Source organism: Engystomops pustulosus, chromosome 1 (assembly GCF_040894005.1).
Source record: "Engystomops pustulosus chromosome 1, aEngPut4.maternal, whole genome shotgun sequence".
NCBI lineage: Eukaryota > Metazoa > Chordata > Amphibia > Anura > Leptodactylidae > Engystomops > Engystomops pustulosus.
In genome coordinates, this window is record NC_092411.1 from 19955416 (window position 1) to 20078791 (window position 123376).

The window sequence follows — 123376 nt, forward strand, 5'->3', positions numbered from 1 at the left end:
CAAAACTGTCAGTGACACCAAGGGGTTAAAGGGGTTAGACCATCAATATATGATCAACACAGAGACACCAGCTTAAAGCTGGAAGCAGTAGGCTCCCTGCTTTTTCTAGGGGCCAGAAGCTGTTACCGCAGGTTCCATACAGTTGGACAAGATTTCAGGGGTTCATCCTGCAGTTACAGCACATGACCACTACACACAATATGGAGCCAAATCGATGTTGGTGTAGGAAGTGGGTGCTTCCCTCCACCAATCACATATTACTGGCCTATAAAAAAAAATTATGGACAACCCCTTTAAGTTTCACCTTTATAACTGTTAGTGTGGATATGAACATGTTTGTAAAAAGGGAAACAAACTAGAGTAAAATTCCTTTAAATTGGCATCAGTGAGACCCACAGGGGCAGAATATGTGACATTTTGGGCATTCAGATGGTCATAGAGAAGATAATTTTATTATATGTCTGTTCAGACTTTGGTGTCTTTTCCTCAGTGTCTGTAAAGTGCATCTCTGTTTCCGAAGGACCCAACACGCCCCTTAATGGTGTAATACTTCATTTCCCCTGTGGTGGTGCTGCAGGGATATTAAACACCTGTGGTTAGCTTGTCCTGCAGATCACAGCTGATCGATGCAGATTTTGCAGCAGGACACAAAGGGGCAGATTTACTTACCCGGTCCATTCGCGATCCAGCGGCGCGTTCTCTGCGGTGGATTCGGGTCTTCACTAAGGCAGTTCCTCCGACATCCACCAGGTGTCGCTGCTGCACTGAAGTCCACCGAGGCCCGCCGGAGTTCACGATCCTATACTTGGTGAAGGTAAGTTTGTGTCTAGCGACACTATTTTTTTTTTAAATGCGGCGGTTTCTCCGAATCCATCGGGTTTCCGTACGGCCACGCCCCCAATTTCCATCGCGTGTGCGCCACAATCCGATGGCGTGCGCCAAAAACCTGGGGCAATTCAGGGAAAACCGGCACAAATCGGAAATATTCGGGTAACACGTCGGGAAAACGCGAATCGGGCCCTTAGTAAATGACCCCCAGAGTAAGTCTCACCACCGTTTAGATCTGTGCTTGTTTTACCGATGACCTTTGGGCCATTCATGTTTCTTGCTATCGCCAGGGACTGGAGGGGAGTAGATTTTTCTCAGGGTCTACACCTGCACACAGACGTGTGGCTTCAGCCAGGATGTTTTTGTTCTTTCTTGGTTGGAGATGACAGGACGATGACCTGAGGAAGGTGTTTTTGTTTTCTCTTGTCACAGAGACTTGTTCTCCTGATGACTTGTTCTAACCACAAGGTAACGTGAAGGCCTAGGGGCAGGTACCGTGTGCCCCTCCGAGCCGCAGAGCCACCACAACATCCTTCTGCAAAAGTCATAGCAGTTCAAAGTAAGTCTGTGTGCAGCTCGTACACCTCGCTCCAGGTCCTTGGTTGCTGGATGTACTGGGGATACAATCTTCACGTGGATCTAGCGCGTCAGGAGTGCATCCGCATCGCCTGCTAGGACCCCAGGTGTAGTATGGAGACAATCAAGAGGAAGACTGCGGCACTTCCCAATAAAACTTCAGGCTTTATTCATTTCTTGAATAAAACATGGCCGGTTAAACAAACAAGTCGCCGACGCGTTTCGAGCTGTTGAAGCTCTTAGTCCTGGCTGGATAATGTTGAATTAGCTTAAGAATTTAAAAGAAACCTCTACCAATGAAACTAGTGGGCGTGTATAGATCACGTGATACAACCCGTCCCAGGAGGTGTGTCTCAATCATGTGATGCAAAACGTTATAAAGGTAAATACGGGTCATGTGATGTGGCGATCGGATTGTGGCGCATCGGCGATGGCATGCACGTGACGGAAATCGGGGGCGTGGCCGAACGAAAACCCGACGGATTCGGAGAAACCGCCGCATTAAAAAAAGTGTTGCTGGACACGCGCTTACCTTCACCAAGTATAGGAACGTGAACTCCGGCGGACCTCGGCAGACTTCAGCGCGGCAGCGACACCTGGTGGACTTTGGAGGAACTGCCTTAGTAAATCGCTGGAAGACCCAAATCCACCGCACAGAACGCGCCTCTGGATCGCGAATGGACCGGGTAAGTAAATCTGCCCCAATATGTATTCAATAAAAATAAAGATCGAATTCCAACTACAGGCATCCAAACTGCTAGAATCCTATTATCATATTATTACAATAGGAAAATGTACCGGTGAATGGGACTGCTAATCAAATTCTGTAAGGTCTGTTCTGAAATTTAAACCTGAGGCGGACCTAGTGCCTAATTTTGAAAATCCAGAGGGCTTCCCTCTGTAATAACATTTTTCTTTTATTGCCTCCTCTTTTCGGGGGGGGGGGGTAGATTTTTTTTCTATGCCGAAAAACGGAAAGAAGAGGTCACAACTTTCCGTTTTTTTCGGCATAGAAAAAAATCTACCCCTGTATGTTCCTCTGCATCCTCTGCTTGTCTTCTGCACTTTCCGCTGCATTCCTATAGATGTGCCACTGTAGGTTGGAGGCTAATAGTCAAGTGCTCGGGTTTCCCTCTTTAACCTCTAGGTCAGTGATGGCGAACCTTTTAGAGACAGAGTGCCCAAGCTACTACCAAAATCTTCTTGTATGTCGCAAAGTGCCAACATGACAATGTAAGCAGTAACTTATTGATCTCTGCTGTACCACAGGTTTTAATCATATTGGTGTCCACCAATACAATGGAAAGATGGAGAAATTTGGATTGTAGCTTCCCTCTAGGGTCCTCTGAAGGCTCAAATGACAATCCATCTCTATCCAGCCCTTCCCGCTCCTCCTGTAGTCCTGGCAGCCAAGGATGTTGCTTTAAAATAGCGCTGAGCATGGCCTGTCCTGGGCTGTATGGATCACAGGAGAAAGCCTAGCTGGCAAGCTCTGTGTTGGGGTGAAGGCCTGGGTTCCCACAGAAAGGGCTCCGAGTGCCACCTCTGGCACCCGTGCCATAGGTTCGCCACCACTGCTCTAGGTCCTGCCATTGGGGTAAAGTGATGCCTTTTTATTTTGAAGTATCCAGTATTTTCATATTCCTACCACATGCTCTCCTGGTTCTGTTGTGCTATTTCATGTTGTGCTTTGTGTTATCAGTATAAGGTTTGGTTTCTACCATCCATCGTGGATATGACATGATAAGAAATCTACTAACGTTGGGCTTTAGGACACCTCTATGTTAGCAAGGCCCTGAAATACAGGCCAGAGGTTAATCAGAAGCCGAGTAGGCTCCAAGATGGATCCAGATTCAGAACATGCAGATATGTACTGATACAGACTTTCATATATGGTGACGATATCTGTGACGATAGAAGGAGGCGGTAACCAACAAAGAGAGAAGACCCGGTCCTGTTGCGATCACACAGTGCGTTGTCCGACAAGGATTTGGGTCCGGCGTGATTCACTAAGCTTGTGCGCCCGAGTTCCTGCATCCGTCGCTTCTGTGTTGAAGTCCGCCGGAGTTCACCTTCTTCTTCCCGGTGCATGTAAGTGCTAGATCTAACATTTCTAATAGTTAAATCCAGCGCGTTGTCCAAATCCACCGATTTCTGTCGCATGCAAGCCGGACTTTCTGATCGTGGGCGCCAAAATCCCGGGGCAATGCGGCGCAAAACTGAAATCTTCGGGAAACCCGACGAAAATGCGGCCGATCGACCCTTAGTAAATGAGCCCCATAGTCTTCACCTCTCTGGAGGCCTCAATCTGCTCTTACATAACATGTACAGCCCAATTCCATGACTACACTCTGTAATGTACGATGTCTCCTCTAGGGGAGCTGCAGAAGGATTGAAAGCATTACATGCATGATCCCTGATCGCTGTGGATTCATGCAGGGGATCATTCCATGGCCTTCTTCAGTTTTTAAATTTTTAATTAAATAAATCGCAATCATTTTATAATAAATGGAGACTTTGGATTTTTACTGGTTTGTTATAATGTTTCAGGACTGTGTCTGATTGAATCTGGATTGTAGTATGACTGTCATTGTCTAAGGAGCCTGTAAAGATCTGTTACCATGGAGCGGAGAAGACTGTGATGGCCAAAATACCAAAGAGCTAAGCAACCGAGAGCTTGTAAACATTCCCCGCAGACACCATGTGACCTCACAGCAAACACCCTGCGTTTATTCCAGCTCCCGGATCTACTGTGCCTTGGAATGGAGAGTTTTCCCAGGCTACGAGCCTTGGGGTGTGTGGTTTGTGGTGACCCAGTGTCTCCCTGTCCCTCTCCGGCGTGTCCACCAGAGCTCTTCAGGGAGGTGGCACCGGTGGTCTACAGGTCAGTCCTGCTGTCTTCTTCTTATCCACAATTTACCAGACAAGAATTGGAGTCCAAGCTGCAGACTGGAGAGATCGAAAGATTCCAGAACTATCTCCAGACCGGTCCTAGATGTCATCAGGATCCACATGGTCACCTCCCAATCCTGGCTGGTGGCAATGACTCCATGACTGCACCACAACGACAGAAAACCTTCCCGGGTTACTTCTCTAACCTGCAACATCTGCAGAAGCAGCTTGTCTCTGGTAGGTAGACCAGGAAATATCTCCGAGTGTTCGGATGTGTGAAGTCTTCAGTATCTTCTGTTGTTCTCTGTAATCAGCCATTAAAGATTCTGAAAGAGTAGAGGATTAGTAATCATCATCATAGGATTTGATAAAAGTTGAACACATGCTCCAGGATGATCCATCTCTTTATACTTAGAGATATAGGACCCAAATTGTGGGAATGTAGAGCTAATTGGATATAGTTGTATATCCGGAGCCATTAGAGGGTCTTAGAGTATCAGCTGATGTAACATAGTGAATCTTTGGGGGTAATGTATTGGGAATCATTGCAAAATATGTCCATTGGTATTTATAATACTGGGGTCATATGAGGCAGAAGGTTTTTAGAGACCCTTAGAAAGTTTGCACCATCCCAGACATCTGCCATCTGAAGGCAAAACAAGTCCTGTCTCAAGTCCTGTCATATATGAATGTAGCTAAAATCTTGCGCAAAATACATGTGACCCCCTTACCGTTATTACCACTCATGTAAAGAATAATAATTCTTTTTCAGGGTTTGTATTTTGTGAGATGGGTTGTTATTTTTCTGAGGAATTTTTATTAATTTTTTTAAATCAGATATTTCTTTATTTATTTTCAATTTTAGGAACATACAAACAATAAAAGAGAAAAACAATCCCCCCTCCCCCCACCCCCATCCCAGCCAGGGCTATACATAATTTATGGCACATTTAGCATGCATCCCTTACACTCTTAGGTCGCGAATTTTTTTTTTAGATACTAAACTTTTTATGGGGCTTATTTACTAAAGGTCACGTATCGCACTTTCGTCGAACTGCTTGCCTTTTCTGAATTTACGCAGCTTGGACAGGTATTTAACAGGGGTCTGCACTGGGATTGTGTCGCACGGGACCAGATTGTGATGTGGCTGCGCTGGATTTAATGCAACTGAAATCAGGGGGCGGGCCATCTGACGATCCGACTGATTCGGACTGAGCGCAGGATTTAAGATTCAAATTGTGTCACAAGACAATGCACTTACATGCACCAGGAAGAAGAAGGTGAACACCGGGGACCTGAGCGGGGAAGTGACACATGCAGGATATCGGGCGCACGATCATAGTGAATGGCGGCACAGGGCATTATACACGGACAATGGACTTTCTGTGAACTCCAAGGAATGGGTAAGTAAATGTGCGCCTATGTGTGGCTGTGGCTCTTCCCCCAGCAGGATGGATCTTCTCTTCCTCCTCCATGGAGATGTGTATTACCACAAAGGCAGCATTCAAGATATTTAGTAATTTCACTGATATAATTCTAACCTGTCTCCTTCAGTTCTTCTTCTGTCTAATTTGGATGGCCTGGGATACGACCACAAACTCATCCTATTTTCGCTCAGATCTTCCTGTAAGGTCAGATTTACCAACATGAACGTTCATTTTTCCCGATGCACTCAGTGTATTGCTGTAGTATAAACACCTCCTGCTTCTATCCATCATGGACTCATTGGTTTTCACACGACCAGTCCTTCCCTCCGTTCCTTAAAGGGGTTTTCCCACACAGGCAAGTTAGGCCCTATCCATGGGATAGGGCCTAACTTGCTGATCAGTGGGGGTCTCAGTGCAGACCCCCACAGATCGCGAAAACTACTTGCCGCTTCTCAGACTAATGGAGCAGACGGCCGCACATAACCATTCTGCTCCATTAACCTCTATGGAGCTGACGGGAATTGCTGATGGAAGATATACGGACACCGGAGCAACAAGATAAAGGGGCAAATTTTCTTACCCGGTCCATTCATGATCCAGCGGCGCGTTCTCTGCGGTGGATTCGGGTCCGGCTGGGATTTATTAAGGCAGTTCCTCCGACGTCCACCAGGTGGCGCTGCTGCGCTCAAGAGCATCGGAACGCACTCAAGTTCACCGGCCTATTCCTACTGAAGGTAAGTACAAGCTCCGCGACACTTTTCTTTTTTTAAATGCAGCGGTTTTTCCGAATCCGTCGGGTTTTTGTTCGGCAACGCAACCCCCCCCCATTCCGATCGCGTGCGCCAAAATCCCGGGGCAATTCAGGGGTAATCGGCGCAAATCGGAAATATTCGGGTAACACACCGGGAAAATGCGAATCGGGCCCTTAGTAAATGACCCCCATAGTGTGTATGGGGGGATTGGTACATTGCAGGGAAACTAACTTTCGGTAACCCCTTTGATACTATAAGCTCTACCTGCCATCTTTGGGGATGTCGGTTTTATTAGCTGTATGTTGGGACCTGACGCTGTACGTTTAGGTAATGGTTTCTTATCACTTCATACATGTAGACCACAAAAAAGAAGTTTTTTGACAACAAGCAAAGATGCACAAAATATACTAGGAAAGTGCAGAAAATGTTATTATGGTGGATAGTGATGGATCTTCACATATATAAGACGTAACTTGTCCCTTTCATTTCTAACACCTTCATTTTGTAACTTTTTAACATGTTCTTTATGTGATGTTGTTGTGCAGGACATCCAAGATGGCGTCAACCCACCGGCCAAAAGGGCAAAGACAATTCTCCCAAGACGTCATCCCGGGCTCCAAACGCCAGAAAATCAGTCACCACCACCACATACGGCCTCTTCCCACCGATACTTGATGTCTGGGCCCAGCGGGACGCCATGCAGAGGTCTATTACACTGCGGATTTAGCACCTCGATGTCTTCAGCTTTGACTAATGGTCTCCATCTTATGACAGGTACAGCAGGCAGCACTCTACATCAGTGATGGCGAACCTTTTGGTGGCCGAGTGCCCAAACGGCAACCCAAAAACCCCCCCAAAACCCCCCTTATTTATCGCAAGGTGCCAACAAAAAATTAAAGCATTAACTTATTGCTTCCTGTTCTTCAACAACTTTCGTTTATATTGGCCTCCTGAGGACAAGATGGTAAATTTGCATCATTTTAGCTTCTTTCCAGTGTCCCTCTGCACACAGAGAATCATGGGGCAGCAGGAGGTCCTCCAAAGATAATTCGGCCCCGTCTACTCATTCTCCCTCTTCCTACAGTCCCAAGCAACGAAGTAAGTATCACTTTAATATAGGACCGAAAGCCGCATCTTTTGGAATTGCAGGAAGATTCTTTGAATGTGTGGGGCGCTGGGGTAATGGCCAGAGTGCCCACAGAAAGGGCTCTGAGTGCCACCTCTGGCACCCGTGCCATAGGTTCGCCACCACTGCTCTACATGATGGGCGCTGTGTTGGGAAACAGGTTACCCATTGCTGGACTGATGGGGAACTCTTAGCTTCTGCCCGCAGATGTCGCATGATGTCTACTGCCCCGATGTCTGCAGTGGCCTGGGGTGCAGGATAAGGGGGTGCTCAGCTGTCACATGATAATACAATGTTGCTTGTACATGAATTGAATTCTTAGTTATCTATTGTTAACCTTTTCTGTTTTATGTTGAAATGCTGCAATGACCTGGAGTAATGCAGGCTGTCCTGTCAGCTAGCACCCTGGAACTTTCCAGAGGCTGAGACCTAGAGTGTATGGGGCTCATTTACTAAGGGTCGCGCTGCGCACTTTTACATGGCATGTAAGTGCTGCTGCCTGTTTGCCAGTTCTCCTCATAAAAGAACTGTAAATGTTTGCATTATCTGAGTTTCCCATTGTGAGTTCATGGCTAAAGCCTCTAACATGAGCCACCAAGCCATCAGCCATTAAGTCACATTTATGCCCAAACATATATACATCACATATTTAATACCATAAAATATAACTAAACACAGTTCCATACTGTGCCATTACACGGTGTCATACAGTCAATATACACAGCGCCCTTACACAGTGTCATACTGTAACTATACACAGCGCCCTTACACAGTGTCATACAGTCAATATACACAGCGCCCTTACACAGTGTCATACTGTAACTATACACAGCGCCCTTACACAGTGTCATACAGTAACTATACACAGTGCCCTTACACAGTGTCATACTGTAACTATACACAGCGCCCTTACACAGTGTCATACAGTAACTATACACAGTGCCCTTACACAGTGTCATACTGTAACTATACACAGCGCCCTTACACAGTGTCATACAGTAACTATACACAGCGCCCTTACACAGTGTCATATTGTAACTATACACAGCGCCCTTACACAGTGTCATACAGTAACTATACACAGCGCCCATACACAGTGTCATACTGTAACTATACACAGCGCCCTTACACAGTGTCATACAGTCAATATACACAGCGCCCTTACACAGTGTCATACTGTAACTATACACAGCGCCCTTACACAGTGTCATACAGTAACTATACACAGTGCCCTTACACAGTGTCATACTGTAACTATACACAGCGCCCTTACACAGTGTCATACAGTAACTATACACAGTGCCCTTACACAGTGTCATACTGTAACTATACACAGCGCCCTTACACAGTGTCATACAGTAACTATACACAGCGCCCTTACACAGTGTCATATTGTAACTATACACAGCGCCCTTACACAGTGTCATACAGTAACTATACACAGCGCCCATACACAGTGTCATACTGTAACTATACACAGCGCCCTTACACAGTGTCATACTGTAACTATACACAGCGCCCTTACACAGTGTCATACAGTAACTATACACAGCGCCCTTACACAGTGTCATACAGTAACTATACACAGCGCCCTTACACAGTGTCATACAGTGAATATACACAGCGCCCTTACACAGTGTCATACAGTAACTATACACAGCGCCCTTACAGTGTCATACAGTAACTATACACAGTGCCCTTACACAGTGTCATACAGTAACTATACACAGCGCCCTTACACAGTGTCATACTGTAACTATACACAGCGCCCTTACACAGTGTCATACTGTAACTATGCACAGCGCCCTTACACAGTGTCATACAGTAACTATACACAGCGCCCTTACACAGTGTCATACAGTAACTATACGCACTTCCCTTACACAGTGTCATACTGTAACTATACACAGTGACCTTACACAGTGTCATACAGTAACTATACACAGCGCCCTTACACAGTGTCGTACAGTAACTATACACAGTGCCCTTACACAGTGTCATACAGTCACGATACACAGCGCCCTTACACCGTGTCATACAGTAACTATACACAGTGCCCTTACACAGTGTCATACAGTCACTATACACAGCGCCCTTACACCGTGTCATACAGTAACTATACACAGAGCCCTTACACAGTGTCACAGTAACTATACACAGTGCCCTTACACAGTGTCATACAGTCACTATACACAGCGCCCTTACACCGTGTCATACAGTAACTATACACAGCGCCCTTACACAGTGTCATACTGTAACTATACACAGCGCCCTTACACAGTGTCATACAGTAACTATACACAGCGCCCTTACACAGTGTCATACAGTAACTATACGCACTGCCCTTACACAGTGTCATACTGTAACTATACACAGTGCCCTTACACAGTGTCAAACAGTAACTATACACAGCGCCCTTACACAGTGTCATACAGTAACTATACACAGAGCCCTTACACAGTGTCATACAGTAACTATACACAGTGCCCTTACACAGTGTCATACAGTCACTATACACAGCGCCCTTACACCGTGTCATACAGTAACTATACACAGGGCCCTTGCACAGTGTCATACAGTCACTATACACAGCGCCCTTACACCGCGTCATACAGTAACTATACACAGAGCCCTTACACAGTGTCACAGTAACATTATACAGCGCCCTTACACAGTGTCATGCAGTAACTATACAAAGTGCCCTTACACAATGTCATACAGTAACTATACACAGCGCCCTTACACAGTGTCATAGTAACTATACACAGCGCCCTTACACAGTGTCATACAGTAACTATACACAGCGCCCTTACACAGTGTCATACAGTAACTATACACAGTGCCCTTACACAGTGTCATACAGTCACGATACACAGTGCCCTTACACAGTGTCATACAGTAACTATACACAGCGCCCTTACACAGTGTCATACAGTAACTATACACAGCGCCCTTACACAGTGTCATACAGTAACTATACACAGTGCCCTTACACAGTGTCATAGTAACTATAGACAGTGCTCTTACACAGCATCATACAGTAACTATACACAGCACTCTTACACAGTGTCATACAGTAACTATACACAGTTCCCTTACACAGTGTCATACTGTAACTATACACAGTGCCCTTACACAGTGTCATACAGTAACTATACACAGCGCCCTTACACAGTGTCACAGTAACTATACACAGCGCCCTTACACAGTGTCATACAGTAACTATAAACAGCGCCCTTACAACAATGCTCTTACACAATGCCATTCAGAACCCATACACATGGCCCTTACACAGCGCCTATATACAATGCCCACAAAGCCATTTGGTAAGGTGGCACATCTCCTAATAATAAGGGGTACAATCCGGCCTTATCCAGTCCTACACTAGGAATAATACATCTGTCAATAATCTCCCCCTCCGGACCCTCTAATGATACTGAGGCGACTCTGTTACCTCTCCCAGTCTATACATAAAAGTGAGCTGTAGAAAGCAGTAAATGTCGGCTCATTTTGTGCTCTAGTAGAACTATTTTTTTTATTAGTGAACATTTTTAACACATAACTATTAAAAATAAATCAGATTCTACTGAAATAACGTGAAACCACTTCCTGCTTATAGATCATGTGGAAACTAAAGAAGATAAGATCCTCAAGATATACAACGAGACCTTGACAACATAACACAAGACGCCAGGGCCGGCACTGCTTGTCCTACATCCGTGACCTACTTCTGAGCAGAGCCCTGGTGGTGACCCTTTATCGGGGCAGATGATGTATCACCTGAAAGATCGGTCCGGGTAACAAACACAAACCCCCATTGGTAACAACCACGATCGGTGCTGTTGCTCCGGGCTTACAACGTCATGGGCACCAACGAACCTAGAGTAGCCACCGGTGGGGAATGCTAAACCCGAACTTCTAACTGGTGTCCAGGTTCCGGGAACCAGACCACCCCAGACCCACAATGTTCATCACGGACCTGGATATAGCAGGTCTGCTCATCCTTGTTCCTTCCTGCTGGTAGCAACACCAGAGCAAATGCTTAAAAACTTCCCTTGTGAGGGCCGTGGGCAGGCAGTAACTTTCCTCCCAAATACATTTTCTGCTGATTGTAACATGTCGGTCTAGCTAGTGTTTAACTTGTAACCCCTGTGCGCTTATCCGGGCTTAAGTGTTGGGAAATCACCAGGTCATTTCCATAGGCGGAGTCCCAGTAAGGTGACCACTGACCCAGAAGGGCCAGCGATTCTGTCCGAAATAGACAGGCACAGCTGTGATCATCAGACAAGGAATAGTTCAAGAAGGAAAGGTCAGAAAATGAGTGGACAGACACATGTACACAGGGTGGATGGAACCTATAGCTCAAGCACCTTCCAATAATGGAAAGGTGCCTTAATAATAGTGAAAGGGATTGACTTGGGACCAGGTAATGCCACAATGGATCCAGCTAGGGTTAAAGGGGTCAAGCAGTGATTATCGGTCCGTCATGGTTCACAGCTCACACCGGCCTCCTGTCTTCATCTCATACATCAGAGGGAGCCATTAAGTAGGACACTGAGCGGAGACGTGCGTCCGGGAGGCTTGTACTTTGCTGACCTCATTACAAAGGAAGTAGTGCACATTTTTGTTTCTAGGACTAAGGCCGTCTACGGTGGAAATGTGAAGATCAGGGGGTTATGTTTCCATTCTGCTGCAAACCAGATATATGAGAAGACAATATACATATAATTACCTCTCTGTGTGACATATATATACTGCGGCTATAGGTGACCATCGCATAAGAGACACGGTATTATAACTGGCACAGGGTCAGTGGGGCCCTGCTCATGAGGTCTGTTATGGTGCAGAAACTTATAGCAGGTATATTAGAAGCCTCTGGCAGGCAGTGACATATTGGGGCTCATTTACTAAGGGTCGCGCTGCTCACTTTCATCGGACTTTGCATCTTTCGGGGATTACACGGTTTGCACAGGTATTTAACAGGTGTCTGCGCTGGGATTGTGTCGCACGTGATTGTTTTTGGAACAGCGGCGCCGGCTTTCATGCAATACAAATCAGGGTGCGGGCCATCGGACGATGTGAGTGATTCGGACTGAGCGCGGGATTTAACTTTCAAAGTGTGTCACAAGACAATGCACTTACATGCACCAGGAAGAAGAAGGTGAACTCCGTCGGACCTGAGCGGGGAAGCGACACATGCAGGATATCGGGCGCACGATTAGTGAATCATTATCGTCGGACAATGCTCTGTGAACTCCTCGGACCGGGTAAGTAAATGTGCCCCATTGTGTGGCTATGGCCATTGTGGTCTCCTCTTCCCCCAGCAGGATGGATCTTCTCTTCCTCCCCCATGGAGCTGAAGTCCAGGAGGAGATCTAGGAGTCTCCTCCTGAAGTGCGTGCTACTGTGACATCCATGGCTAGATGACAACCAAGCCACTCAGTCATAGCTCCCAACCATCCTGGATTCGTCAGGACAGTCCCGGCTTGCAGCCGCTATACGCCATCCCGGGTGGTTTGGAGAATTTCCCGAACTGCCCCTCTCTCCCCTGCATTGTCCCTCCTGGTCCTGTACATTAGAGCTGAGTCAAAGTCAGAGCCCCAGCAGAGGGGTGGGGGTGTTACACATACTGCGCCCATACACAGTTCTATGCAGTGCCAATACAAAATGCCACACAGTGCCCGTACACAGCATCATACAGTACCTATACATAGTGCCCATACACAGTGTCATTCAGGACCCATACACAGTGTCATACAGTACAGTAACCATACATAGTGCCCATACACAGCATCATACAGTACCTATACATAGTGCCCATACACAGCATCATACAGTACCTATACATAGTGCCCATACACAGCATCATACAGTACCTATACATAGTGCCCGTACACAGCATCATACAGTACCTATACATAGTGCCCATACACAGCATCATACAGTACCTATACATAGTGCCCATACACAGCATCATACAGTACCTATACATAGTGCCCGTACACAGCATCATACAGTACCTATACATAGTGCCCATACACAGCATCATACAGTACCTATACATAGTGCCCATACACAGCATCATACAGTACCTATACATAGTGCCCGTACACAGTGTCATTCAGGACCCATACACAGTGTCATACAGTACAGTAACCATACATAGTGCCCATACACAGCTCCCATATACAGACTAATAAGGGGGCACATCCCAATAGTGAGGGGTTCCAACTCTGCTTAATCTGGGCTTTTAGCGTTACAATACATGTGTCAATATTATAATGGGGTCCTGAAGTTTCTCCAGGAATGGGACTAGATTGTAGACTGTGGACTCTGGGGGTGGGGAAGACTTTTTAATGGTGGGGGTAGACAAGATATTGACCTGTAGGTAGGTGTGTAGGTAGGTATGTAGGTAGGTGTGTAGGTAGGTATGAGGGGGCAGCACATTCCTGCTTCTCTGTGAATAAGTTGTGTTGCTGTTGCTTTGCTGCGGTGTAATCTGAAGGGGAGGTATGAAGCCTCTGAGCGCACGCTGAGCCCCGGCTTCCTGGGACGCGTCGTGTCGCTCATCGCTTTGATGAAGGTTGTGGTTTCCTTTAGTGTTGATTTTGCAGACTTTGCCTTGTAGATGCAGGAAGGTTCTGTGTACAATAACAGAAGCATCGGATGACGAGGACGACATCCAACAAGTCATCTGCAGCGAGACGCCTACGGTGGGATGTGACATCAGGCTGTGTCCACCATGTCCACCATGGCTCAGACCGGTCACCTACCAGCTGTGGTCCTCCTGCTACTGCACATGTACAACTCTCAGAATGCTCATAGCATATGGTACCAGAACCAAGCTTCTTGGGCCATTTGAGCCATTTGGGATTAGCCTGCTAGTTCGGGTACTGGGGCTTCCGGGTCTTGGTCCCTGCTGGGGCTGTGTTGTGGCAATGGTGGATGCCATGTGGTGCCCCATCCAGCCGCGCCCCCGCACTAGTGAAGGGACCCACTAAAACGTGGTCCCCATAAGGGGATTAGTGGTTTGTGCAATTTTATCAAAATGTAACTAAGAACCTCTTATATGTTTTATAAATGTAGCGGAACGGGAACAGATCATTGTATGACACCTGCCGAAAAAATAAAAACTAGCTCCCATGCCAACCAAGAGGGCACGAGATAGCATAAATAAACACCACCCCAACCTCCAGGGCCAACCTAGATCACCAGGGACATTATAGCTAACCTCAACCTAGATCACCAGGGACATTAGCAAACCTCAACCTAGATCACCAGGGACATTAGCAAACCTCAACCTAGATCACCAGGGACATTATATCCAAACTCAAATCAAACCTAGACCACCAGGAACATTATGGTTAATCTCACCCTAGACCACCAGGGACATTATAGCTAACCTCAATCTGGACCACTAGGGACATTATAGCTAACCTCAACCTAGACCACCAGGGACATTATAGCTAACCTCAACCTAAACCACGAGGGACATTATAGCTAACCTCAACCTAGACCACCAGGGACATTATAGCTAACCTCAACCTAGACCAGAAGGGAAATTATGCCAAACCATGAAGCCAAGTTAGACCACTAGGGACATTATAGCTAACCTCAACTTAGTCCGACAGGAAGACTATAGCTAACCTCACCCTAGACCACCAGGAACATTATAGCTAACCTCAACCGAGACCAGAAGGAAAATTATGCCAAACCATGAAGCCAAGCTAGACCACCAGGGACATTATAGCAAACCACAACCTAGACCACCAAGGACATTAGCGAACCTCAAACTAGACCAACAGGGACATTATAACTAACCTCAACCAGGACCACCAGGGACATTGTAGCCAACCTCAACCTGACAAAACCACAAAACCATCTTTTAGGTTGCATTGAGTCAAGAAGTTCAATAATAAACCCTAACCAGTAATGAATGTGGGGTGGAGTGACAATCCGTCGCCCTTGCTGATTGCTGCGGTGGACAGGACCTGGTATAATGTATAGAATACACCCACAATCTCAGGGCTCTATACAAAAACTTTCCAAAAATTTCTCAATTTCATTATTTTACAAAAAAAATCCAAAAACTCCAGAAGAGGCGGCACTAGAGCCGGAGGGTCATGTCAGTGGTGATCTGTATGTACACAGACTTCATATATTGTGCTGGTGATTTCCTCCCTGCCCCGGATTGGTGCGGGCGGCTTCCTCCGCGCTGTGGTTACCCCACTACTAGAGGCAGAGATGATGTGACAGCTGCAGGTCTCCATCATGTACGTCTCATCTCTCACACTCCTCTGTCTCCTGCTCCATTCATCTCTGCAGCAAAGTGGGGACTTCTCCGGAGACTCAGGTACATAGCAGACATTTCTTAGATTTTATTTTTTAATTTCCATTTTCTGATATAGAAAAACTGATTCTGGTGCAGGAATATGCAAATCAGCCACACTGCAGAATGGATTGGTTTTTAAAGTTGTTTTTCTAAAAACTTGAAGTTCTAAAACCTTCTTGTAGACTTTATTTGGGGAATGCAGCATTTTCAGGATCTCTGCTTACTGTCAATAATTGAGAGTCCTCCATTCAAAGGCAGCGACCCTGTACATAGCTAGTCCTGCTCTCACCTGAGGAGTGGAGACAATTTTATCCAGTCTAGACAATGCTCTGTGAGCTAAACAGCCTGGACTCCACACTGATACACTGTAACAAACCAGTGAGATCTGTACTGTGATGTACTGTGTGTTTAGCTCACAGAGCATTGTCTAGACGGGATACAATTGTCTCCACTCAGAGGTAGTGACCCTTTACATAGCTAGTCCTTCTCTCACCTGAGGAATGGAGACAATTGTATCCAGTCTAGACAATGCTCTGTGAGCTAAACAGCCTGGACTCCACACTGATACACTGTAACAAACCAGTGAGATCTGTACTGTGATGTACTGTGTGTTTAGCTCACAGAGCATTGTCTAGACGGGATACAATTATCTCCATTGAGAGGCAGTGACCCTGTACATAGCGTGTCCTGCTCTCAGCTGAGAAGTGGGGACAATTATATCCAGTCTAGACAATGCTCTGTGAGCTAAACCAGTTTGTAGCAACTGGAATACATTTCTTTAGTATGCTACAATTTTAACTGATAATTTGTAGCAAACCAGCAGTGAGATCTGTGCAGCTGCTGCGGATGTGTTCAGCTCACGGAGCATTGTCTAGGCTGGATACAATTGTCTCCTCTTATCAGCTGAGAGCAGGACTAGCTATGTACAGGGCCACTGCCTCTGAATGGAGACAATTGTATCCAATCTAGACAATGCTCTGTGAGCTAAACACATCAGCAGCAGCTGCACAGATCTCTCTGCTGGTTTGTTACAATGTATCAGACTGGAGTCCAGGCTGTTTAGCTCACAGAGCATTGTCTAGACTGGATACAATTGTCTCCACTTCCTAGTTGAGAGCAGGACTAGCTCTACACATGGTCACTGCCTCTGAATGGAGACAGGAGGGTTCTCATTCACTGACAGCAAGCAGTCAGTGGTAAAACATACTGAAAGGAAACATAAAATCGATTAGAAAGGTGGAGAAATTTCCATTTGTACACTTACATTAAACCTAAGAAAAAAATTAAGAAAATTGTACAGGTGGAGTCACAGTTGAAGAAAAGGCCACACGGTGCTCTATAACATTCCCGGGTATTGTATGATATCTCACAATGTACGAAATAAAAAGTTATGTACAGGCACTTGTATGGTCTATTCCACTAAAATCACAAATATGTATGCAAATGATATAAGAATACAAATATTTATAGAAACTATTAATCATTAATTGGAAAGTATTAACGACGACATGTATGCAAAATAAAAAATATAAAAAGGATAAATACAATGTGCAGGACCTTCCACTTAGTAGCAATATAGAAGATCAGTACTTTAACCTAAAAGTAGCTCCCAATCTAATGGCTGTAAACATCCAAAGATCCCTGAAAGTCAGTCCTTATATTCCAGTTATTAGAAGACAATCCAGAGTTTTCTGGTCCGTATTCTAATGAGCGCGGCACCGCATCTTCTTGCTTTCTTATGATGATGCGACATAGTATGGAAAATAAACAGCGGCTTCAATTCTCTGTATCTCATTTGATGAATCGCAGCAGAACCATGAGAATCCCAAGATGTTCCTGAGATGATATAAAGGATAAAATGGACTTACCTGCAGTCCGGTAACTTATCTCAGTATAAGGTGCACCCAAAATAATATTGGTGCATCCTGTTGGAGAACTGCAGGGGGCGCCAGATTCATGAAGAACGGGCACCAGAAATCCTGAATCTGGCGCCCCCTGCACACTACACAGGCAATTGCACTTAGCCCACAGTCCTAATCCCTGTATTGGGGCCCCCGCTGGTGATGGTCTCCAGTGACGATAACATAAGAGCAGAATAGTAATGGACCGGCCGATCCAAATAAATGTCAATCTGACCCTGCTATATGGCATAGATAACAGCGTTCGTGCTAGACATGTTTCGGAGGTTCTGCCTCTTACGTCAGTAACTTAAAGTGAACTTGTCAGGGAGATCTGGGACAATAAACCAACCACAGGTCTGGTGGTTCAGTGTCCCAAACCGCTATGTTTTTTAAAATAAAAAATGTTATACTTACCTTGTTCCAATGCTCCCCTCACCTGCGCAGTCACACAGTGAAGCCGGCGTAGTACACCCCAGCTTCACTGCACATGCGCCGGGTGACACTGGGCTGTACTACTCCGGCTTCACTTAAGAACTGCGCAGATGCGGGGATCACAAGAGATGGGTCCAACACAACTCATCTCTAGTAAGCAAAAAGTTTTAATAAATATCTGTGACTTGCTGATTCTTACATTGCATAAATATTGGCGATTAATACTAGGATTACTAGAATAACTTTTTATTTCTAACATTAAACTTGATTGACATAAACTGGACATTTCCTTGAAATGAGGTAACTATGATGCTGGGTCTCAAGCACCGCAGGAGGGAAGGGGAACTTGTCTGGACCACACGATATTTACCTGCTGTAGATGCAGAAGTAACAGGGTAAAGTCAGGGGATTTCAGTTTTTGCAGACAGTTTCCGCCTTAGATCACGGCTGATGTGGTGATTTCTGAGTCACACTTGGGGATTTTCACCAAAAGTATAAATATGACAAAATATTAATAAATCAGATGATAGTTGTACATAAAGACTGATATTGTAGAGCGACCAAAGAACATTTCCCAGAAACTGAAGCGCAACCATCATGTTACATTATCTCCTGGCTCTATGGCTACATTGCATTTTCTCTTATAGTCAGGTTTGGATATATGGATGGAAAGTGATGTGTGATAACTTATTGTAACCGTGTATGTATAAGTGTGAATAAGGGGGCAATACACCCCAAAGAGACTGAGCTGATGTAATAGAGATTGTCCTGGACTGAGCTGATGTAGTAGAGATTGTCCTGGACTGAACTGATGTAATAGATATTGACCTGGACTGAGCTGATGTAATAGAGATTGTCCTGGACTGAGCTGATGTAAAAGAGGTTGTCCTGGACTGAGCTGATGTAATAGAGGTTGTCCTGGACTGAGCTGATGTAATAGAGGTTGTCCTGGACTGAGCTGATGCTTTAGAAGTTGTCCTGGACTGAGCTGATGTAATAGAGATTGTCCTGGACTGAGCTGATGTAGTAGAGATTGTCCTGGACTGAGCTGATGTAATAGATATTGACCTGGACTGAGCTGATGTAATAGAGATTGTCCTGGACTAAACTGATGTAATAAATATTGACCTGGACTGAGCTGATGCAATAGAGATTGTCCTGGACTGAGCTGATGAAATAGAGATTGTCCTGGACTGAGCTGATGTAATAGAGATTGTCCTGGACTGAGCTGATGTAATAGAGATTGTCCTGGACTGAGCTGATGTAATAGAGGTTGTCCTGGACTTAGCTGATGTAATAGAGGTTGTCCTGGACTGAACTGATGTAATACAGATTGTCCTGGATGGAGCTGATGTAATAGAGATTGTCCTGGACTGAGCTGATGTAATAGAGGTTATCCTGGACTGAGCTGATGTAATAGAGGTTGTTCTGGACTGAGCTGATGTAACAGAGATTGTCCTGGACTGAGCTGATGTTATATAGAGGTTGTCCTGGACTGAGCTGATGTAATATAGATTGTCCTGGACTGAGCTGATGTAATAGAGGTTGTCCTGGACTGAGCAGGTGTTTTAGAGATTGTCCTGGACTGAGCTGATGTAATAGAGGTTGTCCTGGACTGAGCTGATGTAATAGAGATTGTCCTGGACTGAGCTGATGTAATAGAGGTTGTCCTGGACTGAGCTGATGTAATAGAGGTTGTCCTGGACTGAGCTGATGTAATAGAGATTGTCCTGGACTGAGCTGATGTAGTAGAGATTGTCCAGGACTTAGCTGATGTAATAGAGATTGTCCTGGACTGAGCTGATGTAGTTGAGATTGTCCTGGACTTAGCTGATGTAATAGAGATTGTCCTGGACTAAGCTGATGTAATAGAGATTGCCCTGGACAGAGCTGATGTCACAGAGATTGTCCTGGACTGAGCTGATGTAATAGAGATTGTCCTGGACTGAGCTGATGTTATAGATTGTCCTAGACTGATCTGATGTTATAGAGGTTGTCCTGGACTGAGCTGATGTAATAGAGATTCTCCTGGACTGAGTTGATGTAATAGAGATTGTCCTGGACTGAACTGATGTAATAGATTGTCCTGGACTGAGCTGATGTTTCAGAGGTTGTCCTGGACTGAGCTGATGTAATAGAGGTTGTCCTGGACTGAACTGATGTAATAGATTGTCCTGGACTGAGCTGATGTTTCAGAGGTTGTTCTGGACTGAGCTGATGTAATAGAGGTTGTCTTGGACTGAGCTGATGTTATAGAGATTGTCCATGAATGGGCTGATGTAATAGAGATTGTCCTGGACTGAGCTGATGTTTCAGAGGTTGTTCTGGACTGAGCTGATGTAATAGAGGTTGTCCTGGACTGAGCTGATGTAATAGAGGTTGTCCTGGACTGAGCTGATGTAATAGAGATTGTCCTGGACTGAGCTGATGTAGTAGAGATTGTCCTGGACTTAGCTGATGTAATAGAGATTGTCCTGGACTGAGCTGATGTAGTTGAGATTGTCCTGGACTTAGCTGATGTGATAGAGATTGTCCTGGACTAAGCTGATGTAATAGAGATTGTCCTGGACTGAGCTGATGTAGTTGAGATTGTCCTGGACTGAGCTGATGTAATAGAGATTGTCCTGGACTGAACTGATGTAATAGAGATTGCCCTGGACTGAGCTGATGTCATAGAGATTGTCCTGGACTGAGCTGATGTAATAGAGATTGTCCTGGACAGAGCTGATGTAATAGAGATTGTCCTGGACTGAGCTGATGTAATATAGGTTGTCCTGGACTGAGCTGATTTTATAGAGATTCTCCTAGACTGAGTTGATGTAATAGAGATTGTCCTGGACTGAACTGATGTAATAGATTGTCCTGGACTGAGCTGATGTTTCAGAGGTTGTTCTGGACTGAGCTGATTTAATAGAGGTTGTCCTGGACTGAGCTGATGTTATAGAGATTGTCCATGACTGGGCTGATGTAATAGAGATTGTCCTGGACTGAGCTGATGTTTCAGAGGTTGTTCTGGACTGAGCTGATGTAATAGAGGTTGTCCTGGACTGAGCTGATGTAATAGAGGTTGTCCTGGACTGAGCTGATGTAATAGAGATTGTCCTGGACTGAGTTGATGTAATAGAGATTGTCCTGGACTGAACTGATGTAATAGATTGTCCTGGACTGAACTGATGTTATAGAGATTGTCCAGGACTGAGCTCATGTAACAGAGATTGTCCTGCAGTGAGCTGATGTTTCAGAGATTGTCCTGTACTGAGCTGATGTAATAGAGATTGTCTTGTACTGAGCTGATGTTATAGAGATTGTCCTGGACTGAGCTGATGTAATAGATTGTCCTGTACTGAGCTGATGTTATAGAGATTGTCCTGGACTGAGCTGATGTTATAGATTGTCCTGTACCGAGCTGATGTAATAGAGATTGTCCTGGACTGAGCTGATGTTATAAAGGTTGTCCTGGACTGAGCTGATGTAATATAGGTTGTTCTGGACTGAGCTGATGTAATAGAGGTTGTCCTGGACCGAGCTGATGTAAAAGAGGTTGTCCTGGACTGAGCTGATGTTATAGAGCTTGTCCTGGACTGAGCTGATGTACTAGAGATTGTTCTCGACGGAGCTGATGTAATATAGGTTGACCTGGACTTTGCTGATGTAATAGAGATTGTCCTGGACCGAGCTGATGTTATAGAGATTGCCCTGGACTGAGCTGATGTAATAGAGATTGTCCTGTACTGATCTGATGTAATAGAGGTTGTCCTGGACTGAGCTGATGTAATAGAGATTGTCCTGGACTGAGCTGATGTAATAGAGATTGTCCTGGACTGAGCTGATGTTATAAAGGTTGTCCTGGACTGAGCTGATGTAATATAGGTTGTTCTGGACTGAGCTGATGTAATAGAGGTTGTCCTGGACCGAGCTGATGTAAAAGAGGTTGTCCTGGACTGAGCTGATGTTATAGAGCTTGTCCTGGACTGAGCTGATGTACTAGAGATTGTTCTCGACTGAGCTGATGTAATATAGGTTGACCTGGACTGAGCTGATGTAATAGAGATGGTCCTGGACCGAGCTGATGTTATAGAGATTGCCCTGGACTGAGCTGATGTAATAGAGATTGTCCTGTACTGAGCTGATGTAATAGAGGTTGTCCTGGACTGAGCTGATGTAATAGAGATTGTCCTGGACTGAGCTGATGTAATAGAGATTGTCCTGGACTTAGCTGATGTAATAGAGATTGTCCTGGACTGAGCTGATGTAATAGAGGTTGTCCTGGACTGAGCTGATGTAATAGAGATTGTCCTGGACTGAGCTGATGTAGTAGAGATTGTCCAGGACTTAGCTGATGTAATAGAGATTGTCCTGGACTGAGCTGATGTAGTTGAGATTGTCCTGGACTTAGCTGATGTAATAGAGATTGTCCTGGACTAAGCTGATGTAATAGAGATTGCCCTGGACAGAGCTGATGTCACAGAGATTGTCCTGGACTGAGCTGATGTAATAGAGATTGTCCTGGACTGAGCTGATGTTATAGATTGTCCTAGACTGATCTGATGTTATAGAGGTTGTCCTGGACTGAGCTGATGTAATAGAGATTCTCCTGGACTGAGTTGATGTAATAGAGATTGTCCTGGACTGAACTGATGTAATAGATTGTCCTGGACTGAGCTGATGTTTCAGAGGTTGTCCTGGACTGAGCTGATGTAATAGAGGTTGTCCTGGACTGAACTGATGTAATAGATTGTCCTGGACTGAGCTGATGTTTCAGAGGTTGTTCTGGACTGAGCTGATGTAATAGAGGTTGTCTTGGACTGAGCTGATGTTATAGAGATTGTCCATGAATGGGCTGATGTAATAGAGATTGTCCTGGACTGAGCTGATGTTTCAGAGGTTGTTCTGGACTGAGCTGATGTAATAGAGGTTGTCCTGGACTGAGCTGATGTAATAGAGGTTGTCCTGGACTGAGCTGATGTAATAGAGATTGTCCTGGACTGAGCTGATGTAGTAGAGATTGTCCTGGACTTAGCTGATGTAATAGAGATTGTCCTGGACTGAGCTGATGTAGTTGAGATTGTCCTGGACTTAGCTGATGTGATAGAGATTGTCCTGGACTAAGCTGATGTAATAGAGATTGTCCTGGACTGAGCTGATGTAGTTGAGATTGTCCTGGACTGAGCTGATGTAATAGAGATTGTCCTGGACTGAACTGATGTAATAGAGATTGCCCTGGACTGAGCTGATGTCATAGAGATTGTCCTGGACTGAGCTGATGTAATAGAGATTGTCCTGGACAGAGCTGATGTAATAGAGATTGTCCTGGACTGAGCTGATGTAATATAGGTTGTCCTGGACTGAGCTGATTTTATAGAGATTCTCCTAGACTGAGTTGATGTAATAGAGATTGTCCTGGACTGAACTGATGTAATAGATTGTCCTGGACTGAGCTGATGTTTCAGAGGTTGTTCTGGACTGAGCTGATTTAATAGAGGTTGTCCTGGACTGAGCTGATGTTATAGAGATTGTCCATGACTGGGCTGATGTAATAGAGATTGTCCTGGACTGAGCTGATGTTTCAGAGGTTGTTCTGGACTGAGCTGATGTAATAGAGGTTGTCCTGGACTGAGCTGATGTAATAGAGGTTGTCCTGGACTGAGCTGATGTAATAGAGATTGTCCTGGACTGAGTTGATGTAATAGAGATTGTCCTGGACTGAACTGATGTAATAGATTGTCCTGGACTGAACTGATGTTATAGAGATTGTCCAGGACTGAGCTCATGTAACAGAGATTGTCCTGCAGTGAGCTGATGTTTCAGAGATTGTCCTGTACTGAGCTGATGTAATAGAGATTGTCTTGTACTGAGCTGATGTTATAGAGATTGTCCTGGACTGAGCTGATGTAATAGATTGTCCTGTACTGAGCTGATGTTATAGAGATTGTCCTGGACTGAGCTGATGTTATAGATTGTCCTGTACCGAGCTGATGTAATAGAGATTGTCCTGGACTGAGCTGATGTTATAAAGGTTGTCCTGGACTGAGCTGATGTAATATAGGTTGTTCTGGACTGAGCTGATGTAATAGAGGTTGTCCTGGACCGAGCTGATGTAAAAGAGGTTGTCCTGGACTGAGCTGATGTTATAGAGCTTGTCCTGGACTGAGCTGATGTACTAGAGATTGTTCTCGACGGAGCTGATGTAATATAGGTTGACCTGGACTTTGCTGATGTAATAGAGATTGTCCTGGACCGAGCTGATGTTATAGAGATTGCCCTGGACTGAGCTGATGTAATAGAGATTGTCCTGTACTGATCTGATGTAATAGAGGTTGTCCTGGACTGAGCTGATGTAATAGAGATTGTCCTGGACTGAGCTGATGTAATAGAGATTGTCCTGGACTGAGCTGATGTTATAAAGGTTGTCCTGGACTGAGCTGATGTAATATAGGTTGTTCTGGACTGAGCTGATGTAATAGAGGTTGTCCTGGACCGAGCTGATGTAAAAGAGGTTGTCCTGGACTGAGCTGATGTTATAGAGCTTGTCCTGGACTGAGCTGATGTACTAGAGATTGTTCTCGACTGAGCTGATGTAATATAGGTTGACCTGGACTGAGCTGATGTAATAGAGATGGTCCTGGACCGAGCTGATGTTATAGAGATTGCCCTGGACTGAGCTGATGTAATAGAGATTGTCCTGTACTGAGCTGATGTAATAGAGGTTGTCCTGGACTGAGCTGATGTAATAGAGATTGTCCTGGACTGAGCTGATGTAATAGAGATTGTCCTGGACTTAGCTGATGTAATAGAGATTGTCCTGGACTGAGCTGATGTAATAGAGGTTGTCCTGGACTGAGCTTACCTTCACCCACGATAGGATGGTGTTCTTCAGTGCATTCCGATGCTCTTCAGCGCAGCAGCGCCACCTGGTGGATGTCGGAGGAACTGCCTTATCCCGGCCGGACCCGAATCCACCACAGAGAACGCGCCGCTGGATCACGAATGGACCGGGTAAGTAAATCTGCCCCACAGTGTTTCATAACGTGTACATAAAGCACTACAACCACCATCATGACCGACCACTGGACAAGACAATAATGCAATCTATTATAGTCTATACATAGAGCACTACAACCCCCAATATGACCGACCACTGAACATGATACGAATACAATGTTTCATAACGTGTACATAAAGCACTACAACCCCCATCATGACCGACCACTGGACAAGACAATAATGCAATCTATTATAGTCTATACATAGAGCACTACAACCCCCAACATGACCGACCACTGAACATGATACGAATACAATGTTTCATAACGTGTACATAAAGCACTACAACCCCCATCATGACCGACCACTGGACAAGACAATAATGCAATCTATTATAGTCTATACATAGAGCACTACAACCCCCAACATGACCGACCACTGAACATGATATGAATACAATTTATAAGTTCACGTCCACGTCTCATCTACGTTATATGTGGGTGACATCATCAAACCACAACGAGAGCAAAAGAACATAAACATGTAAGTGACAGCCGGGATGGAACATAACCCTGTGCAAAGAGGCGAGAGGCAGCGAAGAGGAGGTTTTGATGATTTGCATTTTTGTTGCCTCATGTAATTCAAATGACTTTAAAATACAACCCTCACCAGGTGGGACCATAGAGACTGCAGCCAGTGTTATACATTGTCCCTGGAGAGATGTGTAATCAGACCTCTGTGTATGTTGTTAGTAGCAGCAGGACTGTGAAATATGGAATTATATTCCGGATTTGTAGCTTCTCCAAGTGCACTGGGTGTGGGTGTATTCTTATACTGCTCCGCTCTCTGTAGCCATTGTTAGATTTATCTCCTGGAGAGATGTGCAATCATACTTTTGTTCATATTAGCACCAGGACTGTGATATATAAATTTACTAGCTGTAGCTTCCGGCGTTGCCCAGGATAGTAAATAACTGCTCTTAGCTTCAACAAACTAGAATGGGTTAACAAAAAATATGTATCTGTAGACTGTCTCTTTCAGTGACTGTCTGTCGCGGTCAGTCTCTTTCAAACACGGCTCAGCTTTCAACTGCCACAGCAGCAGCAGCAGACAATGGCTCCTGTATATGGCGGGTAATAAGTGGATTTTGGCAAGCGTGGGCGGAACATTTTGTCTCAAAACGTGGTCTATGGTGTTCCCTGAGTCACAGGTGCAACACCCCTGCCAAAGTATAGGCAAGGGAGTTGCGAAAAAGGCCCTCAACCTGTCAGGATCCATCTAGTGAGTCTGATCAACTCACCCAAGGGATAATACAGGGGAGTCTCATGAAATCTTCAGCTGTAGCCTCTGCCTGGATAGGCAATAGTTAAGTGGGTTTATGATGTTATCCAATCAGTTGACTGTATTGTAAACTGGAGTGTGATTGTAGAGGTGCTACCACCTGACCAGGAGGATAAAACCCCAGTGCAGTGGGAGCACAGGCCTCTTTACCAGCAGCTCTTGGAGAGCACAAGGTCTTTACCACTAGAACTCTCAGCACATGGACTGAGTTAAGAGAGAGACAGTGTTCAATACATCTTCAGTGCTGATACTTAACCTAATCCCAAGACCAGAGTCAGGAGACTCAGATCCAGAGCTGCAGCTTCCACAGTTTGGACACAGCTCCATCCCAGCCTACATCTACTACCAGGCTGGTGCACTATTCCTGAGGACATGACCACTTTCCATGACCACTTGAGTACCAGGCCCATTGCCTGCTACCTGTTCAATAAAGAACCGTGAGTTAATTTGCACAACGTTGCCTCCGTCTGATCCCTGGATACAGCTGTTACCACCAAGGGCTCCCCATCCATTACCCTGGGACCTATCTTACACTCAGGGGTTGCCCCAGGGAGAACCAGTACATCAGCCTCTCCCTCATCTAATTTCTTGCACACACCACCTGCTGTAGACCTGCCAGGCTGTAGGACAGCCCTCCGGTCCCCATACCAAGCACCGTGACACTAGCGTGCCTAGTCTGCAACCGCCAGCCACTCTGGTATTCTGGGCCCCGGCTGCCTCCAGGCCCCAAGAAGAGGCTAGGCCCCGGTGGGGGGTGTTGCACATGCAACAACTGTGCAAAATTTGGTGATTGTTAATGCGACGGTACAAATTCCATTAGTAATGTCATGTATGTACACATTGGGGCAGATTTACTTACCCGTCCCATCGCGATCCCGCGGTGCCTTGTCCGACAAGGATTCAGGTCCGCCGCGATTCACTAAGGTTGTACGCCCAATTTCCTACAGGTGTCTCTTCTGCGCCAGAGTTCACCCTCTTCTCCTGGTGCACGTGAGTGCGTGATCTTGTGACACATTTCGTTTTTTAAATTCCGCGGCCGGCGCCATTGCACCACAATCCGATCGTGTGCGCCAAAAACCCGGGGCAAACGGAAATATTCGGGAAATCCCAACGGAACTCGCGGTCCGTGGACCCTTAGTAAATGTGCCCCAGTGACTGCACCAATAGTGAGTGCAGCTCTGGAGTATAAAACAGGATGTCATTCAGTGTCTTTTCATATACAGGCAGTCCCCGGGTTACGTACATGATAGGTTCCATAGGTTTGTTCTTAAGTTGAATTTGTATGTAAGTCGAAACTGTATATTTTATAATTGTAGATCCAGACAATTTTTTTTTTTTGTCCCAGTGAAAATTGAAGTTTCAAAATTTTTTGCTGTAATGGGACCAAGGATTATCAATAAAGCTTCATAACAGACACATTACAGCTGATCAGTGCATCCTGGGACTAAAGTAACATCCAGAGAGGTCACAGTGGGCAGAGGGGTCCGTCTTTAACTAGGGGTCGTCTGTAAGTCAGGTGTCCTTAAGTAGGGAACCGTCTGTATTATTTGTTACATCTTTATCTAATTTTATTTTTCATGTTGAAGATGATGAGGAGTCTGAAAATCAAGAGCAACTGGACTATGACTGTTTTTCCAAGATTCGTATTGAGCAAAGCTTCCTTTTCTGCAATGTTCCACAGTTACCTCTCAGGAAGGTGAAGAATATACGTTTTCAAGTTCAGTAAGTCCTTAATGTATAATACCTCATCTTCTCCTAATGGCGCCATGAGACACTGGTTACATCTGGTAGAAACAGTCATGGACCAGTCGCAGCAGCCATGTCCACCTCACTTAGCAATGAGCACCGGATAAAGTAAGTTGTAGGCCCAAGGCTTTTCCCCAAATTTAGGATTGTGGCCTACATTGAGCTACATCAAGTCTTTTAATATAGGAGGAGACGGCTCCTCTATCAATCTAGTGGCATCATCTCTGTGAGCTCCCTCACAGGTACATAGTGGGGCTCAACTACTTACCAGGTCCTGCGCAGTTCACAAAAGTGCATTGTCCGATGATAATGCTCTGTGCCGCGATTCACTAAGATCGTGCGCCCGATATCCTGCATGTGTCGCTTCCCCGCTCAGGTCCGACAGAGTTCACCTTCTTCTTCCTGGTGCATGTAAGTGCATTGTCTTTCGACACAATTTGAATCTTAAATCCGATGCTCAGTCCGAATCAGTCGGATCGTACGGCCCGCCCCGATTCCTGTTGGATGGTTGCAGCGCAGCTGCAGCAAAATCCGATCGCGTGCGCCACAATCCCAGCGCAGACACCTGTTAAATACCTGACAAAGCTGTGCAAACGTAAACAGTCCGTCGAAAGTGCTTTCCGTGACCCTTAGTAAATAAGCCCCTATATGTTTGACTTCCATCTCTTTCAGCCATATACTTTATACAAATACTGATCAATTCCGACCTTATAGTCTTAATTCTTAACAAACCACTAAATAATATTAACCTTCAGCCTCTATATCACTCCGCAAAAAACAAATTCAAGAAGAGACCCCCGAACCCCATAAACATACACTATTACATTCTTCAGGCCAAATACAGTCCTCAGGCACAGATTTTTTAGTAAATATCATCCCCACTTCCAATTTTACCATACATGACTGCATTAGGCAGTGTCTAATAGGTCAGCGAGAGGCTTAATAACATACAGTACATACTGTACTGTGCAGAATACTTTGCAGGTATTAAGAGATCACAAGTTAAAGCCTCTTTTGGTAAAAATATATAGTGCAAAAATATGATTAAAAAAAAATTTAATTTAGGATGCAGTGACCTGGACATGCCCAGTATACATCTGGCAGTCTGTCACTATATGTTTGGTCACCTGCATAGCTTAAACCCCTGTTTTCTCATATATGTATTCCCTTACCTAGTCTTTCATGCATCTTCTGTAAGCACATGTGAAGGTATAGGCCCAAGCCTAGTGTGGGAGTAGTTCATTCTCCATTTTAGATTTCCATGTGGTTTGTATAATTGTATTATATCACTTAGCCCATCTTGTGGTAAATATTGCTAATTGCATCTGCCATTGACACTAATGTTAGTGCCCTCCCTTCTATATTACGCAATATTACTGTAATATTACATCATCTGCACATGGTCAAGCTGTGGGAGTGGATCTTCTGAATCACCTGACCTCCAGGGCCAGTCAAGGCTTTGATTGCTCTGGAAGGAGGAGTCCCAGGAGCAGCCCTCTGGATAGAGGGTCTGTAACCCTGTAGTTTTAGGGAGACACACTTCGGTGTGTGCAGTGTGGAGACACACTTCAGTGTGTGGTCAAGTAGGTCTGTGAGGAGAAAGAGCCATAGGCCATATCCTTTGCAAGCCTGTTCATCACCTGTTTACCCAAGTTAGCAGGGATTACTACGTGCATCCTCTTTAACCGTCTGTGGGACAATACATAATATATATACAGAGCCCATAGCAAGCTGTCTTGGAAGTTTGAGGGTCATCCCGCCAGCAGCGCCAAAGTTTGTTCGTATTTAAGCACGTACCCTGTCTAATAGGAAGTAAAGTCATTGGGAGCAGGTATTCTACTCAGCTCAAGCAAGCATAGTTATTGCTAGTCCAAGCCTCTGTGAAAAGACTCCGCTCATCTGCTTCAGAAGACCACTTACCATCAGCTACACCATCCAAAACGACTGTGATCTGGATTTCTCGTGTCCTGCCAATAAAGAGCAACGGTTACCCCCGAGACTGGGCGTCTGAAGTCTTCATTGCTACAGGTACCTACGTGGGGGCGGGTAATCGGGACACACAAGGAGTGTGAGTGCCACCTGGGATTGGGGCCCATATATTCCCTCGGATATAGACTACCACCGTGTGACACCTTAAAGGCCCAGCACCCCAAATACAATCCCGGGTCACCACATGTTCTTTTTGGCGTCCCCGAACAGGATCAGCCCAGTGCGCCTAAGAGCCACAATAAAGACTTCCGATTAATCGGTGGCGTCACGAAAAATTGTTAAAGAGACATTACAAGTCATCTAAAATCATTACTGTGCTTGTGAAAAAGTGAGGGTGCCGTCCCTTTGAGATTGAGACTGCATCACTTTAAATCTGTGTGGTGTGAATTGCAAGCATCTCCTATTGCGGATTACAATTGCTCACTGTGGATTACAATTGCCTATTGTGGAATACAATTGCTTATCTTCTGAACTGCAAGCATCCCCTATTGTGGATTCCAGTTGCCATTGTTGTGGATTACAGTTGTTGCTGCCGCTGTGCATCTTCTATTGTGGACTGCAAAAGTACCTATAATTGTGTGAAGCAAAGGATTGTGCTGCTGTGTTACTGTGTGACTATCTACTGCCATTGTTCATTGTGCTGCTGCCAGAAGAGCATACAAGAGGTTAATTGTCTCCCCCAGCAGCTCTGCACTGTAGCTCCGCCCACCTGCATCGTGTTCAGGTCCTCCTCTCTTCATTCCTGCAAAGTGGAACTATTCTGTGTTGTTCCTGTACTAAAGGGGAAGGATTTCTTAGCTGCACCACATACAGTTGCTAGGCACTGCCATCTTGCACAGAGTACCAGACCCTCAGCTCTGTCACCACTGCTGCATTGCTCCATTCTACTGTTCTCCTATCATTCAGTCTGCAGCTCCAGTTGTTTTCTTCAGCCTGTTTGTGCCTGCATTTTCTAGTGATTGCTGCTGTGAGCGCAGCACCTGTCATTACAGCTATACAGATAAGTGCAACTCTTCGTTTTTCAGCAGTGTTATATAAAGGAAAGGAAGTTATATATTTAGAGACTGTGTTTTGCATAAGATAATTTTTCTTAAAGCGACAGCAGCCATATTTTCCTTAAAGAGACAGTACATTAATTTTTGCAAAAATGTCTACATCTTCTCAAAAGGATCAGGCTTGCCCTAGCAGCCCTGCATCTTCATCTGCTACTGCTCCTACACCACAGGTTACAGCTGCTGCACCTGTTCCAGCCCCTGTTATAGCAACAGGAATGCCTTTCTTCATAGGAACCTCTAATCTCCCAAGTTACAGAGGGGATCCTCATACCATTGATGCATTTAAAGAAAAGATATTGCGTACCATTGAACTTGTGTCACTTTCTCCCAATCAGCAGGTACAGCTTCTAATAGGGCAACTTGATGGTCCTGCTGCAGAGGAAGTCCGTTCCTGGCCATCTACAGAAAAGACCAGTGTTGACCAGATTCTCAATCTTCTCAAGAAGGAATTTGAGGTCCAATCACCAACTGAGGTTCGTCTTAAATTTTACGACCGACGTCAGAAACCTGGAGAAACGCTCAGAGAATATGCCCTCGCCCTCCAGGCTGCATACAGATCTTTGTGCCAAGTAGATACCATTGATCCTGTTGCTGCTCAAAGCATGATCACTGATAGATTTATAGAAGGCGTTGATTCCAGGCTAATACAGAGCCAACTCCGCATGCTGGCAGCCCAGAACCCAACCATGTCCTTTCTAGACTTTAAGACTTTAGCCTTACGAGTAGTAGGAACTGACTCACCCTGTGCTAGTTATACTTCTGCCACTAATTCTCCAGACCTGGCTGGTGGAATTTCTACTGCATCCCTACTACCTCCTGTTTTACCTATGCAGGCCACTCAGACTGTCCAGTCAACCCCTGTTACTACACCTAATACCACTGATGTACTTGCCCAAGTTGTTGACTCTCTGTGTCAAGCCTTAAAGGAGATAAAGGTTCAGCCCTCATCCCGTGAGTCATCTTTAGCCAGGACATTGTCTCCAGAACCACGTCCTAATCACCCGAGACCTGATAGGCTCCCTCCTGAAAGGTCTCCACGACATGAACCTCCTTATTGTACTTACTGTGAACGTCCTGGGCATTACAAATACCAATGTTACCAGTTAAACGGGCCACTCCCGAGGCCAAGGGCCGCCCCTCGGGTAGTGAATCCAAGGGCCCAGAGGGACAATCGCAATGGATTTCAAAGTTCATCTCGAAATGCCCGTACATAACTATTTGTATAGATGGTGTACCCTTAGAAGCCTTAGTGGACACTGGTTCACAAGTCACTACCATTGAGCGACAGACATTTGAAAAGTATTGGGACTCTGACATTCTAAATCCTGTGGGTAAAGCCAAGTTACGTTTAATAGCAAGTAATGGTCAACCTATTTCCCAGCTAGGCTACTGGGAACCCACCATTCGTATTGGTGATCGTCAGTTACCAGGTCAAGGTGTAATTGTTACTGAGGCTCAGGGAGATACAACAGCAGTAGTGTTAGGCATGAATGTGATGCGCCATGTTTTTACTGAATTACTAGCTGCTTTGCACGCTTCCCTCCCTTCTGCATCTTCCCATTACAGACAAGCAGTTCAGCGGACCATTAAAGTGCTCTGTGCCCAGCAGAAGTTCGCCAATCGCAAAGGTGAAATTTGCCGTGTCCGTATCCAGGATGTGAGACCAGTAACCCTAACTCCAAACAGCGAAACACTAGTCTGGTGTCGAGCTCGTCCAGGGATAGATAATGCAGATTATGAAGCTCTTCTTGATCCCATCCAAATTGAAGGACAGCCACTGGTAAAAGCTGCCAGAAGTATCGTCACGGTCTCAAACGGTAGAGTACCGGTACGGCTAGTGAACCTCAGCGATGCACCTGTAGACTTGTACAAATTCAATTCAGTTGCTCAACTATATCACCTGGATCCAGAAGACATCCTGGATGAAGAAAATCTTGCGCACCAAAAGTCAATTAAAACCACCCCCAAAGGTAACCACAAACCAACTACCTTTTGGTGGAACGAACTCAATGTTGGAGATGCGAACACTCCTATTGAAGATATTAATGGTGTCATCAAAGTCGCTAAGCGACATAGTGAAGCTTTCAGCAAGCATCCACTGGACTTTGGGAAGACTAATTTGATTCAACACAAGATCAATACAGGTGATCATCCTCCTATTAAGGAAAGGCACCGTCCCATACCTCCTGCCAACTACCAGCAAGTAAAGAAACTGATTAAGGAGATGAAAGACACCAAAGTCATTCAAGAAAGTCAAAGTCCTTGGGCTGCACCCATCGTCTTAGTGAAGAAGAAGGATGGCAACATCAGATTCTGCGTTGACTACAGAAAACTGAATAATGTCACCCACAAGGATGCCTATCCTCTTCCCAGGATTGAAGAATCCATCACTGCTCTTGGCTCAGCTGCATACTTCTCCACTCTGGACCTAACCAGCGGTTACTGGCAAGTACCCATGGCTCCTGAGGATAGGGAGAAGACAGCTTTCACTACTCCAATGGGACTCTATGAGTTCAATGGCATGCCATTCGGATTGTGCAACGCCCCAGCAACATTCCAGAGACTTATGGAAAGATGTCTAGGCCACATTAATTTCCAGAGCGTCCTGCTGTATCTTGACGATGTCATTGTTTATTCTCGCACATATGAAGATCACTTAAATCATCTAACCGAAGTGTTCCAAGTGCTCATTGAACATGGTCTGAAGATCAAGCCGTCTAAATGTCACCTTCTAAAACCAAAGGTCAGTTACTTGGGTCATGTCGTCAGTGCTGAAGGAATACAGCCTGATCCAGAAAAGATTTCTGCTGTGAAAAATTGGGACACCCCAAGAACTGTGAAGGAAGTCAGAAGTTTCCTAGGATTTGCGGGCTACTACCGCCGCTTTATACCTAACTTTGCCCAAGTAGCAGAACCACTCACCGAACTTCTACGTGGTTGTCCTAGAGAAAATTATAACCGAAAATTTCCTATTGATTGGTCTGAGAGACAAGAAGCTGCATTCCAGACTTTGAAAGCCCTGCTGACCTCTCCTCCAATTCTAGCGTACCCTGACTACAGCCATCCTTTCCGTCTCTACACGGATGCCAGCTATCAAGGCTTAGGAGCTGTATTGTCACAAGTCCAAGACGACAAAGAGAGAGTCATCGCTTATGCCAGCCGAAGCTTGAGAGGTGCCGAGAAGAACGATAACAATTACAGTTCGTTCAAGTTAGAGCTACTAGCTCTTGTGTGGGCCGTTACCGAGAAGTTCAAAGATTACCTCGCAGCCACACCATTCACCGTTTACACGGACAACAACCCTCTCGCTCACCTTAATACTGCACGGCTAGGTGCACTTGAACAAAGATGGGCTTCCAGATTAGCAAATTATTGCTTTGATATCAAATACCGCAGTGGTAAAACCAACATCAATGCAGATGTATTATCCCGTTTGCCCATAGGAGAAGAACCTCCTGATGAAGAAGACATGTGGGAAGACGTTGAGATGCCTCCCTTCTATCAAAGGTTTGCTATGCAGAATGTTATTGCTGCTACCCAGACTGATAAAGGTCCTCAACAGAAACATGATTCACTTCAAGATCCATCTAGATGGCAAACTCTCCAGAATGAATCTCGAGTTTTAGGTGAGATCTATGATTTCTTAACTACCGGAAGAACACCTGTCAGACTCAGAAGACAGTATCCAGATACTGAACTCAAGCGTCTATGGAGACAGCGAAAAAGGCTCTTCATTCAAAAGGGCCTCATCATACGTACTACCTTGGATCCTGTCTCAGGAGAGAGAATACACCAAATTCTCATTCCCAGAAGAGATGCAAAAATTGTGCTTGACGCTTATCATGACCAATCAGGACATTTTGGCGTACACAAAACGGAAGCTACCATACGCCAGCGCTTCTACTGGATTGGAATGCGAGCAGATATTGAAAACTGGTGCAGCGAATGCCCAGCTTGCAACCTGACTAAAGCCGGAAAGAAGGAGGCTAGAGCGCCATTGCATCCAATCAACTCTCACCGACCAAATGAGCTAGTTGCTCTGGATCATGTGAAACTGGCACCTACACGTTCAGGATATACTTATGCTCTCACTATGGTGGACCACTACTCTAAGTGGGTCGCAGTTGTTCCAGTGAAAGATATTACCGCTCGCACTACAGCTGCCGTCTTTTATCGTGAGTACGTGAGACATTATGGTTGCCCTGAAGCAGTCCTAACAGATCGTGGACCTGCCTTCGAATCACAACTCTTCCAAGAGCTTTGCCAATTCCATGAGTGTAAGAAGCTACGTACAACAGCTTATCATCCACAAGGGAATGGACTTTGTGAAAAAATAAACCAAGTGTTCATCAACATGCTGAGAACTGCATCAGTAACCAAACAAGCAGAATGGCCACAACTCCTAGATGAACTAGTGGAGATTTACAATAACACCATTCATTGTTCAACAGGCTACTCGCCATATTACCTTATGTTTGGTCGCCAAGGTCAACTCCCTAAGGATCGAGCTTTAGGAATTCAAGTACCTGATGTGATTAATCCCTTACCTAGGACCAACTGGGTCTCTGAACATCAACGTCGCATCCAGGAAGCAAAAGAAATAGTTGATCACAGGATGAATGAAGCTCATCGTAGGCAAGAAGAGTGTTATAACCTAAGAGCCAATGCCACACCACTACAAGTGGGAGATAAAGTATGGTTACGAAAATACCATCGCTCAGACAAACTTGACTCACTCTGGGAACAAGAACCCTACACTGTCACAAGTATCCCATACCCTGATTCAGATGTCTACGAGGTCAAGAAGCCGGGAATGGCTCCTCAAACAGTTCACAGGAATCGCATGAAACTCTGCACTAAAGAAGACCTTATGGTTATGTCTTCTCCTCCACAACCAGTCATGCCGGTCTACACACCAACTCCTGTAACTGAGACACCACCAAGACAGCCCACTGTGGAAGAATCAATCAATAACTCTCCATTCATAATTCCAGGCTGTTATCAATGGGTACCAGTTCCTTTTCAAGCTCCTGTACAAGTTCCAGTTCAAGTTCCTGCTTCAATTGCTTCTCCTGTTCCTGTACCAGCATCAGAAGAACTACCTCATCACCAAATTCCAGATTCTGAGGAAAGTCAAGTGCTGAGGCGTTCAGAGCGAAGTACTAAAGGAACTCCTCCTGTCCGTTACAGAGAATAAAGAACTATATCCTTTACATGTATATATAATGTTTTGCTTGTATACATATATTACTGTTTATCTAACTAGATAGTTAGCTAGTTTGCAACGGTTTAAGTCTCGAGTACCTGGTTAACTACCATGCATATTGTTTCTGGTTAACTTGCATATTAATACAGTCTATGGACTACTAAGGACTGTGTCTGTTCTCAAAAGTGCCTTTTACCAGAGCCTTCCCATGGACAATGCCTAATTGCTAAAAGAGACTCTACCTAAAGTGCACTATATCTACTGTTCATATTGTTTTGCGCATTTTCATTGTTATTTTCATGTGTTATTGCATTGCTCTATGATATATTTTCCAGATCATTCTAACTTTACATTGTCATTGTATTTCAGGTGCTACCCCACCTAAACATGTGCATTTCCTCCTCATATAGACGCCGAGGACGGCTTATTTTCAGTGAGGGTGTTTGCAGTGACCTGGACATGCCCAGTATACATCTGGCAGTCTGTCACTATATGTTTGGTCACCTGCATAGCTTAAACCCCTGTTTTCTCATATATGTATTCCCTTACCTAGTCTTTCATGCATCTTCTGTAAGCACATGTGAAGGTATAGGCCCAAGCCTAGTGTGGGAGTAGTTCATTCTCCATTTTAGATTTCCATGTGGTTTGTATAATTGTATTATATCACTTAGCCCATCTTGTGGTAAATATTGCTAATTGCATCTGCCATTGACACTAATGTTAGTGCCCTCCCTTCTATATTACGCAATATTACTGTAATATTACATCATCTGCACATGGTCAAGCTGTGGGAGTGGATCTTCTGAATCACCTGACCTCCAGGGCCAGTCAAGGCTTTGATTGCTCTGGAAGGAGGAGTCCCAGGAGCAGCCCTCTGGATAGAGGGTCTGTAACCCTGTAGTTTTAGGGAGACACACTTCGGTGTGTGCAGTGTGGAGACACACTTCAGTGTGTGGTCAAGTAGGTCTGTGAGGAGAAAGAGCCATAGGCCATATCCTTTGCAAGCCTGTTCATCACCTGTTTACCCAAGTTAGCAGGGATTACTACGTGCATCCTCTTTAACCGTCTGTGGGACAATACATAATATATATACAGAGCCCATAGCAAGCTGTCTTGGAAGTTTGAGGGTCATCCCGCCAGCAGCGCCAAAGTTTGTTCGTATTTAAGCACGTACCCTGTCTAATAGGAAGTAAAGTCATTGGGAGCAGGTATTCTACTCAGCTCAAGCAAGCATAGTTATTGCTAGTCCAAGCCTCTGTGAAAAGACTCCGCTCATCTGCTTCAGAAGACCACTTACCATCAGCTACACCATCCAAAACGACTGTGATCTGGATTTCTCGTGTCCTGCCAATAAAGAGCAACGGTTACCCCCGAGACTGGGCGTCTGAAGTCTTCATTGCTACAGGTACCTACGTGGGGGCGGGTAATCGGGACACACAAGGAGTGTGAGTGCCACCTGGGATTGGGGCCCATATATTCCCTCGGATATAGACTACCACCGTGTGACACCTTAAAGGCCCAGCACCCCAAATACAATCCCGGGTCACCACAAGGACATCAAAACAAAAATTTATTTAAAAACCCTAGCTCATCCTGCAAAAAAATGAGCCCTCACAAACCTCCATCAACAGAATGAAAACTCTAGATTGGGAAGACAGGTAGATGGAAACAATTTTATGACGGTTATTGTAGTGGGGCAATGTGTTTTCATAAAGTGGGAGAAGTAGGATATGGCTCCTAGGCCAGAGGTGTAGATGTAAAAGAGCAGGGGTCCTAGGCCAGAGGTGTAGATGGAGAAGAGTAGGTGTCCTAGGCCAGAGGTGTAGATGGAGGAGAGTAGGGGTCCTAGGCCAGAGGTGTAGATGGAGGAGAGTAGGGGTCCTAGGCTAGAGGTGTAGATGGAGGAGAGTAGGGGTCCTAGGCCAGAGGTGTAGATGGAGGAGAGTAGGGGTCCTAGGCCAGAGGTGTAGATGTAAAAGAGCAGGGGTCCTAGGCCAGAGGTGTAGATGGAGGAGAGTAGGGGTCCTAGGCCAGAGGTGTAGATGGAGGAGAGTAGGGGTCCTAGGCCAGAGGTGTAGATGGAGGAGAGTAGGGGTCCTAGGCTAGAGGTGTAGATGGAGGAGAGTAGGGGTCCTAGGCCAGAGGTGTAGATGGAGGAGAGTAGGGGTCCTAGGCTAGAGGTGTAGATGGAGGAGAGTAGGGGTCCTAGGCCAGAGGTGTAGATGGAGGAGAGTAGGGGTCCTAGGCCAGAGGTGTAGATGGAGAGAAATAGGGGTCCTACCCCAGAGGTGTAGATGGAGGAGAGTAGGGGTCCTAGGCCAGAGGTGTAGATGGAGAAGAGTAGGGGTCCTAGGCCAGAGGTGTAGATGGAGAAGAGTAGGGGTCCTAGGCCAGAGGTGTAGATGGAGGAGAGTAGGGGTCCTACCCCAGAGGTGTAGATGGAGAGAAATAGGGGATCCTAGGCCAGAGGTGTAGATGGAGAGAAATAGGGGGTGCTAGGCTAGAGGTGTAGATGGAGAAGAGTAGGGGTCCTAGGCCAGGGGTGTAGATGGAGAAGAGTAGGTGTCCTAGGCCAGGGGTGTAGATGGAGAAGAGTAGGGGTCCTAGGCCAGGGGTGTAGATGGAGAAGAGTAGGTGTCCTAGGCCAGGGGTGTAGATGGAGAAGAGTAGGGGTCCTAGGCCAGAGGTGTAGATGGAGAAGAGTAGGGGTCCTAGGCCAGAGGTGTAGATGGAGAGAAATAGGGGTGCTAGGCCTGAGGTGTAGCTGGAGAAGAGTAGGTGTCCTAGGCCAGAGGTGTAGATGGAGAAGAGTAGGGGTCCTAGGCCAGAGGTGTTGATGGAGAGAAATAGGGGTCCTAGGCCAGAGGTGTAGCTGGAGAAGAGTAGGGGTCCTAGGCCAGAGGTGTAGATGGAGAAGAGTAGGGGTCCTAGGCCAGAGGTGTTGATGGAGAGAAATAGGGGTCCTAGGCCAGAGGTGTAGCTGGAGAAGAGTAGGTGTCCTAGGCCTGAGGTGTAGATGGAGAAGAGTGGGGGTCCTAGGCCAAAGGTGTACATGAATAGAAGTAGGAGGGATGTTCAGATGTGGATATAACAGGCGGTCCGGGCAGCTGCTGATGGGGCAGGGTGGCCGGGCAGCCACGGATAGAACAGACAGGCCAAGCAGATGCGGAAGGAACCACGGAGAACGGCAGTCGACGAGATGCACGGGGCAGATGGCCACTGTTGGAACCTTCGGCGGCGAATGAAGAGGGTGGGCTGGGTGCCCGCAAATGAAGAAGGCGAGTCAGGCAGCCACAGTTGAGGTGAACGGACAGGGACAGAGAACTGGCACAGGGGCTCATACTACTGCACAAGGGCGCTACCATCGCCCCAGTCCGCAGGGAGGGATGGGACTGAGAAAATAGCATTTATAAATTTCGTCTCCACCATCCATCCTGGGCCCCTGTGCCACACGGGCCCCGTAGCAGCCGCTACGGCTGTTATTATGCCACTGCCTGTCATGATAATTAGTGGATAACCAGTGCACCACGATTTAACACGTTCTTTTGCCCACATATATTTTTTAGGGGAACTAATATTTCTCTCCAGGCCAGGTTCATGAGTCATGAAGGAAAAGCCACGTCAAAGAAATGCTATTTATTTTTACTCTTGTCAGATTCCAGTTGTTTCTGTGACCATTGGGATTTTTACTTTCTTAAATGAGAGGACCAATAATTTCCCCCCCGGGTGTATGTACATAAAGGAGGTTAAAGAAAGAGCAGGACATAAAGGTCTGAAATACAAATGAATCATTTTCTCTCTTGTTTCATAGAGACAAAGATGATAACATAATCTCACAGTCCTGGAGGGAAGGCGGACACTTTGCATTCGCTCTGTTTTTGGAAACCTATAATGTTTGTATTGTCTGGGGCCGCTCCAAACCAACACAGTGCAAAGATTTCGATGTGACGAAAATAGGTAAGATGACGATGCTACCAGGGGCGGTGCTGAAGGGAGGTCATAGGTTACAGCACATTGGGGCTCATTTACTAAGGGTCCGAATGCGCACTTTCGTCGGGTTTCCCGAATATTTCAGTTTTGCACTGAATTGCCCTGGGATTTTGGCGCACGCGCTTGGATTGTGGCACATCGGCGCCGGCTTTCACTTGATAGAAATCGGAGGGCGTGGCCGTCGGAAAACCCAACGAATTTGGAAAAAACGCGGAATTTAAAAAAGAATTTGTGTTGCCATATCAGCACTCACATGCATCGGGAAGAAGCAGGTGAACTCTGGCGGACCTCGGCGCAGCAGCGACACCTGGTGGATATCGGGCGCACGGACCTTAGTGGATCCCGGCAGACCCGAATCCTCGTCTGACAACTCACCACGGGATCGCGACTGGACCGGGTAAGTAAATGTGCCCCATTATCTTAATATTGAGAGTAGTGTATGTTTGGGGGTCAAATTTAATATACACAAACTATGCTGATGTGCTTAGCTCACAGAGCATTGCCTATACTGGATACAATTGTTTCCACTTCTCAGCTGAGAGCAGGACTAGCTATGTACAGGATCACTGCCTCTGAATGGAGACAATTGTATCCAGTCTAGACAATGCTCTGTGGGCTAAACAACGTGGACTCCAGATAATAATAATTTTTATATAGCGCCATCAAATTCCGTAGCTTTACAAATTATAGGGGACATATACAAATAAAAGAAGATATTACAGAGTTATAACACTCATATGAAACAAAAGGAGTGGGAGGATGAGGGGGTGACACAAGAGCTTACAGTCTATGAGGATGAGGGGGTGACACAAGAGCTTACAGTCTATGAGGATGAGGGGGTGACACAAGAGCTTACAGTCTATGAGGATGAGGGGGTGATACAAGAGCTTACAGTCTATGAGGATGAGGGGGTGACACAAGAGCTTACAGTCTATGAGGATGAGGGGGTGACACAAGAGCTTACAGTCTATGAGGATGAGGGGGTGACACAAGAGCTTACAGTCTATGAGGATGAGGGGGTGACACAAGAGCGTACAGTCTATGAGGATGAGGGGGTGACACAAGAGCTTACAGTCTATGAGGATGAGGGGGTGACACAAGAGCTTACAGTCTATGAGGATGAGGGGGTGATACAAGAGCTTACAGTCTATGAGGATGAGGGGGTGACACAAGAGCTTACAGTCTATGAGGATGAGGGGGTGACACAAGAGCTTACAGTCTATGAGGATGAGGGGGTGACACAAGAGCTTACAGTCCATGAGGATGAGGTGGTGACACAAGAGCTTACAGTCTATAACAGTGATGGTGAACCTTTTAGTGGTCGAGTGCCCAAACTGCAACCCCAAACCCCCCTTATTTATCGTGAGGTGCCAACCAAAAATTAAAGCAGTAACTTATTTCTCCTTGTTCAACAACTTTCAATTACATTGGCCTCCGGAGGACAGCAACACAGTAGAAAGATGGAAAATTTTCATCATTTTAGCTTCTTTCCAGTGTCCCTCTGTACAGAGAAAATTTCTTTGAGTCCTGTCTGGTGTGCTGGGGCGATGGCCCGGGTGCCCACAGAAAGGGCTCTGAGTGCCGCCTCTGGCACCAGTGCCATAGGTTCGCCACCACTGGTCTATGAGGATGAGGGGGTGACACAAGAGCTTACAGTCTATGAGGATGAGGAGGTGACACAAGAGCTTACAGTCTATGAGGATGAGGGGGGTGACACAAGAGCTTACAGTCTATGAGGATGAGGGGGTGACACAAGAGCTTACAGTCTATGAGGATGAGGGGGTGACACAAGAGCTTACAGTCTATGAGGATGAGGGGGTGACACAAGAGCTTACAGTCTATGAGGATGAGGGGGTGACACAAGAGCTTGCAGTCTATGAGGATGAGGGGTGACACAAGAACTTAAAGTCTATGAGGATGAGGAGGTGACACAAGAGCTTACAGTCTATGAGGATGAGGAGGTGACACAAGAGCTTACAGTCTATGAGGATGAGGAGGTGACACAAGAGCTTACAGTCTATGAGGATGAGGGGGTGACACAAGAGCTTACAGTCTATGAGAATGAGGGGTGACACAAGAGCTTACAGTCTATGAGGATGAGGGGGTGACACAAGAGCTTACAGTCTATGAGGATGAGGGGTGACACAAGAGCTTACAGTCTATGAGGATGAGGGGGTGACACAAGAGCTTACAGTCTATGAGGATGAGGAGGTGACACAAGAGCTTACAGTCTATGAGGTTGAGGGAGTGATGCAAGAGCTTACAGTCTATGAGGATGAGGGGGTGACACAAGAGCTTACAGTCTATGAGGATGAGGGGGTGACACAGGAGCTTACAGTCTATGAGGATGAGGGGGGCACAAGAGCTTACAGTCTATGAGGATGAGGGGGTTACACAAGAGCTTACAGTCTATGAGGATGAGGCGGTGACACAAGAGCTTACAGTCTATGAGGATGAGGGGGTGACACAAGAGCTTACAGTCTATGAGGTTGAGGGAGTGATGCAAGAGCTTACAGTCTATGAGGATGAGGAGGTGACACAAGAGCTTACAGTCTATGAGGTTGAGGGAGTGATGCAAGAGCTTACAGTCTATGAGGATGAGGGGGTGACACAAGAGCTTACAGTCTATGAGGATGAGGGGGTGACACAGGAGCTTACAGTCTATGAGGATGAGGGGGGCACAAGAGCTTACAGTCTATGAGGATGAGGGGGTTACACAAGAGCTTACAGTCTATGAGGATGAGGCGGTGACACAGGAGCTTACAGTCTATGAGGATGAGGGGGACACATGAGGTATAAGAGCTTGTATAAGGTTCTTTATATGGAACAGAATAAAATAATGTAATAAGTTAAAATGCTGCAGCCGCATCTTATATACATTAGAGATACTTCTGCTTCTATGTGAGATTTTGGTTTTTCTTTTTCCAGTAATTCCAGACAGTCCTAACAATGTAACATGTAGCTACAGTGCAGATTCCAAGGAATATGTCTTTACCATTGCTGTGCCATATAAAGGAAATGACTATCTGTTGGGCAAAATGAACCATGAACTTGTTCTGCGCAAGGAAGGAAGATCATGGCCGGTAAGTGGAGCCCACATAAGTTTATTCACAAAGTGATGCACTTTACAGTGATAATGCACACAGTGATGTCATAGTACAGGGATAATACACACAGTGATGTCACAGTACAGAAATAATACACACAGTGATGTCACAGTACAGGGATAATACGCACAGTGATGTCACAGTACAGGGATAATACGCACAGTGATGTCATAGTACAGGGATAATACACACAGTGATGTCACAGTACAGAAATAATACACACAGTGATGTCACAGTACAGGGATAATACGCACAGTGATGTCATAGTACAGGGATAATACACACAGTGATGTCACAGTACAGAAATAATACACACAGTGATGTCACAGTACAGGGATAATACGCACAGTGATGTCACAGTACAGGGATAATACACACAGTAATGTCACAGTACAGGGATAATACACACAGTGATGTCACAGTACAGGGATAATACACGCACTGATGTCACAGTATAGAGATAATACACACAGTGATGTCACAGTACAGGGATAATACACACAGTGATGTCACAGTACAGGGATAATACACACAGCGATGTCACAGTACAGGGGTAATACACACAGTGATGTCACAGTACAGAAATAATACACACAGTGATGTCACAGTACAGGGATAATACGCACAGTGATGTCACAGTACAGGGATAATACACACAGTAATGTCACAGTACAGGGATAATACACACAGTGATGTCACAGTACAGGGATAATACACGCAGTGATGTCACAGTATAGAGATAATACACACAGTGATGTCACAGTACAGGGATAATACACACAGTGATGTCACAGTACAGGGATAATACACACAGCGATGTCACAGTACAGAGATAATACACACAGTGATGTCACAGTACAGAGATAATACACACAGTGATGTCACAGTACAGGGGATAATACACACAGTGATGTCACAGTACAGGGATAATACACGCAGTGATGTCACAGTATAGAGATAATACACACAGTGATGTCACAGTACAGGGATAATACACACAGGGATGTCACAGTACAGGGATAATACACACAGTGATGTCACAGTACAGGGATAATACACACAGCGATGTCACAGTATAGAGATAATACACACAGTGATGTCACAGTACAGAGATAATACACACAGCGATGTCACAGTACAGGGATAATACACACAGTGATGTCACAGTACAGGGATAATACACACAGTGATGTCACAGTACAGGGATAATACACACAGTGATGTCACAGTACAGAGATAATACACACAGTGATGTCACAGTACAGAGATAATACACACAGTGATGTCACAGTACAGGGATAATACACACAGTGATGTCACAGTACAGGGGTAATACACAGTCATGAATGTTGGACAATGATATACTTCAGTCATTTCTTTCTGTGAATTCATATTTCTTATGTTACAGGATTGTAAAGATGAAACCTATACGTCTGGAGACCACAAGATGGTAAGTGGAGGACCCTGCTAACAGATGCACATATCGGAGGGTACTTACTGTATGACCTGGTGTAGCTAATCCAACATGTCACAGGCTGCACAACCCAAAGCCTGTATTCACACATGTGCAGATTTGCGGCAGGTGCAGGGTTTGTTACCAGTGATATCAGTGAAGGTTGACCGTCCATCTTTCTGTAGCCCATTTCTTCCTGGTTTCCCCCTTTATGGAGAATGATCATTACTGGACAAATCTGAAATTTGAAAGAGAAAATGGAAAGGAAGGAAAGTCTTCTTACTACAAGTAGAAGTATCTCCATCATATCGTCGTCTTCTTATCTTCTAGTGTTTTAAGAATATAAAAGACAACCTGTATGTATCAAAGAGAAATCTAGAATATTCTACACGGTATGAGGCTCGAGCTCGATCACTGCCTGTAGGAGGATATTATGATGGAACCTGGAGTCCATGGAGCGCAGTGACCACATTCCAAACCGAGGAAGAGGAGGCGGATGAGGGTAAATAATCTCAGTGATGTCAGATCTCCAATCACAGAAAGTGTAGGGTAGAAAATGGCTTAAAAGTTCCTTGTTGTAATATTCCCACTAGATTTTTTTTATCTTACCTAGGCCTGTGACCAGGACAAAACAATATCCTTTACACCTAGAGGATAGGAGGTTCTACCATCACCATAGACAGGGGGCATCCTCTACACCTAGAGGAGAGGCGGTTCTACCATCACCATAGACAAGGGGCATCCTCTACACCTAGAGGAGAGGAGGTTCTACCATCACCATAGACAGGGGGCATCCTCTACACCTAGAGGAGAGGCGGTTCTACCATCACCATAGACAAGGGGCATCCTCTACACCTAGAGGAGAGGAGGTTCTACCATCACCATAGACAGGGGGCATCCTCTACACCTAGAGGAGAGGCGGTTCTACCATCACCATAGACAGGGGGCATCCTCTACACCTAGAGGAGAGGAGGTTCTACCATCACCATAGACAGGGGGCATCCTCTACACCTAGAGGAGAGGAGGTTCTACCATCACCATAGACAGGGGGCATCCTCTACACCTAAAGGAGAAGAGGTTCTACCATCACCATAGACAGGGGCCATCCTCTACACCTAGAGGAGAGGGGGTTCTACCATCACCATAGACAGGGGGCATTCTCTACACCTAGAGGAGAGGAGGATCTACCATCACCATAGACAGGGGGCATCCTCTACACCTAGAGGAGAGGAGGATCTACCATCACCATAGACAGGGGGCATCCTCTACACCTAAAGGAGAAGAGGTTCTACCATCACCATAGACAGGGGGCATCCTCTACACCTAGAGGAGAGGGGGTTCTACCATCACCATAGACAGGGGGCATTCTCTACACCTAGAGGAGAGGAGGATCTACCATCACCATAGACTGGGGGCATCCTCTACACCTAGAGGAGAGGAGGATCTACCATCACCATAGACAGGGGGCATCCTCTACACCTAAAGGAGAAGAGGTTCTACCATCACCATAGACAGGGGCCATCCTCTACACCTAGAGGAGAGGGGGTTCTACCATCACCATAGACAGGGGGCATTCTCTACACCTAGAGGAGAGGAGGATCTACCATCACCATAGACAGGGGGCATCCTCTACACCTAGAGGAGAGGAGGATCTACCATCACCATAGACAGGGGGCATCCTCTACACCTAAAGGAGAAGAGGTTCTACCATCACCATAGACAGGGGGCATCCTCTACACCTAGAGGAGAGGGGGTTCTACCATCACCATAGACAGGGGGCATTCTCTACACCTAGAGGAGAGGAGGATCTACCATCACCATAGACTGGGGGCATCCTCTACACCTAGAGGAGAGGAGGATCTACCATCACCATAGACAGGGGGCATCCTCTACACCTAAAGGAGAAGAGGTTCTACCATCACCATAGACAGGGGCCATCCTCTACACCTAGAGGAGAGGGGGTTCTACCATCACCATAGACAGGGGGCATTCTCTACACCTAGAGGAGAGGAGGATCTACCATCACCATAGACAGGGGGCATCCTCTACACCTAGAGGAGAGGAGGATCTACCATCACCATAGACAGGGGGCATCCTCTACACCTAGAGGAGAGTGGGTTCTACCATCACCATAGACAGGGGGCATCCTCTACACCTAGAGGAGAGGAGGATCTACCATCACCATAGACAGGGGGCATCCTCTACACCTAGAGGAGAGGAGGTTCTACCATCACCATAGACAGGGGCATCCTCTACACCTAGAGGAGAGGAGGATCTACCATCACCATAGACAGGGGGCATCCTCTACACCTAAAGGAGAAGAGGTTCTACCATCACCATACACAGGGGCCATCCTCTACACCTAGAGGAGAGGGGGTTCTACCATCACCATAGACAGGGGGCATTCTCTACACCTAGAGGAGAGGAGGATCTACCATCACCATAGACAGGGGGCATCCTCTACACCTAGAGGAGAGTGGGTTCTACCATCACCATAGACAGGGGGCATCCTCTACACCTAGAGGAGAGGAGGATCTACCATCACCATAGACAGGGGGCATCCTCTACACCTAGAGGAGAGGAGGATCTACCATCACCATAGACAGGGGGCATCCTCTACACCTAGAGGAGAGGAGGTTCTACCATCACCATAGACAGGGGCATCCTCTACACCTAGAAAGGAGGAGGATCTACCATCACCATAGACAGGGGGCATCCTCTACACCTAGAGGAGAGGAGGATCTACCATCACCATAGACAGGGGGCATCCTCTACACCTAGAGGAGAGGAGGATCTACCATCACCATAGACAGGGGGCATCCTCTACACCTAGAGGAGAGTGGGTTCTACCATCACCATAGACAGGGGGCATCCTCTACACCTAGAGGAGAGGAGGATCTACCATCACCATAGACAGGGGGCATCCTCTATACCTAGAGGAGAGGAGGATCTACCATCACCATAGACAGGGGGCATCCTCTACACCTAGAGGAGAGGAGGTTCTACCATCACCATAGACAGGGGCATCCTCTACACCTAGAGGAGAGGAGGTTCTACCATCACCATAGACAGGGGGCATCCTCTACACCTAGAGGAGAGGAGGTTCTACTATTACCATAGACAGGGGACATCCTCTACACCTAGAAGAGAGGGGATTCTACCATCACCATAGACAGGGGGCATCCTCTACACCTAGAGGAGAGGAGGTTCTACCATCACCATAGAAAGGGGGCATCCTCTACACCTAGAGGAGAGGCGGTTCTACCATCACCATAGACAGGGGGCATCCTCTACACCTAGAGGAGAGGAGGTTCTACCATCACCATAGACAGGGAGCATCCTCTACACCTAGAGGAGAGGCGGCTCTACCATCACCATAGACATCCTCTACACCTAGAGGAGAGGAGGTTCTACCATCACCATAGACAGGGGACATCCTCTACACCTAAAGGAGAGGAGGTTCTACCATCACCATAGACAGGGGGCATCCTCTACACCTAGAGGAGAGGAGGTTCTACCATCACCATAGACAGGGGACATCCTCTACACCTCGAGGAGAGGAGGTTCTACCATCACCATAGACAGGGGGCACCCTCTACACCTAGAGGACAGTTGGTTCTACCATCACCATAGACAGGGGGCATCCTCTACACCTAGAGGAGAGGAGATTCTACCATCACCATATACAGGGGCATCCTTTACACCTAGAGGAGAGGGGGTTCTACCATCACCATAGACAGGGGGCATCCTCTACACCTAGAGGAGAGGAGATTCTACCATCACCATAGACAGGGGGCATCCTCTACACCTAGAGGAGAGGCAGCTCTACCATCACCATAGACAGGGGGTATCCTCTACACCTAGAGGAGAGGTGGTTCTACCATCAACATAGACAGGGGACATCCTCTACACCTAGAGGAGAGAAGGTTCTACCATCACCATAGACAGGGGACATCCTCTGCACCTAGAAGAGAGGAGGTTCTACCATTACCATAAACAGGGGGCATCCTCTGCACCTAGAGGAGAGGAGGTTCTACCATCACCATAGACAGGGGGCATCCTCTATACCTAGAGGAGAGGAGGTTCTACCATCACCATAGACAGGGGACATCCTCTACACCTAGAGGAGAGAAGGTTCTGCCATCACCATAGACAGGGGGCATCCTCTATACCTAGAGGAGAGGAGGTTCTACCATCAACATAGACAGGGGACATCCTCTACACCTAGAGGAGAGAAGGTTCTACCATCAACATAGACAGGGGGCATCCTCTACACCTAGAGGAGAGGAAGTTCTACCATCACCATAGACAGGGGGCATCCTCTACACCTAGAGGAGAGGCGGTTCTACCATCACCATAGACAGGGGGCATGCTTTACACCTAGAGGAGAGGAGGTTCTACCATCACCATAGACAGGGGACATCCTCTACACCTAGAGGAGAGGAGGTTCTACCATCCCCATAGACAGGGGCATCCTCTACACCTAGAGGAGAGGAGGTTTTACCATCACCATAGACAGGGGGCATCCTCTACACCTAGAGGAGAGGCGGTTCTACCATCACCATAGACAGGGGGCATGCTTTACACCTAGAGGAGAGGAGGTTCTACCATCACCATAGACAGGGGACATCCTCTACACCTAGAGGAGAGGAGGTTCTACCATCCCCATAGACAGGGGCATCCTCTACACCTAGAGAAGGGGAAGTTCTACCATCACCATAGACAAGGGACATCCTCTACACCTAGAGGAGAGAAGGTTCTACCATCACCATAGACAGGGGCATCCTCTACACCTAGAGGAGAGGAGGCTCTACCATCACCATAGACAGGGGGCATCCTCTACACCTAGAGGAGAGGAGGTTCTACCATCACCATAGAAAGGGGGCATCCTCTACACCTAGAGGAGAGGAGATTCTACCATCACCGTAGACAGGGGGCATCCTCTACACCTAGAGGAGAGGAGATTCTACCATCACCATAGACAGGGGGCATCCTCTACACCTAGAGGAAAGGAGGTTCTACCATCACCATAGACAGGGAGCATCCTCTACACCTAGAGGAGAGGAGATTCTACCATCACCATAGACAGGGGGCATCCTCTACACCTAGAGGAAAGGAGGTTCTACCATCACCATAGACAGGGGCATCCTCTACGCCTAGAGGAGAGGCAATTCTACCATCACCATAGAAAGGGGACATCCTCTACACCTAGAGGAGAGGTGGTTCTACCATCACCATAGACAGGGGCATCCTCTACACCTGGAGGAGAGGAGGTTCTACCATCACCATAGACAGGAGGCATCCTCTACACCTAGAGGAGAGGAGGTTCTACCATCACCATAGACAGGGGACATCCTCTACACCTAGCAGAGAGAAGGTTCTACCATCACCATAGACAGGGGGCATCCTCTACATCTAGAGGAGAGGGGGTTCTACCATCACCATAGACAGGGGGCATCCTCTACACCTAGAGGAGAGGAGGATCTACCATCACCATAGACAGGGGCATCCTCTACGCCTAGAGGAGAGGCAATTCTACCATCACCATAGACAGGGGGCATCCTCTGCACCTAGAGGAGAGGTGGTTCTACCATCACCATAGACAGGGGGCATCCTCTACACCTAGAGGAGAGGAGGATCTACCATCACCATAGACAGGGGGCATCCTCTTCAGCTAGAGGAGAGGCGGCTCTACCATCACCATAGACAGGGGATATCCTCTACAGCTAGAGGAGAGGCGGCTCTACCATCACCGTAGACAGGGGGCATCCTCTACACCTAGAGGAGAGGCGATTCTACCATCACCATAGACAGGGGGCATCCTCTACACCTAGAGGAGAGGCGGCTCTACCATCACCATAGACAGGAGGCATCCTCTACACCTAGAGGAGAGGAGGTTCTACCATCACCATAGACAGGGGACATCCTCTACACCTAGCAGAGAGAAGGTTCTACCATCACCATAGACAGGGGGCATCCTCTACATCTAGAGGAGAGGGGGTTCTACCATCACCATAGACAGGGGGCATCCTCTACACCTAGAGGAGAGGAGGATCTACCATCACCATAGACAGGGGCATCCTCTACGCCTAGAGGAGAGGCAATTCTTCCATCACCATAGACAGGGGGCATCCTCTGCACCTAGAGGAGAGGTGGTTCTACCATCACCATAGACAGGGGGCATCCTCTACACCTAGAGGAGAGGAGGATCTACCATCACCATAGACAGGGGGCATCCTCTACAGCTAGAGGAGAGGCGGCTCTACCATCACCATAGACAGGGGACATCCTCTACAGCTAGAGGAGAGGCGGCTCTACCATCACCGTAGACAGGGGGCATCCTCTACACCTAGAGGAGAGGCGATTCTACCATCACCATAGACAGGGGGCATCCTCTACACCTAGAGGAGAGGCGGCTCTACCATCACCGTAGACAGGGGGCATCCTCTACACCTAGAGGAGAGGCGATTCTACTATCACCATAGACAGGGGGCATCCTCTACACCTAGAGGAGAGGCGGCTCTACCATCACCATAGACAGGGGGCATCCTCTACGCCTAGAGGAGAGGTAGTTTTACCATCACCATAGACAGGAGGCATCCTCTACACCTAGAGGAGAGGAGGTTCTACCATCACCATAGACAGGGGGCATCCTCTACACCTAGAGGAAAGGAGGTTCTACCATCACCATAGACAGGGGCATCCTCTACGCCTAGAGGAGAGGCAATTCTACCATCACCATAGACAGGGGGCATCCTCTACACCTAGAGGAGAGGAGGTTCTACCATCACCATAGACAGGAGGCATCCTCTACACCTAGAGGAGAGGAGGTTCTACCATCACCATAGACAGGGGACATCCTCTACACCTAGCAGAGAGAAGGTTCTACCATCACCATAGACAGGGGGCATCCTCTACATCTAGAGGAGAGGGGGTTCTACCATCACCATAGACAGGGGGCATCCTCTACACCTAGAGGAGAGGAGGATCTACCATCACCATAGACAGGGGCATCCTCTACGCCTAGAGGAGAGGCAATTCTACCATCACCATAGACAGGGGGCATCCTCTGCACCTAGAGGAGAGGTGGTTCTACCATCACCATAGACAGGGGGCATCCTCTACACCTAGAGGAGAGGAGGATCTACCATCACCATAGACAGGGGGCATCCTCTTCAGCTAGAGGAGAGGCGGCTCTACCATCACCATAGACAGGGGATATCCTCTACAGCTAGAGGAGAGGCGGCTCTACCATCACCGTAGACAGGGGGCATCCTCTACACCTAGAGGAGAGGCGATTCTACCATCACCATAGACAGGGGGCATCCTCTACACCTAGTGGAGAGGCGGCTCTACCATCACCATAGACAGGAGGCATCCTCTACACCTAGAGGAGAGGAGGTTCTACCATCACCATAGACAGGGGACATCCTCTACACCTAGCAGAGAGAAGGTTCTACCATCACCATAGACAGGGGGCATCCTCTACATCTAGAGGAGAGGGGGTTCTACCATCACCATAGACAGGGGGCATCCTCTACACCTAGAGGAGAGGAGGATCTACCATCACCATAGACAGGGGCATCCTCTACGCCTAGAGGAGAGGCAATTCTACCATCACCATAGACAGGGGGCATCCTCTGCACCTAGAGGAGAGGTGGTTCTACCATCACCATAGACAGGGGGCATCCTCTACACCTAGAGGAGAGGAGGATCTACCATCACCATAGACAGGGGGCATCCTCTACAGCTAGAGGAGAGGCGGCTCTACCATCACCATAGACAGGGGATATCCTCTACAGCTAGAGGATAGGCGGCTCTACCATCACCGTAGACAGGGGGCATCCTCTACACCTAGAGGAGAGGCGATTCTACCATCACCATAGACAGGGGGCATCCTCTACACCTAGAGGAGAGGCGGCTCTACCATCACCATAGACAGGGGGCATCCTCTACACCTAGAGGAGAGGCGGCTCTACCATCACCATAGACAGGGGGCATCCTCTACGCCTAGAGGAGAGGTAGTTTTACCATCACCATAGACAGGAGGCATCCTCTACACCTAGACAAGGAAGTGTATCTGAATCTTAAAAGTGTAGTGATGGACCTACCCTTTACATATTACACATAAATATAACATGTGTTATTTACTGTCTTGATATCTCTGTTTCTCCTTAGGGTATGTAGCGTATACTCTGCCGGTCGCATTAAGCATATCCCTCACTTTATTCCTTCTTGTTTTTGTGATAATAATTGCCGTATTTTGGAAAAGCAGGTAAGTAAATAAAAGTATTTTAATTTTTAAAAAATGTACAGAATATTTTTATCTACAGGTCACCAAAGTCACATGACTCCAGGAGGTGGGAGCTCTTACACAGTAATAAATCCACGTGCAGAGAGATCTCCCTCATCCTCCCGGCTCACCCCTCCAGTTCCTTGACCACTTTGCTTTGTGGCTTCTTTATATTCTATCCTGTGATATCCCGACACTCATCATGGGAGACTTTAACGTTCCTACGAACACAAGACTTTCTCCACTTCAAATTTTTTCTGAGAACCTTTAACTCTGCCCTTCACCTTGCTAAACGGGTCTATTTCTTTAACCTCATATCCTCTCTTTCTAAGAATCCCAAAAGGCTCTTTGACACTCTTCACTCCTTACTAACACCAGAGGCGCAGCCACCTGTCACAGACCTTGGGGATGAAGATCTGGCCTCCTACTTTAAAGATAAAATTGATTGTATTCACCATGAAATAACTTCTCAACCCGCTCCCCCCCCCCCCCCCCCCCTTCCCTCCAGTGCCTTATCTTGTTCGGTCTCTTCCTTTGAGCCAGTCACAGAGGAAGAAGTGTCCAGGCTCCTTTCCTCTGCTCGCCCCACTACCTGCATCAGTGACCCCATCCCCTCACATCTGGTACAGTCTCTCTCTCCAGCAGTCTCTTCTCATCTCACTAAAATCTTCAACCTCTCTCTCGTCCTCTCTTCTTTCAAGCATGTGGCTGTTGTTACCCCATTACTAAAGAAACATTTCCTGGACCCATCCAGTGCTGCTAACTACCAACAAGTCTCTAATCTCCCTTTTATGTCCAAACTCCTGCAGCGCCTGGTCTATTCCCTATAACCCGCTATCTCTCAGCTAACTCCCTCCTTGACCCCCTGCAATCTGGTTTCCTCTCCATGTTCTCCACTGAAACTGCTCTTTCTAAAGTCTCCAATGATCTCCTCTCTGCAAAATCCAAAGGTGACTATTCTCTCCTCATCTTCTGGATCTATCGGCAGCGTTAGATACTGTGGACCCCCAGGTCCTCCTCAGGGGCTTCGCTCCATTGGCCTGAAGGACTCTGCACTCTCTTGGTTTTCTTCCTATCTCTCTGACCGCACTTTCAGTGTCTCCTTTTCTGGATCTTTCTCTTCTCCTCTTCCTCTCAGTGTCGGGGTTCCTCAGGGCTCAGTCCTAGGTCCTCTCCTCTGTGTCGGGGTCTACAGGGCTCAGTCCTAGGTCCTCTCCTCACAGTGTCGGGGTCCTCAGGGGTCAGTCCTAGGTACTCTTCTCCCTCTATACTGCCCCCAGTGGACAGACCATCAGCAGATTTGGTTTCCAGTATCATCTTTATGCTGATGACCCCCAGCTGTATACTTCTGCATGTAACATCACCCCGGCCTTACCCCAGAACACTAGTGACTGTCTCTCTGCTGTCTCTAACATCATGTCCTCTCTCTTCTTGAAACTTAATCTTTCTAAGACTGAACTTCTTGTCTTTCCACCATCTACTAACCAACCCAACCCTGACCTCTCCATCTCGTTCTGTGGGATCACTGTAGCACTGAGGCAGCATGCTCGCTGTCTTGGGGTTGTGCTGGACTCTGAACTCTCTTTTGCACCACATATTCAATCTCTTGCTCGCTCTTGCAGATTTACTTCACATGTCGACCAGATTTGTATCCATGGCACTTTTCAGGGAATTTGTCACCACATTTTTCACCAATGGAGCTAGTGACAGGTTCCCATAGAGCCCAATTGACTAAATGCCGCTGTTATTTTAGCTGAAAAATGTTTCTCTTGCATTCCCTTAAAATCATCTTTGTTATCTTACCTAGCATACAGTCAGATTTATCAGGATTTATAGGAGGCTTGTCCTGCTCAGCCGAGCCCAGCAGCTTCTCAACATTCAGCACTGCATGTCATGTGACCAGGGTGACGTCATCTAAGGTTTTTTACCCACTAACATTTGTAAACTGTACCCCGTGTATGTATCTGATGGCATGAAATCACATCAGCCAACATGGAGGCAAGAGGAGTAGTAGAAGTCCAAGGAGAAATTATGTGATTTAATTTGATCAGATATATACATGGGGTAGATTTTTACAAATGTCAGTATGTAAATGATCTTAGATGACATCACCCTGATCACATGACATGAAGTGCTGAATGGTAAAAAGGAAGAATTTGGCATGGGGAGGAGGCACTGGACTCAGCCGAGCAAGATACAACCCTCTGAAAAAGTTGATTTTATGGGCTTGTGAGGGAAACAATTTTTAACTAAGAGAAGGGTGTCATTTAGGTAATAGGGCTCTGAAGGAGCCTGTCACTAACTGTATTTGTGAATAATGTGGTGACAGGTTTTATTGAATCAAAGCAAGTGGAGATCTTTCTAAAGAATCAGATATAAAAATGTCACAACATTAATACAATGTATGCCATTTATAAGCTCAAACAGTTTTTGAGTACAGTATTCACCATCTTTACTCGTATTTTTGCAGAATTAAGCCAATTCTATGGCCAGAAATTCCAGATCATAAAAAGACACTGGAGAAATTGTGTAACAAACCAAAACAGGTAAGTACCAACATGTATGTCATCAAAATGGTCATAGACATGTAATATCCTTGTGATATATCACTAGATATAATCAAGTAAAATATGGAACATGGTAGAATTTTAAAAAACTGTGAGTCCTGCTCCCCCCCCACTCATAGAGAAAGCCTGTGAGTCCTGCTCCCCCCCCCACTCATAGAGAAAGCCTGTGAGTCCTGCTCCCCCCACTACTCATAGAGAAAGCCTGTGAGTCCTGCTCCCCCCCACTCATAGAGAAAGCCTGTGAGTCCTGCTCCCCCCCCCCACTCATAGAGAAAGCCTGTGAGTCCTGCTCCCTCCACCACTCATAGAGAAAGCCTGTGAGTCCTGCTTCCTCCACCCACTCATAGAGAAAGCCTGTGAGTCCTGCTCCCTCCACCCGCTCATGGAGAAAGCCTGTGAGTCCTGCTCCCTCCGCCCACTCATAGAGAAAGCTTGTGAGTCCCACTTCCTCCACCCACTCATAGAGAAAGCCTGTGATTCCTGAGTATCTTTGCATATCGTCTTGACTACAAATCTTTCACCACTTTTTATGTAACTTCTGCATTATGATACTGACAAACAAAGGAGCATATTTGCAATGTCACACTACATACGATCAATATGTAGTCTGTTGCCATGGAAACACCAAGGTTTACAAAGAGGCTGTGGACACACAACATAGTAGATTTCTCATAAAGTTCATATAAAACGTTTTTTTTTGCAACAATGGACATTGAGACTTCAAATTAACCTCTCGTGGCCTGAGGAGTGATGAGAGTGGACTTTCCGCACTGTGTAGTAGTAGATAAGTAGTTGAATATTGATGATAATACTGATATTTAATTGTTTTTGATCATTTTTCCTACAGAACCTCCATATAAGCTTCAATCCCGCTTACTATGAGATAACTCCGATACATAAAATAGATTATATAAAAGCTCAGGTAATCCCAGAAGACCACCATGAGATGGGTCCCCCAGAAAGCTGCATGGAGAAATCAGCCTTCAATACTTGCAGTACCCCTCCTTGTCCTGCAGAAGGCAGCAGAGGACCTACCACCGATGGTAATAACATGGGGCCGGATCCTGCAGATAATGGAGAGAACACACTGGAGGAGCAGATAATATCCGCCACTATGGCGCTTCTACCTGGTGACGGGGAGAAATGCAACGCATCAAGCGGCATCATGTCTGTGGCCATCAAACATCCAGGACATGGATTAAAGGGGCTGTGCTGGGAAGATATTTACATTGCTATGTCTGCCTTTAAGACCCCCGGAAATGCTGTGAAGCAACTTCCCAAAAATAATCTGTGACGCTTCACCAAGGGATCACAAAAAACGTATAAGCAGTACTACTCACTATAGGAAGTGTAGTACCTCACGTGGCCACAATGTGGACTCAATATTACAATGTCATACATCATACTCGAAAAATTGTGATCCAAAAAGTTTGTACCAATGGGTCACCTGACCACCACACCACTACTTTCTGTTCACTGAATGATTCATATTAGCTGCTATGGGGATTGTAGAAGTAATTGAACTATATTACATGTGTGGGTGTGTAAATGAGCCCTGCTTTGTCGTCCTCTTAGAGATTGTGGGGCACATTTACTAAGGGTCCGAATCGCTCTTTTTTGCCGGGTTTCCTGAAAATTACCGGTTTGCACCGAATTTCCCTGGGTTTTTGGCGCACGCGATCGGATTGTGGCGCATCGGCGCCGGCATGCATGCGACAGAAATTGGGGGACGTGGCCGTCGGAAAAACCAATGGATTCGGAAAAACTGCAGTATTTAAAAAAAAAAGGGGGGCGCTTGACACGCGCTTACATGCACCAGGAATAGGTTGGTGAACTCCGGTGGACCTAGGCGCAGGACCTTAGTGAATCGCCGGACCGGGTAAGTAAATGTGCCCCTGTGAGTCCTCTTTACTTCACTCCCTCAAAAAAGCCTGTGAGTACTGCATCTTCCACCCACTTATAGAGAAAGCCTGTGAGTCCTGCTTCCTCCTCCCAGTCAGAGAGAAAGTCTGTGAGTCATTCTCCTTCCACCAAATTTTAGAGAGAGTCTGTGAGTCTTGCTCCCATTACACACTCATAGAGAAAGCCTGTGAGTCCTGCTTCCTCCTCCCAGTCAGAGAGAAAGTCTGCGAGTCATTCTCCTTCCACCAAATTTTAGAGAGAGTCTGTGAGTCTTGCTCCCATTACACACTCATAGAGAAAGCCTGTGTGTCCTTCTTCTTCTGCCCACTCACAGAGAAAGCGAGTGAGTCCTGCTCATCCACTTACTCATAGAGAAAGCCTGTGAGTCATGCCTCCTCCACTCACTCATAGAGAAATCCTGTGAGTCCTGCCATCCCCTCCCACTCATAGAGAAAGCCTGTGAGTCCTGCTTACTCCACCCATTCATAGAGAAAGATTGAGTCCTTCTTCCTCCACCTACTCATATAGAAAGCCTGTGAGCCATGCTCGTCCACTTACTCATAGAGAAAGCCTGTGAGTCCTGCTATCTCCTCCCACTCATAGAGAAAGCATGTGAGTCCTGCTTCCTCCTCCCGCTCATAGAGAAAGCTTGAAAGTCCTGCTCCCCCACCTACTCATAGAGAAAGCATGCGAGTCCTACCTCCTCCACTCACTCATAGAGAAAGCCTGTGAGTCCTGCTATTCCCTCCCACTCATAGAGAAATCCTGTGAGTCTCCTGAAGTCCCCTCCCACTCATAGAGAAAGCCTGTGAGTCCTGCATTCCCCTCCTACTCATAAGGAGGATGTGCCAGACCAGTGTTCGCTGGGGCTTCTGAAATTGCCTTGAATGTGACTTTACACCCAGCAGGATTTAACTTCATATGAACAAATATGTTGGAGACATCTGAGGAAATTATATGAATGTAATTGTTTGGTTTCGATATAAAACCCAAACCCCCAGTTGTAACGGTGAATCTGGTTTAAATTCCACTATTCTATAAGTCACTTTCAGTCTGTCATATACCTTTTTTTTTATCACTGAGCATATATACTTGCAATACCACTCCCAACCACAGGAAGTGCTGTTTCGGGATCTATAATTTTGTAACCGCTTAATAACTACTAGATGGAGTTCATTAGTCAATAACAAATTCTGTTACTGGTGAACAATGATGGAAGACCCTCACTTTTCTTGTCCCCTGGTACACCTGTCACATGCAGATGTGAAACCTTCTAGGCAAAGTATTTTATAGGGTTGTGTACATAGGATAGTACTGGCTTGTATAGGCTGCTATGGATCCAGCTGCTAAATTGTCACAATCCAACAATAATAGTGGGGTTACTGCCCAATTATATGAGTGGCACCCTGCTACGACTTCTATATTGCTGCTCCCCCTGCTGATCAAGTTGACTCCTCTAATTTTCGGCAATAAGGTCATAAGAGAAGGTGTTTTCCAAAGCAGGTAAACCCCTTGAAGTTAATCTTCACCTTTTATCAGTCCAATATTCTGTGCTGATTCATTTATTAATATATCTCTGTAAAATTCTTTGAATAGTTCTTGTTTCCTGCAGCCACCACTAAGGGGAGCTCTGGAGCTTACAGTAGATAGAGTTGTATGTATAAACTGTATGCAGCAATCTACTGAGCTCCCCCTAGTGGCACCTGCAGGATGAAAGAATTTTATCATATGATTATATGTCTGTGCAGAGCATTTGGAGCTCTGTATCAGACCTAATAAAGATATATTTAAAAATGAATCATGTTAAGGCAGTTGCAAAACTACAACTCCCAGCATGCTCAGTGGGAGTTGTCATCAACTGGAAACCACTGCTTTATGCTGCTCTGGGATCTAGCATCCTATGTATATATGCCCTTCTCCTCCCACTATGGACGGCATTATTGACTGCTATAACGGTATACCTCTGCTGGATGTATTCTGCTGCACTGGCGGTATTATATATTGGTATTATAGATTATCCTGCTGGTATCATGAATGTATTCTGCTGCGGTGGCGGTATTATATATTAGTATTATATAGATTATCTTGCTGTGTATCATGAATGTATTCTGCTGCGGTGGCGGTATTATATATTAGTATTATATAGATTATCCTGCTGTGTATTATGAATGTATTCTGCTGCGATGGCGGTATTATATATTAGTATTATATAGATTATCTTGCTGTGTATTATGAATGTATTCTGCTGTGATGGCGGTATTATATATTGGTATTATATAGATTATCTTGCTGTGTATTATAAATGTATTATGTTGTGATGGGCGGTATGATATACTGGTATTATTTAGAATGTCTTGCTGTATATTATGAATGTATTATGATTTTATGTATCTAGAAATGTACAATTATTACAGTAAATCCTGATATCTGGATTATATTCTGTGTGTCTAGTATGTGTGTGTATATGGCCGGTGCCTACCGATATATGAGGTACATGCCTAGAATGTGAGTGTATTTGGTCCAAAGTGGACTCGGGTCCTAGGTTACTCTGGCCTTTTCCCTCTGGAAACTCGGGAACTCCACAACCAACACCAGTAAGGTGAACAAGTTTGAGAACCTAAACCCCTGCTGCATGAAGGCAGGTGAGTGCTTTAGAGGCCCCAGACTTAATGAGTGTATGCAGCATACCTCCCAACATTTGTGAAAGGGAAAGAGTGACGATCCCCCTAAGCCACACCCCCAATCACTCCCTGGCCACGCCATATTATAATAATAAAAATCATCTCAATAAAAAAAAAAAAATTATCCTCTTTGGGATTTGAACCTAGAACCTGCAGTGTCCATGTACAATAATGTCACAGTGCCCCAACCAACTGAGCTATGACCTCTGTGATTATCAAGTTGTAGAATTTTGGTAACTAAGAACTATGACTACTGTTACAGTGTGACACAGATTTAATGTCTTGGTATATAGAGAGGGATCTTCTCAGAGATTATTGTAATTATTGCGACTATTATTATTATTATGGAGATTATTATTATTATTATTATTATTGAGATGATTGTTATTATTTTTACTATTATTAATAATCGTCTCCATAATAATAAAAATAATAAAATTTATAATAATAATAATTGTCTCAATAATTACAATAATAACCTCTGAGAAGATCCCTCTCTATATTTCAGTGCAGTAAGTCTGTGTCACAGTGTAACAGTGGCAGATAACACTTCTTAGTTACCAGAAATCCTGCTCTGTATCACTGGGCTTATAGCTCAGTTAGTTAAGGCTCCTGTCTACAGTGCAGAGGGTCCCAGGTTCGAATCTCAGCCTGGGCAAAACTTTGTTTAATTAAATATAGAGCTTGTGTCTGGGGAAGCCCTGGAGACCATACATGGACAGATGCTGATCTGAAGCTGATCATGTGGTCCCTGCTCTCCGCTAACCCGACAAGGATTCCCTGCCCGATGTCTGCTCTGGGGAAGCCTAGGAGATGCAGTGACCATATATGGATAGAGATCTGAACCTGATGACGTGGTCCCTGCTCTCCGCTAAGCTGACACTTCTCTGAAAAGGATTCCCTGCCCGATGTCTGTAGAAGCCATTCTGTACTGTGAGATCAGGCTTTCAAAGTATTTACTATGCGGGACCTGGGGGGAAAATCCGTGACAATCACATAGCTGCCCGTGACGCGGGGCAGAGGTAAGAAAAACGGGACTTTCCTGGCAAAATCGGGACGGTTGGGAGCTATGTATGCAGTGTGTACCTATTATGTCAGTGTATTCGGCAAATGCCTTGTATGTGAGTGTATGTGGCGCATGCGTTGTATTTGAGTGTATGCAGTGCATGCCTTTTACATGAGTATGTGCTTTGTATGTGAGTGTATGCGGCACATGCCTTGTATATGAGTGTATGCAGCACATGCCTTGTATATGAGTGTATATGGCTAGCATATGAATGTATGCAGTACAGGCCTTGTATGTGAGTGTATGCGGCACATGCCTTGTATATGAGTGTATATAGCTAGCATATGAATGTATACAGTACAGGCCTTGTATGTGAGTGTATGCGGCACGTGCCTTGTATGTAAGTGTATGCGGCACCAGCCTTGTATATAAGTGTATGTGGCATGTGCTTTGTATGTGAGTGTATGTGGCACGTGCCTTGTATGTGAGTGTATGTGGTCTGAAGTGGATTTAAAGGAAATCAAGGATTGTAGACAAAGCACACTTACATACTGGTGTCATGTACTCGCTCTTCTTTTAGCTATGCTCTTATTTTTACAAAAAAATGTCTTAAAAAGGTATATAAAAGAGCTCATTTGCATAATCACAAAAGCTTTTTTTCATAAAAACAAGGATACAATACAAAAAGAAGAGCGGTGCACACACCAGTATGTCAATGTGCTTGGTTTACAGTCCTTTATCCTGGTGGTAGATGTCCTCTAAGTTCCTAGATTGCTCTTACTTTATTCCCTCCAGAAACTTGGGAACTCAGCAACCGGAGTCTTTAGGTTCTCAATGGATATAGAAACCACAAATGTTTCTAGACTTCTAGGAAAAGCAAACTGGTGACTGCAACTCTATCCTCTATTATTATATCACACAGCGACTGACACCAGTAATGTTGGCAGATACTGGATATAATATACAGTATATATATAAAATACATCTAATATAACATTTACAATGATTAAATTCTGAGGATATAAATTACACAGACAATCATTCAAAATTAGAATAGACAATTACTGTAGATAGAGGAGCTGAGATACGGAACTTGGGATTCCCAGCCAGTCTCCCATGCTGGTACTTGCCAAGCCTTAAGCTGCATTGCTGCTGCGATCTGACGAGAGCAGGCACATTCAGCTTAGAATGGCCGTTGAGGAGCGGAGATACGTCACACACCAACCTGGCTAGTAGAGGGTTAAACTACAAACCTCCTTCTTATTAACATTTAAAGGGAAGATGACTTTTGAAATAAGCACAAAAAATGTAAATTATTACATTTATAATATAATATAATAGTGAGACAAAGGTAAAAAAGGAAAAATCTTGTATATGTCTGACGCAAAAAATGTCCATACTGCTCCACTCCCTCCGATTCTGGTGCAGTAATAGTTTAAGGGATCATCCTAAACCATGATGAATCAGATGTCAATAATTAAGGCAAATATCTCTGTCTGTAATGTTGTGTGAGTAATTTGCAGAGAAGGATGAGGTAGGTGATCTTCTTCTGCTTCAATTGCTTGAGCGACTTCTTGCTACTTTGAGGATACCGGCCGTAACTTAATATCATCATTTATTCCCATCATTTAAAGCTGAGATTCTTATCTTTACAACGACACAAGCAGCATGACTCTAGGTGCAAAAGTGGCCAAGATAGCGGTGTTTAAAACAAAGCTCCCTCCCAATCTCTGAACTTGACTCATCTCAGGTAAAATATGACTCTTCTCTGTTCCCTGACACATGACTTTGGAGGAGATTCTAAAAAAAAACAGTTCATATCCTACCTGAGGGGTTTCTTCGCTTAGCAGTGCAACAATGTAAATAAAATTTTTCCAAAGTACAAGAAATTTGATAATCAATCTATAATAAGTTTTTAATGCATTTTTTTTTTGAATTTGCACAAGCTTCCTAGGTCTAGGGAATATGAGGATAAAAAGACCCTCTAAAAACCAAACCATCACTTACAGGCGGAATATGTGAATCTTGTTATAAAAACATAGGCCAATTTTTCAGTTGTCTGTTTCATCATCGATGTTTCGGTCAGATCGGTGTCAGTCCTCAGGTCCCCACTAATCTGATACTGATCCCTATGCTAGGGTTAGGTCAGCAATATCTACGTTGTGGATAAGCCCTTAAAACTCAAATACACTAAAAGCACAGGCCCCATTAATGCACTAGAAACACAGGCCCCAATCAGTGCTTAGCTTTCATTTTATAAACTGCTCTGGTAAAATAAAAGCCACTGTCTGATTGGTCTCTATGGGCAACAGTGACTGGTCTGATACCTGAGGCCCTGTGGTTGATTTTGTAGGCCTGAAATACTCCAAATCTGAACCAGTTCAGACAGTTTTCAGGAATAAGGACCCTAAAATGGGGAATTGTTTAAACATCCAGTTTTCACCCAGTTTCTAAAACATTGAACTGAGGTGTAAAAGGTCCCTGCGGTTTGTCCCCCCAAATCCTACACAAATGTCTCTGACAACACTCAAAAACACAATAGTAAAAAAAAATAGATATGTATATTTCTGAATATCACAATTTCCAGGCGTTCTTCATCATCAGTACAAAGTAAACATCGTTATCGATGGAGGCGCTGACTCCCGCATAATAGTTCAAGAATTCGTCTTTTGTCACCTGGAAGAAATTGGAAGGGAAATGGAGTCAGACTCAAGTAATGGATCACAGATATGCCTTGCCCCCAATGGTGCATCTATACCGGGGTTCCCTCTTTCTATATACCATCTACAATACTGGTGCATTCTTCTGTGGCAGAAAGCCCTGTGGCGGGTATTGGGTACCAGGAACCTGGTGATACTGATTTTTCTTGGAACATAAGGAAAGGCCTGTATAAGAAATATAAGAAATAAGGGCACAGCAGTGTGAGGACCCCCCAAGTGCACTGGGAGAAGCTACAGTCTTGGGAAATCCATATTTCACAGTCCTGCTGCTACTAACAACATACACAAAGTCACATGCTAGATTTTGACTTGTTCATAGGTTCATCAATATTCCTCCCTTCCCACTAGCCCTATTTTGAATACCTAATGAAATCTCTGGAAAGCCCCACTTCAAAGACAGAAGAGAGTCTCCCTCTGTAGCGGGTAGCTATGATCTAAAACCTCCGCAGCCTTGGTGACACCAGGCTGACCTTAGAGTTCCCTACACTTTTAGACAAAGGATAATAAAAACCCATGTGCTTGTATGAGCAATATGTGAGTTATGGACAGTTATGGAGTTATGATCCATCCCGGCACAAGGGCAAATGCACATTTGGAATCTGGGTCGCCAGGGTAAATCATACCACTCAATTTGGTCTAGCATCCTTGGACACAGAGATATAATTAACTCTCAATGGGAGCTTAGTAAGTTGGTCTTGTCTGGTCTCAATATAGTCCAGTGATTCATGTGGATTCAATAAGACTAGAACCCTGACCCTATGACTTCCCATTGAGAAACTAAAATTCCTCCAAGGTCCTTGATCTGATCCAAGGTAGGACCGTTTTTCGGTTATATACATGCTACCTCATCCCGTTAGGGACGGGCTTATAGCAAACGAGAAGCTGGTGGCGGCCTACTGTGCTGATAAGGCTCTGTTTCACTGAGGCTAGTAAAAGGGTTTTTTCAGCTGTTCAGGGTTGTGGTCGAGTGTTGTGCTATACTAGAGGTTGCGTGGACAACTGTAACTCCCTTCCTGTGTCTGCCAGACCTGTGCATCAGGGAGTTTCTATAAAAACGATAATTAGTTCACCTTGCGTCCCCTTGTAGGGTCTGGAAACACAACGGGGCACATTTACTTACCCGGTCCATTCGCGTTCCAGCGGCGGCTTCTCTGACGAGCGTTCGGGTCTTCCGGCAATACATGAAGGTCCTGCGCCCGATGTCCACCAGGTGGCGCTGCTGCGCTGAAGTCCGCCAAGGTGCCCCGGAGTTCATCGTCTTCATCGTGGTGCATGTGAGTATGGCCCGTGTGACCAATTTTTTTTTTAAACGCGGCGGTTTTTCCGTATCCGTCGGGTTACCGTTCGGCCACGCCCCCCGATTTCCATCGCGTGCATGCCAGCGCCGATGCGCCACAAACCGATCCCGTGCAAATCAGGGAAAATCGGCGCAAATCGGAAATATTCGAGTAACACGTCGGGAAAACGCGAATCGGGCCCTTAGTAAATGACCCCCAACATCTCTCCATGGACAGTGCACAACGGGGCATCCCGAGTGCATTTGGAGAAGCTGCAATCCTGGACTATAAATCAGTCCTGCTGCTACTAACATCATGCCGTACACAAAGGTCTGATTACACATCTCTCTAGGGACAACACCTGGCTGCAGTCTACATGGTTAAATTTGCTTATATTTAGAGCTGTTTTGCAGGAGCTTTTGCAGCACCCCAGGAGATTCCCAAACTTTTGGGTTGTCTATTATTTATCTAGGTCTCTAGGAGGCGTTCCATGCTTTCTTTTGTGATCCATAGTCTTATTGGGATGACCCCTCCTCTATTTGTCAACTGTTTCTACAAAAAGTTGATAAACTAAATAGGAGAATAGTTTAGAATTTTTCGGGCACTTATAGAAAGGCCAAAGGCATAAGGCATATGCTACACTTTCACTTTCCTCAGTTAAATCAGTTTTGATGAATTTTCCAGCAGATCCTCCAGTTACCTGGTACTAAGGTTTGACACTTTAAAATACAAGGACAAGGTCCTTCATGCAGGACGGGAACCACAATGTAAAACAGATAGAAAGTTCTATATCACCCATCACCACATTCCAAAAAATTGAAGGATATTGAACAGATTGGGTTAAATTGAGGATTAATAGTCATAGGTTATATATATAATTATCATTAATAGATGCAAAAATTGTGTTAATTAAATTGACATCTTTACTGAAGGCCTTCAAAATTCTCCATTAATAAGATTGTCCTAAGTTTGATCCCTCTCTACAGAATGGAGGATAAAAATCTGGGAATTGAGACCACCGATCACGAGAACGAGGGCCAGGGTCAGGCCCGGCGCCAGCACCCGGCCAACCTGGGCAAGTGCCGGGGCCCCTGGGTACTGGAGGGGCCCACTCGGGCCCCCGGATCAATTGTACCAGTGTCAGTGTGTCCACAGGGGGAGGGATGGGGTCAGTGTGTCCGCAGGGGGAGGGAGGGGGGTTAGTGTGTATACAGGGGGGGGGGGGAGTCAGTGTGTCCGCGGGGGGAGGGAGGGGGTCAGTGTGTCCGCGGGGGGAGGGAGGGGGTCAGTGTGTCCACGGGGGAAGGGAGGGGGTCAGTGTGTCCGCAGGGGGAGGGGGGGTTCAGTGTGTCCGCAGGGGGGTGAGGGGGTCAGTGTGTCCGCAGGGGGAGGTTGGGGGGGGGGGGCAGTGTGCCCGGTGGGGAAGGGGGGGGGTGTCAGTGTGTCCGCAGGTGGAAGGGGGGTGGTCAGTGTGTCCGCAGGTGGAAGGGTGGGTGGTCAGTGTCTCCGCAGGGGAGGGGGGGGTGTCAGTGTGTCCGCAGGTGGAAGGGGGGGGGCAGTGTGGTCACTGGAGGGCGGCCCACGGAGGGGCCCACTAAGGCTCTGTCGCCCAGGGGCCCACTAAAACCTGGAGCCGGCCCTGGCCAGGGTTCCCACTAATTGATGGGAGCGCCCGGTCAAGTCCTATCTCTGCGTTCAATGTCTATGGGACTGCCCGAAAAAGCCGAGCTCATAGATTAGTGGAGGTCCCCACGGACCAGATTGTTATCCCCTATCCTTTGTATTACAGATAACAAACATTAGGACAACCCCTTTAAGATGCATTGGAGCTGTAAACACAAAACAACAAGAATTTTGTAACTAAGTTGCAAAGTTGTTCCATTTTTTGATAGCAATCACCCCAATTTATAGATAATCTATAGAATTAATATCCAAATTTCAAATAGATTTTCTGATGCCTCTACTTTTTATACACTTGACAGCGGTGGCCGGCCGTTGTCCTTCGTGTGCCCTCTTGTATCTATATCGTATCCTACAGCATACCAGTCGGGCTAGAGGTTAGAGGACATAGTCATTCTATGCTCCTGGTGGTTTGGAGAGGTTTATAAATTGATAACTACATAAGGTGGTCCAGGATGATGAATGGGTTAATAATGATATTAATCTGTGGTGGTCATGAATGATAACAGGGTTAATACAGATATCCATTATCTATGGTAGTCCAGGGTGGTTATGGGTAATATGTAATATCCCTGGAAGTCTAGTGTTAATATTTGTAATAATATGATTGCATATATGTTAAGAGGTTATACAAGGGGCTATCCAGCATAAAAAAAAACATTTTCATACCCAATTTTTAGGGATTTCTAAGTTTGGGACCCTCATCTCTGGAGGATCCATTGTGTCCTATGTCTGATTTAAACATATTGGGGCACATTTACTAAAGGTCCGAATCAAGCTTTTCTGTCGGGTTTTCCGAATTTTACAGTTTTGCGCCGAATTGCCCTGGGTTTTTTTCTGAAGACACACCCCCTTCCTGTGAAGCCACACCCATTTCTTTTTACAAAAGTTGTAAAGGAATCACAGGGAGGTTTTTGTTGCAAATTATAACATATTACAAATCACATCTTTGTCGTCATTATCAAGTGATGGAGTAAAAGTAAATCTACCATCAAAACCACTCATGATAAACCAGGGACATTACTCATAGATCCAGGCACTGTGACTGTGTTAACCTCCTTATAGTTGTTATCCATTGCCTCCTTCCTTCTTTTATGAGCTGTAGCTTCCGAGGCTGTTACACAGTGCATGGAGCAATATTCCCCTCCCACTGTGTGATATTACATTTGGCAGAAGGAGGGGAGAACTGCCGAGGGAGCAGGGGAAAGTGAAGCTATAGCATAAAGGGTAAATCTGGTAACACCCCCAGAGCCCTTCTGGTTCATTAACAAATGTTTCAAAGCTGATTGTAGAGGGAAGGAGGTCATGGATAACAAATATAAGAAGATTACCACAGTCACTCTGCCTGGATCAATGGGTAAGTGTCCCTGGTTTATCATGATTTAAAGCATCTTTGTAAACATGCAAGTGAAATATAAAATTCTATCTTCTTGACACCACCACTAGGGGGAGCTCACAATGAAGGAATTCCTACAGCTCCCTTTGAACCCACTAATTAATTATTCTGGAGTACGTTGGACCTTCTGGCAAGGAAGCTCCAGCCCCAAATTTGAATGCATCTGTGAATGCTGTGATACAGGTAAAATACCGGATGGAATTAAATATAAACAAAAGAATAAAATGTTAATATTAGAATTTTTGTGAAATATGGTCATTAAACTATGTATTTAGTGACGGTTAGTAAAATTGGTTAGTCCACTGCATGAGCCAGCGCTGCAACCAGCGCGACACGTGCAGCAGGGTTAGTGAGGAAGCTGACAATGGTGGGTGTAATTACACTTATAGTCGCCAGGCGTTCTTCATCATGGTGATGAAGTAAACGTCCGTATCGATGGAGGCGCTGACACCAGCATAGTAGTTTGTGAATTCATCCGGAGTCACCTGTTATGGTTAGAACATAAGAGTTATGCAACTTTTTGTCTCTCCAAACTTATCTGTCCACAGAACTTTTCAGGGGCCTGGAGGAGATGAACATGGGTTAAGTAATACTTTCTGTAATAACAGGTTTATGTGGTCACTCATCGAGGTTTTAGACCTACTTTTATGATTCAAAAAATCTGATTACTAGTGCAGGCGGCAACACAGTGATTGCTGCCAAACTGCTTCCTCCTGGCTCTAGTGCACAGTACCAGGGGGCAGCTGAACAAGTGGTCATGGAAATGGATCCCTTCCCAGAGATAAGGGAATTGAGGAGGAAGGGGGGCTTGGCTGTACTCACAGTGCATGTATCAATGTCTGCTGTATTAGTAATCAGATTTTTTTTTTACAGTATAAATTTGATCAGAAACAGGAAATATAGCAAAGTTACCACCGTATATCAAAATGAGTGACATCTAAGCAGAAATGTGTATATGGAAAATGTATAAGATGTGGTTGTTAAATTTCTCCACAAACTCACTGGGGGTACAGTGAGATATGAGGGTAGGGGAAGCATACAGTGCTGATGCTGGTAACAAACAGCAAACACTGTTGTCATTGGGGATATTCTCTTTTGGGTGTAACCTGCACACAGGACCGGTTTCAGGTTTAAGTAGGCCCTGGGTGACAGAGCCTTAGTGGGCCCCTTTTCAGTAAACTCATGTACTGATCCACACTGCCTCCCCACCTGGAAGCTACACTGTCAAGGTATCCACACTCCCCCCTCCCCCAGTAGCCACATTGCCCCCCTACTCCAGTAGTCACACTATCCTCCTCCAGTAGCCACACTGTCTTCAACCCCCCTCTCCTTGGTGGTCACAGTCTCCTCATCCCCCTCCCGGTAGCCACAGTGTCCTCACAACCCCCCCCCCCCCAGGTAGCCACACTACCCTCATAAGCCCCCCATAAGCCACAGTGTCCTCGTTCCTCCTCCCCTCCAGTGGCCACACTGTCCTCATTCCACTATTTTATGTTTGTTCTAAATTTACTAGTTTCCTAGAACACGTGATCATGTCGTTACTTACCTGACCGTCTTTATCATACGGAGAATCAAAGTTGTCTAGAAAACTCCTAAAAACTTGGTCTTCTGTCCACTCCCCGTTCTGATACTTCGGATGGTATTTTGCGTTGTACACACCTCGTAAATCCTCAATGGTGACTACTCCATCCCCAGTTTTATCCAACTTCCGAAACGCCTGCATGATTATCTCCTTCCTTGCATTTGACATAGCCGGCTGGAAGAATATGGAAGAAAGAAGGTTCTCATTCAGAGGCAGTGACCCTAATAATTGTATCCAGTCTAGACAATGCTCTGTGAGCTAAACAGCCTGTACTCCAGGCTGATACATTGTAACAAACCAGCAGAGAGATCTCTGCAGCTGCTGATGTGTTTAGCTCACACAGCATTGTCTAGGCTGGATACAATTGTCTCCATTCAGATGCAGTGACCCTGTACATAGCTAGTCCTGCTCTCAGCTAAGAAGTGGAGACAATTGTATCCAGTCTAGACAATGCTCTGTGAGCTAAACATATCAGAAGCAGCTGCACAGATCTCTCTGCTGGTTTGCTACTATGTATCAGTCTATAGTTCAGGCGTTTTAGCTCACAGAGCATTGTCTACACAGAAAACAATTTTCTCCATTCAGAGGCAGTGACCTTGTACATAGCTAGTCCTGCTCTCAGCTGAGAAGTGGAGACAATTGTATCCAATCTAGACAATGCTCAAATGAGCTACAAAAAAATTTGGCAAAGACAGACACACACAACACTAATTTTTATCACGGTCACTCACCCTCAATGTGACCAAGAATTCATCAAAGTCTATTGTTCCGCTTCCATCTTTGTCGAATATGGAAAAAAGCTGCTGAGCTTCATTTTTATCTATCATCACACCATAGTCACTTAGTCCTTTTAAAAATTCCTTAAAATCCAGCGACCTGCTGTTATCGTCGTCCATGATCTTAAATACTCTGTAAAAAGATGAGAACATTTATGACTCTGTGTAGACTGGGACAGAATGAGCAGAGCCTTCTCAGTATAATAAGAGGATGCAGGAGATGATATGATAGTAACAACATACAGTATATACACAGATAAGGAAGTGTATGCAGCTCCCCTGACATCTACTGCTCTGTAGGGGAGGGGCTAATGTCTCATTTCTCTATTATTTCTCTTTCAGTGCCCACCCTTTAATTGCAGCAGCCATAAAGCGCACATATTCCAATGCACTGTGTATACAGAGAATGCAGTCAAATGAGCTAGAGATGTCACTGCTGCTCCGTCACCATCCTTGCACATGACTGATGAGGCCGGTGATGAAGCTCCTCATCACTTATGGTGCCACCAGGAATAAGGCACCACAAAAGATCCTATATTAACCCTTTAAAGACTCTACAAATATCTGGAGCATAGGAATTCAGAGAAAATTTTGTGGGGGTAATAAGTACATATTGGGGGTCATTTACTAAGGGCCCGATTCGCTTTTTCCCGACGTGTTACCCGAATATTTCCAATTTGCGCCGATTTCCCCTGAATTGCCCCGGGATTTTGGCGTACACGATCGGATTGTGGCGCATCGGCGCTGGCATGCACGCAACGGAAATGGGGGGGGCGTGGCCGAACGAAAACCCGACGGATTTGGAAAAACCGCCGCATTTAAAACAAAAAATCTGTCGCGGAGCTTGCACTTACCTTCACTCAGCCCGAGCCGGGGAACTCCAGAGCGTTCCGATGCTTTTCAGCGCAGCAGCGCCACCTGGTGGACGGCGGAGGAACTACCTTAATGAATCCCGGCCGGACCCGATTCCAGCGCAGAGAACGCACCGCTGGATCGTGAATGGACCGGGTAAGTAAATCTGCCCCATTTAGTAGTCCTGGGTACACCGGGTTCTCACCTCCCCAGCCCTTTGATTCCAGCAGAGCCTCGCGCCAGACACTGGAGACGAAGCTTCTCTAGCGGATCTGTGCAGCCGGATAGGTTCTTCTTCGCCTGCATTGCCATCTCGCGGTCATGTCGAGCCGTGCCAGCCATCTGCAGGGCACAGAGAAAAATCATCAACCTCATAGAACACAACAGGAATGGAAATAATTGAAAGGGTGTACCTATATCTCCTTGTGCAGAGGTGATATCGGCCAACTATTGGATAAACACTCATAGATCCAGGCACTGTGACTGTCGTAATCATCTTATATTTGTTATCCATGGCCTCCTACCTTCTAACATCAGCTTTTTAAATTATGCCAATGAGGGTTGTTACCAGAGCCCCTCCATGCTGTAGCTTCACAGGCTGTTACAGTGTGCAGGAGTATTCCCCCCTCCCAATGTGGGCTGAAACATCCTCAGGCAGAGGCAGGGGCGAAGTGCCGGGAGAGCAAAAGGGAAGGGTGAGCCATTGTAACAGCCTTTGAAACTACAGTATGGAGAGGGTCTGGTAACAACCCACAGAGCCCTTCAGGCTAATTAGTATTAATATAAAAGTTGATTATAGAAGGAAGGAGGCCATGGATAACACATATAAGAAGATTACCGCAGTCATGGGGTCTGTATCTATGAGAAATGGTTTATCATGATGGATTTTGATGGTAGATTTCCTTTAAAGGGGTTTTCCACTCCTATGCATTTTACCCTCCCGGCGAATAACTAGTTGTGGGGAGGGGGTTCGACACCCACGAAGATATATGAGAGGTGAGTTTGAAGCACCATGGAACAGCCACTACACAGCGGACAGAGACATCTTCTTCTAGGATCTGCAGTCATTGTATGACCCGGCAGAACATTAAAAGATTCTGGGACCAGGGGTCGGCTCTCCACAGATCAGGATCTTATCCCCTTTAGAAGTATCAAAATAAAGGGGTTAAGATCCCCTTTAATGGCCAGGCATCAGTTCCTGTATATCCAGGGGTCCCAGATCATCACTGTGCAAGGAAATGACATGATGGTTGGCCACATAATGGGGTATTATATATACCTGACCTAGACTTAGATGTATAGATGTAGAGGGGTAGTCACATCAATGACAAGTGGAAAGGAGAAAGCTGCGTGATTGCTGCGGTTACTGAATGGGCCATGTGATACTCTTTTGGCCGTAGCTCTATCAATGTAACACAGAACTAGAATTATGGAGCGAGATGTGACATTTTGAGAAGTCGATTTTGAAGCATTTGCACCAAAAATGTAAAAAAAATTAAAAATTACATCAAACCAGCCTTGTGGGCGAGTCCTAGGCAGAGTAACTGATTCTTGCAAAATTTTGTGACATAGTGAGGAAAAGCTATGGACAAATTCTTATAACCACATAAAATTAACAAATGGGAAAAAATTGGTTTCATTGGAAGCATTGTATAAAAATACTATTTTCTGATCACGTTTGCCAATCAGTCACAAAAGCCGTAGAACATTGGGTGACATTTATCTCGGCTTGTAAGCCTGAAATCGGGTGTACAAACCCTGAAATAGGCGCAATTCCTGGCACACACCCAGAAATTGCACCTATTTCCCCCATTACTCCATCAAGGGGGGGCACACTAACTCATGGGTAAATCTGGCACGGTGGGTGGCAATGGCTTCATGTTAGGAGATGGAGCAGTTGTGCGCAGTTATCGCTGTATCGCTCCTTTTTTGCTTTCTCTGGCCCCACAGAAGAGGTTTTGTTCTGACATTTTCGAGATTTCACCTTCCCGGGGATCTGTTATTGATTGATAGGCCTGGTTAAACATTATCACAAGGAATTGATGAAATGTCAGATCTTTTTTCCGGAATAACAGGAAGGAGGAATGATATAAATTCTTTTAAAGGGATATTGCAGAATTCCCAAAAACAGCTCCACACCTGTCCAGAGGTTGTGTGGGGTATAGCAGCCCATCCATTCCCATGGAGCAGAGCTACAGACACAACCTATAGACAGGTGTGGAGCTGTTTTCGGGAGAAAAGAGCCAAATATTTATCAATGGTGGAAGTAACCGAAGTCAATGTCCCCTTCCCCACAGGACCTGCTGTGCTGGAGATGGACTGGGTTAGGGGTGATGGGGTTAAACAGCTTTTCCAGGGGGAGCAAAAGTGACTTAGGATGATACACAGAGGCATGGAGAGGGAAGGGGGAACTTTAGGGGTACAACTAAGTACAACTAACCCTCCTGAAATACATATAGGTGTACTAAGACAATCCCCCTCCACATCCCTGTATTTCAACCCCCTAAAACTGTCCTGTATCCAGGTTGTTGGCACTGATGCCATGTCATAAACCATCTCCTTTAGGTGTAATGTATGGTCACCCACAGCAGAACAGAAATATACCTATTAGGGCTACAGAAAAGTAATCACAAGCTGCTTCTGTGGGGTCTATAGCACCCCCAAAATTATAAGGAGGTGCAGTGCTGCAGAGATGTCCACAATTCTCTATAATATGTGGTTTGGAAGGACATAAGTGAAGGTCTGGAACCACAAGTTATCAGTGAAAGAGATAAATATGGGACACAATGGGGCTCATTTACTAAGGGTTGCGCAGCTCACTATCGTCGGACTGTGCACCTTTTTCGAGGATTACACGGCTTGCACAGGTATTTAAGAAGTGTCTGCATTGCAAATTCAGACCTCGGGCAGAGACTCACACTCCAGGCTGTTGGATCAGGTTGGGTGAGCCACATGGAGCTTGATCCAACAGCCTGAGGAGTCTCTGCCCGAGGTCTGAAGATATGTGAATGTATACAGGCAGTCCCCGGGTTACATACAAGATAGGGACTGTAGGTTTGTTCTTAAGTTGAATTTGTATGTAAGTCGAAACTGTATATTTTATCATTGTAGTTCCCGACAATTTTTTTTTTTGCCCCAGTGACAATTGGAGTTTCAAATTTTTTTGCTGTAATAGGACCAAGAATTATCAATAAAGCTTCATTACATACAATTTTAAGCTGATTATTGCAATCTGGGACTATTTTAAAGCATCCAGATAGCTTCACCAGAGGTCACAGTGGGCAGAGGGGTCCGTCTGTAACTATGGGTTGTCTGTAAGTCGGGTGTCCTTAAGTAGGGGACCGCCTGTATACCATTTATACTGTGGACTGCGCTGAATCTAGCGAGAAATATATATTCTTTATGGTTACACTCACTATGAAACAATATTCTGCAAGCTATATTATATGTGATGATGAAATTACTACGAACACTGAGAAGATGTTAGTATATTTATGAATATTGAAGTATTTTTTGGACTATAAGGCGCACCGGAGTATAAGGCGCACCATCAATAAATGCCTGCTAAAACGTCTAGGTTCATATATAAGGCGCCCCGGAGTATAAGGCGCACCTGATTATAAGGATGAATGACCAGCAGGTGGCAGACCTGTGCACAGTTCAAGGCAGCTGTTGTCTGTAAGTACGGTTCATATATAAGGCGCACTGGACTATAAGGCGCACCTTAAAGGATTTTTAGTGCCCCTTATAGTCCGAAAAATACGATAAAAGCAAAAAAAAAATTTCAAACATTTATCTATGGTCTGTATTGTTGGACATTGTTCATTGATGTCTGTCAGTAAATTTTCCTGACATTTCAGTCCACTAACATATTCGGATACAGTGCGGACACACATTGGGCTCCCCTTATACATTTAGTGTGTTCCTTTAACCCCTTCACCACTACAAACAGTTCGGCCACTATGACAGGAGGCCACGCAGTGACTGAGTGAGAGTATTCGCCCCATGATACTCGAAAATTGCAAACTTAAAGCTCAGCCCCGGAAGAAACCGCGGTTGTGGCGATACGCGTGGGGCTCTTCCCACATTCCCCATAATTACAGGTTGCTGGAACTTTTGGTCATATTATACATTGTTTATCCTAGATGGTTTTTATTGCAGCACGATATGATAGCTTTGTGTATTGTATATTGTGTATTGTATATTATGTATTTGTATTGTATATTGTGTATTGGATATTGATTGGATATTGTATATTGTGTATTTTGTATTGTATATTGTGTATTTTGTATTAGATATTGTGCATTGGATATTGTATATTGTGTATTTTGTATTGTATATTGTGTATTTTGTATTGTAAATTGTGTATTGTATATTGTGTATTTTGTATAGTATATTGTGTATTGGATATTGTATATTGTATGTTGGATATTGTATATTGTGTATTATATATTGTGTATTGTATATTTTGTATTGTGTATTGGATACAATATTGGACCAGTCCGGACTATTTGTAGATGATGACTTTTGCTGCCTGTACCCTAAAGGGATGGGGGTAATTGGATGGGTATTATGCTGGTCCCTGATTGTACACGTGATTTTATCTTGTATTTTAAGTGTTTTTTAACAGGTGTTATAATAAAATTTGATGTATTTCTTGCGAAAATGTTGTCTCATGTGGACTGTCTGCACATCGCACTAGTTGTATAGAATCACAGCCCCGGATATAGGACATTGGACCTGCAGGACACATATTTTGGCCGCATGAACATATCGATGCGAGTTTTCAACTATGATGTTCCGCTTTTTCTGCCCCCCTGCACTATAGCGCCCCCTGACGCTGTCATATGTAGCATCAACGCATCTGGTGGGGGTCCTGGGGTCACACATCTAGGGGTCACACATCTATATGTTTAGGTTGCATTTCCCCTTTAAGACCCCCATCCCTCCCAGTGTACGAGTTATTTAGGAAGTTGCAGAACTTTGTAGTGACCTCTCCCCCCCAGCAATCAGGGGGCTCCCCCAGCAGAGGGAGCAGGGGCAGCAGTGGGAGCTCCCGGCCTCTTCTTACCTTGTCAGGATGCGGATCCTCCCGGACTTCACCTGCTACTATGGACGCAGCTTCTCATTCAGCAGGTAGAAGGGGCGGCGCCTCACCACCTAGCCCTTCCTTCTGATTGGCTCCTGGGACAGGATTCTTCTCGGTGATTGGAGCAGGTCGCTGCCTGTCACGCTGTCCCCGCCCCTCCTGGGCTTGTTACTGTAGGTTAGTTACACATAGTAGTGTTACTATAGAGACGGCTTCAGCCATCAGATACAGAGAAGTGTAGCCCCGCCCCCTGGAGCAGTGGGAACACATTAACCCTTCATGTACCACAGTCACTTCAAATTATCAGAAAATCACTTCTATATATATATAAATGTATTTTTTAATCTAAAAACATACCGCATTCAGGGACAGGTCTCTATTATTATTATTATATTATTATTATTATTATTATTATTACTGAACGGAACTTTCCAGATCTTTTTGTTTAGTGTCTATTATTTTAGTGGGGGTCTTTCTCACTGATAAAGGGGTGTATTCAATACCAAAGTGGCTAAAGGGGTTAATGCTGAAAATGTTAGCTAGAATTGAAGTAATAGCATAAATTACCTATTATTTACTATTATTCCTTTTATTTTAGTTTCTTTTATTTATATAGCGCACACAGATTACACAGCGCTGCACAGAGTTTGCCAAATCGGTCCCTGTCCCCAATGGGGCTCACAATCTAATGTACTAGCATGTTTTGGAGTGTGGGAGGAAACCGGAGGACCCCGGAGGAAACCCACACAAACACGGAGAGAACATACAAACTCTTTGCAGATGTTGACTTATTTATTATTATTATTATTTGGGCGGGGGATCTGTGGATCATTGCGGCTCTGTCCCTTTTTCAGCTCAAAAGTGGCAAAATGCAGCATGTTTGTATTCAAACAGCAAAAGAAAGGGCTTGTTTTTTGTGGTATTTGTTCTGTTTTTGTAATGGCACCATTATAGGCTCATAAAATGTTTTTTTTTTTTTGAGGAATGGTAAAGGAAAAAATTTGGAATTTGTGTTGTCACAATCCATTATCCGAACCATTTCCATTATTCCATAAAGAGAACTGGGGGCTTGTGTTGTGCGGGGCGGCTTGTGTTTGTATCGCTACCAAAATTGGCAACCTTTTATTTTTAGTTCTTAGTGTTTAACAGGTACAGAAAAAAATCATTGATAGTGCACATTGTTACATTTTATAGCAGAATCTTCCAAAACGAAACATTTTACACACAAAAAATAATTTTTTTGAAACTGTTAAGAATTTTGAGATTTTCACTCTGTACTGGTGAACGTGTGGGAAGGGGTTAAAATTTAAAAACGCTTCTGTTGCTGATACATTGCAAATATGTACCATAGCGCTCACATCTCAGGTGTCATTAGACCATGAGTAAGAACACACGGGTTGAAACGCGTTGGTTTTGTCACCATCTCTCTATGTCTCAGTCAGGGCTGAACCTAAACTCTCTGTTGCCTGAGGCAGATGGGTTACAGAGTGGCGCCCCCTTCATATCATCCTGTGCAATACATCAAGTCATTTTTTTAGTACATGGATTCTCCGTGCAGTGTCCATGACATCTAACGTGAAGAAACTCTAGTTTTGAGAGTCAAGTCCTGCCTTGTAGCAGGTAACTGCATCTGCGATGCTTCCCCCCCCCCCCCCCCATCTTTCATCAGGTGGTGCTGACAGAGGCAAGAGGCTCAACATGCCTCAAGAATGGTGCACCCCTCATTTCAGTTTTAAAAAAAGAAATAAAAGTGAAGCAAATTATATTGACTCCCTGAGTGCTGGATCAATTTTAGCACTGCTACTCACATGAGTCCCTGGTAAATAAATTTTAGGAAACCCCTAAAAGAAATCCATCCTGATAAACCAGGGACATTACTCGTAGGTCCAGGCACCGGGGCTGTGCTAACCTTCTAATATTTGTTATACGTGGCCTCCTTCCTTCTAAAGTAAATTATGCTAATGAGACTAAAGGGCTCTTGGGGGTGTTACCAGAGCCCCTCTGTCCTTTCCCCTGACCCCTTTAACACTTCCTCAACCCTCTGCATGATGTAATTTCAATGCAGCAAAGTGGGGGAAGGGGGACTGCTCCTGCACACTGTAACAGCTTGTGAATCTGCAGCATGGAGGGGTTACGGTAACACCCCAGGTATTAGCATAACTTAGAAAGTTGATTTTAGAAGAAAGGAGGCCATGGATAACACATAGGATTACCACAGTCACTACTCCTGGATCTATGAGTAAGTGTTTACGGTTAATTTTGATGGTTGATTTCCTTTAAGGTGTATCTGCACATCCATACCAGTAGGTAGATAGTTGCTACATTTGTCAAGCTGTTAAAGTCGGCACATAAACTGTGCCCATTACAAGCTTGAGCTTCATATGCTGTTACACTGTGCAGAAGCACACTAAAGGAGGAAATTCTAGAGAAGAAATTTTTTTCCTAACTAACAGGGCTGGTAATTTAGTGGGGTAAAACCTGGTGCCAGATTCTCTTTAAACTCATATTTGCTGTGTTAGTGGCACCTGTTGGTCACATTCAATAGTACACTTTTCAAAACAAAATGTAACAAATCGTTTTTAAAACATTATATCAATTATACCAAATGGAAGCAGAAAAAGTACAGAGCGATACCTCCCACAAATAATATTTTTCCATATTTTACTATATGGTGCACTTTGATGCATTTTAGCAGGGGTTTTTTTTGGTAGTTTATACTTTTTGGCAAGAAGTGAGGGGTCTGTTGTCTATTTAAAAGTTTTCCCAACATTTAATTTCATAATTATTCCTCCATCCATTGAAATGAAAACCCAATACAGATCGCTGCACTAATTGACTCTAACTAGAGTTTTATCATTAGTGCCGCACCCGGAACAGCGGGGGACTGATAAATACCCAGTGACATCACTGACTGCTCGCTATTGTCCGGAGTTATCATCCTGTGATTCTGTGATGGGGCAGGGGACATTATGACAGCTCAGTCAGATGTGACGGCCGGAGACACACATGGCAGAATACAGCAATTATGGAACGTAAAAAATAACTTCACTTCACAAAATTCTTACTCAAATTGTAAAAGTCTGACCCACATATATTCCAAGTCCATTTTTGCCACTTACAAAAATGAAATACAAGCATTTTTATGTTGTTTTTATACTAAATAAAAAAAAAGCAAACAAACATTTTCATAAAATCTGAATATTTTAAATTAAAATCTCAGTTTTGTTTCTGTTTCTTTCTGGAACACAGGAGGTGGATAAGAAATCTGATAACTTTCACGATGATGTAGATGATCAGAGCGACACAGGAGAAGATGAAGAGGATGACGTCCAGGAGAAGCTGCTGATACCAGGGCTGCTGGTAAGAATAGGGTCTAAGATGGCCGCCTCCACCGGAGCGGATGATGTGCTCCACCCATCCCAATAACTGCTGGTCGGGGGGGAACGGACGTGAGCGCATGATGACGCTCTGCTTCATGGCTGCCGTCTTGTAGCTGTGGGTAGAACGGAAGTTGCTGGGCATAATAATGTATCCACGTGTCTTCTTGACAATAGAGAATACTGAAAACACCCTTAAAGGGAACCTATCACCAGGAAAGTCATGTTTTGCTGGTGACAGGTTCCAATAACCTCTGCTATGCTAATTTTATAAATTTCCCATTGTCAATATTCTGAATAATTTCAGAAGTTTATAATAGTTTATTTTACTTTACCTAGCTCCCTGCCAGCAATGTGTGGTGAGTCCTATCGGGGGGACAGCTGCAGCCTGTGTGTTCCTGTGTCTCAGTCTCCTCTCCCCCACACTCATCCAGCTTCCTGCATTGAGCAGGCAGGGGAGGGAGCAGGATCATCTGGAGGAGAGGAAGAATGTATAAGGAGACACAGGCTGCAGCCTTTCCCCCACCCCTGGGACTCACCACATGCTGCTCAAGGGGGGGCCAGGTAATGTGAATTAAACTTATATAAAGTACTGAAATGATTCAGAATGCTGACAAAGGTATTTTATAAATCAGCATAGCAGAGGCAATGGGAACCTGTCACCAGCTAAAAATCACATTCTTGATTCGGTTTAAAGGGTTACATCAATAATAAAACTTACCCGCTATTCTCTATTATTTCTTGCAAAGTTTTCGCAAAGTTCTCAGCCTTCATCTGACCTGGAGGAATGAACGTCCCCATGTTCTTTGCTTTTATTCTGACCAAATTTTCATACTGGTCTCCAAAGAGTGGGATTCCGACCACAGGGACTCCATGGTACACGGCCTCCTGCAGACTGTTCATTCCTCCGTGCGTCACCAGGAGGCGCACTTTAGGGTGACCTGTAATACAGAACAATAGCATGTGACAGGTAGCTGATGCCGGCAACACACAGTTACATGGAGGACGCTTGAAAAAAAATTGGGAATCAAGTTTATCACATATCAAATTAAAAAAAAGTTGTAACTTAAATGCTTTGTGTTACTTCTTGTTATCCATTTTGAGGTCTACCCCTTGACATGTCACCTTAAGGGTAAACCTACATGTGTGTAATTAATTTTGTCATTCACGAAATGAACAAATGGTGCTCCATATGGAAACCTCAGTCCTGAGATACTTGACCTAGTGACACCACAGTTCTTGGGTCAATCAGATCAGTTCTTACCCAACAAATCATTCTGGGACAGCCAGTCCACCAGCCTGACGTTATGGGCAACGCTGACGTCCTTCGGCCATCGCTTCTTCTCGTACCTCCAGATGACTTTCTGTGGTATCTTAGAGAATCCATCATTCATCTCCTTCAAGAATTCCAAGTCTGGAAGTGAGGAAAGCATGGACCCCAGGGTCACTACTATAAAGCCAAGATCTCCTGATGCTGAGATGAAGTCTTCCAGATCCTGCACAACACAGAATAGTAATAATAGTTACTATAGTAGTGGTTATCGTATGTAGGACAGTGTGTCCCCTACTATCAATAAGTGACCGTGTAGTCCCAGGACTACTATTGGCTCACAGAATAAATTATAAAAATTAGGTTCTAAATAGATCCTACACCCGTTATACAGTATATAATATATGTATAGTCAGATTGCTCCCTTTCAGGCCATAGGTCACCGCTCCCCTTTAAAATATTCATGAGCACTGGTAAAATGAAAGCTGAGCTGTGATTGGTTGCCATGGGCAACTAAGAATATTCTGACTTTAGACAGCTTGATAAATCTGCCCCAATAAATCTTATACAGTAATACAGCACCTAAACTCCACAAAACAAAACTCCCCTTATACAGTGTTAAACCTTTACTCTGAATACAATCACAGACTCTATAACTATTATACATTATCTGACCCTATAATCCTTACCCAGTATAAGACCCGGCCTATACCTTGCACACTACCAGACCCTTACAGATAAGACTCTATTCCTCTTACAGATTATCAGACCATATACCTCTCATATAGAATCAGACCCTATAATCCTTATACAGCATCAAATCCTACACCGATTTCATATTATCATACCCTATAACCGTTATACATTTTCAGACCCTATAATCCTTACCAGGTATAATACCCTACACCCATTGCACATTATCAGACCCTACAGCCCTTGTAGAGTATCAGACCCTATAACCCTTATAAAGTATCAGCACCTATAACCCTCATTCTGTATCATACCTTAAACCGACAGTGTCAGTATACAATAAGCTCCCCCTAGTGGTGGCTATACAGTCTATCTATACAGATATACATAGATTATATACTCACTGCAGTCACTGGTTTTGCTGGTTTCGCCAACAAACCTCCGATATATTGTACATTTGGTAGAAGTGGTCGAGGAAACTCAATGGTGAAGTCTATGTTGTATAGCCAGAGCTCGGCCTTTAGGTGTAGGTCATCTATGGACGGTCTGGAGTCCTCAGGAAAGTGCTCCTCAATGACCTTCTGAAACCTTTCATCCATCATTGAGTCAACAATACCTGATCCCAAGTACATGAAGGTATTCTTCAGACGTCCAAAGAAGTCCATGCGGTCAGTGAGCTCAGAGCCAAACACTGGGACATAGGACGGAGGACCGGTCATCCCAACCCTGCGGGCGTTCAAGAAGAGCCCAGGGAAGAAGGCAATGAATGGAAGACCCAGCTTCTCCACGACCAGGAGAGCACAAGGGTTGAAGGCATCAATGACTGCTAGGTCATACTTCTCCTCATTTAAGAAGTCTAATATATCAGATTGTTGTAGAGTGATGTTACACTGATAGGCCAGCTCATCGAGGAATACCAGGAAGCTCTGCAGGCTGTTCCTATAGAGAGAGATAAGAGTATGACATTCTATCAGTTCCATAAGGCCTGAAATGGATTGGTCCATGTTTTTGTCCACAAATTGTCCACCAAATGTGCCACCACCCAGAGATGTAACTTTATTGTGGTCATCCTCTGCTGGGAGCCCAATGCTTATGCATACTGTGGGCACCAATGACCTTGTAAGGCACTTTGATCTAAGGCTACATTGATGAGTCCTAGCGCTGCAGCTGACAAACAGAAAGGACCCACAAGCCCTTAGCTTCTCCCCTGTGATTGGAATCTGCTTAGGGGCTTTGGGGACAAAAAAAAAACTTATTGGGTCTGGAGTCTTATGAGGTGTGCGTCTGAATAATTTAGGGAATTTGCGGTCTACTAAAACTAGGATTTTTTGAGATCCTGATATATTTTAAGGGATGTTTTTTTTGGGGTCAAAATTTCTAAAAATCTAGGAGATCCTGTCTAGTATCTAACTTTCTAGCTAATGGTAGCAAATAACTTAGGGTAGTGATGGCGAACCTTTTAGAGACCGAGTGCCCAAACTACAACCAAGACCCACTTATTTTTCGGAAAGTGCCAACACAGAAATTGAATTTGTGATTTATACTCCCTGCTCTGTCACAGCTCACATTCTTTTCAGCTCCCTGAGGACACCAATAAAGTAGAAAATAGAAGAAATTTGGATGATCATTGTAGCTTCCCTCCAGGGTCCCATCAGGACCGAAGCCAGAGCTACAATGATAATCCAGATCTGTCCACACCTTCCCACTCCTCCAGTAGTCCCAGGTAGAGCTGTCACTTTAAAATACCTCTGTGCACAGCAAGTCCCGGGATGTCTGGGACTGTAGGAAGATACCTGGAGTCCTCTCTGGTGATGGCCTGAGTGACCACAGAAAGGGCTCTGAGTGCCACCTCTGGCACCCGTGCCATAGGTTCGCCACCACTGACTTAGGGGTTTCACATTTTGCATTGGTTACATAATATCTGTGACCCCATTTACAATTATTTTAAAGATACAAAAGATAGGACAACCTTCTAGAATTGTTAATGGGGACCCAGGGGGCACCTGGAGGTACTATACTAGATGGCAGTGTTAGGGATGGGGGCATGGTGTGTTGGGGCTTCTAAATTAGAAATCAAGGATGTGTGGCCAGTAAATGGCCACTAGAAGAAGTTGTCATAGTGTTCCGGGCCAGGAGGAGAAGAAAAAGAAAGAAAGAGGATATCTACAGTTAGAGAAGTGTCTCCCTGTGGATCATGGGGTGTAGTCATTATTCTGCCTCTCTTGCATTTGTTCTGTGTTCTCTTCTATGGTCTGTGTTTCTGTCTAACCACTGTACAGTCAATGAATAATGTGATAAGCAAGATACTATATGGTGATAATTTTAGTTTCAAATAAAGTTTCCCAGTCCCCTGTTGTGCCAATTGCCAGCACCTCTGATACTAAGACCCCACTTCCCCCTGTGATCTGACACAATATATATGCAGTTAGAGTCTTTGGTGGAACATCCCCTTTAAGCATTGATAGACTGCGTGTGTAGTATGAAGTGTGGCTACTTGGGTGACTGTGGATAATAGGGTGACTGGATATAAAGGGGACCCCCTCCCCATGCCCGGTAGTGACCATTCTCGCAGTGTTATTATAGGCAAATCCAGTGGCATAACTAGGAGAAGCAGGGCCCCATAGCAGGCTTCTGCATGGGGCCCCCTTCTCACTTAATAAAAATATACATATTTATATACTCACACATACATATAGAGCCTATATACATCACATATATGTGATATATATGTTATGCTGTACAGTGTGCAGCATAATATGTATATAATGGTGCACATCCTCCACTCTTTAGTATGTCAGGTAGTATGACGGGGCCCCTTGACACTGCGGGCCCCATAGCGGCTGCTCTGGCTGCTACCAATGTAGTTGCGCCCCTTGGCAGATCCTTATTACAGACGCACCGGCCCATGAGATATTCCTTCTGATGTTCATAGAAAAGCTCCTTATTCTGCTGTATGTATTTCTCATCCAGGGAGTATGAGGACACGGGGAAGGGGCTCTGCTGGTGCGGGCGACCTAAAAGGGGAACATATTGTCATCTTCAGTAAAATATCCGATGTCAAGTCATCTACAATATCATGTATGACCCCAGACGAGTACATGCTGTATAGAATATATAGAAGGCGGTCTGTTAACGTATACAGAGGTTCATGTTGGCATCTGTATACTGGGGGTAGGGTCCGGGGTCTCTATTTTAAGTTGTTAATTTTGGGCTGTGCGGAGGGGGATTGCATGTAATATTTGTAGTTTTGGGAGCTTTCAATATTACTAAGCACAACATTTTATAACAAACTTCTAAACGGTGACGTTCCTTCTTACAAGGAAGAGATGGATGAGCTTTAGATCGATATAATAGAAATAATGGATAGATGATAGATATGAGATAGGTAGATGGTAAGAAGATAGACAGATAAATAAAAAAAAAGGTAATGGATATGACATAGACAGACAAACAGACAGATATGATATAGATAACGGGGCTGATTTTCACTGTTTTTATGGCGTTTTTGTTCCTTCTTTTAGGGTGCATAAATCACCCTCATAGACTGTAACCTCTTCTGTCATCCCCTCATCCTCATAGACTGTAAGCTCTTGTGTCACCCCCTCATCCTCATAGACTGAAAGCTCTTGTGTCACCCCCTCATCCTCATAGACTGTAAGCTCTTGTGTCACCCCCTCATAGACTGTAAGCTCTTCTGTCATCCCCTCATCCTCATAGACTGTAAGCTCTTGTGTCACCCCCTCATCCTCATAGACTGTAAGCTCTTGTGTCACCCCCTCATCCTCATAGACTGTAAGCTCTTGTGTCACCCCCTCATCCTCATAGACTGTAAGCTCTTGTGTCACCCCCTCATCCTCATAGACTGTAAGCTCTTGTGTCACCCCCTCATCCTCATAGACTGTAAGCTCTTGTGTCACCCCCTCATCCTCATAGACTGTAAGCTCGTGTGTCACCCCCTCATCCTCATAGACTGTAAGCTCTTGTGTCACCCCCTCATCCTCATAGACTGTAAGCTCTTGTGTCACCCCCTCATCCTCATAGACTGTAAGCTCTTGTGTCACCCCCTCATCCTCATAGACTGTAAGCTCTTGTGTCACCCCCTCATCCTCATAGACTGTAAGCTCTTGTGTCACCCTCATCCTCATAGACTGTAAGCTCTTGTGTCACCCCCTCATCCTCATAGACTGTAATCTCTTGTCTCACCCCCTCATCCTCATAGACTGTAAGCTCTTACTGTGCAATGTCTTATGATTTGTAAAGCGTTATGGAATATGTTGGCGCTATATAAATAAAGATTATTATTATATTATTACAAATTACGCCTGAATGTAACATTAGTGTTTTTAGCATTGATACTTTCTATCCGGATGTTTGACAGCGCCTAAGGCTGATCTATTACTTGCGACTCTTCATTTAGACGCTATTTTAGGCGTAGAACACGGAATTGTGACAATTTTGTGCACAAAATCGTGCTGGGCACATGAAGGCGCACTTACAAGACTAAACCAGATGCACTAACGATATAACTGTGATCCATCTGCGCCATTGTATGACAGATACCTGGTAGCATTCCATCTCCGTATTGGCGGAACATCCGGACATCATGGCCGCTGTGATGTAATATACTGGTGATCTCCTCCATCAGCAGGTAATGGCTTCCCCCTATAATAAATACATTATCCATATAATAAATCCATGGGTCACATTTACTGCCGCATTGTCGTGGGGTTTCGCATTTTTTTCGGTTTTGCCCTGAACTGCCCTGGGTTTTTGGCGCACGCGATCGGATTGTGTTGCATCGGCGCCGGCTTGTATGCAACACAAATCGGGGGGAGGGCCGTTGGACAACCCGACTCATTCGGACAAACTGCAGAATTTAAAAAGCAAATTGTGCCGCAAGATCAGCACTCACATACACCGGGAAGAAGAAGGTGAACTCCGACGGACGTCAGCGCAGCAGCGACACATGCAGGAAATTGGACGCACGATCTTAGTGAATCGCAGCAGACCCGAATCCTAGTCGGACAACGCACTGCGGGATTGCGACGGGACGTGTAAGTAAATGTGCCCCTATATCTCCTCCTTGTACCTGTGGGAGCTACAAATAAGGATTATTTATTAAGATGAATCAGGGATATTATACTGAATTTTGGCATCCCAGGACTAGGAGAACATCCGATATCTTCTGTCTGGATGCAGGGATAAGGGGCTTATTCACTCCTGTGGCTCAGCCCCCTGTGGTGGATGAGGATTCATGTACTTCGGGACTAGTATCAGGACAGTGGGGGGAGGTGACGGTCTCATTGAGACTTCTCCGGATGCGTGACTGCAGGTAACATCCTCCATGTGCGTGACACCAGGTTGTTTTCACTTTAGGGTTCTAAGTACATAGTGGTGCGTGCCCTGTCATCCGAGCCTAAGGGTGTGACCCGGCCCTCACGCACTGTCCTGGAGGCGTCTGCAGGGGCCACACACTGTGCAGAAGGAGCAGGAATCTGACAATTAATCTCAGCAAAAATTAGAAGATCTATAACTTTACAATATATTTTGTGATTCAGTTCTTCTTCAAATTCCAGTTCTCTGCTTGCTGTCAGTGAATGGGAACCCTCTTGTTGCCATTCAGATGCAGTGACCATGTACATGGCTAGTTCTGTAGTCCAGCTGAGATGTGGAGCCAAATAGTATCCAGTCTAGATAATGCTCTGTGAGCTTAAAGGGGTTGTCCGAGAGCTATGAAAATTAACTAAAGAACTACTTACCTTCCGGCACCCTGTGGGTGTCCCACGCTGCTGATGCTCCGGTCCGGGCGCCATGTAAACAAACATGGCCGCCGGAGCGCCACAGCATTGTGAATACAGGCCGGAAGGTTGTCGGGTCCGGCCGGAAGCGGAGTCCAGCGCTGCTCCAGCAGCCATGTTTGTTTACATGGGGCCCGGACCGGAGCAACAGCAGCTCGGGACACCGGAGGGCACCGGAAGGTAAGTAGATCTTTACTTTTTTCAGCAGCCGCCTCCGTACACCTTTAGTTAATTTTTATAACTCTCAGACAACCCCTTTAACACATCAGGAGCAGCTGCACAGATCTCTCTGCTGGTTTGTTACAATGGGGCACATTTACTTACCCGGTCCTGTCGCGATCCAGGTCTGCCGGGATTAATTAAGGTCGTGTGCCCGATGTCCACCATGTGTCGCTGCTGCGCCGAGGTCCCCCGGAGTTTACCTTCTTTGTCCCGGTGCATGTAAGTGCTGATCTTGCGACACAAATTCTTTTTTAAATTCCGCGGTTCTTCCGAATCTGTCGGGTTGTCTGACGGCCACGCCCCCCATTTCTGTCACGTGAAAGCCGGCGCCGATGCGCCAAAATCCCGGGACAATTCGGCGCAAATCGGCGGGAAACCAGATGAAAGTGCGCAATTTGGACCCTTAGTAAATGATACAATTATCTCTATTCCGAGGCAGTGACCCTGTACATAGATAGTCCTGCTCTCAGCTGAGAAGTGGAGACAATTGTATCCAGTCTAGACAATGCTCTGTGAGCTAAACACAGCAGCAGCAGCTGCACAGATCTCTCTGCTAGTTTGTTACAATGTATCAGTCTGTAGTGCAGGTCGTTTAGCTCACAGAGCATTGTTCAAAGCTAATTGTTTTGCAAAGGGGGTGGGGGGGGGGATTGGGGTGTCACTGCGGGGATCCCCCTTAGTTCTCAGCACACCACACTGATGATGAGTTTCAATGGAGCTGCAGAAAGTTACATGCCACACTCGGCACTGCTACATCAGTGTAGTCTGCACATTCTTAGCCCTGTGATATGTGCAGTCGTCTTTGTATTATGTTTAGTGTTCTGGAATGTAAAGTTTCTATAAGAACAAAGTCCTAAGAATTCCTAGACATGTAGCAGATCATGACTTACCTATGAAGCATAGTGTCAGGATCTTGGCCGCCTGCAGAAGGGGAAATTGTAAGAAAAACAACAGGAATATCCTGTGCATCTTCTCCCAGCAGCTCCTGTACTTATCTCTGAGCAGCAGAGTCATGGGGAGAGCGGGGTCAGGCTGTGTGTGGGAGGGATCACTGCTTAGCTCCGCCCCTTCTGGCTACAGGATAAATATACTCAGAATAACCTATAGGAAAAGTCTATGGCCAATATTTAAGGACCGAGCGCCAGTTTTCTGTGGGACTTTGCACGTTCTTTTCAGTGCAGACTGCTTGCACAGGTATTTAAAGGAAACCTACCACTTCTGATGGTAGGTATGAGATGTAAACACCGGGCACCAGCTCAGGGTGAGCTGGTGCCGGAGCTTACCTTAGCGAGTGTTTTAAACCGCTATATCGCGGTTTAAACACATTTTGATTTACCTCTCCGAGGTAGCTTCGGCGCTGCGCGCGGCCGTGCACGCAAGCGCCTCCATACGGAGTGCCGGAGGCGTCACGCGCGCATGGCCGTGCGCAGCGCCGAAGCTACCTCGGAGAGGTAAATCAAAATGAAGTGGTAGGTTTCCTTTAAGAAGTATCCGCGCCACATTTCTGTCGCACGTGACCCTTTTGTGCTGCGGCTGCACTATTCTTCATGCGACACAAATTTCTGCACTGAAATGGGCGCCCCCGTGCTCATACAGACCGTGCGCCACATTTATCCGAGAGAATTGTCAGAGCAGTGCAGGGGGTGCCAATTCATGAATCTGGCGCCCCCTGCACACTACACAGGGAACTGCACATAGTACACACTGCACTGTTCTTAGGTAATGTGGACCTCTGTCTTGAAGAATAATAGGACACTATAGAACAAGAGGAGCAGCAGGTTGTATTACAAGACCCTGTGGTCCCGTGAAAGCCCAAGCTGAACACCAACACTACTGGCAACTTTATAACTTTTTGCAAAATGTGTAGAACTATTCTCAGGATTTATTATTCGCTAGAGCAAAGGGCTGTAAGGCACATTAATACAAAGTGCATAGAGCACAGCAGTGTGAGGACCCTCCCCAGAGCACTTGGAGTGGCTACATTCCTGGAATATTGATCCTCATTTCACAGCCCTGCTGCTACTAACAACATACACAAAGGTCTTATTACACATCTCTCCACAATACATGGCAGCAGGGACCACAGAGGTCATGCCCCAGTTGCACTCTGAGAATCTTCAAATATTAATCCATATTTCACAGTCCTGCTGTTTTTACAACATACACAAAGGCCCCCTTTTGTTAACTACAGGAGTCTATCTGTGCTCTGCAATGTTCTAGCGAGTCAGCCAATTAGACTACTAACCTACTTACCACCAGGTAACATGAACCAAAAACACAGAAAATGAATATTAAAATATTTAAATTGGCATAAATTGGCATACACACGCTAGCCAGACGGATGTGACAGTGTCCTCCTGTCCCAAAGATAATAAGCTTCATCTATATACAGTAATGAGAAGTTCTGCAACTTTTGTTATAGACTTTTTGTTTCAATGTTTATGATCTCTGCTTGTTGTCAGTGAATGAGAACCGTTCAAAGGCAGTGACCCTGTACATACCTAGTCCTGCTCTCAGCTATGAAGTGGAGACAATGCTCTGTGAGCTAAACACATCAGCAGCAGCTGTACAGCTCTCTCTGCTGGTTTGTTACAATGGGGGTCATTTACTAAGGGCTCGAATTGCTATTTGTCGTTACGTTTCCCGAAAATTACCGTTTTTTGCCAAATTGGCCCGGGCTTTTGGCGCACGCGATCGGATTGTGGCACATCGGCGCCGGCAAGCATGCAACGGAAATCGGGGGGCGTGGCCACCGGAAAACCCAACGGATTTGGAAAAACCGCAGAATTTTTTTTAAAAAATGTGACGCTTGACACGCACTTACCTGCCCCCAGGATAGCTTGGTGAACTCCAGTGAACTCCGACGGACTTCAGGGCAGTAGCGACACCTGGTGGACATCGGGTGCACTACCTTAGTGAATCGCCGGAAGACCCGAATCAGCGTTGGAGAACCCGCCACTGGATCACGTATGAAAAGTTGCCGACAGTAACGCCCTGCGCCGGCCCACTCCCGTCTGGCTGCGCCCCCCCTTCACGCCCCTTCACGCCCCACTGGCGTGAAGGTGGCGGATTGGGGCAAATAATCGCAAAAGCTAGCAATAAGCTAGCATTTGCGATTATTTCAGGGCCTCTGCGCCACTGGCGGTGCGCAGAGGTCCTGATAAATATGCCCTGTGATCTCTGAAGGTCCAACACCTGGTTGTGATTCTGTCCCATTGAAGTAAATAGTGCTGAGCTGCAATACCAAGCACAACCACTATACACCATACAGCACTGTGCATGGTGGAAAGTGGAGAGACCGCAGAGCCTACTATAAGTTTAGTTGTGCGATGCAATACAGCTAAATCCTATATGGAGTTTGGTCCAAAATATCATCTTCATCTGGAAAGGTTATAGAAAGAAGTAAACACTTAAGAGTTATAAGTATAAATGATATCATATATTATACAAACAAAGTAAAAACTATGTAAAAAAGTCATTGCGTCCAGTAAAGAGAAACAGGTAATAGTTCATGAGGAATCTGGGAAACGTCTGTTCTAAACATGAGAGATCCTTCTTGTAGTGTGAGGACGCGACCACTGGGTGTCACTACATCACAACTTGAGACACCCCCAGACTCATATACAGAAAATATCATCTATGTATATATATTTAATAAATTATACAATTTGCATGGGGATGGGGCTGCAGTGGACCCCATAGCAGTTCCTTTTTCTGCAACTAAAAAATATCCTGGAAAATGAAGTCATTTTCTGTGAAAAGTAAATGTAAGGGAACATCAGTAATAATGTAATAATAATAATAATACTGCCTGGGCTTACGTCAGACTGCATATAGGTTGTTATGGGTATTGTGATAATATTGCACCGCTATATATTTGTTTGTGTTTCAATGGGGCAGATTTACTTACGATTCACTAAGATCATGCATTCGAGTTCCTGCATGTGTCGCTGCTGTGCCAAGGTCCACCGGAGTTCACCTTCTTTTTCCTGGTGCATCTGAGCGCTTGATTTTGCGACACAATTCCTTTTTTAAATTTTGCGGCTTGTCCGAAACAGTCGAGTTGTCTGGCGGCCACGCCGCCGATTTCTGTCACGTGCAAGCCAGCGCCGATGCGCCAAAATCCAATCGCGTATGGCAAAATCCCGGGGCAATTCTCAGCAAAACGGAAATCGGGAAACCAGACGAAAGTGCGGCGTTCGAACCCTTAGTAAATGAGCCCCATTGGGGCAGATTTACTTACCTGGTCCATTCGCGATCCAGCGGCGCGTTCTCTGCGGTGGATTCGGTTCCGGCCGGGATTCATTAAGGTAGTTCCTCCGACGTCCACCAGGGGGCGCTGCTGCGCTGAAGTTCCCCGGAACGCACTGGAATACACCAAGCCGGGCTGAGTGAAGGTAAGTGCAAGCTCCGCGACACTTTTTTTTTTTTTAAATGCGGCGTTTTTTCCGAATTTGTCGGGTTTTCGTTCGGCCACGCCCCCTGATTTCCGTCGCGTGCATGCCAGCGCCGATGCGGCACAATCCGATCGCGTGTGCCAAAATCCCGGGGCAATTCAGGGGAAATCGGCGCAAATCGGAAATATTCGGGTAACACGTCGGGAAACCGCGAATCGGGCCCTTAATAAATGACCCCCATTGTGTTTCATTTTTTTTTTTTTCACTTTCATTGCGTCTCCTTGAATTTCTGGCTGGTTAGAGGAGCAAATGTTGATTGCTGTGACATCTGGAGCCAACACTGCCTGGTGCTTCTCTGAGCAAGTGCAGAAATTCACACCTCTGCTGGCTCATCTCTGGGGACAAAGAGATCAAAGGAATAGGGGACCCATGTGTGTGTATGTGTGTGTGTGTATGTGTGTGTATGTGTGTGTGTGTGTATGTGTGTGTGTGTATGTGTGTGTGTGTATGTGTGTGTGTGCATGTGTGTGTGTGGCTTTGCCACCACAAAAAAACCCGACACACAAAGGAATTCTCATAGCTGTCCATCACTGGGGCATAATTCATAATTATGGGTCCCCAGTTACACCGGCCAGTTATATGATCTAGATACGCTCCTGGAGTGAGAATCGGAAGCCTAGCGGCAGGGGAAGTCAGCCAATAGCAGAACACCCTTAATATTAGGCTTAGACACCCCAAATGTGTGTTATGGGGTAAATGGTAAGAAGGTACCCGGTTGATTGAAAGCAATGGAACGGTTCTGCCATCTTCCAATCAAAAGTTCCGGGGTTTTAATAAAACCTCAGACCCAGAAAGTACCTCACTGATGGGAGGGGGATAGAAAAACTCACAGTGACATCACAGCCAGGGGTGGGGGACAAAAAACCTTGTGGCTTTAAATAAGTGAAATGGCCACATGGCTTTGGTTCTGTTCTGTGGACTCATTATAAGACTGGATCGCTCTCCATGCCCAGTCCTCGGGCCAAGGAACTTCTACGTATTTCCATAGCAAGAGTTTTTTGTTTCCGTTTTCCCTAACTGTTAGTAAGTATTGTATCTGACAATTTTGTTTTGAGTGTCCTGTATTTTTTATGTATATTAAAGAGAACCCGTCATGCAAAATAACCTCCTAAACTAAATATATTTTCATAAACTGCCATTAGAGAGCATTGCCTCTATCCCTTCATTGTCCCTCTACATGCCTGTAAACCTAAGCAATGAGGTCCTAAAGCTGTATGCAAATGACCTGTGAAATGTCCAATGAAGCATTAGCATATTCAAGCTGTCCACCTTATTCATGAGTGGGAGGCACAGCCACACCCCCAGTGCATGACTGACAGCCTGTAGAATGGTGTGAGGCTGTATAATGATGTGCTTCCTGGTGCTGCTGGCCACGCCCCCTGCAGCCTGTGTGTGCATGTGTGTGTGTATAGGAGAGATACAGCAGCTCCAGGCAGCCATGTTACAGCAGAACATGTCAGGTACATGTGTAGCTGATGTCTGTGTCTCTCACCTGTATATTAGGAGGATGCAGCATGTCAGCAGATACAGCACAGACACTAGCAATGCTTTACTATACATTACACACAGACATGAGCAGGGGGAGGGGAGGAGAGGGGAGGGGTAACAGGGGTGACATCACTGCCTCTGACCATGTGACCAGCCTCATTTACATGATAAAAAATAGATGATTTTACAATGATTAATGTATGAAATAACTAGATAAAGGCTGGGATGGGATCCTTGTGAGCTGCTCCAACAGGTAGAGGTGACAGGACTAGTGACACAGACCTGATGACAGGTGTCCTTTAACCCCTTCCCGCCGCAGCCCTTTTTAGTTTTTTCACTTCCATTTTTCACTCACCACCTTCAAAAATCTATAACTTTTTTTTATTTTTCCCCACAAAGAGCTCTGTGATGGCTTTTTAAAAAATTTTTAAGTACAAATTTTACTTCATAGTGACGGTATTTAATATTCCATGCCGTGTACTGGGAAGTGGGAAAAAAATTCCAAATGCAGGAAAATTGGAGAAAAAATGGATTTGCGCCGTATTCTTGTTTGCTTGGATTTTACGGTTTTCACTGAGCGCCACAAATGACACGTCTACTTTATTCTTTGGGTTTGTACAATCACGGGGATACCAAATTGGTATAGGTTATTTCATACATTTACAAAAATTTTAAACTAGTGTCAATTTTTTTTTTAATTTTGCCATCTGCTGGTGCAAATAACTTTTTTTATAGTTCGGTGTATGTACCCTTGGGGGGGGGGGGTATCTTTTTTTTGCGACTTTTGATGAAGTTGTCATTGCTACCATATTTGGGACTGTACGACCTTTTGATCACTTTTTATTGATTTTTTTATATTTTTCAAAATGGCAAAAAAAAAGCCATTTTCGACTTTGGGCTCTATTTTCCGTTACAGGGTTAAATGCAGTGAAAAAACATTATTATATTTTAATAGATTGGGCATTTTTGGAGGCTTCTATATCTAATGTGTTTGTGATTTTTATTTGTTTATTTTTGGGACTATAAGACGCTTCTTACTATAGGACACACCCCAGATTTAGGCTTTCAAAAAAAGGAAAAATATATTTTACACCAATTAAAATATCCCTGTTGGTCGCACTAAAGCACAGCACACACAGACATACATTTACACACACAGCTCTCCTATGCACACTCAGCTCACCTACACACACACAGAACCACACACACACACCACTTCCACCATTCACCTTCTTCTTCCTCTGTCCCCTGGCAGCATGACAGTATGAGACCTGTGGTGATGTAAGAATCATGTGATCAGTCAAATGATTCTGACATCCCCGCAGGTCCTGTAGGACATCGGGGAGAGGTGAGAGCAGTACGGAGCCTCCTCTCTGGGAGATCGGGTGCAGCTCTATATCAAGGCATCATCCGATCTCCATTACAGGGTCAGCAGGGTCTGGCAGTGCTGGATCCTCCTGACCTCCGGTCTATAAGACGCAGGCACTTTTTAGCAAGATTTTTTCTTGCTAAAAAGTGCGTCTTATAATCCAGAAAATACGGTATATTTATATCAGTCTAGGGAAAGGGGGGTGATTAGAATTTTTAGGTTTTTTTATTATAATTTTTTTTTTTTTTAACTTTTTAAAATTTTTACTTTTACTATTTTTCAGACTCCCTAGGGTACTTTAACCCTAGGTTGTCTGATCGAGCCTATCATATACTGCCATACTACAGTATGACAGTACAGGCGGTCCCCTACTTAAGGACACCCGACTTACAGACAACCCATAGTTACAGACATACCAGTCTGACTTCTGGTGAAGTCTCTGAATGCTTTACTATAGTCCCAGATTGCAATAATCAACTGTAAAGTGTCTGTAATGAAGCTTTATTGATAATCCTTGGTTCCATTACAGCAAAAAATGTTGAAACTCCAATTGTCACTCGGGCCAAAATTTTTTTTGTCTGGATCTACAATTATAAAATATACGGTTTCGACTTACATACAAATTCAACTTAAGAACAAACCTCCAGACCCTATCTTGTACGTAACCCGGGGACTGCCTGTATTTTCCTCCTCATTCATTACAGTGTGCAAATTGCACAAGTAGAAAGGAGACAGCCTTGGGTCATCGGGGAGCACAGATCTGTTGCCATGACAGCCTCAGGTCTCGTTTCAATCCATTGAATACAATGGGGGTCATCTACTAAGGGCCCGATTCGCGTTTTTGCGCACGCTTACCTTCACCCACGATGCTCTTCAGTGCAGCAGTGACTCCTGGTGGACGTAGGAGGAACTGCCTTAGTGAATCCTTGGCCGGACCCGAATCCACCGCAGAAAACGCGCCGCTGGATCGCAAATGGACCGGGTAAGTAAATCTGCCCCAATGTGCGATTTGTACATTGTAATGAATAAGGAGGAAAATCCCCATATACTGCCATACTGTAGTATGGCAGTATATGGTGGGATCGATCAGACAACCTAGGGTTATAGTACCCTAGGGGGTGTGAAAAATTCTAAATAGCCCCCTTTCCCTAGAATTGATATAAATATAAATAAACAGTAAAAATCACAAACACATTAGATATCGCCGCCTCCGAAAAGTGTGACCCTTAGTAAATAAGCCCCATTGTCTCGGATTATGTTATCACTGATATATTGATTAGAACTGACATCTTAAAGCTGGTCGACATTGTTAATTGCTTTATTATTTCTGCTCATTCTTTAACTGTTACGTGACTTACAACTTTGGCTTTTTAGGTGGTAGCATTAAAGGTTTTTAAAAATACAGCCCTCCTATGCTTTTATATAAGCTCCTGGGGATTGGTTATGCAGTATTGTTGGCTTGAGTAAATCATGTAGTGTGAGGCCATGACCACTGGGTGTCGCCAAAGTACAAGTTGAGATACTTATTGGGGCTCATTTACTAAGGGTGGCGCTGCTCATTTATGTCAGACCGTTTTTTGGGCATTACATGGCTTCCTATACCAGTGGTGGCGAACCTATGGCACGGGTGCCAGAGGTGGCACTCAGAGCCCTCTCAGTGGGCGCAGTTTCACCATGGGAGAGCTCGACAGACAGGGACTGTCGCAGGACTTACCATGTTTAGCATTATTTTAATGTGGATCATCCTGGTATACCTGCAGGAAGAGACAGGTGGTGTGGACAGGGTCCAAGTTATCATTGGAGCCCCTTCTGTGTGACCCCTGAATCCTACTGTTTCAGGGGCTGTCAAGGGAAGCTCCAGCGACATCCCAAATTTTCTCACCTTCTGGCAAAGATATTGATGCCCTCCAGCCCATTGAAAGTTGTGGTACAGCACAGAGCAAGAAAATTGCAATAAGTTACTGCTTGAATTGCTGTTTTGGCACTTTGCAAAAAATATGCAGATTTTGGGTTGCAGTTTGGGCACGCGACCTCTAAAAGCTTTGCCATCGCTGTCCTATACTAAACCTTTTCCCGTATATTGGAAACCTCTTTAATAGTAAGGCACAAGCTGTATCTCTACGTGTACTGTGGTGACCCCTGGTGGTTGCAGCCAGACACTACAGGGATTCTCTCCAGAGGTCATGCGGGGTCTATAGCAGTGAGATATATTGTGCTGGATAGAAGTCAAAGACCTGATCCTTTGTACTCATTACATGTATCTGGAGGGGCCGGGCCAGGCTGCGGGCAATGCTCCAGAGCTTATAACCCACAGAGCACACCCTGATACAGTAAGGATCTGCAGAATGGCAGGCGGCAGGGCGCCTCGTGTCCTCATCCTCCTCTGTATATTACACCTTCACTGTCTACAAGGAGCCAAGATCCTGACCATAAGTCTTGTTGGTGAGTTCACAGATCTGATCTCCTCTCTGTATTGAAAGCTCCTGTGCACATGTATGTTCCCACATTGCGGATTTCTGGGAATTTATAATTGTCTGCAACAATGGGGGTCATTTACTAAGGCCCGAATCGCGTTTTTTACGGCAGGTTACCCAAGTTCTAGCGACACGTTCTCTGCGGTGGATTCGAGTCTTCCGGGGATTCACTAAGGCAGTTCCTCCGACGTCCACCAGGTGTCACTACTGCGCTGAAGTTCATCGGAATGCACTGAACTTCACCATGCCTTTGAGGGTGTAGAGCGTGTAGGTGTGTCCAGCGACACTTTTTTTTTTAAATTTTTTTTTTAAAATGTGGCAGTTTCTCCAAAATCCGTAGGCCGATGCGCCACAATCCGATCGCATGCGCCAAATACCCCGGGGCAATTCAGGGAAAATCGGCACAAAACGGAAAAATTAGGGTAACCCGCCGTAAAAATTGTGATTCGGGCCCTTAGTAAATGACCCCCATTATGTCTACAGGTAAGAAGCGCAAAGCATCTCCTAGACTGGATTCTTTAAAGGGGTCCTCCCTTTATAATATGACCCATAAACCATATGGAAGTCTTAGAGGGGATTGGTTCATATCCGACCATAGAAAACATCTGCTTAGACTTCTGAGGTGTTACCTCCTCCACTTACCTATTCTCATCTTTTGCCATTTGAAAAAAACATCGGGGGTCATTTACTAAGGGCCCGATTCGCGTTTTCCCGACGTGTTACCCGAATATTTCCAATTTGCGCCAATTGTACCTGAACTGCCCCAGGATTTTGGCGCACGCGATCGGATTGTGGCGCATCGGCGCTGGCATGCACGCGACGGATATCGGGGGGCGTGGCCGAACGAAAACCCGGCGGATTCGGAAAAACCGCCGCATTTAAGAAAAAAAATGTGTAGCGAAAATTACACTTACCTTCACCAGGTATAGGCCGGTGAATTTCAGGGCATTCCAGCGCGTCTCCGGGGCCCCATCATCTCCAAAGTCATATGCAAATGAACTGAGATGAGTCACCTTTAGGGAGCATCACTTCAAAATCCCCTATCTTGGGTAAGGCCATAGTCACGAATTGCCTGAAAATCACACTGATGAGTACAACAACACCAGAAGTATGGTTCTAGGTGCTATGGCTGACAGGGGACTCTTTTCAGCTCATTTGCATATGACTTTGAGGGGGATATTTTTTATAGGTAACCGAGTGAGAACTAACATAAAAGTGGGAACTGTAGAAAAACATTTCATCCACTAACCTAAGGAGGCTGCCGGTTAAATGGGGCAAAATCTGGTCACCGGTTCCTTATAAATTATTGAAATACAATGATAGAATTTTTTTAATAAATAAAAAAAAACACAATAAAAGTACCCTTTTCTTGTTTAGAAATATTTAACAATATACAGTGGGAATGGAAAGTACTCAGACCCTTTTAAATTTTTCACTCTGTGTTTCATTGCAGTCAATTGGTAAGATCAAAAAAGTTTAGAAATACAGCTTATCATGCAAAAAACAAGATACAAGTAAAAAAAAGGAGAAAAAAAATCTCTACATTGTTTCGTAACAAAACTGGTTCCGATATTAAAAGGTCTAAGTTCCTCTGCAGAACAATGGGTCTACAGTAATAGGGCCATTGCTTGCCCACCCATTACTGTAATCACCTACATAGGACATACATGTATCTTCGATATATTTGTGTCACTGGAGCTGGAGTCCTTTATCTTGTTGATTGTAATATTTTGTAGGACAGGTTCAGGCACGATGTGGACGTAGCTGACCGTTGAGAGTAACTGAAATATTTCCTGCCAATATTTGAGTAGCACGGGGCACTCCCAGCAGATCTTGCTTAGAACTGCAGTTTTACCAGCAGAGATCTGAGTAATTCAGAAAAACCTTTGCCAATTTTAGCTGGGATCAAATTCCATCTTTGAGGCCCCTTGTTCACACTGCTGGGACATTGGCAAGGTCATAACTGGCACAGCTACTGTGCTCTCCGAGATCTGGATGTTTGACTTCCAGGAATCTTCCTGTGTTGTAGTTGCAACACCCCTGCCAATGCATAGGCAAGGTGGTAGCTATGAATAGCGCCCTCTCCATGTCAGGAGCTGTTAGGGAGACTGATCACCTCTCTAGGAGGTCTCTAAGTACTGGAGAACTTACCGTATTTTCCGGGCCATTAGGCGCACCGGAATATAAGGCGCAACAGTCCGATGCGCCTTATATATGTAATAATTCCATATATAAGGCGCATCGGACTATAAGGCGCAGGGTCGGGGGCGTGGCGGAGGTCCGGGGGCGGAGCGGAGATGTGACGGGACCCGACCCGGAGACGAGACCCGACGAGACGCGGCGACGTGAGCGGGGAAGGTGAGCAGGAGGTGGAGGAGGGCAGCGGACCATACTTACATAGGTCCCCGCTAACGGAGACAGCAGATCTCCAGCGGGAACTGCAAACCACGCGGCAGAAGTTGTTCCGCTGCCCTCATATAGGGCGCACCGGACTATAAGGCGCACTTATAGGTGCCTTATAGTCCGGAAAATACGGTAGTAATTGCAGCTGTAGCTACTACCTGGCAAGGCAATAGTTAACACTGTGAGATGTTACTGTCCAATAATGTTCTTGTAACGCAAGCTGGAAGCTGATTGGAGGAGTGCTACCACCTGACCCCTGGTGGGAAGTTACACATGGGGGCAAATTTACTTACCTGGTCCTGTTGCGATCCCCGATTTGGCTGTCTGACAAGGATGAAGTCCGGCGCGATTCATGAAGATCGTGCGCCCCGAGTTCCTGCATCCGTAGCTTCCCTGCCGAGGTCCGCCGGAGTTCACCTTTTTCTTCCCAGTGCTTGTAAGTGTGTGTCTTGTGACACAATTCTAAATGTTAAATCTTGCGCGTTGACCAAATCCGTCGGTTTGTACAGCAGCCCGCCCCCCCCCCTCCCTATTTCTGTTGCGTGCAAGCTGGCGGCGATGCGCAAAAATCCAATCGTGTGCGCCAAAATCCCGGGGCAATTCGGCGCAAAACGGACATCGTCGGGAAAACCGATGAAAATACACTCCACGGACCCTTAGTAAATGAGCCCCATGGTCTTAGGAGAGAACCGGACCTCATGGTCTGCCTGGGATAGCAAGTGTCCTAATACCAGGCACAAAGGTGCCTCAGGCCATTGTCTAACATCCAGCTCAATAAGGAGTCAGCACCATCTGTACCAGCCCAGCCTGAATCTACTGCAAGTAGCCTTCCTGTGGACCAGTTTTGCGGCTTAAACCTGCTGTTAATCGTTTGCCCATTGCCTGCTACTGAATAAAGAACTGTAAGTTGATTTGCACAATGTTGCCGCTTTCTGATCCCTAGATACGGCTGTTACTACCATGGGGTTCCCCATCCATTACCCAGAGATTCATCCTACAGACACCTCAGGGGTTGTTCCAGGGAGAATCAGTGCATCAGCCTCTCCCTCCATATTTCTTGCACACACCACATGCTGGAGACCTGCCAGGCTGTAGGACCGCCCTCCGGTCCCCATACCAAGCACTGTGACACTAGCATGCATAGGCCACAACAGCCAGCCACTCCAGTATTCTGGGCCCCAGCTGCCTCCAGGCCCCAAGAAAAGGCTAGGCCCCAGTGGGGGATGTTGCATAGACACCTAAGGGCACATAACTATTGACACTTCTGTGATGTTTGTCAGTGTATATCTCGTGGTGTGTGGTCATCACTGCTCCTCTGCCCCTCTTCAAAACACAAGTAGAGCAAGAATCCGGCACCATCCGATCACTAAGACACAGCTCACCAGAACGTCCCGGCAGGGATTCAGACAGGGTGTTAATGCCTTCTTGCATCAAAATGATATCATAGTGGTGCTCAGCAAGAGCGAAGACAATCCATGTAGTGCAAACAAAGTATAGCGGCACTCACCAATATCGTGCGAAGAATTCACTTTATTAGGGTGCGTACAGAAAACAGAGCGGGGCCAGGCGACGGGCCGTTTCGCGCTAATCCAGCGCTTTCTGAAGCCAAATGAACCTCTGCCCCTCTTCTCCTACTGTGCTCCACTGCTCTTAAACTACTGCTGTGCGCCCCGCCCCTCTTCTCCTACTGTGCTCCACTGCTCTTAAACTACTGCTGTGCTCCTCTGCCTCTCCACTACTACTGTGCTCCTCTGCTCCTCCACTACTGCTGTGCTCCTCTGCCCCTCCACTACTGCTGTGCTCCTGTCCCTCCATTACTGCTGTGCTCCTCTGCCCCTCCATTACTGCTGTGCTCCTCTGCCCCTCCACTACTGCTGTGCTCCTCTGCCCTTCCGCTACTGCTGTGCCCCTCTGATACTTCTGTGCTCCTCTACTCCTCCACTACTGCTGTGCTCCTCAGCCCCTCCACTACTGCTGTTCTCTACTGCCCCTCCGCTACTGCTGCGCCCCTCCAATACTACTGTGCTCCTCTGCCCCTCCACTACTGCTGCGTTCCTCTGCCCCTCCACTACTGCTGTGCTCTTCTGCCCTTCCGCTACTTCTGTGCCCCTCCGACACTGCAGTGTTCCTCTGCCTCTCCATTACTGCTGTGCTCCTCTGCCCCTCCACTACTGCTGTTCTCCTCTGCCCCTCCACTACTGCTGTTCTCCTCTGCCCCTCCACTACTGCTGTGCTCCTCTGCCCCTCCACTACTGCTGTGCTCCTCTGCCCCTCCACTACTGCTGTGCTCCTCTGCCGCTACTGCTGTGCTCCTCTGCCCCTCCACTACTGCTGTGCTCCTCTGCCCCTCCACTACTGCTGTGCTCCTCTGCCCCTCCACTACTGCTGTGCTCCTCTGCCCCTCCACTACTGCTGTGCTCCTCTGCCCCTCCACTACTGCTGTGCTCTTCTGCCCCTCCGCTACTGCTGTGCCCCTCCGATATTGCTGTGCTTCTCTGCCCCTCCACTACTGCTGTGCGCCTCCGATACTGCTTTGCTCCTCTGCCTCTCTATTACTGTTGTGCTCCTTTGCCCCTCCACTGCTGCTGTGCTCCTCTGCCCCTCCACTACTGCTGTGCTCCTCTGCTCCTCCACTACTGCTGTGCTCCTTCCACTCCACTACTGCTGTTACCCTCTCTGACTCTAATGCTGTGCACCCCCGCCCCTCCACTTCTGCTGTGCTCGTCCACTACTGCTGTGCTCCTCTGCCACTCCACTACTGCTGTTATCCTCTGTGACTCTACTGCTGTGCACCTCTGCCCCTCCACTACTGCTGTGCACCTCTGCCCCTCCACTACTGCTGTGCACCTCTGCCCCTCCTCTACTGCTGTGCTCCTCTGCTCCTCCACTACTGCTGTGGTCCTCTGCCCCTCCGCAACTTCTGTGCTCCTCTGCCCCTCTGATACTGCTGTGCTCCTCTGCCCCTCCACTACTGCTGTGCTCCTCTGCCCCTCCACTACTGCTGTGCTCTTCTGTCCCTCCACTACTGCTGTGCTCCTCTGCTCCTCCACTACTCCTGTGCTCCTCTACCACTCCACTACTGCTGTGCTCCTCTGCCCCTCCGCTACTGCTGTGCCCCTCCGCTACTGCTGTGCTCCTCTGCCCCTCCACTACTGCTGTGCTCCTCTGCTCCTCCACTACTGCTGTGCTCCTCTGCCTCTCCACTACTGCTGTGCTCCTCTGCTCCTCCACTACTGCTGTGCTCCTCTGCCCCTCCGCTACTTCTGTGCTCCTCTTCCCCTCCACTACTGCTGTGCTCCTCTGCCCCTCCACTACTGCTGTGCTCCTCTGCTCCTCCACTACTGCTGTGCTCCTCTGCCCCTCCGCTACTTCTGTGCTCCTCTTCCCCTCCACTACTGCTGTGCTCCTCTGCTCCTCCACTACTGCTGTGCTCCTCTGCCCCTCCATTACTGCTGTGCTCATCTGCCCCTCCATTACTGCTGTGCTCCTCTGCCCCTCCACTACTGCTGTGTCCCACTGCTCCTCCACTACTGCTGTGCTCCTCTACCCCTCCACTACTGCTGTGCTCCTCTGCCCCTCTGATACTGCTGTGCTCCTCTGCCCCTCCACTACTGCTGTGCTCCTCTGCTCCTCCACTACTGCTGTGCTCCTCTGCCCCTCCGCTACTTCTGTGCTCTTCTGCCCCTCCACTACTCCTGTGCTCCTCTACCGATCCACTACTGCTGTGCTCCTCTGCCCCTCCGCTACTGCTGTGCCCCCCCCGCTACTGCTGTGCTCCCCTGCCCCTTCACTACTGCTGTGCTCCTCTGCTCCTCCACTACTGCTGTGCTCCTCTGCCCCTCCGCTACTTCTGTGCTCCTCTGCCCCTCCGCTACTTCTGTGCTCCTCTGCCCCTCCACTACTGCTGTGCTCCTCTGCCCCTCCACTACTGCTGTGCTCCTCTGCTCCTCCACTACTGCTGTACTCTGCTGCTCCTCCACTACTGCTGTGCTCCTCTACCCTTCCACTACTGCTGTGCTCCTCTGTCCCTCCACTACTGCTGTGCTCCTCTCACCCTCTACTACTTCTGTGCTCCTCTGTCCCTCCACTACTGCTGTGCTCTTCTGCCCCTCCACTACTGCTGTGCTCCTCTGCCCCTCCACTACTGCTGTGCTCCTCTGCCCCGCCACTACTGCTGTGCTTCTCTGTCCCTCCACTACTGCTGTGCTCCTCTGCTCCTCCACTACTGCTGTGTTCCTCTGCCCCTCCATTACTGCTGTGCTCCTCTACCACTCCACTACTGCTGTGCTCCTCTGCCCCTCCGCTACTGCTGTGCCCCTCCGCTACTGCTGTGCTCCTCTGCCCATCCGATACTGCTGTGCTCCTCTGCCCCTCCACTACTGCTGTGCTCCTCTGCCCCTCCACTACTGCTGTGCTCCTCTGATACTGCTGTGCTCCTCTGCCCCACCACTACTGCTGTGCTCCTCTGCCCCTCCACTACTGCTGTGCTCCTCTGCTCCTCCACTACTGCTGTGCTCCTCTGCCCCTCAACTACTGCTGTGTCCCACTGCTCCTCCACTACTGCTGTGCTCCTCTGCCCCTCCACTACTGCTGTGTTCCTCTGCCCCTCCATTACTGCTGTGCTCCTCTGCCCCTCCACTACTGCTGTGCTCCTCTGCCCCTCGCTACTGCTGTGCACCTCTGCCCCTCCACTACTGCTGTGCACCTCTGTTCCTCCACTACTGCTCTGCTCCTCTGCAAATCTCTATGAATTATCTCATACTTACAGTGCTTATTCATATTTTAGGCGGCAGTCATCATCTCTTAATGGATGAAATTTCACATATTCTACAAGAAAACGGACATGATGTCAGGATGTTTCGTCTGGATTACCGGAATACTCCAGGTCTGAACAATTGTGTATTAATAGCAGAAAAGTTGTATATTTATCAAACTCTTACAGTTGTTCCCGTACACCCATACTCTTATTTAATTCATGTTTAACCCCCTGCCGCATCATGATGTTCCCCAATGTCATGCTGCAGCAGCTGCGAACGCTGCGAGCATGGGTGAGTGTGGTGTTGGGGAATATACAATTAGCAGACCGGAGCTGCGGACACTGGAATCGTTTCAAGACATTTTCTGGATTTATAAATTAGCCAATCTAAAAGCATTCGGTCTAAACTAAGTAAACTAAACTATATAACGTTAATCATTGATAATACACAGATAATGCACGTGAAAGGACTCAGGACTGAGCTCTATCTTTTCTATGGTAATTGATGCGTGAAAAGCACATTGCACTTGCATGTGTCTCAGAGTGCGATGCGTTTTTGATGCGTCTCCATAGCCTTGTATGGTGCGTTTTTCAGCCGCGTGACTTGCAAAAGTAGAGCATGCCGAGATTTAAACTTGCGCTAAAAAAAAAAACGTGCGTGTGAAAAAAAATGCAAGTCTGAAAAAACCCATTGATTACAATGGGGGTCATTAACTAAGGGCCCGATTCGCGGTTTCCCGACGTGTTACCCGAATATTTCCGATTTGCGCCGTTTTCCCCTGAATTGCCCCGGGATTTTGTCGCACGAGATCGGATTGTGGCGCATCGGCGCTGGCATGCACAGGATGGAAATCGGGGGGTGTGGCCGAATGAAAACCCGACGGATTCGGGAAAACCGCCGCATTTAAAAAAAAAAATCTGTCACGGAGCTTGCACTTACCTTCACTCAGACCGGCTCGGTGAACTCCAGCGCGTTCATTTTTACTACAGTTTCATCCCTACTGTCAATGATGTCGGAATTGTTTGCCTAGCATTGGATGTCTTATATCCTTGCATGGTTTAACATGTGATGCTTATGTGACTGACGTTTTATTTCAAGAGGCCTCAGAAGTAAATTGATAATTTTTATGGATAAACTTTATTAAAAGTTACGGTTTAAATATTTTCACCAACTTGCCGCGGATAATCTTCGGATTTTTGATGTGCGATTGTACTATCCTCCTGAGCTGTTGAGGAAAGTACCACGGGGACCCACAACAACTGGCACTAGAGCGCCGGGACACATGTTTGATCTACAATATTGGGGCAACCTCTTTAACTACTATTTATTACAGCAGTCATGAAGCATGCACAATGGGGCAGATTTACTTACCCGGTTCTGTCGCGATCCCGCAGTGCATTGCCCGATGAGGATTCAGGTCTGCCGCGATTCACTATGGTCGCGCGCCCGAGTTCCTGCATCCGTCGCTTCTGCGCCGAGGTCCGCCGGAGTGCACCTGCTTCTTCCCGGTGTTTGTAAGTGCGACACATTTCTAAATCTTAAATCCTGTGCGTTGTTCGACGGCTCGCCCCCCCATTTCTGTTGCATACCAGCCGGCGCCGATGCGCCAAAATCCAATCGCGTGCAAAATCCAAGGCCAATTCGGCGCAAAACGGAAATCGTCAGGAAACCCGACAAAAATGCATCTGACGGACCCTTAGTAAATGAGCCCCACTGTTGTACCATCTATTTAGAAAATACAAGTTATGGCCGCCCAAGGTAATTTCTAAATAACTACAGAACTTCACATTGAATTTGGAGTGCAGTCTCATTTTTTTTGGAGTACAGAATATATAACACATTGGGCCACATTTATCAAGATTAGCGCATTGTACTATGTGCAGTGTTCTGTGTAGTCTGCAGGGGATCCTGAATTGCACGTTCTTCATGAATCTGGTGCCCCCTGCACTGCCCCAACAGAGTGCACCAGTCCGGTCTGACTGTGCCCCAGAACGTGCATTTCAGTGCACAATTTGGTGCTGACACTTCTTAAATACCTGTGCAAGCAGTTTGCATCTAAAGAATGTGCAAAGTCCGACAGAAATGGGCTTTGGTAAATGTGGCCCATTATACCTACACCTTTCACCTACTGTCATATAATGTACTGGACTAAGATTATGGGGCACATTTACTTACCCGGTCCGGAGGAGATCCCGAAAGTGCATCGTCCGACGACAATGCCCTGTGCCGCGATTCAAGAAGATTGTGGGCCCGGTTTGCTGAATGTGCTGCTTCCCCGCTCAGGTCTGCCGGAGTTCACCAATTTAAATTGCGACACAATTTAAATCCCGCAGTTTGTCAGAATACGTGGGATCGTCCGATTGTCCGCCCCCGATTTGTGTCGCATGAAAGCCGGTGCGATTGTGACTAAATCCTATCGCGTGCGACACAATCTTCTACTAAATACCTGTCGCAGTGATGCGATCACCGAAAATGATGGAAAATCCGATGGAAATGCGGCCACAGGACCCTTAGTAAATAAGGCCCTATGTGCATGAAAATTCCACTTTAACAAGTCCATAATCTGTAATTATTGCAGGGTTTGAGATGACGTCAGGCCCATATGCAGTGTCCACATATAGCATGGAGGAGGAACACCTCAAAGAGTATGATGAGCTTTTCCATGAGTATCAGAGAGAAGCCTTCATGGGCAGGTAAGTCACTGCACAGACAGTACACAAGTCTAGAGGGATAACTTTATACAGGGGTGGGGCGAGCTCTCATCATGCAAAAGGTGATGCTTTCTGTTTCATCTTTAAGCACTAAACTCTAATGTCTTTATCTGCTTCTAGGAAATTCTATGTGCCTCCATGGTAACAGACTACAAACTTAATGTAGTCTGAAGTGGCAGTTAACTAACACTGTCACAGTGCTTGGTATGGGGAGCGGAGGACTGTCCTACAGCCTGACAGGTCTCCAGCAGGTGGTGTGTGCAAGAAATGATGGAGGGAGAGGCTGTGGTACTGGTTTTCCCTGGGGCAGCCCTTAGAGTCTGTAGTATGAGTCTCTGGTAGATAGATGGGGCGCCCTTGGTGGTGGTGCAGCTGTAGCAGGGACCAGACGGAGGCAACATTGTGCAAAAATAACTTACAGTTCTTTATTCAACCAACAACAGCAACAGGCCAAACGATTCTGTACAAGTGCAGTACTGGAGTGTTCTTGGAGAAGGAACCTCAGGAGTTGTTTCACCAGCCTGGATGCAGGGGCAGGCTGGGATGTGTCCAATACTGGAAGCTCAGCTTTGTCCTGGTAGTTCTGTGTCACTAGGAAGCCTGTAGCAAGAGCTGGTGCTCTGAGGTGGTGCTTCTCTGTCAAGAGCTGGGCCTAAGAGAGCTCTCTTCTCTGAGGTTTCTGGAACTCTCTCCTCCTCACTCTGATCTAACTCCTCCCCTGACTAAGGGCTTAATTAATCCCTGGTCAGGTGATCTCCCTCTCCAATCACACTCCAGTTACAATGGTGGAACATCATTGGATGATAATCTTTAAATAATGTTAACCTTTGCCTATCCAGGCAGTATCTACCGCTGCACAATTACCTCTGAATGTACAAAATGGTACAAGGGGCTTATTCGCAACTACTCCTCTGCCATGCGCATTGGCAGGGGTGTTGCACAGGCAGAAACCTTCTGCCCTACGATTCTTACTAACACACATCTAATGTCACTACAACCATTAGTCTGCATAGGAGCTGTAGACAAAACAAATGGGATTATGTGCCAGCCTGGGGAGTTATAGCCCAAGTTCAGAATGGGCTTTGTCTAAGGCATAGCTGGGTGGTCATGGTGGTCCTCTCCCGGCTGTTGTTAATCCATCCAAACCCAATGGAGCTTACAAAGATGCTGTGAGAAGGGGTACCACACAGCTTTATGGATCCCACTGGGGTATATCCAGTATCCAGCTGGTAATAATCCAAGGCTGAAGATACAGGGAAGACCGTGATGGTAAGGCAATGAGCCCAATGACACATGAGGAGACAGATGATTCCAACTCAGCACTTCTTTATTCCAGCACCAGACCAGCCCAGCATCAAGACAATAGTGCTGGATCTCCTGGTATCAGGCAGGGCTGAGGTAGGGCTGGCTGCATTCAGGTCATAGTTGAGGACTAGATAACTCCCTCTGACTAGAGTCTGTAGCTTCCAATATATTCCCCCGAGTAATGACTGGATAGGACTGTTGCAGTGGAGCAGTGATGGTCTACAGGCTGTCTACTCTGTCTCTCGGATGTATCAGTCTACAACTCCTCTCTCAGAAAGACATTTGCTCTAATCCAATAATTCACAATTCTACTAAACCAACTCAGACCCTGGGAACCCTTTTTATAAGCTTTTGTTTCTCCCTTCCCCTAAAATGCTCTGGGTCAGTGTACAATAAGGAAGTCCTCTTACTACCACATGGAAGGAATTCATTATAAAACAATAAACATACTTAATAAAACATTATAATACTTTGTAGACCAAACAATAGCCAGGAGTAATGTTTTACATAATAAATGTTTTACTTAATTAATCATTTACTTAATATTGGGATTCCATCTTGCTAATGGCTTAAAGGGGTTATTTGGGAATATAGAACGTTATGTATATTAGACTATGGGGGTAATGTAAAAATAATACATTTCTTGTACTTACTTCTCTCCATGCTCCTGTTAATCTGCAGTGCTGCAAGTCTCCTTTTGCATACAGAAGCTGGAGTTGATGTGGTGACCATGGCTGTGGGTCTGCTACAGCAGGAGTTTCAGGCTGTAGCATGCCAGCAGCTGTGGTAGTTACATCACTGCTGGCCTCTGTATACAAACCGATACTGAAAGTGATGGGTAGTATTGCATCTGAACAGGAGTACGGAGAGAGGTGAGTACAAGCAGCTTATTTTTTCAGGACCCCCCCCCAACCATATATAATATTTTTGCTGGACAACCCCTTTACATGAAGATATTGGGCTTTAGCTTGTGTTGAATGGTGGAGGAGGGTTGATCAGACCCTCCCTTCCAACACCACAGGGTTTACCCAAAATAAATAGTAGGGACCCTACTCATTTGAACAATCTGTCTAAGTAGTTTTTTTCTTCCTTTTCTTTCTTTCAGAGATCGGCCGCAGTCTTTGTCCCCCTTGATGACGTTATATGCAAAGCATTGCCACTTCTGTATGAACCAAACGGATAGTTTGGACTTTCTGAAGCGAGAAAACTATGACATTGCCATCATAGATCCATTTAACCCTTGCCAGTTCTTGATTGCTGAAAAGCTTGGTATTCCATATATCGTCTTTTTTGCTGGACCTTTTTCCTATTCCTTGGGCAATGGGTTGCCGAGCCCTCCATCCTACGTGCCGATGTTCCTCTCAGGTTTTACTGATCGCATGAATTTCCTGGAACGTGTGATACATTTATGTATCTGAGCTCCTATATGGTGGAGATTAGGAATGAACAGATATTCCGCGGAGTCATTGAAGAACATTTTCCTCCTGACTCTAGACCTACATTGAGTGACCTCTACCATAAAGCGGAGCTCTGGATATACAATATGGATTTCAGCATTGAATTTGCCCGTCCTCTGCTTCCTCACATTCAATATATTGTTGGATTGAGGGCAAAGCCGGCTAAACCCGTGTCACAGGTGAGTACAAGAATCGGGTTTACTGCATTCACACCAAATAATGGAATAATCCAACACATGATCTACACTCAAGTCAAATCTGATATTAAGAAATAAGTGCTTATACCATGTCCCATTTTGTGTTCATTTTGTGAATACAAAATGGATACCTAAAAGATTCCTGATCACAGTATTTACTGGATGAAACAGACTAAGGCAGAGAAGTCTATGGTTAAGCAGGATCAGGGAACTTACTGGATAAATAGAAAGAGCATACAACAGAAACGCTTTCCAATTGTTCCTTACCTAATTGACCAGTGTTTACCCTAAGTGGTTATTGACAACTCATCAAAGTTCCCTAACTGCTCTGAAGTGCAAACACAGAGACAAAACAATACAGAAAGGGATAGTCGCCTCATATGGGTTATAACCAAGAGGACAATGCAGTACAACATGGCTAGGCAAATGGATAGCCAGGGATTACCCAGTTCTGTATAGCTGTGACTTTTAGTGGATCCAAACAAAAAGATTTAGGGGTGATGATGTAAACTTGGAAAGTAATTTAAAAAAAAAAAACTTGAATACTTTATCAAAGAGACGGCAAGAGTATAATAAACCAGCCGTACCTTACAGACAGAGAATAACGCAGGCACACATGTACTATCTATCATGCTGAGTTACATCCGGACCCCATTAACAGACCGGGATCCAAAGGCTTCTATGTTAAAGACAAAGACAGCGAGATTATTGATTTCACATGGTAGGTTCCCAGAGCATTTCTATGGTAACAGACTACACACTCAATGTAGTCAGGTCCCACCGTCCTACCTGTGCATTAGCCTTGGTGTTTGGGTTTATTTCCACTTTCGAGCATTTATTGCTGCGTTTCAAGCAGGAATATCCCAATGCATGACTCTAACAGAAAAACACCCTAGAACAGTGTTGGCGAACCTTTTAGGGACCGAGTGCCCAAACTACAACTAAACCCACTTATTTAAGAAGTGACATGTTGCTACCTGTTTTGCAACGGCTTTTAATTGTATTGGCATCCTGAGGACACCAAAACAATTAAGAGAAAGAGGAGAAATTCTGACTATCATTGTAGCTTCCAGGGTCCCGTGAACAGGAAGAATTGCGGTGGCCCAGAGCAGGAGCTCCAATAATAACGCAGCCTTGTCTGCATCTCCATGCTCCTCCTGTAGTCCCATGCAGCTAAGGATGTGTAGCTTTAAAATAGCACTGATCACAGCATGCCCTGGGTGGCCAAGGACTGCAGGAGGCAGTTTTGAGTCATGTCTGGAATCTCTGTTCTGGGGTGATGGCCTGGGTGCCCAGAAGGTGTGCTCAGAGTGCCACCTCTGGCACCAGTGCCATAGGTTCGCCACCACTGCCCTAGAACAAAGCACACCAAGAACAATTAAGGCCATATTGGATATTTCTTTAATTGCTTTTGTCTTTTTTTTTAGCTATGTATAAAAGTCAATATTGTGCACCATTTTATGGATTGCACTGTGTGAAGTCATACACACATAGTCAACTGTAGACGCTACCAGGAGGTGACGAGTAATGAGACTACATTAACTACATAACAGCTGACAACCCAACCTGTATATTTTCTGACTACTGATTCATATCCCCTTCTATCCCTTTGTTTAGGATCTAGAAGACTTCATAGCTGAGTCAGGAGACTCCGGGTTTATCCTGGTGACACTTGGCTCAATGGTTTCCACCATCCCGAGGACGGATCTAATTAGAGAGATGAATTCTGCATTTGCTAGTGTCCCACAGAAGATCATCTGGAGATACAAGTCATCACAATGGCCGAAGGACCTGAAACTGGCCCCCAATGTTAGGCTTATGGACTGGGTGAACCAGAATGATTTACTAGGTAAATACTACTAGATATCAGTGTGTTTATTGGGCCTCAAATCTCTCCAGACTTGGGGCTTCTCAACATATTTGTACTGGGGTCTAATCTTCTGGGACATGGTGAAATCTTAATCTCACCACTAAACAAGCCAGGACTGAGAAAATATCTTAATCCACCATTGTGTTACACTGCCACTCCCACCTCTTCCCCTTTAGAAAATTTCCAAGAATCCACTAATTCCCTCCAATGTTTGATACATTCAAAAGTGTCCATGTCCATAGCCATTCCCAGACAACCCCCTGGTAAGGTGTCTAAGCATTAAGGTCCTACTCAGTTAATGTCCTCCAATGTCCTCCCCGGCTGGTGTCTGACTCAGTGTTCCTGCTCTTCCGAATAATGGTGACTACCTTAGCTTTGAACCTTGCTTCCCATTGATATCCTTCGTAGGATTATTTCTACAGTAGCTCCATCTGTGGGTAATGGCTTGTGACATCCACTTTACCACAAAATAGTCTAAGAATTGACTAAATATATATGTGACTATCCATCCCATTTATATTCTGTTACAGGACATCCGAAGATGCGCCTCCTAGTGACACATGGTGGATTGAACAGCTTGACAGAGGCCGTGTATCATGGGGTCCCCGTTTTGGGAATCCCAATTTTTGCCGATCAGCCTGACAATGTAGTCCGAATTAAAGCAAAACGTATGGGAGAATATATTCCATTCTATAAAATAAAGTCTGACAAATTTGCTGATATGATCCGGAAAATAGTAAAAGACAAAAGGTGAGTGTCCGTCCTAATGATCTAGGTTTAGTAAAATTAGTCTAGAAATTACTAAAAAAAAACACCAATTATCATGATGAAGCCTTAAGGTATCTGCTTAAATTGCCTCTTCACAGCAGTGGGAGAATGTTCTAGAACATTACGGTTACATATTTTTTTTGTCTTTCCACAGCTACAAGACGGCAGCCATGAAGCAGAGCATCATCATGCGCTCACGTCCGTTCCCCCCTGACCAGCAGTTATTGGGATGGGTGGAGCACATCATCCGCTCCGGTGGAGGCGGCCATCTTAGACCCTATTCTTACCAGCAGCCCTGGTTTCAGCAGCTTCTCCTGGACGTCATCCTCTTCATATTCTCCTGTGTCGCTCTGATCATCTGCATCATCGTGAAAGTTATCAGATTTCTTATCCACCTCCTGTGTAACAGAAAGAAACAGAAGCAAAACTGAGATTTTTAATCAGTGTCTCCTTTTGTTAAATTTGTAAGATTTTTAGTTTTTTAAAATAAAATCATTTTCATTATATAATCAGTAGAGTTTTAGTTTGTATTGAGCAATCTTTGTACCCTCAGCTATAAACCTAGACCATAAGAGCTTACACTCTACAGGAGAGAGGACCCTGCCCATAAGATCTTACACTCTACAGGAGAGAGGACCCTGTCCATAAGAGCTTACACTCTACCGGAGAGAGGACCCTGCCCATAAGAGCTTATACTCTACAGGAGAGAGGACCCTGCCCATAAGAGCTTACACTCTACAGGAGAGAGGACCCTGCCCATAAGAGCTTACACTCTACAGGAGAGAGGGCCCAGCCCATAAGAGCTTACACTCTACAGGAGAGAGGACACTGCCCATAAGAGCTTACATTCTACAGGAGAGAGGACCCTGCCCATAAGAGCTTACACTCTACAGGAGAGAGGACCCTGCCCATAAGAGCTTACACTCTACAGGGGAGAGGACCCTGCCCATAAGATCTTACACTCTACAGGAGAGAGGACCCTGTCCATAAGAGCTTACACTCTACCGGAGAGAGGACCCTGCCCATAAGAGCGTACATTCTACAGGAGAGAGGACCCTGCCCATAAGAGCTTACACTCTACAGGAGAGAGGACCCTGCCCATAAGATCTTACACTCTACAGGAGAGAGGACCCTGCCCATAAGAGCGTACATTCTACAGTAGAGAGGACCCTGCCCATAAGAGCTTACACTCTACAGGAGAGAGGACCCTGCCCATAAGAGCTTACACTCTACAGGAGAAAGGACTGTGCCCATAAGAGCTTACACTCTACAGGAGAGAGGACCCTGCCCATAAGATCTTACACTCTACAGGAGAGAGGACCCTGTCCATAAGAGCTTACACTCTACAGGAGAGAGGCCCCTGCCCATAAGAGCTTACACTCTACCGGAGAGAGGACCCTGCCCATAAGAGCGTACATTCTACAGTAGAGAGGACCCTGCCCATAAGAGCTTACACTCTACAGGAGAGAGGATCCTGCCCATTAGAGCTTACACTCTACAGGAGAGAGGATCCTGCCCATAAGAGCTTACACTCTACCGGAGAGAGGACCCTGCCCATAAGAGCGTACATTCTACAGTAGAGAGGACCCTGCCCATAAGAGCTTACACTCTACAGGAGAGAGGATCCTGCCCATTAGAGCTTACACTCTACAGGAGAGAGGATCCTGCCCATAAGAGCTTACACTCTACCGGAGAGAGGACCCTGCCCATAAGAGCGTACATTCTACAGTAGAGAGGACCCTGCCCATAAGAGCTTACACTCTACAGGAGAGAGGATCCTGCCCATTAGAGCTTACACTCTACATGAGAGAGGATCCTGCCCATAAGAGCTTACACTCTACAGGAGAGAAGGCCCTGCCCATAAAAGCTTACACTCCAACGGAGGTCTCGGATACACAGCATCAGATAGCACAAACAGAAGGCTGGAGCACATGAAATTCACCTGATATTCCAGTGTAAGGTTTCAGGGAACAGATTTATAGTCCATCCCACAGAGAAAATAAGGTGACCTCAGGAGAAAGTTCCAGGATATGGCTGTAATGCTGAGAACCAGCCACTAGTGGGAGTTTAGCAAGTAATCTGCATATTTACCACTAGAAGGAGGCAGAATGCAGGAAGAATCAGAGCAGAATAGTGAAGGTGGCGAAAAATTCTGAAAGGGGCGTTCTGGTGCACAGTAAGAGTGGCAACATTTTTATCATGCAAAGTCAGACAAAATTGTGTGTTAAAGGTGCACCAGGAAAAAGTTGGTGCACTCTGTCGGAGCAGTGCAGGTGATGCCAGATTCATGAAGAACAGGCGCCACACTTCCTGAATCTGGCGCCCCCTGCACATTACACAGCTAAACTGCTGAAGTTTGCAGGGTTTCTGATAAATGTGGGCCAGTGCATCACCGTATCCATACGGCTGTTTACATGTGGGTGTGTAAAAGGGGCCTTAAAAGGGGCCTTGTGTAGCCCAGTGAAAACAGGGGTATCATCATCTCTAGATCCCTGCCTCACAAACACAGCTAAACTGTGCACATACACCTGTGTATCACACTACTATACAGCAACTATAGAGTTAACTAAACAAAGCTGCTGTAGTGACATCACACAATATTGTTACATTTGCAGAGACCAGTGCAGACCAGGCTAGTGTCTGGGGTGTAGTGCAGAGCAGGTCCAGTGTCTGGGTTGTAGTGCAAGAATCTGCAGCAAGAAACACCTCAGCAAAAGCTGGGAAGAGATTGCACATTAGTTGCACATTAGAAAGAGCTGGAAGCACAAGATATTTCTGTACAGGACAGAGAAAGAATATATATAACTGCAGAAGCTACAGAGGATCCAGAGACATGTGCAGAGGGAGGACACTGGAGCACAGAGACCCCTCAGCCTCATACATCAGGTACTGAAGTCACTGCCCCGGCCCCTAGAACTTGTCTTGGTTATTACTACTGTGATTGCTGACTGAAGTGTTCATACCGCTGAGAATAAACTGTTCAAAGAGACTGTGGAACATGTGCTGGTCTATCTGGGCCTAATATCCCCTAAACTACACAAACTCGCCCCTGCTAGCCCATTGTGGTCTGGCGTATGTGGCTGTTACATTGGTGGCCCGTACGCGGATTTTGAGTGGATTTGGGATGCCCCAGAGTGTCTTAAAGAGACAGTACACCGCTAGTGAATCTCAGAACTGTGTATAAAGAGAAAGTGCCTTGCTGTACTAACAATAGCCATGGATATACAGCAACAGTTAGATGCCATTAGTGGGTCTCTCCTGCCATTAACCCATGCAGAACTGGTGTCAGTGGCCAAAAAAGCCAAGGTGCCAGAGGACAGAATTAATCAAGCCCGCACCCGCAGACATCTAATCACAGCCATTAATAGGACCCTAGATGAAGCTGAGGAGAGTGAAGAATCAGAGACTGTGATTGTGTTCTTGCAGAGACTAGCTCAATTTATTGCAAGCCTGGGAACTAGTAACTCAAATGAGGGTTTGGTGCCTGAAGAGAACCTGTCATCCCCACAAAAGGTACTGCAAGGATTAAAAGATCAGGTTCAAGCCCTACAACAGACTGTGTTAGATTCAGCTACTACACTGGAAGGAGTATTTAGCACTGGTCCAACTCCAAGCAAGTCTAAGCCAGTAAAGAGAACCAGTCCTACTCCTGAGATCACCATCAGGAAAGAGTTTAAAATAAATGGCAAGATTGGGGAGAGAGAGGAAAGAGAAAGACTGTCCTATACTAATCTCATTCATCAGATAGATTTGGGAGTCCAGAAAGGATACCGTGATGAAGAAATTATTGAGGCAGTAGTGAAAGCCATCAGTCCAGGACTGCACCTCAGAAATATGCTGGAAATGAAAAATAATCTGACTTTACACCAACTCAGAATTATCTTAAAGGGACATTACAAAGAAGAAAGCACATCTGACCTTTACCATAAACTGATCAATATCTCTCAAGAAATCAGAGAATCCCCTCAAAACTTCTTGTTCAGAGCTATTGTGCTTAAAGAGAGGCTTTTGTTTGCATCCAGAGAAGATGAAGCAGAAGAAAGATTTGATCCAGGTTTAATCCAGAAGAAGTTTCTCAGATCTGTTTGGACAGGTTTATTAAGTGAAAACATCAAGTTCCAGTTGAAGCGGTATCTGGAAGTGCCCCACATAACAGATGAGGAATTAATTGAGAAACTGAATGATGCTGTCAGCCTTGAATCAGAAAGAGAACAAAAATTAAAGAAGCACTCTGCAGGCAAAATCACCAAGGTGACTCCTCCTAAAACCGAAATGGTGGGTGTGCCACAAGGAGAAGTCAGAGAAACTGATCTTGTGCCTAACCAAGCACCAATCACCCCCAAACCACTACTTAAAGTGACAGTAACACCAACTGATTGGGAAGCAGTAGTGAGTGATCTTCGAGCAGAATTGGCTGAAGTGAAAAGAGCTTTAAGAGCAGAACCAGAACAGAGATTCAGGAGAACACGTCGAGTCTTTCAACACAAACCACCCCCGGTGGACAGACCACCTCCAGCTTGTGAAGATTGCATAAACTCCAATCAAGCTAGAGCCTGTTGCCATTGCCTTAAATGTGGTGAAGAAGGACATTTTTCTAAAGACTGTAGAGTACCTCGTTTCAAGCAATTAAAAGGCAGAGGGTTTCTGGTGAGGGACAACCAGTAACCTCAACCCCAAAGAGGTCCCAAACTAATCACACAAACCATGCTATGTCTTTTGAAGCTACTCAGAATGGAGAGAGGTTGCGCCAATATTATCCCCAAGTGTGTGACCGTCTTCAACAACTCCAAGCAAGAAGAAACTACTCAGTCACCAGTATTGATAGTGACACTTCTTCAGGCTATGCTCCATCAGAAGAAAGCATGTCAGAAGACCAGCCTAAACTAATTAACCTGGTTGGAGAAAAATGCATGATCAAGTGCACACTAGATGGATTTCCTTTTAAAGCTCTGTGGGACACAGGAGCTCAAGTCAGTATCCTGAATGAAGAGTGGAGGCGACAATACCTACCTCACACCAGACTCAGGTCAGTACAAGAACTGGTAGGTTCTGGCCCATTTAGTGGAAGAGCTGCAAATCAGACTGTAATACCTTTCTTAGGATGGGTTGAAGTTACCTTTCAATTGTGTGCCAAGCAGAACAATTCTTGTGAACTGTCAGTACCTTTCCTGGTTACTAGTGACCAGCGAGTCGCAGAAGAACCTATTATTGGTTACAATGTGATTGCTGAAGTGGTTCACCAAACCAAGAGTCACACTCCACTAGTGGACTCAGTGTCTACATCCTTTGCATTACCTAACAGGGCAGCAGAGAGAGTGGTGCAAGCTCTCAAGAAGGCCGAAACAACTGTGTCAGTCCGGGAGGTAAGGATAGGCCTACGCTCAACTACCATTCCTGCTCATACAGCGGTGGGAGTGAATTGTGGTGTCAGAGTGGGACCAAGACCAAAGCCACAGAAGATGCTGTTTGTTCCTCAAGATCCTGCTCAGCTGCCTGAAGGAGTCATCACAGGTGAGACTGTGGTAAGCGTTCCTTATAGTGGTTTTGCCAAAGTGACTGTGCTAGTTATGAATTCCACCAAGCATGAAGTGAAATTGGATCCTAGAACTTCATTGGGACATCTTGAAGATATCAAGACTGTTTACCCAGCCAATGTGAGACCAATCCATTCACCACCTGAGAGTGCACCATCATCTCCTAGAGTGAACACCTGTCAACAAGAGAAACAGACACCTTCATCGAGAGAACATTGGGATCCACCGGTTTCCCTAGAACATTTGGGAGCAGAAGAACAACAGATGGTAAGACGGATGTTGAGAGAAGAATGTCATGCCTTTGCTAAAGATGACTTTGATGTTGGTTGTATACCTTCACTGAAGATGAGGATCAATCTTAAAGATAATACACCAGTGACTAAGGGGTATACAGGAGTACCAAAACCCCTACACAAAGAAGTTAAAGAATACCTTCAAGACCTTATCAACAGAGGATGGGTCCAGAAGTCCAAATCATCTTATTCCTCTCCCATTGTGTGTGTTAGGAAGAAGGATGGAACTCTTAGACTTTGCTGTGACTACAGAGAGTTAAATTCGAAGACTATACCAGATCGTCATCCTCTACCCAGAATACAAGATATGCTAGACAGCTTGTCCGGAAGCACTTGGTTCTCTGTCCTAGACCAAGGCAAGGCCTATCATCAAGGTTTTATTGAAGAAGCCAGTAGACCATTGACTGCCTTCATTACTCCTTGGGGTCTCTATGAGTGGATTCGCATTCCCTTTGGACTCAGCAATGCACCCGCCGAGTTTCAAAGAAGCATGGAAGCCTGTATGGAAGGATTGAGAGATGATATCTGCCAGCCTTATTTGGATGATAACCTCGTCCACAGTAAGACCTTCGCTGATCATGTGGAACACATAAGAACTGTTCTACAACGTTATCAACAACATGGAGTGAAGCTGACACCCAAAAAATGTGAACTCTTCAAGAGAAAGGTCAGATATCTTGGAAAGATTGTATCCGGAGAAGGTTATACAATGGATCCAAAAGAAATTGCTCCAGTGAAAGCATTGAAAGACAAACCTCCATCTACAGTAGGAGAACTAAGAAAGGTTCTAGGTTTCCTTTCCTACTACCGAACTTACATTCAGAACTTTTCCAAGATTGCATCTCCTTTATATGCTCTCTTGTCAGGAAACTCCACCTCTAGTGCTGTGACACCAGAGGACAAAAAGAATAAACAAAGCAGACCTAAAACCAAAGGAAGAATATCAGCTTCTGCCCAACAACCTATCAACTGGACTTCTCATCACCAAGAAGTGCTAGAGGAACTAGTTGACTGTTTGATCCAACCACCAGTTATGGGATACCCTGACTTTAACACTTCATTTATCCTACATTGTGATGCTTCTCAAGTAGGACTTGGAGCCGTCCTGTACCAAAGACAAGATGGAAAACTAAGAGTTATTGGTTATGGGTCAAGAACTTTAACACCAGCTGAGAAAAACTACCATTTACATTCTGGGAAGTTAGAATTCCTAGCTATAAAGTGGGCCATCTGTGAAAGATTCAGAGACTACTTATACTACAGTCCAGAATTTGTGGTCTACACAGACAACAATCCTTTGACTTATGTCCTAACCACAGCAAAAATAAATTCTACTGGTCAAAGATGGGTCGCGGAACTAGCAGACTTTAATTTCAGTATTAAATATCGTCCAGGCAAGTCTAACACAGATGCAGATGTCTTGTCAAGAATGCCACTTGAACCAGATGACTACATGCAACAATGTCCTGAAGAAGTGGGAATGGAAGACATTGTGAGTACTGTTCAAGCCATTCAAATACAACAAGAGGAATACATGCCCACCTGGTGTCCTCTTGCCGTGGAAATAACTGTAAAGGATCAGGAATTGGACTCTACTGTTTCTATTCGCCAGTTGTCCAAAGAGACAATCAGAAAGGCTCAGAAAGAAGACAGAGTTACTGGAAGAGTACTTCACTATCTAAGTCAAGATAGACTTCCAAGCAAAAGAGAGAGAGAAGCCGAGTCACCTGCTATCAATACTTTACTGAAGGAGTGGCCTAAGCTCTATTTGACTTCAGATGGGATTCTACATCGAAAAAGAGGACCCAATTCACAACTTGTGTTACCAAGAGTCTACCACCATACAGTGTTTAGAGAACTCCATGAAGACATGGGTCATTTAGGAGTTGAAAGAACAACTAACCTAATTCGAGAAAGATTCTTTTGGCCTTATATGCAGAAAGACATTGAAAGATATGTGACCAAGGAATGTAGTTGTTTAAAAGACAAACGCCCTCAGAAACCTATCAGAGCACCCATGGGAAATATCACAACAACTTACCCGTTTGAGATGGTGTCCATTGACTTCTTACATATAGAACAATGTAAAGGAGGTTATGAATACATCCTTGTTGTCATGGATCATTTCACTAAGTTTGCACAGGCTTATGCAACTACCAATAAGTCTGGGAGAACAGCTGCTGAGAAAATCTTCAATGATTTTGCCCTCAAGTTTGGCTTTCCAACCAAGCTCCACCATGATCAAGGTAGAGAGTTTGAAAACCAGCTCTTTCATCACCTTGGAAGATACTGTAGAATTCATAAATCACATACCACCCCATATCATCCAGAAGGAAATGGCCAAGTGGAAAGATTCAACAGAACTCTACTATCCATGTTGAGAACTCTTACCTCAGAAGAGAAAAGAGATTGGAAAAATTCACTGTCTAAGATGGTGCATGCCTACAACTGTACCAAAAGTGAAGCCACAGGATATTCACCCTTTTATCTTCTATTTGGCAGATCACCCCGTCTTCCAATAGACATTATGTTTGATACACCAGTTTCAGACACTTACAAGACCTACCCTGACTATGTTCGTGCTTGGAAACAACGCATGACTGAAGCCTATAAAATAGCTTCAAAAGTTGCCACTGAAGGACAACACAAAAACAAAGACCACTATGACAGGAAATGTCATGGCGCTGAATTGTTACCTGGAAACAGAGTGTTGGTGAGAAATCTACTTGAAAAAGGTGGACCTGGTAAACTTCATTCTTACTGGGAAGACAAAATCTACGTTGTTGTCAGAAGAAGGAGTAAAGATAGTCCTGTATATGAAGTGAAGTAAGAGGCGGGAAACAACAATAAAACAAGAATCCTACACCGAAACTTGTTGTTGCCTTGTGACTACCTACCACCAGGTAGGAATCAACCTAAACCTTCCAAACCTTCAAGAAGACCTCAACTTCAAGAACCACTTGAAGAACCTGAAGAAAATTACTTAGACAGCTCAGATGAAGAAGATAATACTTACATCTTGAGAATGCCTACAAGGAGCAGTAATCCTCAAAACAGAAATACACTAAACCCTGAAGCCTCAGAGTTTACACCACAAACATCTTGTGAAGAAACTCCTGAAAGTACTGAAATCATACCAGAGCCAACTACAGTTGAACCAGAAGCTGAAACAAATCAGGAACCTGAACTTGAACCGATTCCAGAAGTTGATGCTGATGATCCAATACCTGAGACTGTAACCAGATCTTCTACAAGAGAAAGAAGAAGACCTCTTACTTTAACCTATGACACATTGGGTGAGCCAAGTGCCGTACCAAGAACTGTTCAATTGAAACAAGTTTCATTACCTGTTACCCAGGAATTACAACCTGAGTGGTACCTACCAGCCACTTGTTTTTCCGAACCTTTTTGAACACTGATTTTTTTTAATCCTTTTTCTCATAGTTTTTTTTGATGGACTAAGGACATACAAATGTTCTATCAGTTAGTTAGTGTTAGCTTAGGTTTCAAGCTTCAAGGAACAACAGATCAACCCAACAAGATCTCAAGAAACTGTTTATATATATTCATGCAATGTTTAATTCATCTTTAACATTCTTTTTCTCCTATAAGCAGGAAATTCTTCAAGAATGTTAGTTAGAATTTATAGAATAGAATGTTATTGTTTTGCTGTAACCTGTTTAAACCTACATCTGTTAATATGTCAGGTCATCACCTCCTTTGTCACCTCACAAAAAGGACAGGTCAAGCCATATACACCTACCATGGTGGAAACCTGGTTCACATGCCTTAAACCAGTTTACCAACTGGACCACTGGAAGTGTAGACGTCCACTACCCAGAGGAAGCCTTACCAGGGGTAACAACCCTATACCAGGAACAAAACTGGGAGGACTAGTTCCAACCAACCCTGTCTTCACCAGTGTAACTCACTGATGTCGAGGACGACATTAAATTCAGAGGGGAAGAGTGTAGCCCA

General features: G+C 45.6%; 3 protein-coding genes and 1 pseudogene across 5 annotated transcripts; 2 read left to right on the forward strand and 2 right to left on the reverse strand.

Annotated features, from left to right (window-relative positions):
- The first annotated feature begins 3987 nt into the window (after window positions 1-3987).
- On the forward strand, window positions 3988-58218 carry IL7R (interleukin 7 receptor). 2 transcript variants are annotated; one of them, XM_072134931.1, is made up of 10 exons: window positions 3988-4533; window positions 7021-7573; window positions 28178-28287; window positions 40399-40544; window positions 43506-43660; window positions 45093-45134; window positions 45468-45639; window positions 53316-53412; window positions 55901-55976; window positions 56845-58218. In XM_072134931.1, exons 3-10 carry the CDS (start codon window positions 28178-28180, stop codon window positions 57289-57291), a joined length of 1245 nt encoding a protein of 414 aa, XP_071991032.1. In that variant the 5' UTR covers window positions 3988-4533; window positions 7021-7573; the 3' UTR covers window positions 57292-58218. The 2 variants fall into 2 exon arrangements, with proteins under 2 accessions (XP_071991032.1, XP_071991024.1); XM_072134923.1 differs by lacking the exons at window positions 3988-4533; window positions 7021-7573 and adding an exon at window positions 15829-15954 and having other exon boundaries at window positions 28178-28313.
- Window positions 58219-64128: 5910 nt separating this feature from the next.
- Window positions 64129-77048, reverse strand: CAPSL (calcyphosine like). 2 transcript variants are annotated; one of them, XM_072134765.1, is made up of 6 exons: window positions 76941-77047; window positions 72075-72211; window positions 70973-71150; window positions 70206-70415; window positions 69041-69144; window positions 64129-64262 (listed from the first exon to the last, which is right to left on the reverse strand). In XM_072134765.1, the coding sequence occupies exons 2-5, from the start codon at window positions 72209-72211 to the stop codon at window positions 69043-69045; spliced, it is 627 nt and encodes a 208-aa protein (XP_071990866.1). In that variant the 5' UTR covers window positions 76941-77047; the 3' UTR covers window positions 64129-64262; window positions 69041-69042. The 2 variants fall into 2 exon arrangements, with proteins under 2 accessions (XP_071990866.1, XP_071990873.1); XM_072134772.1 differs by lacking the exon at window positions 69041-69144 and having other exon boundaries at window positions 76941-77048.
- A 1641-nt stretch (window positions 77049-78689) lies between these two features.
- LOC140117810 (UDP-glucuronosyltransferase 3A1-like) lies at window positions 78690-89319 on the reverse strand. The gene is made up of 7 exons (XM_072134911.1): window positions 89206-89319; window positions 86856-86957; window positions 85195-85309; window positions 82700-83234; window positions 81600-81831; window positions 81057-81276; window positions 78690-80451 (listed from the first exon to the last, which is right to left on the reverse strand). Exons 1-7 carry the CDS (start codon window positions 89282-89284, stop codon window positions 80175-80177), a joined length of 1560 nt encoding a protein of 519 aa, XP_071991012.1. The 5' UTR covers window positions 89285-89319; the 3' UTR covers window positions 78690-80174.
- An 8643-nt stretch (window positions 89320-97962) lies between these two features.
- Window positions 97963-114080, forward strand: LOC140117804 (UDP-glucuronosyltransferase 3A1-like; annotated as a pseudogene).
- The last annotated feature ends 9296 nt before the right edge of the window (window positions 114081-123376 follow it).

Bases quoted from the DNA above. Each gene is read 5' to 3' on its own strand.
- CAPSL (XM_072134772.1), bottom strand. From the start codon at position 72,211: ATGGCTGGCACGGCTCGACATGACCGCGAGATGGCAATGCAGGCGAAG. The intron at 71,151-72,074 runs GTGAGAACCCGG...ATCTTTTTACAG, and splicing joins GGAATCAAAGGGCTGGGGAG to AGTATTTAAGATCATGGACG. The intron at 70,416-70,972 runs GTGAGTGACCGT...ATATTCTTCCAG, and splicing joins AATTCTTGGTCACATTGAGG to CCGGCTATGTCAAATGCAAG.
- LOC140117810 (XM_072134911.1), bottom strand. From the start codon at position 89,284: ATGCACAGGATATTCCTGTTGTTTTTCTTACAATTTCCCCTTCTGCAG. The intron at 85,310-86,855 runs GTATCTGTCATA...TTCCCCTTTTAG, and splicing joins CGGAGATGGAATGCTACCAG to GTCGCCCGCACCAGCAGAGC. The intron at 80,452-81,056 runs GTAAGTTTTATT...TTCTACCCACAG, and splicing joins GAAATAATAGAGAATAGCGG to CTACAAGACGGCAGCCATGA.
- IL7R (XM_072134923.1), top strand. From the start codon at position 15,873: ATGTACGTCTCATCTCTCACACTCCTCTGTCTCCTGCTCCATTCATCT. The intron at 15,955-28,177 runs GTACATAGCAGA...TTCATGTTGAAG, and splicing joins GGACTTCTCCGGAGACTCAG to ATGATGAGGAGTCTGAAAAT. The intron at 40,545-43,505 runs GTAAGATGACGA...TTCTTTTTCCAG, and splicing joins TTTCGATGTGACGAAAATAG to TAATTCCAGACAGTCCTAAC.